General features: G+C 43.4%; 1 protein-coding gene across 4 annotated transcripts; it reads right to left on the reverse strand.

The window, feature by feature from the left end:
* Nucleotides 1-3,207: 3,207 nt before the first annotated feature.
* Nucleotides 3,208-113,111, reverse strand: dcc (DCC netrin 1 receptor). Of its 4 annotated transcripts, none has more exons than XM_029837888.1 (29): nucleotides 111,105-113,111; nucleotides 81,182-81,538; nucleotides 78,742-79,029; nucleotides 76,094-76,244; nucleotides 75,795-75,931; nucleotides 66,369-66,523; nucleotides 65,297-65,417; nucleotides 55,866-56,139; nucleotides 50,806-50,960; nucleotides 50,359-50,507; nucleotides 50,114-50,252; nucleotides 48,666-48,715; nucleotides 38,158-38,299; nucleotides 37,103-37,213; nucleotides 35,664-35,858; nucleotides 34,875-34,970; nucleotides 29,035-29,207; nucleotides 28,057-28,195; nucleotides 26,013-26,120; nucleotides 25,578-25,772; nucleotides 25,388-25,420; nucleotides 22,495-22,560; nucleotides 20,329-20,491; nucleotides 19,975-20,198; nucleotides 19,546-19,662; nucleotides 18,080-18,229; nucleotides 15,102-15,398; nucleotides 11,056-11,204; nucleotides 3,208-7,490 (listed from the first exon to the last, which is right to left on the reverse strand). In XM_029837888.1, exons 1-29 carry the CDS (start codon nucleotides 111,232-111,234, stop codon nucleotides 7,401-7,403), a joined length of 4,554 nt encoding a protein of 1,517 aa, XP_029693748.1. In that variant the 5' UTR covers nucleotides 111,235-113,111; the 3' UTR covers nucleotides 3,208-7,400. The 4 variants fall into 4 exon arrangements, with proteins under 4 accessions (XP_029693748.1, XP_029693747.1, XP_029693750.1 ...); XM_029837887.1 differs by having other exon boundaries at nucleotides 29,035-29,273; XM_029837890.1 differs by having other exon boundaries at nucleotides 55,866-56,025; nucleotides 111,105-113,109.
* Between the last annotated feature and the right edge of the window lie 23,579 nt (nucleotides 113,112-136,690).

The raw sequence follows: 136,690 nt of genomic DNA on the forward strand, positions 1-136,690 counted from the left end.
CTGTTACATAGACTGGAACATGTGATTGGGATTAAAGGGACAGCACTAGACTGGTTTGGATATCAGCTAGATATATTGATATATTTATCAGATAGATACCAGTTTGCTCATGTCCACAGGGAAGGGTTCTGGTCTTGGACCAATATTTTCACTTTGTACATGCTGTTATGATTTAATCAAAACACAGGACAGAACCTGAGAATGAAAATGTGAAAATTTTATTGATAAAAACCCAGAAAAGTGCACCTTGGACATCCTGAGAAGACTGAAAGACCAAGAGGCCTCGCTCCATCCTACCTCCGCTCCGTTCACAGAATGCAGGTCTACTTGTGGACCCCAGTGTCTATAAACGTAGGATGGGGGGCCGAGCTACCAGGCCCCCCTGCTGTGGAACCAGCTCCCTTTCCAGGTACAGGGGGCTGACTCCATCTCTACTTTTAAGATTAGACTTAAGACCTTCCTCTTGGAGAAAGCTGATAGTCAGTAAGTCTGTAGTTGCATCGACAGGTATAGCCGCCTTTATAGCTGTATGCTGGCCTGCCGACCTTTGACCCTGCTGACCCACTCTACTCTTATACCAGCAGCTTGTATTATTAATGCATTTCTATGATCCCTGCCTATTCTTTCCTCTACCTGGCCTCCCTGCTTCTCCTTCTCCCCCCCCTTCTCCTCTCTCTCTACCCAGCCCCTCCACCAGCAGGAGGGTCCCCCTACATGAGCCTGATCCTGCTCAAGGTTTCTTCCTGTTAAAGGGGAGTTTTTCCTGCCACTGTTGCTAGTTGGGGGTCAGGCCCTGGGATTCTGGAAAGTGCCTGGAAACAATTTTGATTATAAAAGACGCTATATAAATAAAGATTGATTGACTGATTGATTGATTGATATTAGGTAGGTAAGCGGTTGTCTTTTGTTTCCCCGTCAGGTTTGGTTGTTTTTCAGGACCTCCACTTGATTTTGACTGAACTCCAGGGACTCTCAGGGTCTGAAACTCTTTGTGGAGAATTTCCACCAGAGAGACCCAGGAATGGAGGCTGGACAACTTTGTGTCTATCAGTTATAATATGGCTTCGACTTTAGAGATGAGTGAGAGGCTCCAGGAAAATTCTCTGCTTTGCATTTGGAGGACGGTGAAACACAAAACAATAAAGTTCTTGACGTCCTGCAGACTGATCATTCATATATATTCCGCTACGCTGGCTTCACTCCAGTTGGCAGTGTAATCACTATCGGAAATGTTTGTATTTCTGTTTGGTTTGAACTGCTGTCTCGTCCCTCTCACGTGTCACTATCGCACCTATTTCTTTATTTAGTTTTCTTTCACTGTGACTCCGTTGAAGGCAGCGGATGTCTGCGCCCCCCCTACATGCAACAATTATTCAGTGATACTATGTGTACGTTGTACTTGATATTATGCCAAATGACAACTAGCATAAGACTGGATTGTTAATTAAAGCAACATTGATTTAATACTTGTTTGAAATGTTTCTCCAATATTCAGAGTGTACACTTCTCTCAAAGCTAACTTTTGCTAAACATAGAAGCTACACTGATGATTTCTGATAAAAAAAACTGAGAAGTCGAAAACAACAAGTTGACATTTCAAAGAGAAGCCACACAACAGGCAATCGTACAAAATAATCCCCATTGTTTCAGCCTAGACACCACTGCAGTTTCTGTCAGAGAGAACTTTCACAGTCGATGGTTTTAAAAGAAATAATGTAACTTTCTGAACTGTGAGCAGTCTTGTGGAAAGTCCAGTGTTTTTAAGCATTTCAGAATCTTCTCTTCAGGTGTGGCAGCTGGCACATCCAACAACATCACCAAGCTAAAAACTACCACAGCCAGATTTAGTGATATTGGTCTTTTCTCCACCAGAGAATTCATGTCAATGGCAGACAGCCTCCACACTTAGACCATGTAGGGGCCAGAGCTTCTTCCTCAGCTTTCCTTTGATCCCAAAGTTTTGGATGCAAATTTTGGTGTTGGGGTCTAGAGTTCCGGGTCGTGTGTCATTGTGGTCCTGCTTGTTTCATCCTACAGGGGGCATGGAGGAGCTGATGATTTGCTGCAGCTGCCGCTGCAGGCAGGTACACCTATTTAAGGATGGAGCGCCTGTCTACCAGTGTTGAAGAGTTATTGTATCTGAATGGTAAATCTGACTCCTGTCTCCTTGTTAGTGGTTGTTTGAAACTCTTCTTCCTGCTTGTTCGAGGTCTCCATGCTGCCCTAATGGAGTGGAGAACGTGCAGGACCTGACTCCCATGTTGGCTCTGCGCTGGAGCTCTCTCTGCGCCCCGGAGGACTGGACGAGTGCTCCCCCTGCAGTCCAGGAGGACTGCCAAATTGATCTTTTAATAAAGAATCGCTTTTGGACTGCTTTCGGTTCTGGAGAAAACCGAAACGTAACATTTGGTTTGGGGGTGGACAATTTGAGTGTGTTTCCTTGGTAACCAGGTGCTCCTCTTCTGGCATACAATGCCTCTTGAATCAACTCAGCTTTTCTGATACGAGTCACTGACATGAAACCTGACAACTTGAGAAGGCAGCTTTTTAGAATTCGTCACACTGTGCCTCACCTCCTGTTACTGCCTTGTCCAGAGTTAGCTTTCCAGGAGGTTTAAGGACTCCAGCTAATGCTGCTAAAGTCTAGAAGCTATGGACAGTGGGATTCTTGGCCAGAACACATGAAACCACACAGTCAAAGGTGGATGCTCAGTGGGAGGAGAACCATAATCTAGCCCCTGTCGCTGCTAATATCTGGCCGTTCCCTCTGCACTCACTTTCAGGGTTGTTGGTGTTGATGGCTGAGCCCAAACCAACAGCACATTTTCCTCTGCTCTGATGCCAATGTCTCTCATGGCAACCTGCCTGTTTGATTCCAATGGAAGTTGGATTAGGGGAAGGGTTTCGGGTTAGAATTAGAAGCTTTTACATTATTCACACATGGGGATCCTCCCCCTTTACTGGTAGGAAATTGGACCTCGTGGGTGTTTTCAGTTTTTCCCACTTGCGAGTACAACTGGAAAGCACTAGTAGCGATGCTTCTTTAAGTCCTGTCAGTAGCCAGGGGAGGGGGAGCAATGATCTGGTAGTCAATTGGATTGAGACTTTGGGAATTTCAAAGGCGAAAAGTCAACACACGATATTTGATGTGGCAAACCTTTCCATTATCATTTCCAATAAATGTGTTCACACGGCAGCTTTATTTTGTATCAAAACTTTAATTATCAAAGAAAAAGAATGCACAATTGAAATAACATTTCTATAAAAAGGACCATGGGACTGCTCTACAGTGCATTACAAAACCAGCAATTGTATACAACATTGTGGATAGAAACTTTACTTAATCTGAGATACATCTTCATCATCACCATCATAATTCCTCTCCTTACTTAAAATAACAAAAATGTACACACTTAAATATCGCTAAGCTAATTTGGTTATAATGACTCTAGGTTTGGACATTATTTATGACAGGACAGAACCTATGTACTCAGCGTTACAGCTCTGTCAATCCATGATGTCCTGGAAATGAAGTAATTGTCTGTGTGAGAGAAGATAAGGGCGATTTTAATTTGGCCCCTTTCACCCTGCTGAGATGAGGTCTAATTCATTTTTTTCATTTGTTCCCACAGATCCCATTATTTTTCTTTTGTTAACCATCACACACGAACAGCCTGCCAGACAGACTGATAGACTCAATTTCACTACAGTATCAGGCTACAGTCAATGTCAACGTTCCTATAACTCTTTAACGGTGCCATTTGTCCCTTATTTGATCCCCGCTGGTTCCAACAGTGGGCCAAAGTGCCCTAAGAAAGACCATAATAAAGTGGAGTTTCCCTTTGAAATGCAGGAGCTGATCCCTCCAGTTGCTCCCTTATCACATCAGGCTTCTGTTCTATGAGCCTCATACAGTCGCCCCTGAACGATCGATGATCAGGCACATACCATACTTTCTCGGTGTGTTTGTGGATCTTTGACTCTGATAAGTAAAGACCTGTTTGTGTTCCAGCAGAACATATTTTCACTTGCTATAAATGAATTGTGGCAACGTAAATGTGACAGTTTAAAAAACCAAATGACCAATTCTACACCATGGGTTCGGTGTGGGCATCGCGGCTGTTGAATAGATCTGAGCCCAATTTAAATGTTGCCTTAACCCGGTAATTATTACATCTGTCACCACTGTGACATTAAAGTAAGTCAACACTTGTTGTTTTGTCTTTTCATTTACCAGTGATGCTGCAGGCTTGTCCCTGGCCATTTCCTGATTTTAGATTATAAAAGCTTTTAGGTTAAAGGTTTTGCTAACCTTTTGCTTTGAGCAGAATAACCTATTAGGGATAAATTAATGCTGGCACATCTTCCTTTAGGCAAAAAAATCCTTTCCGCTTGAATCAAAATGCAAATATTATGTAGGACAGAAGGAAAACTGCATAGATACTAAAATCTAGAGTGTTTAGGAAACACAAAAAATATGCAGTTGAGACAGTTCTGCCCAAAATCATTTAAAACCTTTTATATTCTCTAGAAAATACCATTTAAGGCAATAAATAGAAAGAAAAAACTGAAACAAATTGCATTTGTCTTTGCTCTGAAATTACATTGTCGTTAGTGTCCCATAACAATAAATAACAGATTTAAACAGAACTCAAAATAAAGTGGTGGCAAAAGCAACAATATATTAGATTTAATCCAAAAATATACTACTCCAGAGGAAATGTACACTAAAAGAAGCAACTATTGTTGTTCTGCTGCAGTGAAATATACACAATGACCCAAAGAACCCCGTAAGGATCAACGGTGGGATGAACTAAAACAGAAGAACTGAAGGCAGATGAAATAAAATGTCTAATTCTTTTAACTGTATTGTGTCTCACTGGAGTGCAGTTTTAATGAACACCTGCTGCTGTGCGCACAAAACATCTTCTGCAGCTGCAAAAAATCTTGGGAGTAAAACGATCTTTTTCATTTCAGTGAGAACAACTGCAGTAAAATACAAACCAGAAACATAAAGGCACATAAAAACACGATTTGTGACAACTTAAATTCAATTATTCAATGTCTAAAGACCTTAAACCCTTGTGGTTCCCAGAGATGTGTAAGAATGGGCAGTTTTTTATTCTCTTCTTCTCAAATCTCCTATTAGTAAAAAATGTCTCCTCAAAATAACTAATTTCAAAATAATTCTGAAATTGTTTCCTTTTTTAAAGGACAACATCTGTATTTTCCCCGAATGGGATCAAATGATCAAAAACAGCATTGTAATATTTAATATGACCCTTTTAGGTTTCTTTCCCACTTTGACAATGAAAAGAATAAAACCTACCACCTCAAGCCACCGGTTCATTCAGCGTTTACTGTTAAAACCCGATTTCCTCTCATCCAATCAGATCTCAGTGTGGGATCAGCTCTGCTCTCTGAGGGAGAATGGAAAACGGCTCCCGATGAATCTCCACAACACGCTGATGAGTTTGATCCCAGCGTTCACCTTTCATGCCGCCGCTCACTCTGTAGAGATGCTACCTTTCCCTCCCCTTTGCCCTGGGATCCCACCCCACCCCCAACACTATAACTTGGAAAGCGTGAGCTTGAATCATAATATTTGAAATAGTGTTGCAATGAATTCCGAGCCTTATTCCAGCACGTGCAGGCTTGCGTGCACAACCCACCTCTGAATACCAATATGCCTCTGTGGAACAACGGGGGGAAGGAATGACAACACGTATTACTGGAGCACATTAACGTCCCGGGGTTCCCCCCTCGGGTGATTAAAAATGCTTTTTTTAAACATATTTAAACATATTCCTCTTGATAATTGATGGTATTTAAAATTGTGATAGGAGGTAAATCTCAACACCACCCACATCCTGGTGAATCAGTGTTACCCATTGGGATTATTTTACAGTGTATCTTTAAAAAAAACAAAGCAGAATTTGCCTAAAATCTGCATTTTTGTTCACTTTTTTGGTTCTTTTTTCTGAAGAACATATGAAAGAATTACAGAAATGTTTACAGTGTTTTCCTTTATATCCATTTTGTGGTATAAGTGGAAAAAACAAAAGTAGAAATATAAATCACAGATCTGATGGGACACCAACTGCAAAAATATACCGGTACCCGTGGAATATGCTCCATTTGTCTTTGTTTTTTGAGTGTTTTTCTTGTTTTTCTACAAAAGTGGGACATTGAAATAAGCTCAAAATGAAGCTGCGTTGTCTCGTGTGGGCACAAAGTTAACAAAAGTAGTTGTGTTAAAAAAAGATCAAAGAGATGACTGGAAAAACTGACGTGATTAAAATGCTCTGTGATCTGATTTTGTGCGTGTTGGTCACATGCCGATCTGTCCTGTAGCAGCTGCCCCTGGGTGAGGGGTGCGCCACAGCCTGGACATGTAGGACAGCCGTCCACATTCACATCTCAGGTCCAGAGTCAGCCATTTGCATCTCCCCAAATGCTTGTTGACTGTGGGAGGAAACCGGAGCACAACCCACACCGACACGTGCACAACATGCACGGTCAACGAGAGCAAAGATCTGATTAGAACAGGCACCTTTGCCATGAAGCTGCTGTCCAGAGGGGGACCTTCAAACACGAGGACATGAAAGTGTCCAGGTGGAGATTTTGTGTTAGTTCCTCTGGTAGAAGAAGGTTGTCTGTCAGGAGGTCTTTACCCTGCGGAGGCAGAAACACTCCCACGAGTGCCTCACAGCAACGGAGATGCTTTAGCCAATTCAAAAGGGAGGACAGGGAGGAGGTTCAATGACCTGCAGGAAGGCATCACCACAGAAACCAGGCCCAGATGTTCAGAAAATGATGGGATGGTGAAACTTTGGCAGCTGTGGATTTCTTTAATTTCTTACTGCAGATTCTGGGTGAAGATTAACAAAGAGAAACCCAACAAAAGCCAAAAGAACAATCAACAGCCATCATGAAAACTAAGTGAGGTACAGTCACAGCAACTGAGTCAGGAAAAACTCAGCCAAGGAGGCGAATAAATACCACAAATAAGTCAAACAGGAGGGACGTTAACACCTTTGTCGTCACCCCTCATCCTGTGTCATTAAGTCAAGGCGCTCGTTTTTTTATCTTTAGTTTTGTGTTTGAGGTTGAAGAGACGGGAGGGGTTTATGGGTGAACACCTGCGCCCTAGCAGAGTTTGTGGAGTTGGTGCTGTGCTGCTGCCGCGTTTACGCCGTCCTGTTTCCATCACAGTGGACGCCGTCCAAAAATTGAACAAACTCAACAGAGCACAAGCAGAAGTCTGACTTCACAGAGGTGTCTTCAAACACACAATGGTGCAACGTTCGCCTCCGCCAGAGGACAGCGGGTGACATGAAGGCTCGGAAACGTCAAATTTCACAGCGGACCACGGCTGAAGGTCGGAGGAGGGTCAGTGATTAGAAGGCGGAGCTGGTGATGGCGTTGAGCTGTTTCATCAACCCTTCAAGACTGGCCATCTGCTCAGAAAGGTCATCTTGTTCATACACCTGAAAAACACCAAGGTACACAGTCAGTGAATTGACAACGTGCACACACACATCAAGCAGACTAGTTATGCTGATTCCTGTGTAGTTTTTCTGCTTCCTCTTCCTCTCCCTCTCCCTCTCCTCTCCTCTCCTCTCCTCTCCTCTCCTCTCCTCTCCTCTCCTCTCCTCTCCTCTCCTCTCCTCTCCTCTCCTCTCCTCTCCTCTCCTCTCCTCTCCTCTCCTCCCCTCTACCTGTCCTCCCTCCTTCTCCTCTCTCTTTACCCAGCCGGCCATCAGCAGGAGGGTCCCCCTACATGAGCCTGGTCCTGCTCAAGGTTTCTTCCTGTTAAAGGGGAGTTTTTCCTTGCCACTGTTGCTTGTCTGGGGTCAGGCCCTGGGATTCTGGAAAGCGCCTTGAAACAATTTTGATTGTATAAGAAGCTATATACATAAAGATAGACTCGGAATTCTAATATTGATGTTGGTCTTCAGGCTTCCTGGACTCCACCAGTTGAGAACCCTGATACCCACCCACCATAGCAGGACCAGGAACTGTTCATGACAGACTCATGAAGAGCTTTTCAGCAGGAGCACCAAAGATAATCAGTCAAAATGAACGTTTGATAGTTGCTTCATCAGTCACGACAAGTGTGTCTGAAAGGACAGGACACACTCAGAGCGTGCACAGATACACACTCTCACCTCTGGATGGGTCACCATGCATGTCCTCCATTTCTGTCAGCAGGCAAGACCACAATACACACGCACACAGGCACAAACACACACACACACACACATACTCTCCATGTTCTATTATGGGCTTTGAGGGGGGAGAAAAGTCAATATTCTTCTCACCATGATGTGGAAAAACAGGCTGAAGGTAAATATTACTCCTATATGACCCAGAGAGATTGTGTGGAAGCATCAACCACTACGATCTGAAAGTCCTCCCCATGCCCTCAATCAAAATAAACCTTGACATATATAGTCAACAACATATATAATATAGTCAAAATGCTTGAAATCAGAAGGGAGCGTAACTGCAACCGCAACATTTCAGCAAATGCACTGAACACAAAGTCATTTTACTGGAAAATTGATTAGAATTATGTAAAAAAAAAGTGACAAGCAGAACTACAGATGCAGCTGGTAGTACTTGTGTGTACATCTATAGCAGCTCCCTCCGGGGAGTGGTGAGCCCACTTATCTGGCCAGTGCAGTTAAAGATTCTGGACCAGGCAGGCATGTGCATGTTTAACCTGGCTCTGCCTCTGGCCTATGGATTTTTTCATTGCTGCATTTCAGGCAGAGTAAAGCTGTTGTGATGGTTCCAGTCACTGCAGGACAGTTATCACAGGAGCTATAGCAGCACGCTGCAAACTCACCACACATCTGATCAATGAGCAACAGGACACAGAGGAGCCACAAAACACAGTAGACATAGAAAGAACAGCCATCAAAACGTTTGAGCACAAAGAAAGTTTGATCCCATGTTGTTAAAATTAGACTTTCCACATGCAGCAGTGGTGGATACAGGAGCAGAAACAGAGGCTACAGCAGCAGCACTGTGTGTGTGTGTGTGTGCGTGTGTATGTGTGTGTGTGGGTGGGTGGGGTTGCGTGTGTGGGTATGGGTGTGTGTGTATGTGTGTGTGTGTATGTGTGCGCGTGTATGTGTGCGCGTGTGTGTGGGGGTGTGTGTGTGTGGGGGGGGGTGGGGGTGGGTGTGTGTGTGTTTGTGGGTGCGTGGGTGGGGTTGCGTGTGTGTGGGTATGGGTGTGTGTGTATTCGTGTGTTCGTGTGTGTTCGTGCTTGCATGCGTGTGTGTCTGTGTTTGTGTGTGTGCGCGTGTGTGTGTGTGTGTGTGTGTGTGTGTGTGTGTGTGTGTGTGTGTGTGTGCAGGTGTTGATTAGAAAAGCCAAGATCAATTAGAGTGATATCAAAGGAGATGAAGAGCGCTGTTGACCTTTCGGACTCCTGTATCTTCCGTCCTTCCGCTTCATTTACTCGTCTTCCTCTGATCGTTTTATTGCCCCTCCTCATCTTCTTTGTCATGTCTCTGCTCATTTTCCCTCCTCCTCGTTCTCAGTTTTCTCCAGCCTTCCTTTAGCCCCCTTCTCCTGGTTAAATGTCGTCGGCCTGCCGGTGTCCCTTTTCCCTTGTTGCAGTGGTGACACCTCCTTCCGTCCAATTGTCATTGAGTCCCATGAATATTTCAGTCCAGTCTCCCAGCTTCCCACATCATCTCCTGCCATTTATTTCTCTACTTGTCTTCGTGCTGCCTTCTTTTAGTCTGGAGCAACCTCTCCCTCCTTCTCTCACCATCAATTCTCTAGACGATCTCTGCTGCTCTTCTGCCTCCCCTCATTTCCATCTTTTCGTCTGTCCTCATCCTAATTCTCATGCTGTCTCATCCCTCTTTGGCTAAGCAACCTTCTTCTTTCATCTTCCCTTCATACTCTCCTACCATGAACACTGTAATCTTGAAACAAGAGCAGAGTTTTGGGCTGTACACACGTATCGATCTGTTTCTGTTGCTATGTGTGTATCTGTATCTGTATGTGTGTAGTGAGGTTGTAGTGCCTGAAATACTCACTCTCATCATAAAAACACACACTTATTTGCTAAAACTAAGCTTCTCTTTTGATCACTGTGAAGAAAGAGCTCAATTTAACTCTTCTAACTATCTTCTAATTTATAGAAGGCTCATTTAAAGGTTGTGTTTCTTAATGTGACATGATTGTCCACTAACACTGACATTGAACCAGACCTCCTAACACACGTGTGCATGTCCTCAGACATGCCGCACCACATGGACACTCAGTTTACATGACGTGGAAATAAATCTAATTATTGCCTCGATCCGACGCTGACTGAAGTCTTAGTCCAACTCAGTGCTCAGCTACTATGACACCCAGATAACCCTAACCCCCCCAAACCCCCCAACCCCTCTAACCCCCCTAACCTTAACCTCTGGAAATTAACTTTCTCTGCCATGTATACGCTTTATCAGCGTTAAACCAGACTACAAATGTGGCGTATGACCCTGGAACACAAACATCTGGGACAGCGGGATCCAGAAGAAGAAGGAGGCCATGATGGAAGAAGAACGTTTACATCAAGTAGGAGATGGACAAATCTGTATGATTGTCCAGCTTCCTGTCAGAAACGCTGACTCCAGTTGATTATTATTTGACATAACATGTCAATTGAAAGGGGCCATATTAAAGACGCATATCACCACCTGGAGTTGAGGAGGAACACATGCTCCCCTCAGTTATCCGGTTTTCTCTGTTGCGCATGAGCTGGGACCAGGAACTAATATGAAGCCAAAAGCTTCACCAAAGTGGAGCTGGATTAATCTGTGCACGTGAGCGTACTGAGAGAGCTCAAACATTAGTTTTCCCTCATGTGTCCGTCTACTCTTTGGTCTCATTTCATGTGGAAAAAAAAAAGGATGGCACCTTTATGCATCAAATGTGCAAATATATAAAAGTTTCCCCACAGAGGCTGTTGCCAACTTTGGGATTTCCTGCTTCGCTCAGTAGAAGCACCAAAGACCCATCGGTGTTTGCAGTGGAACTCACGTTGGCAGCAGAATCCTCAGCAGCTTTTGTTGCTCCCTCTTCTGTCAAATCAGGGGCGGTGGGCACTGAGACAGGCAGCAGAGGAGAGCGGGCCTTTCCTGGCTGGCCCAGAGAGGCCGTCTTTACCTGCGGCTTTGGAAGACTCGCACCTGAGCAGGGCAAGAAGAGCAGGACATGTATGGTGAGGATCTAAGTAACATTAACTGACCCATAATTATCACAATTCGTAGCTTAATTTATTGCTAATTCAGAATATATCATAGATGATAAACATCTCTCTGGTCAGCAAAAAAGATATTTTCCTCTTTGTCAGTAATAGAACTAATAAAATTGGACACATACTGTATGTGAAGAGGAGCTCTTACACTAGTGTCAGTCACCAAAGGCAGAGCTGGGAAAAGGCTGATCTGGCTTTAAGTGAAGAGTTTAGATATGGACAGAATTGGGGTGGATCCTTCCACTGCTTAAAGGCTTTTAATCAATTTGGTTTGACACGTTGCCCAGGGAAATATTGCTAACTGTCCTGCAGGATTAGCTCAAAATTCTGAGTTTTACTGTGGAAGAGCTGAAAAGGAAACTTGCTTCTTGTTATTGATTTGACCTAAAACAGACAACTGCTGTTGGAACTGGAAAATATCTGGTGTTTTATACCCTCCATCCATCCATCCATCCATCCATCCATCCATCCATCCATCCATCCATCCATCCATCCATCCATCCACCCATCCATCATCCACCCATCCACCCATCCATCCAGCCATCTATCTAACCATCCATCCATCCATCCATCCATCCATCCATCCATCCATCCATCCATCCATCCATCCATCCATCCATCCATCCATCCATTCATCCACCCATCCATCCATCCATCCATCCATCCATCCATCCATCCATCCATCCAGCCATCTATCTAACCATCCATCCATCCATCCATCCATCCATCCATCCATCCATCCATCCATCCATCCATCCATCCATCCATCCATCCATCCATCCATCCATCCATCCATCCATCCAACCAAAACTCCTGGAAGACATTTGTTTTCTGAAGCATCAGAGAAAGAGAGGTTTGGATCCACAAATGTGACTTGGCCTAAAGGATCAATTTAAATGTAAGAAATCGTGAGGGTGATTGTTTAGACTGCCTCAATTAACCTTGTAATTGATTAGTCATTCTGGTGTCTCTCCTGACATCATTTATAGAAATGTACCACAAAGGTTACGGAAGGCTTATTAACATTAACTGTAATATTAGGGGCGTAATGAGCATTGGTAATAAGTAATAGATAAGAAGCACACTGAAAGGCAGCTTACCAACAATGTTAGTCTGTATGAAATTCTCCAACAATTACAGGCTCACATCGAGAGTTAATGATCAGGACGACTCAACAAAATGGAGAAGATCTATAAAGGTAAAGTCCAAATCTGTGTGAGGCTGGTTTCAGACTGCAGATCATCTCCCAGTCCATCAAAAGAAGAAATAGAGACACTAAACACTGCAGTATAGCAGCACAGAGAGGAGAAGCAGAGAAAAGCTTTAAAGAGGGCTTGATGGTGCCAGGTCACCCTCGGGGGGTTGACAGAGAGGGGTGGGGGTGTAGGTGGGGGGAGGGGCAACTTGTCTGGTCAAAAAGGTGGATACATTTACCAGACAAACTGGGGAGGATGTGAAATCCCCAGCGGGGTCACAACATCCATATCTGCGTCTGTTTCTGGGTCAAAGGCAACGATGGAGAGATTGGCAGCAGTAAAGGGGGCGGGGATATTGATCCCACACATGTCTGGAAGTAAATACAGTTAAAGATGAAAGGTGTGTTTGTGGAGAGATGTCTGCGGGGAGAACCAGCAGCAGTCTCAGAACAGGGTCTCAGGGTTCCATCTGTATGTCTGCTCTCAGCTCAGCCTCATCTATTGTCCCTCTGACCAGCCAGACCAGACAGACAGACAGACAGACAGACAGGCAGGCAGGCAGGCAGGCAGGCAGACAGACAGGCCGGCTTGTAGGCGGGGCTGACTGATTTTTCTGGAGCGATGTTGTCGTGTGAGCTGTTTGCTAACCAAACACTCTGAAAAGTGATTGGCTGTAAACACAAGGAAGGAACGTTGCCCCTCTTCACGGTTCTCTAAAATGCTGCTACCGCTACAGTAAACAGTTGCAGAGCCGACCTGATGACAGCATAAATGGAAGGAAACGGCGTCCAGCTGAGCAGAATCATAAAGATCCTTAAACAGATTTGACTTCAGGGTTCTCAGAAGAATCTACTGTTGAGGATTAAGGGTCAAATAATACATATCAATACAGAGATCATTCTTAGTGATTTACTGATATTGGTGAACATTTATAATTTGCCAGCCTCTAAATCAAATTAGGCTTTTATAAATGGAATTAGCATCTGGTGTCTCAAGCAGCCCTGTAGCCCCAATGTGGGTGCCCACACGCTACACAGAGCTTTCCTCAGGAAAGGCATCTAGTGTGATTGGCTGAGAACATCCGTCAGCAGCAGTTCTGCTTCAGCCTCCAGCTGTGGTCCAAATGTCTTTTCACACTATCAGACAATCCTATTACGGTCTCTACCATTAAACCTCCCATTCAGGCCAGTTTGGCTGAGCAGCATCATTCTTTAGCCAGTAGATGAGTTTTGGTAATTCAAAATAAAGCAATAGGAAGATGTGAAATGATGGTATGGACAGAAGATTAATTCTGCAATGATCAAGGCTGTTACCTAAAGAATTTATGGTTAAAGCCAGATGGTACAGAGTCCCCCGGAGCAAGCCTCATTTACAACAGAGCTGTTTAGTTTGTTGGCTGAACCACAAGTTCTGTCAGTGGTTGGTGAAGATGCAAAGTGTGTGAGAAACAGGCGTCCCCTGTCCATCTGTACAAGAGAGGACAGCTGTCTCTGAGCGGAGGGAACCAGCTCAAATCTGAAACTACACCACCAACCGCGCGTCTACACATCAGCTGAAAGATTTTATTCGCCTCAACTCCTTCACACGCAACCAAATGCATCAATACAAAAGACAAAAACCTTTGTTGCGGTGTTTAATAGAGCCTTTAGTGAAGAGGGGGGGGGGTGAAAGTGTGGAGAGGTGGGTGGAGGTCACAGCTGAGTGGGCTTTATCTGCAGGCCGGGATAAGTGTCACCACAGGCCCAGCCTTTCTACAGCCAAAGGTTTTCTGTAAGAGCTGAAAATCAATGTGGATCCGAGGCCGCCTGGGCTTGTCAACAGGGCAATAATGGAACGACACTCTTCCTTTAATATTTTTCTCTGGCTGGTTGTTCCAGGACACTTTGATCTTACATTCCTCTCCTGATGGGGCTTCACTCTATTCTTGCCCCAGCAGCAAAAACAGATAATCAAACAGTTGTTGATGCGAGAGTGCGCTCCGTGTGTGTGTGTGTGTGTGTGTGGGGGGGGGTCTATTAGAAAACATGTATTCCTGTACATCATTTTCCATCTCAGAGGACCTTAGCATCTACCCCTCCTATAGAATGTTAATTTAATGCTGCAGTCAGTGGTGTTGAGAGCAGGTTGTGTTGTGGAGAGAAGAGAACAAAACCCAGTTGCAGCTTTCATTTTGTGTCATAAGTGGTTAATCATTCCATGAGTAGCAATAAGATTATTCTCATTTTTCACATTTAATCTCTAATCTTGAAAAGAAAAAGACAGAGAGAGAACATCTGATTGTGAAACTTTTATGAGGGATGTCAAGATGGCTCATGTCAAGCCCATTCATCTTATATCTGCAAACATCCAGTGTGTAACAGCCGGAGGGTTATTTTGCTTTGCTGAATAAAATATGGAACTACGGTCACGTAGAGGAGAAAAGCTTCAAAACGAGACAACTGCAGCGACACAAGTCATGAAGCCCCTTTCCTCAGGCGTACAGGGATGAGTTTACCTCCTGACTTTTGTTGCTAACTTCACTTCTGCACTCTATCAGTGTGCTGCGTTAAGTTTGTATAAAATCAGCTAGATCAGCAGGACTGTATCTGCTGTTGCTCTGTGATGTCATCATGACATCACGTGTTTCTACTCACTGGATTGCGGCATCATGGAAGTGTACACCTTGGGGTCAATGGTGCCCATGGATGAGGGCAACAGTGGGTTGGTGAAGCTTCGTAAAGGGTGGCTCGGCCGCACGCATGCCGTCGGGATGGTCCTGCCGCTGGCAGCCTGGGCCTCTTCAGCTGGAGCCGGCACCACCGGAGCTGGAGCTCCAGGAACTGGACTCACCACCGGAACATGCTCTGTGGGCGGGACAGAGGAGCTGGGGAGGAGGGGGGCTGGCTGCTGAGGTGGAGACTGTTGCTGGAGGAGGGGGTTGCTGGATGTGTCTGAAAGCATGGAGGAGCGGATGAAGAGGAGGGGGGGGAGAACAACAGCTCCAGTTAGTCACAACATCATAATCCTAAATGCCAAGAATGTCTCTCATTAGCTAAAGTTGGCCATTTTTTGTTTTTAGAAGTGATTTTCTTTGAATTTTATCATGAATGGGTGGTTCTAATATAAATGAAGTGCAGAGAAGAAAGAGGGAGTGAGATTTTCCTCCCAGTGGGGTGCTGGGCGCTCGTCGTGGTTTTTTACTACATCTGACGTGTCATTCCATCCCACCATCTGGTCGATTCTAAAGAGAGGCTGAACCACAACAACCCTGCCGGCCATCAACCATCGGCCTTCATTAGCCGTGCCTGCTAACCTCTAGCTTTGAGTCTAGCCTACAGCTATCATCTCTCCCAGGTCACCTCTGGCTACTGAACCTTTCGAGATATCAGCTCTAACTTCAAAAATCTCAGGAAATGCTAAAAACAACTGAACGTCTCCTTTCAACAACACAAATTATTATATTGAGTTTTTATGCATTTTTGCAGTTTTTCTGGTATTCCAAGTAGCTCTCGTTGACCCGCTGCACAAGCCGCACCGTGCACAGTTTGACATCACAGGAGAAGCTACATAATAACCTCCGCTGAGCGTAATCTGGCCCGGCATAAAGATAATTGCACACTTTTGTAGCGTCCATTCATTCATATTGTTCTGCTCTCCTGAAAGATCACTACACTATTACTGTGGCACACTCTGTCCAAGATTAAAGGCTGACTCAAAAGTTGACAACAAAACACAGTTTTGTGTTGTATCATTGTTTCTGCTGTCTGGACACCAATCCTGGCCCTGGAACACCGGTCCAAGGCTTCACACCTGGAGCCTCTAAAGCTACATTAGGACTATTCATACAGATGTTTAGAGTTTCCTCTCCAGATTGGATATGACACAGGACACCCAGGACGTGCTCAGCAGTGTCCGTTTACATGGAGCAGAACTTTGATGTTGATGTCTCTGAGTTGGTGAGGGAAGAACTGCATCCCGTTGGTGGGGGTCAGAGGCCTCCATTAACTCAGCGCTACTTTGGTGAAGCTTCCATCACAGCAACCAAACGGTGTTGGTCGGTGGTTTGAACCGGACTCGTCTCACAACTGTGTCAGACAAACCCAGTCGGGACCTTTCAATCCTGCACTATTAACTGACCAACAGTCCCGGATACCTTCAACAATCTGCTCTCATTTAAAAAAACAAGCACATTTGATTATTCTATTTTTCCATTGTTTGTCTTTTTTGGAATTAAGGACACCAAAGTCACAGATATTAGTCCTTCAGCTGTGCAAGGAAAAGGAAACGTGACCCATTTTTCCTCTTTTATAAGACAGCTCTCAGCATAATTAGTTCTTTCGGAGCTCTTAGAAAGTGCAGTCTTTCAAGTTTAAAGAAACCAATGTTCTGCTAGCTTGAATTTAATTCCTAATTCCCATACTGAGTGTAACATCTGTGTTCTGTGTTCACAGGCTCTTTTTATTTTCTGAGGAACATGGTGTAGCCTGCGCTGTGATGCTGCATGCCAGTCAAGTCAGAGGGAACATGGGCACCACTGAGTGATCTCAGCCCAGCGAGGAAAAGATGAAGGGATGAGAAGAAAGAAGGGAGGAAACGAGTGAGCCTGGGAGGGAGAGCAGCTGAGAAGAGAGGACGAAGAACTGGAAGATTTCCACTGATCAGAGAGAAAAAACAAGGACGGTATAGCAGCAGCTACAAGATTTTCATTTCTTTTAGTTTGTAGCTCTTTAAAAATGCTTCTTATTTATGATCATGATTAAAACATGAACCATAAAAAGTGCCAACGCGACCAGAAGTATTAAATTAGTGTTGCACAAGGTGACCTGTCTAATGGCACAGCAGTAGGATCTACCTGCTACTCTTACACAGGAGACTCTCGGCAATGTTACCCATAATTCAAAAGCACTTGATTTAAACTGACATTTTTTTCATAGAAGAAGGGAATTATTATGTTCCTGACTGGACTTTGGAGCCTCCCATTTAAACTGTCATGGTTACCATCTTAGACCTGCCAAGCTTCATTTGGTGGAACTTCTAGTGTCACTTTCTGACTTCAAACTGTTTTACTTCAGTCTTGATTAAGTCTGGTTCATTAAACAACCTCATTCTCTCTCCAGTCACAACCCAGTGATAATTCTTCTCTCCTGTCTGCTGTCATTCAATGATTGATACGCGCCAACCAGGGACTAGACCATTACTGAATTACCTGTAATCAACAGGTAATAAACTACCGCTGAAACATGAGGCATAAATACAGCAGTGAGGAGTGTGTGTGTGTGTGTGTGTATGTGTACGATGCTCACTATTACGAGACGCAAACAACAGTGATAAATTAAATTACTGTTAATTCAAATGAATTTATCTTAATTTTGTACATTAAGCACAGGATGGTGTCCCTGGACAGTGTGTTTGTGTGTGCTCTTGTACTTATTGAGCACTGAAATACTCATTCTACCAGTAAAGTGAGGACATTTGGTCTAGTCCTCACAGCAAAGTGTTGTTTGAGGGTCGAGGCTTTGCTTGGAGGTCAGACTTGGGTTCAGATCAGGGTGGTTAAAGGTGATCTTTCTGTCTTCCCAGTAAACACCAGATCTAACAAGGATGATGGTTCAGAGAAAATGGGGGGGGTTACCTGTTGTGAATCCTCGATCAACTGTCAGAGTGGAGAAAGGCATCGGTCTCAGGCTGAACTTATTGTGGGTGAAACCACAGGATGGTGAAGGCAGGATTCCAGAATACTGGGAGGAATCCAGCGCTGGCACTGGGATGGCACTGACCACAGCTGAAAGACAACAACAATGAAGATAGAGGAGTAGTGCTGCAGTAGAATCAAGAAAAGAAAGCATCCATTCAGCCAGCCATCCTGCTGAAGCCAACAAGGTCTTCCTCAACGCTCAGAGACAGATTTATTTGAGGTGCCGCCTTGAGCTGACGAATAAAATCATCTTAAGGAGATTGGAACTCGATCAAAGGATATTTGGAACATATGGTACTTGAGGATTTCCTTTTTATAATTCACGTTTTTCATCGAAATTTAAACTTTATCGGCACTTGAACCACTCAAGACTAAGTTTTCTTTATTTGGTCACCAGGCAGCTCTGAGGTCCAAAGATGGTCTTTTGGTTACTTCATTCACAGCCCAAAACTAGTCAAATGTGACACAGATTAAAAATGTAATCAAGTCGTTCTTTCACAAATATTTGAGAAGTAAATTTGATGGAGCTTTAAGCTTCTATACTGACAAAAACATAAAAGCTCCATTTTCTGCATAGAATGAGACATACTAAGTTAAAGGAAAAGCAACATCTGGGAAGAAACTTTTACATATGAGTAATTCAAATGACGAAGGATGTTGTTAAATATTGATTGTTAAAAAGTGAAGGCCAGCAAAAACACATTTTAGATGAGATGGCTCTGATCAAAGCTGGCCTGTCTATAATCTAGCAACAACAACAAGGATAAGAAGAGCGTTTGGATGAAAGCAGAGAACTCCCAACAGCAACTGCAGCTGTAAGAAAGGATCATCAAGAGCATCTCTGAGCGCAGCAAATGACAAACCCAGTTACATAATCCACAATTAGCTGCAAAAGGTGTTGCTTAGATAAAAGAAGTAGACATTTTGTTAGGAGCATAGAGAATAGCTCTGAAGTAGTCAGGTTACCTTAAAAGTAACTGCAAAACATTTGAACTCAGTCAACCCAAAAGAGAACTCAAAATCCTTCCTCACGATCTGAAGAAGACTTAAGCAGGAACACATGTCCATGATACACTGTGCTTTGGCTAAGAAGGGTGCCAAAGCTACATCTAGCTAAAGTAAGGCTCTAACACTGGTTTTCAAAAGAGATCTTTAAAAAAGAGAAAGATGGAGAGAGTGTGATGACAAAACAGGATGGAGAATTAGTACAGTCAATTATTTTAGCACCAGAACCTACTGAGTCGTGAATAAACCATGCAGTTTATATTGATTTCTCTTATTGATCCTGTGTTTGATTAGCGCTAGCATGGCCATGGTTATGTCTCTGGTCAGTCAAAGACTTCCGCTGTTCGTGGGTTCGAGGGTGTTGACACCCTGAGCTACACAAACATTTGGGCTCTTACGGGTGTTGCTTGGCTGTGTGTCCATGGGAATCATCATTTTGCCTCGTGTTCCCCTCCTGGCAGCCAGGGAGCGCTCTAGCGTGGAGATGCTGCTGGACGCCTCGTCCCCGTCTCCTCCTACATCATTGAGACATTTAAAGCACGAAGCAACATTTACGCCCTCTAAACTTCTTATACAACTAGAATAATCTGAAATGATAACATAGACCATACACATAGAAAAGACTCAGACAGAAGCAGATAAACTAGATTGCAGATGGTATCCCCTAAAGACAACATGAACTTTCAGTTTTATCAAAGTAATAAGCATTGGAAATATTAACTGCTGGTTTGCAAAAGTAAATGTATCTCAATCTTTGTTATAAATGCATCAAATTCATTTAGAAAACCCAAACAGACAGTTTAAGTAGACTAGTTTTCACACTCTACCTGAGTGGCTGCTTTTGCTGCCTATCTGGCTTTCTGATTGGCTGTGTGCCACCTGGGGGAGGTCCTGGCAGGACTGGATGGGCGAGTCGTGACCGGATGGGGCGACACTGGGGGCTTTCTCCATGTTCTTCATCTCCATCTCTTCATGGTGGATCCAGAGGTCAGGAGGCCTCAGGTCCTTCTGGCTGCCTTTTCTTTTGCTGGCACTGTGGCTCGCTCTCTTCCTGCACAGACGCATCACAGCCAGGAAGTGAATCACCCCACGAGGTTTGTGTGAGGAAACATTTAACACATCATCAACAAGAGAAGATGCAACTGTGGCGACGTGAATCATCTGCCCTGGTAAACTCCTACTTCCTCTGCTGAGCTGAAGAACGACGCGTGCAGATCAAGGCCACCACCACCACCACCACCACGGTCACGGCTCCGACAGAGACCACAATGATGACCAAAAGGTTGCTGTTCTTCTGAGGCGTGACACTGCCGTGGGGCGGACGCATCTGACCAATGGGAGAGTCTGGAGGAGGCACAGAGAGGGGAGCTGAAGAACATATGAGCGGTTCTTGGATCTGAAGCAGTTATTAAAGACTAGGTATCTGTAATGGCAGATGAAGGAGACTTTTGCTTTGCTTCCTGTTTTGTGAGCGAGATGTGGTGAAAAAGGGACTTGCAAAATCCTCCGATTTCATAAATGTAATTTTCATTTTTCAATAGCAGGTGCCAGCTGCATCTGCACACCTCATTTTCTCTGCTTTTGATTTCTGAAGCTAATCCATTTTTATTGCCTCCCAATAAAATGTTTTTTATGATTTTGTTCTTTCAGAGAAGAATGAAGAATGAAAACAAACAAACAAAAAATAATGATAAGAGAATGATTAGAAGTAATGTTCATTGATGTCATATTTTCACTGCTATTTATGCTGCCTGACTGTGCCTCGTCAAGAGTGGCCAGTCTTAGCCCGTCCCCTTAGCAACACGAGGTGGGATTGGCATTGGCCCTTGGGGGCTTGATGACAAAAACCTATTTAAAAGTTTTTCAGGAACACAGAAATTGTTGAAACTCTGCTACACTGCAGCTGTGAAACAAGGACCCAGTCAAGAGGTGAATTTAACTGCAGGAGATTTTTGAAAGAGGAGGAGAAATCAGTTCCATAAAGAGGCTCTGTGCTAGAGACGAGCCAGCTGGAGCTGCTGGACCAGGATTCGCCCAAAGGAGGGTCAGGGGTTACGAAGGATGTGGGTTTATCACTGCCTTCAGCAGCAGCACTAGACTATTAGTTCACATCACGCACACGCACCCCCACACATACTCACACCCTCACCCCCCCCTCACACACACACACACACACATGCACACCATGACTGCAGGCAAAGGCACAGACCTCTGACCTGTGCAACGAGGAGAATTCGTTCTGGTTATTGCTCTGATTTTTTGGTTGGAAGCAGTTTCGTGTAGAGTTGAAGCTGACACTTGCAAGTACAACTTTCAAATGTCAATAATTAGTACTGTTAACAACAATGGGGGCAGCTCAAAATTGTGGTTATTAGTAGTGGTTACCAGTAGTAGCTACCGACAGTTATCAGTAGTAATTATTAGTAGACATCAGTACCCAACTTCAGTAGTTATCAGTCGAAGTTATTAACAGTTATCATTAGTAGTTGTCAGTAATTATCAATAGTAGATGCCAATGGTAGTTGCAGTAACAGTCGTAGATATTAATAATTATCAGTAGTAGTTATTAGTTATTAGCAGCTATCAGTAAAAGACATGAATAGTAATTAGTTAATAACAGTTATCAGTAGCAGATATTAGTAGTTATCGGTAGTAGTCATTAGTAGTTGTCAGTAGTAGTTATTAGTAGTTGTCAGTAGTAGATATTAATAGTAGTTATCTGTAGTATGTAATCATAGCCTGTATTTCTATCAGTTTAACCACAATCACTTAACAAATGCCATTTTCAACTACGTAACTTGTGCAAACATAGCAAACACTGCAGTATTTATCCTACTCCAGGATAAAACTCTGACCATTAGAAAAGTCCTTGGGGTTCACCAATTAGTTAAGATGACTTGTCCTTAATAGATGGAGTTTGATTAGTTTTAGTCATAAAATGCATGTAAAGAAGCAAGACTAGAAGATGACTAACTATGAATTCTTTTGGAGGGGTTTACGTGATTTAAAAATGAACGCAGTATTAACTAAAGCTGTAATCCTGTTCATGAATAAAGAATAGGGTTTCTTAAGGTTCTTAAGTTTGAATAAACTGAGTATTACTGAGGAAGTAAATCCAATTAATTTTTCCTCTACTGGCAGCAATCCAATTGTAAAGAGGAATCAACGCTAACAGACTGAATCGGTTAATAACGACTTGTCTTCAGATGTTGTCAGACGGAGTTCAGACATGACTGAGCTAACGTGAGGCAGAGCTCACTGAAGCTCAGAGCATTTAATTACATTAACATGTGAAGTCCAACAGCCCTAACAGTATTTCAATCTAAGAAGATTAAAACACCTCTTACCATTTATGCTGCTTCTGTCAATCAAACTTGTGTCTGGTGGCCAGTAGCCAGGCTCCCCCCCTCGACCTGGAGAGCAAGAGACCAAGATTAAGAATGTATGTGAAGGTGTGAATACATAACTGCATGTAAAATATAAGATGGTCAACATGGCGGTGCTGTGGTAATCAGAGCTGCCCTGGTGTGTGTGTGTGTGTGTGTGTGTGTGTGTGTGTGTGTGTGTGTGTGTGTGTGTGTGTGTGTGTGTGTGTGCGTTCCTAGGATCTGTTAGAGCCAGCTTGGGCTTCACAGCTCCAAGTACTCTGATGACCACAGAGATCACTGATGTCTTCACTCTCCACATCCTCTCTAACTGCTCTCTCAGATCCTGGTATTGCTCCAGTTTCTTCTGTTCCTTCTTCTGATGTTGCATTCATTGGGGGCCACCACATCTCTCAATACACCTTCTTTTACTGACTTTGTCCGCATGCACAATATCCAGCTGGTTCTCCATCTCCTGTTTGTCAGGATCTCAGCTTGGCCATTCTCCACCACCTTTGTAGGTGTGTCCCACTTTGACCTCAGATTTTCCAGTTTAAAGTTGGTACAGATGGTCTTGTAGAGTCTACAAGACCACCTTTCACTATATCTTCTCGTTGACTTTCAAAGTGCACTTCACTTCACTTCTTACCAGCTCTTGGTAAGTGATTACGGAAGCACGCGCTTCTATTGAACTTGGTTCTGATCTTACTTTTCAGATCGGCTGCTCTGGTGTTAAGCCCCTCTGCATCATAGAGGCTTGTTGTCACTGGGGTTTGATGAAGAGTTTCGTAGAATCCACTGGTCCCACCGGTCCACCGCATGTACCCCCTCTGTCTAGGGTCACTGACATGGTAGCATTCCAACAATCCTTTATTCTCAATTCTCATTTCTACCTTAAGTTTATTCTCATTGGTCATCAGGTTTCCCTCGTCCCTCAGGAACTGGTGCAGACTCCTAAACCAAACCATGAGGTCAAATTGAGCCAGGAGCTGCCAGGAGCTCAATGCCCTGCATTCTTCTGAAACAGAAGTGTTTTGGAAAAACCAGCACTTTGTCCAGACTTGACTGTCCAACCATTCTGAGCAATCTCGGAAAATGGTAACGAGACACTGGAGCTTTTCAAAAACCTCTTATGTTTCAGGCGAAATGATACTTAAAAAGGAGCATATTTGAAATAATCTTAAAATGTGACTCAAAGTGTGTATGTTGCCATATTTTACAGTTAAATGTTACTTCGTCTATTGATATAAAACAAAAAACTATGAAAATTCTAAACGCGTGCACACACACACACACGCACAAACACACGCACATACCAATTAGTGTGTGTTTACAGTGTGAGATCTAGCGTTGCTGAGCTGAATCCAGTGGATGGATTTATGACATGGACTAGCAGTTAGCATAAAAATATCGTAGTAATAGTAATGGATTTGTTTACATTAAAAAAAACCAAAACAGCTTTTGTTGGCTGATTTCCCGTTTCCCCTCTATCTCAGAAGACAAATGTTTTGTTGCCAGCCAATTAGTCAGTGACTTTCCTTCAGCATGATGAGTGGATGTTATTTGAGAAGAATGAAAAATAAGTTCAATTATGAAGAAAATGGCCTGTCATCCACAGTTCTGGTCATTTTCTCTTTTTTTCCAAGTGTTTTATAAACTAAAAATTGAGCAAGTTCTGTTCAGGTTTGCAAGCTCAGATTGGTTTTGTCTCCATCATGTCATATTTATTTTCCACCTCCTGCCTTCAACCTGCTCCATCTCCACCAAATGTTTTGAAATGAGAACCAACAGACAGAATATTTCATTATTGTGTTGCACATGACCAAATTTAATTGTCTAGAAATGAATTAAATTGCTTTTATGACAAAGGAGCTGTGGGTGAATCCAAATTAATCAGAATTCCTCATTTTTTCTGTTGTTGGAAGCTCCATTGTTGAGCTGTGTCTCCGCCCACTCTTCTTTGGGTGTTCGGTCAGGGTGGCTGGTATTTGCCCCAGGGTGGTACTGAGCCACTAGGGCATTTAATCTTTGTTGAAAATTGCTGAAAATTGCTGGCGATATTTTTTTCCACACGTGTTTGACTCTGGTCCCATGTTTTCAGTGCTTGGATGTAGCTTTGCTCTGGTGCTGTGGGTGAGGGTTCTGAGGTGGTGTTCCCTAAATTCCAAACATGGCATAGCCATCTTTCTGTCTGTAACAGCTCTCCTCAACAGGAGGGATCAAAACAACCTCCTAACTCCTACCAACATTCTGCTGAAACGGTTTAATGGAGGAATTCAAAAGTAAAACTGCTTCAGTGCATGGGGCTGCCTTTCCCTGCAGTTACAGGCTCTACTTTTTGGAAAAGTTCCTCCAAGAAGACAATAACAACATTCGTCTTTGTATTATCTTAAAAAAACCTAGTCAGGAAGAGAACGTTGCTGTTAAATAAGCCTTGAAGAGCTTCATTTTAAATGAACTCCCCTTTAAACACTGGAGACAGATAAATGCTGATAACACAGTTTGAAAACATACAATTTACATATGAAAGATGGTTTGGACAGAGGAATCAGTCATTTAAAATCTCTTCATTATATTTCACTCTTTTCCTAAAAAGCAATTTTTTTTTAAACAATTCCTTAACAAATAGCAGAGAACTAATGAGCCTAATTCCAGGTGACAGTTGGTTTAAGTGTTAAGTGTTTCTGTTATTCACCAGTTTATCCTTTAATCCATGATCTATCGCTTTGTCTTTGTTTTATAAACCTGCTGTACATGCCAATACGATTTTAATTAGTCAAGTACACACACACACACACACACACACACACACACACACACACACACACACACACACACACACACACACACACACACAGAATGGGAGAAGGCTTACCTTGATCATTGGCCATTTTGTCTGGATGTTCCACTAAAAAGGTCCACAGAGAGCAAGAGTAAGTTGGTAAAGACAAGAAAAACAACTCTCTTTCTCTATCTCACACACACACACACACGCACACACACACACACACACACACACACACACACACACACACACACACACACACCCACACACACAGACAAACCTTTTGCAGTCCTGAAGTGGATGGGTTCTGACAATGGGCCAACACCTTTGGCGTTCTTGGCTTGGATCCTGAAGTAATAAACTGTGTCCAGGTTCAAATCTACAACCTGATGGGTCAACCGGTCACCACTGATGGCCTCCATTACCCAATCATCTATCGGCATGTTCTTATCCAGAGTGTAGTACAGAATGTAACCTGTTACATTTAACAAACAAACAATGTTTAATTTACCCTCATTGTGATTTTACTGAAAGAAATGTAGCTGATTTTTTTTTTTTTACTTCAGTGTAACATTTTGGGATCATTGACTGTGGAACATAATGACCGGCCACCTCATAAAAGCTAAACCAGTTCATTTGCTGTATTGTGGCTTTAATTTCAAGATATGCACAAGACACGTGACACATGAGGAAGATTGGCCGCCTAATGGCTCACCTGTGAGTCTTCCATTGGCCTCCATTGGAGGTTGCCAACTAATTAAAATAGACCGGGGTCGTCCTTCACGACTGATCACTGTTAAATCTTTGGGAGCGGAGCCAGGAGCTGTCAATTTGTGTAAAAAGAGGAATGGAAAACAGCATTAGCAATGGTGTTCAGTCCACCTAAGCAGATAAAGATAAAAGTAGGTTAAAGTGACATCTAAAAAAAAAAAAAAAAGACTGGTTCTGTATAAAACTAATTCAGCATGGAAACAAACATCAGTGTAATAATTTTGGAGAAAAGCAGCCAAATATTTCTTGTTTAAAGTTAAACCTAATCATGTGATACTGATCTGAAATGTAATCAAAGGCTAATTGCATCTTAAACCTAGCAGAAAATCCAGGTTTCTGTGAAGTTATGGCATTCTAATTTTGAAATATAATTTATGCTAATTGTCTTGGAAACCATTTTACATTTCTGGATGCCTCAGATTTTTATAGCTGGTTTTATTATGTGCCAGTTTCCAACAGTTGAGAAAACATAATCTGTTTATAATTGATTATCATGATATTTGTTAACATCTACATGTCCTTGGCTAGCTTCCCACTGTTTGATCTTTTCTCTTTTAAACCGATGACTTGATTTATTCTTAGACCTCTTACTAAATGACCACAATTTTTTCAGGTTGGAATTTATGCACAATCCAAAGACCGACTTCTCTTTTGACCCCTGCTCCTGTTCCACTCTTGTGAAAATGTGAGCCGATTTGGATGTGAGTTATCTCACCACCACTGTTTCCATGGAGACCGCTGCATATGACCAGTAATTTGGATGCTCCTTTTTGTGATGGCTGAGATATTGTTAAAGTTTAAAATCCTTTTTTAATTGAATACTAAGGATTTGACATCTGGATAGGACTCAGTACTTCACGTTTGAAAACGATATGAGTCGCATTCTGAGCCTTTCTGGTGATGCTGGCAGCTGTTTAGTTATGTGTGAAGGAGAGGAAATTAGCCTTTACAGTATCTGCAACCCAGTTTTGGTTCAACTGAAATGAGCCCACAGTTGTAGATTTGCACAGTCCAGCTTTTAAAGTAATCATAATTTACAGCGAAGCAGCCATCACGAGCACCGCCGGTGTCACCAGCTGCTGAAGAACATTCTAGGTGGGGCTGTTTCATATGAAGTCAGTTTCAATAACTACTGGCTATGAAGAGCTAGACGCCACAGCTCCACCAAACAGTAGGAATCTAATACCAAAATAAATAAAATAAAGCATAAAAAATAAACCGGAAACAAATAACCCAGTAGGATTACACATTTTTACATTTTACACTTTTGCTGACTATGACTTGTCACCATATTACAGCTGTCACCCGCCCCTTTGGCTTTGGACGATGCTGATTGGACAAACTGCTGTTGCTACAAACTGATTTCTGGACCGTGATTGGCTGGCTGTTGCACTGACTGGGCGATCGGTCATGTCGCCCTGGAAATTATATTTATATATGAGATTTTGTTGGTAATTTAAACACACATTTACTTAAAGTCAGTAATTATTCTGACCGATGTTATTCACAGGTCAACAGACTAGTTGAATTCTCAAACTACGATTGTAACTTTATGTTTCTATTGGATGATACAACCAGATGAAATGTCCACGTCCAACCATCGCCTCAACTCTTAGCTTAGCTGGGTCTAGTTTTTACATCTGCTAAGGACATTAAAGTGAAACTACTGAACCAAGTGGGGCAGAGCGTTGAAGCGTGTGCCCACTAATGAAAAACAGCGCCCCCAGCTGCAAGAGTTTCCCATGCACCTGGACACACACTTACACCTATTTCAAACCTATGGCCAACCCAACGGTGGTCAGCTGAGTGTGAGTGTGTCAATGAATGCTCTGTGATGGACTGTAAACTATAAATTGCTGATTGTCAAAGAGAGGTCTGATCTTGGGGCTTGTTGCCATGTGGGAGATCAAAAAGATCCAAAATAGAGTCAGGCCTTTGCTCTCATAGGCGGCATCACAAGAAGACAACATAATGTATGTGAGACTCACCAGCTTCATAAGTTGTGGCGTGTGCCGTCATACTCCAGGTACTGGACTTCCGACCTTTGGTAACCATGACAGCAAACTCATACATGGTGTTTGGTTTGAGGCCTGTGACAGTATGACTGAGTGCTGTGGTGTCTGCGGACTGACACAATAAAGCTGCACTTAAATATCTTTAGCCAGAATGTGAAGAAAGCAAGACAACTGCAAAGACATACCATAATAAGCAAATATAATGCTTTTTTTTTGCTTAAAGAAGAAAGGAAGAAGTATTGTGGTCCATAAAGGTGTTTTAGTTGCTGACAGTGTGGGATTCCAACATTTGTGTGTGCTGGAACTGTGGTTTTTCATCTTACTGTCCCTTAAAGGCTGTTTGGCTCTGAGCTCAGTTGCTTCTGTTCACTAATGAGGATCTCATTCACGAGGCTTTTAGTAATAAACAATGTAATCTACCAGAAAAATCACTCCCCTTTGTAATTCATTTCAATGCCAGGAAGCTTTCTCTTTTATACTGTTTACACATTAAATATAACAGGTGTGATGGTGCCGCTGCTCCGTATTGGAGAATACCCTAATCACTTCTATTAGTACCTGGACAGAAAACGACGCTATTGATCGATGCATAGTGAGTAACTTAAGATGCAAATTGCTTCACAGCTGAGTTTTTAAGAAACAGCAATAAAAAAAAGTACCAAGATAAAGTCCAGTGTTGAGTCCTGACGTGTTCGGGGAAAACAGTAAAAATCATACGGTAATTCAAGCATTAAAGAAATGGTTTTCAGTCTCCCTACATATCAGGATCGAAGTGTAAATAAAGAATTAACGATCCAGATAATTTGGACATGAGCTCATGGTTCAAGTAACTGGTTAATTTAGAATAAAGTCAACATTATTATATTAAGGCATCAAAAGAAGAAAAATAAATGCAACAACTTATTATTCACAACAGTTAATTTGAGCAAATTAGCATTCAGTTGTTGCTACCTTGTACTTTCCGCTGGTGGAGTAGCTTGTCTTCCACTTGACGGAGTAGTAGCGCACCTCAGAGGTCTTCTGATTCTTGCTCATGGAGTTGTCAGCCCAAGAAACCCGGACCGAATCTGACGACAGAGCCACCGCTTGGACCCCCACTGGGGGAATCATGGGAGTACTGGTGTCTGGCATGGGAGTGGGGTATTTATCAAAGAGATGGAAGAGATCATCTTCAGATGGGTCTATGGGGTCTGAGAAGTGGTCGTTAACGGTGACCATGGTGTGGCCCAAGAATGTGTGGAAATGAATATTTGTTTAAACGGGAGGGAAACGAGCAAATCGAAAGGTGTGAGTGTATGTGCGCAGGTGAAATAAATGTAAAGGACATGCAACAGAACAGGGTTTGTTTTAGAGGAAAGAAGGAAAAGGAGTTAATGATGAATGAGGAAATGGAAAGAGGAGAGAGGAAGAAAAGAGTACAAAGAGATGAGAGCATTATTACACATGTAATTATTAGAGCTCTAAACAGACGTGGAGCTTGAGATTCAAGGAGGAGAAAGATTTCTCATCTCAAATGATCCTCAAATATTTAGGTTTAGTGATTAGTGACAGAAGAGCCAGATCTGACCAACAGGGACATGAGTCACTTTCCTTTAAATAACAACCTCAAGTTCCACTAAACTCTCAATGGAAAAGCAGAAAACAAAGATTTTGAATTTAAAGCTTAAAACCAGAGGAAGGACAGTAGTGGCCAAAACTCTTGAAGCACCTGACAGAATATGAGAAAACGGGCGTTTCTGGTTCTGAAACCCATTTTCATTCTGCCAATGGTGGCTGTAAGCTCCAACAATAGCAGGTAAACGTTTGCTGATGGTGTTTGACGGCTTCTGCAGCTCTGCTCAAATAGATCCATCCACTTTAGCTTCCAACTGACCCCAGATTTACTGCACCGGGTTGAGGCCTGGACTCAGAGAGGGAGGCAGCTCCAGCAGGAGCAGCAAGAGACTTGATTTCAATGGCTGCTTCAACAAAGTGAACCCTCCTCAAGATCTCATCATTTTGGCCACCACTGTGTGGGAGAGGCATGATGTCGGAGTCAGTGATGTGTTACAGGAACAACATGGAACAGAGGCTGAGAAGCAGGACTACAAGATTGCAGTTTCTCTGCTCTCTCAGCTCAGATCTAGAGATCTACCGATCTCAGACCTACGGGACCAATAAATACTTAAACACACCGACTATAATGTTTTATCTTAGTTTAATCTAAAGCCATATTTTTACCATTTAGATGAAATGAAATACGTGAAGGAAAATAGAAATATTTGTACTTCCCCAACACACACACACACACACACACACACACACACACACACACACACACACACACACACCTCACTAAAGGCTACAGATTATTATATGGGGCCTGGATTTCAGAATTGAAAGGCTTTTAAATGATCCGTACATGGGTTGACACCTTGATTCCGAGATGAGAGAACTTGCTGTAGTTTTAATTGTTCTAGAAATGCCATTTTCATACAGGTACTTTCACTGTAGAGCACTTTAGTATTGCCAGTTTATAGTTGATGTAAACCTGGAAGTACTGTGACCTCAGTCCAGCCTCTCTAGTTCCTGTCCCTGGATGATGACTGGGGAAGTTGGGGAAGATGACTGGATGTTCCTTCAGAAGTCCACCACCATCTCCTTCATTTTTCCAATAAAAGCTTGAGGTAGTGGTTCTCACAGCATGTCACAGCATGCAATGAAGCTCTCTAGTCCCTATTCAGTGTGACCCGAGTCAGCAGGCTACAGTTTGGAGGCTTTTCCTCTAGATGCAGCAGGGCATAGGTACTCTAATCACCAGGGGTTCGTAGCGTGCTGAGTTGGTTCCGTTATGTAAATATTGGTCTGTGAATGCAGACCAGGAGAGCATAAATGTTAAAAACACCAAAGTTGTTCGCCAGATCATCAAGGACTGAAGTCGTTTTGTCAAATAGATGCCACTGATGACAACGACTGGTGAGCAATGGGAGACAGAGTGGCCTCTTCGGGCCAAGAGGTTCTTGGAAACCAGACACAGGGTCCGCGGGTTTGGGGACTTTAAGCATGTTTTGTGTTACTCATCTAATTGATATAATCTCACAACAAGAATATTTAAAAAATAACGCAATTATTTTTCTATGTGGACAATAATTTTTTTCATTCTGACATTCATTGTAAATTATCTCGTAATCTTTTATTCTCATTATTTGCTTGTGGCTCCACTGCTCCAGTTTGGTCTATCGACCCACAGGGAAACTCTCCTTGGGTTCCTGTTGGCCCTGGAGGACCAAAAGCCTCCTGGGCTCCAGGGGTGGGGGTGTTCTCCTAGACAGCAGTTCCTGTGGCGATGGGCTGAGATACACAACGGCGCACGGCTTCTAAGGGTAGTCTATTTATGACCTGGGTCCTCAGTACTCCATGTTTCCTTACAAACATTTGATTGTGTGTTTATGTGTGTGTGGGCCTGTTAGTGTAATTGTCAGGGGATGGGAGGGAGAGCTCTTCCTTTTCTTTTAACTGCTTAAAATGCCTTGTTATTTGATGTTGCTTGTTTTATCCCTTCGAGAATGAAAAAATCTCTATAATAATGCAAATCGTTGGCTGGCTGGCTGGGTGGCTAGTTGGTTGGCTTCAGTAAATCCAGTAAAAGATTTCTGTCTTTTGTGGGGATCAGAAAAGAGCCCCCAGGACAAACCATACCTTTGTGAGATGATTTCATGTCCTCCAATGAGTCTTTTGTGTTCATCTTCACTGCTGATGCAGTGGCTGAGGCCCTCTGGTCCTCACTGGGGCCCACTCAGAGCTGGGAGTGTCCACTCTGATGTACTGTGTCTGGCCAGTGAGGGAGCCAAGCGGGCCCTCTTCTTGATGTTGCGCAGATGTTTCATATCCATATTAATCCATGGTTTATTAATTCATGCTTTATTGGTTGTGAAATTAACCATTAGTTGGCTCAATGGTGGCCTGCAGCAGCACATGTGATCACTCACCATGAAGCAAGGATGCCCCCCATCCTGCTGGCTCTCAGTCCAAGTTCACTCAAGCATGCTTGCATCATCACGTGACTCTATGCACAACCGTACCCATGTGGTTGTGTGACCTCGGTTCTTCTGGAGGATGAAGCGGCCTAAAGCTGCTCGGACAGGCGCTCTGTTTAAGCCTGATGTAATAACAAATGGATGGTCAATCCATGTCTGGATTACTGATCAGCTTCACCCTTAACTCCTGGACGTCCCCTCAAACCTAATGGATGGACTTTAATTCCATCCATATTTAGAGGTTAGCCTGAGGAAGACCTTCACAAACTGTCCCATTTTAATAATGACTCAACTATGCCGACCCTATCTTAAGCTTTTATTGAGCTGCCTCGGTGTCCTGGTCTGGGACTCTGTCACTACAGGACAACATGATCAAACGGGCTAAACGTGGAGCCTCAGCAGCCGATGACACACAGCTGCAGCCTAATGACGGCTCTATTCTTAACCAGCGCTCGCACCCTTTGCCTGCTGAGTTCGCCATGTGATTTAAACATGACCTGACTTCAGTTACTGCTGAAGATGCTCTGGTGTTGACGGCGCTGCTGTAATTATGGAGACTCGTCCTGCCGTGTAAATGAGCAGCAGGGGTGGACAGACGCTCCGTCTCCTGCTGCTGCTGCTGCTGGAGCTGGACACAGATGTGGAGCTCTGGGTTGCAGCAAAGACAGAGAGACTAACGACAGAATAGAGGGAGATTGATGAGATGGGTGTTTGGGGCTGCGGGCTGAGCTGCAGCACTGTGGAGAGTGGTCATCCGGAATTACAATAAAGCTGCAGCCAGGACAGAATACTGATGAGGGCACGGCTCGTCCTCCTTCAATGCGTCCCTCCCTTCTTGTGTTGTCATTCTATCCTTTATTTCTGACTATCACATTATTCTTGGTCTCGTCACCTTTGATTTTTTTTGTTTGCAGAAGTTTCTCCACTCAATTTCTTCTCCCCTCTGTTCTGTCCCAAACTTATTTTCTTTCCCCCGAGCTAGAATCTGCTCTTCTCATTTTGAGCCGATACATCCCATTATTCCTCCTGCAGTATTCCTCTCGGTGGCCGTAAGGGGGTTGATTAAATTGCAGCATGTCGCGTGGTTGACTAGCGCTCCTGTCTCTGCAGTGTGTGGGTGGTGAGGCAAGGACAAGAGAGTATATTAACAAGGATCCTGCCATTAACAGCCATTGTTTAAAGCTCTCCTAAAAGCTCTCCAGCAGCTGGTGAGCAGAGAGTGGCCGAGAATTCAGCTCATTGTGGCTGACAGACCTCCAGTTAGCTTCAGAATCAGAGAAAGTTTCAAGAAATACACACTAGAGACAGGGATGGGGTATGGGGTGACAACATGGTTCCACAAAGTACACAAAGATATTTGTAGAGAACCCAAATGACTGCATTCCTAAATCAGATGTCTTTACAGCTTCCTGTATGTTGCTGTAAAACAGGACTTAGAAAAAAAGAGAGGTTTGAGCTGAACTCTAACTGTAAGGAAGGAAGCTGTGGTTACATCATGAAGGTTGAGGAACCAGATAAATCCTTGATTTTATGATGTGATTAAAGATTGATGTCTGCTGCAGTGAGTTGGGAAGGCTGTTGAATTCATCAGGGGAACTTGGCTGATGTGGATGTCTCACATTTAGCTGCCTTTCGCAGCTCACAATGAGCACAAGGAGCTAATGAGCTCTCAATTCTTTCTGTCTCTCCTTTTTACTTCTTCCACTTTTACCTCCTTTAGTCACAACTGCACGTGGACCCCAGTGTTGGGGTTCATGTTGATGTTTGGGCAGTAACAGAATAATAGGACAGTTTAGTCGCAAGGTTTTGGTAACATTTTTTCAACTGCTTTACCCTCACATATACATGTGGTTGATTGTTGAAGCTGTTCTCATGCTGGATTTTATTGCAGCTGTATTCAAACAGCAGCAATAATCTCAGCCTCTAAAACAACTACGGGCCCCTGGTGCCTCTTACACCTCATTTCTGAAGCATAATTATATTTTATTTTGAAAACATAGAAGCTACTGGAGAAACGAAGGTATTAATTCGAGAAAAGTCGTAAAGGTTCGAGTTGTTTAAATGTTTAATAACATTAGATTATTGTCACTTCATTTAAGCTAAGACGCTAATGTTGCCTTGCCTACTGGTTTTCTGAGAAACTACAGGTAACTGAAGCGGACACGCATAGCTGGTGATTATTTTGGTGAAACTGTGTAACTAAAAACTAATCAGTAACTCACAAAGAAATTATATATACATATATATGTGTGTGTGTGTGTAATATATGAAATATGTTACAATATTCCCAACACTGATTAGAACACAACCTCTGCTCCCAACAGTATCACAGTCAGAGTTGGTCACACACACACACGCACACACACACGAAAACATTCTAAAGTCTATAAATATTTTCCAGGCTGTAGTTTCTGACGAGTTTTTCTTTTCTCATTATATTTCATGTTAAACTTTGAAACAAATTTAATCTCATTTTCTAGAGAATCTTTTTCTTTGTGCAATTCAATGATCATTTTTCATCACAGATAAACTGCTCTCCTGATATTATTGTTATTTAACTGGACCTGTCAGACCACCTGGGCCATCCAGCGGTAAGAAGCAGGAGCGGGTTTGTTTTTGCTGAGTTTAAGCAGATAAGAGTGATATTGACTCGACCTTTGGATCCTTGTGACAGATGGATTACCCCGCCGTCATAACAAGCATTAGCATCATGCTCCCAGTGGTCGGGCGTCCGCAGCACAGTGCTGTGGGTGTTCTTACGGTGTGTCTGCTCACCTGTCAGGGATCGTGTGACAGCACTCTCGTACAGCGGGATTCCTTCTCCGGCATTATTGAAGGCTTTCAGGGAGATCACGTAGTGGGAGCTGGGCTCTGGTGCAGGACAAAGAGGGACACACTCATTTCAGAAGGAAACATCCCTTCTTTTTCTCCTTTTAGCAGCTACATGTTTGTAGGACATTCCTGAGGTGGGCCTGTTTATCATGGGACATTATCTGTGTAAACACGTGTGTATATGGATAAATATGTGGCACCTGTGGAGGCGTGGGCGGATTGCTATGCAGGACGCGGGTGGTGGTGCATGTTCCCTGCATGTCGTGTCAAACCCAGCATCAGTTACACAAACAGGCGCGCTGAGCTCCCCAGATGCCGGCGCCATATGAATTAATTAGAGCTATGAATTATAAATGCTGAGCACATATGTGCGCTTGCCCTCACGTGCGCGTGGACCCCGGCAGCTTTGTGCCTTGAGATGGGTCTTATTATTGTTATTATCAGCCCTGAGGTTATTTCATATCAGAAAAATGGTCTTATTTGTTGGTTCTTTGCTATGAAAAAAAGCAAAACAATTTATTCATGGTGCATTTTAATGGAGCGGCTGGTCTTTGACTGGACCACAATTGTGATTTAGCTCTTAGATATTGTGGGTGTCTATATCTATTAGGAGTGACGGGCGTCTGAGACAGCTCCGCTAAAGCAGAAACAGGTTTTTACAAGGTTGACAAAGCCACATTTCACACAGACCCGCATGGATCTCTTTAAAGCTTAATTTAAAGACGTTCTCACCGAGGTTCTCAATGGAATAGTATCTCTGCTTGCTGTCCACGCGGACCGTCTCAGCATAGGGGCTGCCCACCCCGTAGCCAATGATGTAGCCCCGGACCAGGATGTTGGGGCTGAGCGGTGGCGTCCAAGACATGATGATGCTGTGGGGCAGTGGCCTGACGTGCAGAGAACTTGGCTGATCGGGTACTTGACTTTCTGTGGGAACGCCAACAAGGAAAACATCACAGAGGAAGCGGCGGAGCGCAGTCTCTTCACCCTCAGCCGTTTAAATGCTAACAATGTTAGCGGCAACAGTAGCGGCTACTTAGAACAATTGGACTTACAAACCATGTTAGCTGTGTATTGAGCCCTAATGAGCCCTGACACTTTGTGTTATTCTCCAGCATCAGATTACATCAGATTAGCTTGCTGTGAGTCCTCGGGGGACGCGGCTGATATCACTTTACTGAGTGATAATCCATTCAAACCTTGTTTGAGCCTCCCCAGCCTGTAAACACAGTTAGCATGGATGTGTTTTTATCGCTGCAGCTTCCTGCTGACCTGGACGTTCTCCTGGTTCTCGACAGCCACCTGAGCATCCATCCATCCATCCATCCATCCATCCATCCATCCATCCATCCATCCATCCATCCATTCATCCATTCATTCATTCATTCATTCATTCATTTAGTTTTCTCCAGTCTTATGTGCTTATTTCTGTTGAATGAAATCCATCCCAACTTTTTGAGGGTAACTATAACTATATTTCCTCTCTCTGAAGGTTCAGTCTGGCAAACACAGGGTTTTTGCCACTGATGCTAATGTTTAGCATCAAAAATTCATGAGGTCTTCAACCTCGCCGTCCCTCCGCTGATGGCCTCATGTTTGCTGTTGTGAAATGTCTCCAGAGTCTAATTCTGACAAATGTCCAGCGAGAATGATGTCAAGGTAGCTTTTAATTCCTGTGAAGGTCACACGTTCTTCAGGTCCCAGAATCAAGAACCCAGATCTCGAACCAGATGCGATGTGACTTTTGTTTCAGGCTGTCTGTTCTGGGTCACATGTGGGGACCCTGGTCCTGCTATTGCATCCATGTTCACTTCTATAGGAACATCACGGTTCTTGTTTGGCCTGTTGTTATGACAACAGGCTCTTTCTTTAGGAACATGAACATCAATCTTGTTGTGTATCCTCGTGGAACTTTGCTGCAGTGTTTGGTGTTTCCTCAGTGGTTGTCCAGAGGTGTCCAGTAGAGGACAGAATTATTGCTCCAGATCATCACTCCAGATCTTTGCAAACCCCTGATTCAGTCCCAAACCTGAACCACCCCAGACCAAAGCCCTGATGCATGTCAGCCCCCAACTGGTTAAATATTCAGGACAGCAGCTTTATTTACATAATGATGAACAAATCTCTCTCTCCCTCCCTCTCTGTCACACACAAACACACACACTTCATACCGTCCAAATCGTTCTCTGGCGTCTCAGCAGTGGACCAGTCGCTAAATGGACCTGTTCCGTTAGCTGTCATGGCTGCCACCTGGAAGCTGTACTGGCTGCCTTTCTCCAGACCTGTGGGGACACAGACAGAGACGGTGGTGGTTCTGCTGTTTGTTAAAACCAAAGTAGACATCTGCACACATTCTTTTCTTTTAATGCTTTGTGCTGTCCTGCAGGGGAACACTGTCCACGTCCCCTCACAAGAGGACAGCTGAATGAGGTAAAGCTGGAACATGTAACAGAGATAATAATTCTTGTAAATAAAACAGCAACACCTCTTCAGCTGTTGATGTTATGGATGAATATAGATCAACTGATGTCTCACACACACACACACACATGCACACACACACACACACACACACCACAAAACACAATAAAACCCAATCTCCTTCTTGTCCTACATGTTTTTGTCTGAGACGGTCTGACAGACACTCATATTTTCAATGCAGGGGGACAGATTTTTGTCCCCTGCCGTGTCTCATCGTATATTCATTTGCTGCTCCTGCTGGAGCTGCCTCCCTCTCTGAGTCCAGGCCTCAGCCCTGTGCAGTAAATCTGGGGTCATTTGGAAGCTAAAGTGGATGGATCTGTTTGAGCAGAGCTGCAGAAGCCATCCAACACTGGACTGGAGCGCTCTGATACCACAGAGATGCTGAGGAAAGTGACTGATGTCCCCGTTGGTCAGAGCCGGCCCCTCTGTCACTAATCACTAATCACTGAACAGAAAATTTGAGGATAATTTGAGATGAATCTCTAGCTCCACATCTGTTTAGAGCTCTATTAATTACATGTGTAATAGTGCTCTCATCTCTTTGTACTCTTTTCTTCCTCTCTCCTCTTTTCACTTCCTCCTTCATCCCCATTTTCCTTCTCTCCTATGAAACAAAGACACGTCTCTGTGTCACTTCCAACCTAGCGTGTCCTTTGGTTCGTGCTAGCTTGTATGACAGCTTCTCTCCTTCAATTACAGCCTCTGGAGCAGCATGACTCTGCTTTAAATCTGGCAGCCTCACCTGTAAAAAGGTACCAGAAGTTGTTGGGTTCAATGGCCTCTTGGTCACCACGGCGACCTGTCCTCCTGTATTTGATTTTGTAGGCAGTGATGATGCCGTTCTGGGAGCTCCGTGGAGGCGGCTGCCACAACACCTTGATGCTCTGCAAGACAATTGGAAGAGAAAAGTTCAGCGTCGACTCAAAGAGCTGTGAGACGTCTTCGGATCACACACACACACACACACACACGCACACACACACACACACACACACACACACAGATGTTTCCTCTGCCCAGGGGCACCATCCTGTGCTTAATGTATAAAATTAAGATAAGAAAAATTAGATTTTACAGTCATTTAATTCATCACTGTTGTTTAAATTAGACCTGTCTTATTTCATATTCCTATTTCTGGCTTTTCCTGAGCTTCCACTAATTGTGAGCTTGTTAACCCCCCCCCCCCCCACACACACACACACACACACACACACACTCACACACCTTTAAACCCTGCCAGAGAATTTTAAATGGCTGTGAAAATGCGAAAAGATGAAGCGAAAATGTGGTTAAAACAGAACAAGAGTGACAGAAGCCACCCAAAACAACAACTGTTGCTGTCACATTCTCCAGGCGACACTTTCGTCCCAGACTGTAAGCTAGCATGATGCTGTTCTGCTCTTTGGTGTGTTGGGGGAGGACTTTGAAATGGAAAGTTTTAAAGCTTCACCGAATCATTTATGACAAACCGAAATATTGTATTTGTGCAGTTTTCAACACTCTAACGGGGCTGCAACACTTGCACCAAATATCCAGATTTTTATGCTTTACGAGCTACAATCAAGAACATTGTATTTGGCTTTAAGTGTGCAGGGCTTGAAATTGTACCACATCAGGACTGAGCCCCGTTCCTCTGAAAGGAAAATGACTGGAGGGGGCATTACAGACCCAGTGGACCCCACTTCTGGTGATTGGAGATGATCCTGGAGCAGTCATAGGATTATTATTGTTGTTGTTAGTGTTATCATTATTGTTATTACTGTTGTTATTATAGTCCAGCACACACCCCTTGCAGCGAGTGTGTGTTTCAGCTGAAACATGTAGCCAGTGTTGCTGTGACAACAAGCACAGTGGAATTCATTAACATTTAGCTGCAGCTGCTCCCTCTGACACTCCTCATCCTGCTAACTGATTACAGCACAACTGATTACGGGGGGGGGGGGCTGGAAGGGGCAGACGTCTTACTTCACAAGTGTGGGGGGGGGGGGCAACCAAAGAGCAATTACTGAAAGGGACATCCTCTCATTTGAGTTCTAATTGTAAATCCACATCCACACCTGTAAATCAGATCAGCTCTAAATTGTTGGACTAATGATTTTAATGAACATGCAGGGATTCATTCAGCAGGTGAAGAACAAGGGCCACCTACGACTGGGGCACAGCCCAGAATATCACTGCTGACTTCATGTGGGCTGCCAACACTGAGCAACAGGGGGCTTGATGTGGAGCCAAGGACTTTATGGTGTGTGTTTATTTCCTGTTGTCATGACTTTTCAGAAGCGCAATATTCTGAACATAAATTGAATTACAAATAGCTTCAGCCATGTTCCCTGGTACAGGTTCCAGGGTCCCTTAAACGTAGGGTTGGACTCCCTGCTGAGCGCTGCTGGTGTGATTACCGTAGTAGTGAGGGGAGGACCAGGAGCCATCCAGGGATCAGCTTCTAGTCATGTGTGGGTGTCCTTGAAACTCAGAACTTTCGTTGAAATATCCATACTATCAAATATTGTCCTCCATTTAAAAAAAAAAGGTTTTATAGGCTCTGAAATTCAAACTGTTCCCTGCCTCGCACACTGGTAACAGCCACAGCAGTTCCAGTTAGGTTATGGGTGGTTGACCAATCAATACATCAATCAGCTTTATCTATAAAGCACTTAAATAACCACACAGCGTACTGAACAAATGAAACTCAGCGACTGGCCTGAAAACGCCCCCTTTTAGCTTTAAGGACAACCAGCTAAGATTGATCTGCTGCTATGAGGGGGAGCAGCTCAGACAGAAAAGAGCAGCATGAGAACTACTGATTATACTCAAAATTATGCTGAGAAAATTGTAAAAGCTGGAATGGTGAGCCAACCTGGGCATCAAGTTTAAACTAGGTCCAACATTCACACTCAGTTTGTTGCTTTTAGCTTCAAATATGCTGTGAAAAAAAAGTTAACATGATAACCGGCAGCATCGCTCATGACCTCAGTGTTCTTATCAGTTACATGTACGAAGTTTAAGGACCAAGTTTTAGTCTCTCTTAGTAAGCTCTGCAAGCCAGCCCCCACTGGTCACTTCTACTCTTTAAGCCACAGATAAATTTGAATGTTGTCTTCGTAAAAACAGAAGGAGAAGCCATGATTTAGAAGAAACGATCCAAGCAGCAGTAAGTCAATCAGATCCAAAGAGCACCATGAGCTGAAGCATCATTACTCTGTGCTGCTTCCATTTCCATCATAAAAGAAAACGTCAGGTGCGTGTGCCAAACAGCCTTTTAGTCTCACCAACCTGCTGCTCTATGGTTCTGCCGCATTGCGCCCCCTGCATGACCGAGGCGGTGGGAGGTGGTAGAAGTACAAAAGAGTGGGATTCAGAAAGTGCTCCACCTTCATGCCCAAGCAGAACTAAGTTCTCAACAGAGGATCAGAGATTGAGGCATATTTAGGTGTTGTACTCCAGTAGAGAGCTCACAGTTATCACACTCAATGTCAATCAACCTCAGAGGGGGGGGAATTTACAGACCATTGGGAAAATTTTAGAGAAAAACCTTAGCAGAGCCGATCTCCAACCTTCGCTGAGACATGGCTGTGGTGCAGCTGGAGGGGCTAACACTGAACTGGACAGGGCTGAAGTGGCTTTGCAAACCAGCAAGAGGAGGTGGCCTGGCAGTGTATAACTACAACTCACTCACTGGTGCCAGGATGCTGTGGTAGTTTCTATTCACTGCTCATCACACATTGAGTTTGTGACTGTAAAATGCAGGCCATCCTATGTTCTCCGGCAGCTGACAGCAGTCATCTTATCCGCACTACCATATGGCAAACAACAAAGAGGCTATAGTAGAGCTCTGCGCTAGCATCACGAGAACTTTATAGGAGCCAGAGATTTAGATCAGGCCAGTCTCAAATTTGTCAAGCCCAAGTTGTACCTACATGTGAACATTGCATTAGACCTAATGCACCCAATAATCATACTGCACCACACCCTTTCCTTGGTTTGGCAGCTGTGATTGCTAAGCTGTCATGCTAACACCAGCATATACACCAAGGATTAGGCAGGGCAAACCAGTGGTCAAGGATCTCAAAATGCAGCCAAAGGAAGCAATAGTAGCCCTGCAGACATACCATAGTGATGCCTATTTCCAAGCTCAAGGAGACATTCAGCGCACATTTTGGGTTTTGCAAACCTAGACGCATTAATATTTGCAGAGAGAACCAACCGAGCCACAGAGGATGCCATAGTCACCATACTCCACTTCGCACCTGGAGAGGAAAACCCCAGAATCCTCTTCAGCTCAGCTTTTATCACAATGCCACAACAACATCTGGTGGAAGGGATGAAGCTGCTAGGGGTAGAAACTGGCACCTGCAACTGGAAGCTTAAGCTCCTTACACAGTGATAGCAGGCAGTCAGGGTGGGCAGTCAATTTCCCAGGACCATCTCAGGGAGCACAGGCTTTTCCCAAGGCTGTGTTCTGAGTTCCAATAACCATCTATGGTGCTACTGTGGATAGGGTCAGCCACATCAAGTTTCTGGGAGTCCATCTTGCAGAAGAACTGAACTTCTCAATCAACACAGCAGTCATCCAAAAAGCTCAGAGGCATTTCTACACTTCCAGAGGCTCAACACCTTCCACACCATTGAATCAAATTGTTGGTGCCCCTGTGCCCTGCTGATGGAGAGCTATAAGCTGCACTGCATCCATAGAGCTACCGCCCTCATCAAAGACCCTCATCACCCCTCTGGTTGCTGTCCTGCCATCTAGGAAGAGGTGCAGTATTTGCTGTGGATCCTTTTTACAAGCTGTAAGGCTAGTGACTGGATCGCGCCCCCTCGTCAGTTTCACACTTATATTTGTAAACCCATTAGGCTGACAGGCTGCCAGGGTCAGATGTTTTAAAAAGTCCTTTACTATGGACACATTTGTTATGAAGTGTTTTTCAAATAGTGTGAATAAATAATTACCTGTCTTTTAATTGTATTGATACTTAGTTATTTTAGCTGATATTAAGATGATTAATGCATTCCAAGAACTGGTTGAGAATCAGGAACAACCTTTCCTTTCAGCTTGTGCTTTTAGCTTGTGTCAAACAAAGAACTTCTTCTACTTCAGAAGGCTATCACCTAGCCTGGAGGGCCAGCCTGGTAGTTTATATAAAAACCTCTTTAAGGGTAGAAATGCCTCTTACGGTTCTTTAGTTGAAGAAATCAAAAATGAGCCCAGTTTCCTTTCAGCACTATAGTGGAGCCGTGGATTTGTTTTTCTCCACATTCACCTCAGGTTCCCTACAAAGGATCTCAGAGTCATGTTGATCAAGGTAACAAGTATTCTGGCCCGTCAGACATTATGTTACCTGATCCTTTGGGATCTGGACTGTCTGGTGTTCAATTAACCCTCCAGTGTAGGTTCTTTATATTAGCAGCTGGTTCAGCTGGGAGGACACTCAGCTTATTTAGCTTGTAGCTATCGATCATGTCAGGACCTGTTGCTGTACAGTTTTTTTCCGCTTGGGACCTGTTGCCGCTGTGGTGGTAAATGCTGGTAAATGGTAGGTTGCTGTGGTCTGCTGTGATATTAAAGGCACTGGGTGCAGATCTGGTCTGAATCCTCTTCCACTCAGGTGCCACATTTGGCAGATCAACCTTTTTTGTATCACCCTACCATTGGGATAACCCTTTGGAGGGTTCTGGGGAGAACTCTTGGAGAACTCTACCTAGCTCTCTTCTGCTGAAAGCAGTTGCTGGCTATACATGTCGGAGCATTGAGATACCAGTTTTTAGTTGTACTTGATGTACAAAGCTCATGGATTCTACAAAGGGAAATGATGGCCCCACTTCTGCTCCTGAAAACCCAAAATTCTGAGTAGCCCAGGTTGACTGGCAAACCGCTGACAGGTTCTCAGCTAAAAGGGCTAAAAAAGAGAGAAAGTGTGACAGAAATCATTTCATTTTTTTCTAGTTGTTTCAAAGTAAGAGACCCCACATCAGCATGTGTGAGTGATGGAGGACAGGCTGGTCCATGTTGACCCCCACAAGAGACACTTTGGGGAGGACAATGTTAATAACATATGAATTTTGGTTCTTCACCTTCCTTTCATATCGCTCATCTGTAGACTTTCTTTCTTTCGTTCTTGGCCAGTTAAATGGCCACAACACACAATTTTTTCTTGTTAAGTTTTCTGCCAATGACAGAACAAGAAAAAAAGCCACTTTGTAAAGAGACACTGTCTATTTACATTCTTTGGGCAAATGGACATTAATAAAGTATCTCTCGCTTTGCTCTGTAGTCTATACTTGAGCAACATGAGAGAATCAGGCAGGAGTGCATCTCAGGCCCTTTTCTCCATTGTCAGTGTGCGTGTGTGAGCGTGTGTGCTGCAAATTCTTTTTATTAGCTGAAGGTTAAAGAAATTAAGCAAAATTTCTTAACTAATTGATTATTGTGATGTAGCCTATGCCAATGCTACATTAATGTTATGGCCATTTCTGAAATAAAGAGCATCGCTGTGTCTGACACTGACACTCCACTGATCCCTACTCACTACAGGGAGCAGCGTTTAGTGGACTGTTTGTTTAATGGAGGTGTTAAATGCCATTATAGTGTTATAAATATCATCATAAATACATGCCTTCATAAAGCATAATAAACACCCACCAGAACAACATCAGCATATTTTTAGGTTTTTATTTTACTGAATAATGAATTCAACACACTCAGTCGTTGGTTGTATGTTGATGCAGTAATAATTTAGGAATTACTGTCATGAGGATGATGGGATATATTGGCTGGCTGGGAAGAATTTGTTGTCTCCTGCTTGTCACAATGCATTATGAGATACACTTATTGCACTAAATAGCATGCAGTGATCATTTCTTAACTCTGGGAGGGCCCTACATGATGGAGAGCTCATTGGTGCGCCTTATAGGGAGATGTATGGATGGCCGGAAGCAGCTTAGATGGGCAGGAGGTGACATCCAGCTAAAAGGATGAACAGTAATAAACACTTTATAATGCTTGGTTATTTGGTGTATTCTGCTGCTGTAGTCATCCTCTTACACAAACGCAGCACGGAGCAGAGAAATTACAGAGCTTCACTCACACAACCTGTTTTTCTGCATTCTAAAAGTGAATTGAACTGAGCCTCTGAGACCTCGAATACAGACGGCACAATGTGATATTCCAGACTCCAGGTTCGGTGGTCAGCGCACATTTTTGATCCCATATTGTTAAAATTAGATATTCAAAAGCACTTGGGTGAACAGTGTTAAAACACACAGCAGACATGAAGGTTATCAATAAAAAGTTATTTCAAATCACACAGAATGATATATTTGGTCTTCTGCTCCCTCTCAGCGTGAAATGATTTATTATTAGAACAGCTCAAATATTGATAAGGCTTATTTCTTGATGTGAAGCCACACAGGCAGCAACCATCTCCAGACCCTCCAGAGAATCATACGTAAAAGCAAAACTTTGACTGAGATGAACACAAGCAGGAATGTTTCACCGACGGGCGAATAACTCAGAAATGTCATCAATCACAGCCCGTGTGCAAAAATTCAGATTTATACGATCATCGCACAATCACAATTCTTTCTGCTCATCTCATACTCAGCATACTTTTCTTCTTCTGGTATTTGGTCCTTCTCAACCGCCTACCCTCAGCTTCTCTGGTTAAAAATGATGTAAACCGAGCTTATTCGCCTGGCGGCCCCTGGGCCTCTTCTGGTCCTCCAATCAACTCAGACTGGCCCATCTGTGGGTCCAAAATACCACTATTTAAAATAACTATAATGAATACATACTGTAATTTCTCCAGTTCGATCCCAGTGGTAGGAGTTTTAAATGACCAATTCTCCACGAATGCACCATGTGCAATGTCTCTTCTAAACTATTTTGATCCACTATTACCAGTGTTTGTAACTAGCCAGCATGAGATCAGACTAATAACCAAAGCGCTTTGGTTTAAGTCCAAACAACAAGCATAGCGTGTCGTGCTTGGCCGCTCGAGAGCAGCGGGAGCAGCAACGGGCTGCACAGCATTGATCCTCAGTAAAAAGAAAAGGCTGTTTACCAATGCCGAAAGGGTAAAAGAGTGCATGCTAGCTGCTGTTGAGGAGGTGGTAACAGGCAATCAAGTGAGGGTCTTATGTTGGCCAGATTGAGGAAACCTGAGGTTCCGTCCCAGCTGTGGATGAATCCACTGACAGCTTTGACATGTTCTGGTGCCTGCTTCAGTGGGGACATCCTGAGGCTAATATCAGTAGAATGACATGCTACTGGTTCTTCATCAACTCGGCCAGCGTCGACTAAATCTAGTGGAAAACAACTATAGATGCAGATATTAACAATTTGGGCTCAAGATACATTTATGAATCCAGTTATGCTCATATAAATGTCACAAATACAACTGCTTAAGTGAGTGTTTGCATCCCTGTTGGATTACTGTCACTCCGTATGAACCAGATGTCCAATGTCACATTAGTAGCTTATAGATGGGAAGGAAAGAGATGTGTGTGTGTGTGTGTGTGTGTGTGTGTGTGTGTGTGTGTGTGTACAAAAGTGTGCCTGTGTCAATGTATTTTAGTCATAAACTCTGTAACTGACACACTAGACCTGCTGCTGTGGGAACCACAGGACAATCACGTGACTGGAAAGGAAGTGACTTGTCCAGAATAATGGCATCACCTTCCAGACCTTTAATATGAAAGCTTATATTACATAAAATCTGTTATTTCAATGTAACAACACAGATAAATGCCCACTTCTGGTTTCTGGTCATCACCCATATTTATCACATATCACCCATTTTTATGAGAAATGTGGGTTCTCAAGGGTAATCAAAGAGCAAAATTATAAATCAGTCAAACTCTATGTAAATCTTCAGTCTTTTCAGTGATCCAGGATTAAAGGAGGGGAGGAGAGTGTCTTAAATCAAGGGCTTTAAATGCTGTTTAATAGCCGTCAGTTACTTGAAAGAATAAATCACATGTTTGGCCAAGGACAGTATCATTAGTCCACTAGACAACTAAATCAGCATGTCAACACCAACCCTGACAGCTGGAAAGAACCCAATTACCAGTCACAATCAGCAGTCGGAAGCTCATCTTCATGGATGTAAATGATTAGCTGCTCTTGTTACCTCTGGAGAACATTTATCTTCCTCTCTGTTCCTGTGTGCTGAAGCCCAACATCTGAGAGAGCTGCTCATTGTTCTGATGCTTCAGGATCTCTCACTTCATATCTGGGGCTACCTGCTGCTTCATTGGGCCATCAGGTCAGCAACCGTTAGGACTTGTTATTGACAATGTGGGTTTGGAATAGCAACAATATGCAATAATGTCAACTGCACAGAAAATATCATAGTATTGATAATTGTTTTTTACACAACTATTTTAGAAAAATATTATTGCAGTTAAATTGTCTTGATTTGCACTTGGATTAAGAGAATTCTGAACATGTTTCATCTCTTATCCAAAAGGCTCCTTCAGTTCTAAAAGGAATCCAAGAAGTCAGAAGTCCAGTTGTCTCTGAAGCCAAGATTCTGCTCGACCTGGACGACGGAGGACAACCTCAGCTGAGCTAGAGAACCAGAACCAGAACCATTAAGGAAACATCCCTTCTCTGGTACCGTAGCTCTAGTCCAAACTACTCAGTGGACTCTGGTAGTTGAATCATTGTTTAAGTTTCTTGAAGATGTTTCACCTTCCATCAAAGAGACACCCTGGTTCATTTGAAGCCCCCCAACACCCAGCGACAGAAGTTCTTCCACCCAAAGGACAAACCACCAAGACACAGAGTAACGTATGCGTGGAGAGTCCAGTGCAGCGAGCAATGCCCAGACCTGTACATTGGGGAGCCTAAACAACCACATGGCCCAACATAGAAGAGCCAACTCCTCAGGCCAACACTCAGAAGTTCACCTGCATCTGAAGGACAAAGGACACTCGTTTAAGGACAGTGATGTACAGGAGGAGTGAAAGAAGACCTCTATGTCAAACTGGGAGGACCATCATCAACCCCAATGTGTCAGGAGATGTTTTAATGGCCTCAATAATGAGGGGTGGAGCAACCAACAACCAGGTGACTGAAGCTCCACATGTGTTAATGGCTCCTGAAGAGTAGAAGAACCTGGAACTCCCCAACAGTCAGTCAGAACTTATGAAGCCTCTTGGAGGAGAGGTGAAACATCTTCATGGAACTCAAACAGTCCAGTTACTGTGATTCAACTACCAGAATTACCAGGACCTGGATGAATGAGAACCTTCACAGACATATTCAATGGATTCTCCCAAGTCTGGTAGAAAGTGGCCGTGAGGGTCGGGCAATGCATTACAAACAGGACTATGAGGACTGTGAATTGAACTAACCACCCCTCCGACCATCTAAGACATGCCACAATTGGCCAGAGCAGCATTGTCAGACTGGCCAGTGTGGCAGCTGTGGTCTGGCAGGGGCAGGAACCTGGTGCTGAGGCCCAGACTGTTACCACAGACAGGACTAGAGAGCACCTACTCCAGACATTCTGCACCTGGGTACACTGATCTCTCCAGATATCCGTACCCATCAAACCTTTCTGTTCTTGTTCTCTTCATTTAATAATTCCCATTTGATTTTTCCAAAACGCTGACAACAATTCATCTTGTCAAGGTTCACTAAGTTGCTGAAGGAAAATGTGCAGACCTGCTTTCCTCTGGATCATTGGCATGAATTCAGTAACATCAGAACATCAGAGCAAATCTTACAGGAAGATTTTGGGCAAATGCAAATGTCAGCATTAGATCACATGATTGATCAGTTGCACAACTAATGAAAGCACAGAGGCGTAAGTGCGGATGTGCACTTGAGAATATTGATACTATACTGCAATCAACTATCAGTGTTATTTGATGTGTCTGTCTCTATGTGAGTCAAATGCCATTTCCAGAATTAAAGAATTGCTGACGATAACAGTTTGTGCCTCCTTCAGTTTTAGGAACTATTGTTTCAGATGCATCAGAAACTGGCTCCGACATTATTACAGGACTGAAATACAACACATTTAGCATATCAATGATGAGCATATCAATCAGGAAAATGAGCCTAGTTGTCAGAGGAACATCAGTTTAAATTTGGGTCAGACATCAGTCATCACTGGGCGCTACTAATAAATCATTACATGTCACCAATGTCACTTTCAGGAGTCTGCTGGGTGGTGTGTTGGTGACCACAGACCACAGCTATCGATGCTTTGCAAGAACAAAAGAGTAAAAAGGTAAACTCACCCTTGACAGGACGACTTCTAAGGTGATGTTCTGAGGAGGAGCGCTGGGTACTGCAGAGATACGCACAAAACCTCTATTAGCATCCTTCTGGTTGTGAAAAAATGCTGATCAAGGATATAAAGTAGATAAAAATGAAGCAGAAGTGAAGAATAAATAAATGAGCATGAGGAGGAAGAGATCCAGCAGGATAAGGTAGCAGATTATTTTATTTAAGGACTTTATATGTGAAAAAGTGTTTCCAGTAAACTCTACCTCTGACCAGGCTGAAGCCTGATTAACTGTCTGCAGCTTATCTATTGATTCAGCTGCACATTGTACATGTCTGTGTGTGTGTGTGTGTGTGTGTGTAATAGAGAGGTTTTGTGTGTCAGTTTTATTGGAGATTCAATTAGTCCACAACTCATTGTTATCATCGAGACACAGCCGGAAAACTGACAATTCTGTACAGCTGCTGTGTGTGTGTGTGTGTGTGTGTGTGCGTGTGTGTGTGTGTGGGTGCGTGTGTGCGTGCGTGCGTGCGTGCGTGTGCGTGTGTGTGAGTTCTGATGGGTTATTCTGTAATTGCAGCTGGACATATGCCTCCATTCTCACTTGCTTGCAGCACATTTTGCAGCAGGGCTTTAATGGCGGCCCTACATGGAAGTGTATACAAATGTGAGCTGTGTGTGTGTGTGTGTGTGTGTGTGTGTGTGTGTGTGTGTGTGTGTGTGTGTGTGTGTGGTTGGCAAGTCCAGACTCTTAAAATAACTTCAACCTATAGAACCTTTTTACTTAGTCACTTTTAAACAGAAATCACACTGAAAACACCAAATTAGCTGTTTTTTTTCTCAGATTATACATCAGCAGCAGAAGCAGCTTTACCTGCTGTAGAAGAAAAAGAAGATTTTTGATCACTTCAGGTTTGATTATGAGTAATTTCTTTTTTGCCATTAAAACTTGTTTCTACTTCAAATACATCCATAAATCAAAAGATTACAAAGTAATTATCCATCTTATCAGTGCAGATAAGATCAAGTGTGTGTGAGCGTGTGTGTATGTGGGTGTGTGTGGAGGGGTGGTAAGTTAATGGATAAAATGGCAAAAAAAGAAAATAAAACATTTCCATCTCTTTAGTAATTAAAGACCATTAAGACTCAATAAAACTACGAGCATTAAGACACTGAGAGCCTTTGATTGTTCCCTGGTCTCAGCTTAGCAACTGTAATTCTTCACACTGGGACCAGTTTCACGCTGAATTTGATGCTTTAGTTCAGCTACTGTGAGACATCAGAAGCCTCTTTTGTATGATTTTAGGAGCTTTGCTAATTAAAACAAAAACTGAACTGAACTAAATAAAATAATAAAATAAAATTAAATTAAATAAAATAATAAACAATAGTAGTAGTACTCATCAGATTGCATGCATGTGTGGGGGTACATAATGTGCACGCTAGCATGGTAAAGCTCACCGTCTGAGTGGGTGGTGACGCTGGCGGCGTCTGTGGCAGGACTGGGTCCGTAGCGGTTGATTGCTAGCACTCGCACCGTGTACTCTGTGAACTTATTGAGTCCATCCATCTTGTAGCTGAGTCCATTCACCTCCACACTCTGAAACAACACAAAGTGGTGGACTTCCATCATCAGCACACTAGATTCTATTGTATGTAGTACACATAATACAGTCATGTTTCCATCATGACGGAATGGAGCTGACCTGTTCCTTGCCCGAGGGGCTCTCTGTCCAGAGCAGTCTGTAACCCAGGATGGGGCCGTTTGGGTGGCTGGGAGGGCCCCAGCTCACCTGGACTGAGGTGGGGGACAGAGCCACGGGTCGGAGGGACTCCACTCTACTGGGAACCTGCACTGTAGATACGCAGAAAACATTGAGTGAGCACGATGCTGCTCTTGCTGAAACAGTGTTTCCACTACATGAATCGTGGAGAGTGGCTTTTCTTATAGGTTTGAATTAAATTTCAGGTTAGCTGTATTTTGTTTTCCACAATAAATACATTCAGTATTTCAAAAGATAAAAACCATAATTTTCATTTGGTAGTTGACGTATGGTTCAGTGCTTTTGTCCTTCTTTCATGTTTGACAGTAAATGTGACTACTACTGTCACGCATGTGTGTGTGTGTGTGCATGAATGTGCGTGTCTTTTACGGTCAGGTTTGGTGGTGATCTTCAAGGGGGCAGAACTTTCTCCCGGTCCCACATCGTTGTAAGCAATAACTCTGAAGCTGTAGGTCTCCTCTGGTTTGAGGTTGGACACCATCAACTCCAAAGACTCTGGCTCCGACACATTTACTGACCGTTCCCTGGCACGGCAAAACACAGTGTTACCTTTCTCTAGTTTGTAATGGTTGATGTTCTTGTAGAGCTCATATATGTGCATTTAAACTGGAACCCAGGCTTTCTTTTTATTACAGGCCAGATAAACACAACTGTAATCCGTCTAATCTCCTGATGGCTACGGCTAATCCTCCCATTACAGCACCTCTGCAGCATCTCTGTCCCCATCCACATCACCAAATATCAGAGAAGACGGCTATGAAAGCTTTGGCTGTAGGAAAGATCAAACAAAGATTTTTCACCAGTTCAGTTTACTGTGCAAAAATACATTTTTATTGTTCGGACTGAAAGTTTTGCTTTACTTTAAAAATAAAGTCAATCAATCAAGTAAAATTGAGTGAGTTTAGTTTTAGTAAACTTTGATCCGCTGTTGGTCAGCCGGGTTTAGTTTGAGTGTTATTTTCAAGCAATTTCTCTTTTTTCTCTCACTTATATTTCTTATTGTTGTGCATTTCAACCTCAACTTTAAAGCTTCTTGAGATTTAGCAGTGAAAATGTAAAATCTTTCACCATTTTTCAAATGGTGTTAAGACTTTGATCAAGGGTGTATGAATGGACATGGGCTGACCCAGCAGCAGGGTAATACAATGAAAGCTGGTCCACCAAAGCTGGAGAATGACCAGTACTGGAAGAGGGTATGGGGAAAAAGAACCACCATACATACATTTTTGAACCAACCACAGCAACCTCCCAGAGCAAGAACCAGCTATCATCACGGGGCCAGATGGCCAAGAAAAGGTCTCAAGAACAGATACAAATCCTGACATGATCTAAACCTACTGGATGAAGAAGCTAACTGTCCTTCATGAACATCTGGTAGAACCAGCTGCTACACGATGGGTGGTTTACTGAAGGATGGATGATCCTGATCCCAAAGGATCCGCAGAAGGGTGCAATCATATCCAACCACCTCCCGATAGCAGCTAACGTGAGTGGGCTGCAGCTCAATAATGAGGGGGACGCAGAAAAGAATAGAACAGAAGAAAGTAGAGACACCAGGGCTGCAAAGAACCCACTATTGGTAGAGGCCAGTTGCTTGAGCCTGCAAGGCCAGATGAACCAAACTGTTTGGATTGACTACAAGACACCCTATAGCTCAGTACAGCATACCTGCAGTCATACTTGGCCCTGGGAACTGTACAAGATCAACTGAGAGCCTTCACATAAATCTCCATGGGGCTCTAGAAGTCCAACCTGGAGGTCAACTACGTCTGAGAGACCTGAACCAGGTCACTGAGACTACTGACAGGCCGTAGTACAGGCTCATATTTGTGTCGGCCAAAGAACGCCCCTTAGCTGTGCTATAATGAGCATATATGAGGGTCTGAAGTGATGCAGTGCTTTTATAACACAGGTACCAACAATCTTAATGTTAAATAAACAAAAACAATCTCGAGTTGTTTATTCAAAATAAAAGAAGTCACCCCAAAACAAGAAAGAAAAAATAAAATGAGGGACTACATTGGTGTTGCAAAAATTATTCGTAAATTTCTATGTTCTTGGCAATAACTTTGGATTGTGGGTGTTTCTGAAGAGGCACGAGGAGCAGCTGGGGAGGAGACCGTTCAAGATGCTAGGTCTATATAGATCACCGTAGTGTGCCTGCCAGGACCGTTTCTAGGAACCAGTGCTGTTTAGACATTCTTGTAAAGAGCCCAGTTAGCTTAGCAACACTTGAGCTAGGAGTTGTTGTAGTTGCTGAGACATGAAGTAATATCAGATGCTGTGATTTATGCTCATTACAGCACAGCTAAGAACCTGAATTTACCTTTCTGTTCTATAATAGAATGTGGAATGTATGAAGAACAACACAACAAAGTAGCTGGTATGGTGTAAAGGAACATCTGTGAAATAACCGAGCTAAGATCCTGTGGGACATCCAGGACCAGAATGAAAAACAGCTGATGCAGGCCGGCCACTGTGGTTGTGAACAAAGTGGACAAGAAGGGTGTAGTGACGGATGTGGTGGTCCCCAAGGAGAGCAGGATCAGGAAGAAGGAACAGGAGAAATTGGAGAAAAAACAGCGTCTGAGAGAGTGAAGACATCAGCAATCCCTGTGTGATTCAGTGGTGTCAGCTGAATATTTCATGGGTCTCTTTTGGTATTTGGGGATGTGATCTTTACAGGTCCAGGTCGACGTGTTGAGTGAAAGAAGCAGATGATGCTGTCAGGACATTGAGGAGAGACCGGGACTTTCGTGGTATTCCAAAGACCGGCCATGAAAGCAGCTACAAATTCAGCTGAGTATTGTTGAGAATAAAACATTCCAGCTCTCTTCCTCCATGTCCTCTTGAATGTCATCAAGAATAAGAAGAACTGCTCTGTCTTTTTGGACGAAAACCTGTAGGTCGCTGCGTCCCTGAGGAAACAAAGCCTACATGAGTGGCTATGAAAGCCCTCAGCTGGTGCTGTGAGTGTCAGAGGTTACCATTTAACAGCAGCGGGGGACTTGCCAATATGTCACCGCGAGGCTTTTCCTATTAAATATCCTGTGCTGGAGGTGCAGCAAAGCTGTGAACACTGGAACAAAGTCCCATCCAACATGATATTAGTCTAAGACTCCACAAGATCATAATATTTGTGATTCCACTTCCAGCAAACACTAATTGTTGATTATTTGGTCATCCTGGTTAGGTCCAGGTTGTTCTATGCCTGCATAAATTGGAGCAATTATTGCTGATTTTAAAATACTGGACATCAGCAAGAATTACAGGTTTAATCGGAAATACAAAGTTGAAGCAGCGAAACACATAAAAGCCAGATAAAAGCATTGTTAGGGTCCAGGGTTCGGGATTGTTTTTTCCTGCAGGGGGCATGGTAGAGCTATGCTCCTGCCACAGGTTGACGCACCTGCAGGCTATCAGCAATCAGCCGACTATTTAAGGACTGGACTCTTGCCTACCAGTGTTGGAGTATTTTGGTGTTTTTGGGGACCTTGGTGTGTTGGTATTATTGGAGCTTTCTGGTGTATCTTGTGTATGGTATGTTTTCCCTGCTTGTTTGAAGAGTCCAGGTTTTGAACTTGTGCTTCCCAGCAGTCCAGAAGGACTGACATTTTTGTGTTTGTGGAATTAAACCTGGTTTTGGACTTCTCATCACTGCGTTCTTGTCTGCTTTAGGGTCCTGTTAAAACCTAGACCGTAACAAGCATGATGGTATCTGGTTTAAGTTACCATATTTTCACGACCATAAGGCGCACTGTATTAAAAGGCGCAGTCTCAGTTATGGGTGCTATATTCTGTATTTAAAACATACATAAGGCGCACCGTATTATTAGGCGAATGCTGAAACATACAGTAAAAAATGACAACGGAAGTAAAACAGTGAGTTTCGACACATTTATTGAACAAAATATTCATTCTTCCGCCACAAAACCATCAAAGTTTTCATCTTCTGTATCTGAATTAAACAGCTGCACTATTTCAATGTCCAACATCCCGAATTCCTCTTCTTAATCATCGGACTCACCGACCAGTTCCGGTTCAGCGTTGATTTTGTGAAAGCTCTTACAATACATGAAGACGGTATCATAGCCCATGCGTCTACAATCCACCCGCATATGGTGGCATAACTTGCCCGCTGCTGCCTTATAGTCTTTGTGAAGGAGCGTTCGCCTTCCGTCATCCAGCGCTCTGTCCGTTTCCGTGGCAGCCGAGAACCACGGTGAACGACGACTTCTCGTGCCCTGTTGTGCGTATCGCCACCGTGCCGGTTCCTTTTTCTCCACTTTGTGGGTCAAAGGGATGTTAAAATTCAGAGGGATCTCATCCATGTTGGTGATGTGGCTGGGCGCGGTTATCTTGTCGCGGCAGTAGGTGCATAAGATGGCCACCCTCTCCTGGTTAGGGTTAAGGTTAGGGTTAGGGAAGATGGCCGCCCTCTCCTGGTAATCCATGGGCAGCTGCTGCGCAACAGTTGTCCTCGCGCATATGGAGAGATGCCGCCTTCTCATAAAGCGAAAACACTATGATTGCTTGATTGCCATTTTCAGCCCCATATTCGATGGCCTGCAGTTTAAAGTAAGCCTCAGTCATACGCGTCTCGCTTGACTGGCGCCATTTTAGGGGATCCTTACACGGAGGTGTGCTGCTAATCGATTGGTCGAGCGTTTACCGTAGTGCACCCACCAAAGGCACACAGCAGATTTTGGAGCTCAGTCCACACACAAGGCGCTCCATATTATAAGGTGCACCGTCGATTTTTGAGAAAATTTCAGTGTTTTAGGTGCGCCTTATAGTTGTGAAAATACGATACTGCCACATACAGTATGTTGAAGGTCTTTTTTTCTTGGTGTCTCTGAACTAAAAGGACCAGGAGCATCCACACTTACTGTGCTACCACGTCATCAGTTCAAACATTTGCTGTTACCCTTCCTCGGAATAGCAACGGTACTTTGGCAGATCATACAAACACACTTTGTCTGGAAGATGAAGAATGGTGAGAGCTCAGTGAAGCCCGGTGACCCCTGTGTTAGTGACTGACTGATGTCTCATTAGAGTTTAATGCCAAGCGCTCCACTCATACTATGCCTGTTACCCATCTGTGGACCGATGTGTGGAGCAAGCCTGACTTTATTTCAGAGATCCACTTAACATTTAAGGGATATGAACTACAATTAATGCTATAAATAACTGATGTCACTTCATCCTTCTACACTTTGAACTAAACTTCACCTCCAAGCTTTTCTTTTCAGTTTCTGAGCTCTGCTTTGTGTCTTTCAAATGCCTCCTTTTACTTTATATCTCTTGCAACAAGGTAACAACCACAACATATTGCCGTCCTGGTCCCATTATTACTGGTACCACCTACTCCTTTATACTAACAATAAATATATATTTGTTGAAGTCATATTTTTTAATTGAGCCCTTACCTCTCAACTCCATCCTGGGAGTAATAGATGCCATAGGTCTGCACACCACCTCCAGTCTCCTCTGGGGGGCGCCAGCTGAGTCGAACAAACCGGCTGGACACTAGGACAGGGACCAAGTCACGCGGGGGAGAGGGGAGGGCAGCGCCTGGGCTGGGGGACACTGGTGGGGGATCAGAGGAGGAGGAGTAAGTCAAGGAGGTGCCAGAAGGTGCATGAAAAGGGTGAGGAGAGGACAGGGTTTTCTGGGCGGGGCTATAACGAGTGGGCGTGGCCTCTGTGTGGCATTCATTTGAGGAAAGGGAGAACGAGCAGGGAGACAGAAAAGGGGATGGCCAGGAGGTAACAATGCAAAGCAAATAAAAAAGAGCAAATAACAGATAAATAAAAAAGATGAGGAAGGGACAAGGAGGAAGAAAAAGAAGAAGAAGAGCGGTAAAGATGTTCACAGGCAATAAGAAAAACAGTGAAGAGCATTTGAAGAGTCATAATTAACATCAACACATTTTAAAAGGGAAAATGAGCAATTAAGACATCTTAAAACTAGTTTTACAGAATTAAACTATTTTCTACTAAACTATTATGATAAAGTAAAACAACTAATAAAAGAGACTATTTTAGGACACTATCAACAGGAAGCCACTACACATGAGTTAATGATGTATAATAAATGTGAGTGATGTCATAAATGTCATGTGTTCAAGAAAAAGCAAATGTGTTCAGTTAAGCTCTGTCAAGGTGAAGCCAGAATAAGGAACTATGCATAGAGAATCTTCAGAGCTGCTGCTACAAGAACATGGAGACGTTTAGGAGCTGTCAACAGTTTAGGAGTTGTTAACAGTTCAGCGAGAGGAAGGTGAAAGTTGGGCCAGCAGCACCAGAACCACCTTGGATTCATTTCCACTTTGTTTTTTGTCACTTGTACCCATTGATGGAGGCAGGAATGATGGAGGAATAACTGTGGGAAAACAATCCACAAACCCTCTTCATTCCGGATTATTCATCCATCCATCAAAGCGCGTTTAGTAAACTATAGAGAAGAATAAACCAGGGTTTGGGGCAGCCGGAGTCTACATTAATACACCAAAGACAGGCAGCCAGTCCGTCACACTCGCTACGATTAGGGTGGACTGACATCCCATAAAGCAAAATATGGCTGTCCTGGAAAGCTGCCTTTGCTTTGCAGCAAACATGTCCTCGGTTCTGGTGTCCAGATGATCGAATTGTAGACTCATCTGTCCAGAGAACATCATTGTCCTCGTCTACATTCTGTCTGGCCTTCATGTTTCAGTGGGAAAACAAAGGTTTCCTCCTCAACCCTCCCATGACCGTAGTCATGTGTGTGTCCACCTCATTCTGAAGGTCCTCTCATGGGGTTTTAGGGCTTTCTCACACTCTCCCTGTGGCACCTTGTGACCTGCTCTCAGCACTCTAACCTGGACATGTTGGCAGGTGTTTGACATGTTCTAAAATTTCTGGCTGATGCCAATCTCCATTTCAATCCTTTACCAGATCCAGAAGTTGCCACATTCTGACATAAATAAATCAAATATAGGAAAAAACACATCACTTCTCCTGTGTCCTAGTTGTCTCACTGTAAACCTTAATTCTTTGACAGCAAATGAAAGTAAAAGTGCAGGTGGAAAGAATAAAGACTAAAATAAATTCACGAAATGTGTGGTTGTGGTGGAACAAAGTGACGGGAGATGAGGAAATCATCTCAGATGAGAGTTTGTTGAGCTCCTGTGACATGATGGAGGAGTTGGGAGGTCAGACAACACAGGCAGAGAGTGGGAGAAGGACCTGAATAAGAGCTGAGCACGCACACACACATACACACACACACACACACAAACACACACACACAGACACACACTTGTTGTACATGACTTTGTCCACTTCCCACAAGCTGCTCTGCATTTAGATTGTTTCTGCCTGGATGATTCTGGGCGGTTTTGCTTTCTCTGCCGAGGTCTCCACAGAAACTAAATGGCATTTTCCCCCAAAGGGATTACATAGAAAAAAAATGTGGATTGGAAGATGGAAACATATACATAATTACATTAACTGAATATTTATCTTATATTAAGATTAAATATAATATTAAAGATCAGCAAGTTGTTGTTGTTGTTGTTGATTATGTTTTTGTTGTTGTTGATGATGATATGGTTGATATTGTTGTTGTTGATAATATTGTTGATATTGTTGTTGTTGATAATATTGTTGATATTGTTGTTGATGATGATATAGTTGTTGTTGTTGTTGATGATGATATTGTTGTTGATGATATTTTTGATATTGTTGTTGATGTTGTTGATGATATTGTTGATGATTATATTTTTGATATTGTTGTTGATGATATTGTTGATGATGTTGTTGTTGTTGTTAATAATGTTGTCATTGCTATACATCACATCTGAAAGAGCCAACAACAGCAAACAGAGCTGATGGTCCAGGCAAATGTTTGATAAATCACAGAAGAACAATGTCTAACTCTCCTAATTAGTCTGATTAATTAATTAATTCATGAGATTATTGGCTGAATGATTTAGATTTTGAGTTTAATCATGCACATAATACACTTGTTATGCATGAGTTGAGATTGTGATGATTGTTTATTCTACAGAACATTTTTGCAATGAAGTGTACAAAAGAGGATCCAGGTTGGAAATGAAACACACACACACACATATGGACAGATACAAAATGCACTTAATCATGAGTACATGCAGATGGCTCACTTCTGGATCCTGGATCTATTGTGGACTTGAATCTGAACGCTCACCCATGATCACATGACTGTTGCCCAACAACCAAGCGTATCCAGGAGCTGGTGCATATACGCTGTATGTGAGGAAGGAAGTGTTCATGTCACACAGCAGTTGTATGTAGGCTGTAATTGGGGTGTTTACTTGAATCTATGCTCGCTGATCTGTGTTATGGCTGTTGTCCTGGCTCGTTAGTCACTTTCAGTAAAAGCTCAGAATTACAACACAGTGGCACCAACAGTCAGTTCACGGGTCTCTCTCAGGCTGGTGTTCCTCCTCACAGGAAGGTTTAGGGTTGCTTTTAGAAAAGTGGCAGCAAAACCACCTAAATACGACCTGTGATGTCAGCCTTCTTCTTCTACAATGAGAGCTCTCACAACACAACATCCACATAACTGGGACATTAGCACAGAATTCTAGATAGGCCACTTTTCCTTTGGAAATTTGGGGAAACAAGAAAACATTCACATTAAAAGGAATATTCTGCCACTGCAGAAGCTTAAAGGGCCACTTTAATATGAGGAAAATGGTTCTATTATCAAACAGCGCCAATAAATATCAATCAAGATGATTGAGGATCTGGAATATACTGAGGGCTTTCACAAATGATGGCTTTGTCCTCTCTAAGTGTCCCTTCTCTTCTGTCCAACATGTACTGTGAGTTCCATAACAGTTCATGGATCTGCACGTCCTCAAATTTCTCTTTTCTTAAGTCTCCCATTTTTCTCGTTTTTAATCGTCCATCAATAACTTGCTTTTTTTAATTCAGAACAGATAAAAGGCATTAAAATGATGGCATGTGCTTGAAAAAAAAAATTCTTGAAAAAAAAGCTGCTTTTCAGATGCTGTATTTGATTGGTGAATGAAGGGATAGTAGCAGCAGTTTGACATGAATTCTAAAATAAAATACAGATTTAACTGATTGACAATGTAAAGGAAGCTGTTGCCAGTCCGGCTGGGTGTTGTTAGAGAGACAACTGCCATGAAATATAGCCGTTCCCTCCGAACGGTATTATTTCCTGGATACCCGAGCAGGCAGTCGCAGTCAGCCATGACAGCTTGTACTAAACAATGATCCATCCAGAAATCATCCAGTGGTGTGTCACAGAAAACAAGATAGATAGTGGTCCACCAGGATTGATCCCGGCTCCTGTATAAATTAACATGAGGCAGCCATCCAGAAATTATCTACTGAGCGACAGCCATCCAGGGACAGCTAGCTAACTGTTGGGCATTATCCTCTGCGCTCAATACCGCCGTCTAAAACCCGCCGAACTGTGAACATTTTGAAAAATGAATATGGAGGGTATTCCTATTATTTTTCCTGACAATCCAGAAATAGAGCATCCCTCCTAATTTAACGCATTATTGTTTAGATTTTATGGTGCTAACACAAGCTAACACAACACAGGCTAACACGGTGGTGTGCCAGGGTGCAGCACATCCAAAGATCTAACAGTGAGTGTTTCACCTCCTTAATTTAGTTCAGTAACACACACACATTTCATTACTGGCACGCACCATCACACACTGTCTTGTTTTTCCTCCTCCTGTTTAGTAATTATGAAGGGACTGATGGGGGGTGTTTTATTACAAAAAGGATCAATTTTGGAAGTGACAACACACATGAATGCATGTTCTCTGTCTCACACACACACAAACACACACACGCACACACACAAAATGGTAATGCTTCTTGTGCAGTAAGGTACAAACCCCCAACCTTAAATTGATTGATAGAACCAGCACAACACACACAAGCACACACACACACACACTCACTCACACACACACACACTCACACACACACACACACACACACACACACACACACACACACACACACACACACACACACTTCAACTGTATGAATGACCTTCCACATTCTCCAGTCAATAGATATTGACATCACAGGCACATCAGCTTCCTTCCTTCTCTTCTCCTTTGATTTTCAATCAGTCATGTTTCCACAGCGTGTCAAAGCTTCCTGGTGTCAGCGTACTGAGATGATACCTGAGTGACTTTTGTGTGTGCAGGTTTGTGATTTTAACACCGACGGTCTGAAACGGACACAGATCCTGAAGACACACCAGACTGATATACTCAACGGTCACTTCAGGTTCAAAAAACCTTTAAATCAAACCTCTAACCATCTATACAATCTACACACTATATGAATATAATAACAACAAAACATGTCATGTAAAGAATGTTTGAACTGAAGAGCATGAGAGGTCTTCAAGAAACTACCAGGAAGTCCAACTGACTTGTTTCAAGTTGAGAAGAAGAGTTCTTCAACCTGGAAGACTGAGAACATTTCAAGACCATACCAAGAGACCAACAGGAAGTGTGCTGATTACAGGAAGCTGCAGCACAGGATCCCTCTCATAAGCCTACCTCATGGGTCCAGTAATTCTCCAGAAGGTCCTGAACCAGTTCCTCAGTGAAAAGAAAGAGACTGACCCAATTCAACAACTTTAAAGCCAAATTCAAGTGGATACGGGAAGATTTAAGATCAATTCTCCCCTCAGTGACCTTAAAAGAAGTCACAAGTTTCGTCTGGGAGCCCAAGGATCCCAGCGCTCCAAGGGGAGTTTCCCCTGAGACAACAAAGGACAAAGATCATGGCACAGTTACACCAATCAGGACAACTGGGTGAGGAACTGAAGGAACTGAACTTTACCATCAAAGCAAAGGAAAAGGAGCTGAAGAAGCCTCATAGCTGAGAGGTGAGACATCTCTTACAAACGTCCAGTTGACCTATTTCAACTGAGGAGAAGAATCCATGTCAAAGATGTCCTTTGCAGCTGCTTTGAAGCATTTTAAATGACATTTGTTTGAAAGCGTGCTGCTGCGTTCTTTGGGAGTTGTGTTCTTTTGAAGGTTAGACAGAGCACAGCACCTGCCGGTCTGTCCCCAGAGGGTGGCGACAGCAGATCTTCAGTCAGCAGCTTCAATAAAGATGCATTCTCTGCTCACAGTTTCACATTTGTACCACCTCAAACCACTTCAGGCACCTGCAACAGCCTCAGACACTGACCTTGACTGAGCCAGAAGAGCCTTTACTTGCTAACAACAATGCTAATTTTGTTAAAAGCTGTGGGAGACATCAAAATCACTCTGCGCCCTCTGCACCAGACTTCAGCAGGAGCTGACAGCATCTATGGAGCTCCTGACCTCTCCTGATCCAGGCATCGTTCCCTCTGGCCGATCCCATCTTCTGCTCTCTGTTCCCTGTAGCCGTCATTCAATTATCCAGCTGTGACAATATTCCAGTGCCTGTCCTATCATGTGTCCAAAGATGTTGTTGCCTCTTTTTTTGAACCTTCCCCATTTTTAAGGGTCACATGCCAGCATCAGAGCTGGTAGAATGTTAAAAACTGTCCTTTTAAAGAGTATTTGAGTCAAAGTCGGGTTGAAGTTCTTGCTGCACATGAATAATTGAAGGAAGCACCATTATGGAAGGTTAGAAATGATGTCTAATTTATAAAGATGTCGCCCGTGAAGCCCTGGTAGACCAGATCCACACATGAAGATCAATCACTCCTGTCTCATGAGGTGATGTTGTGAGGCCTCACAATCACTGACCGGTCAGAAAAACAGCGAAAGTGTCTGACTGTGTTCATACAAATCACTCTATACGTGTTCATCTTTACTAAATGTGTCCATTTTACAAGATGCAGATCTTGTATTATCCGTAATTAGTTGCTGTTCTCAATAGAATCCCTCTGTTGCTGTTGTCGAGGTGTCGTAAGAGCTGGTAGTATAGAGGCGTTCCTCTGTGTTAGAGATATGGTCTATGTGTGTGTGTGTGTGTGGGGGGGGGGGGGGGGGGGGGGGGGGGGTGTACTGGGTTTGCAAAGGTCAGACGTTCACTGTGGAATACAAATCTGTCTGACACACTCTCTCCTCCTCTCTACCCTCTCTCTCCCCCCTCTCTTTCGCCCCTCCCTCCTCGCTCTCTCTCTCCCCCTGTTTCTCGCCCTGCCCTTCTCTTGACCCCACCTGTCTACCATTTCTCTTCCCTCCCTCCATCCTCTCTTCATCCTCATCACCATTTTCTTTCCATCCCTCTGTAACCCCGACTATCTTTCCTCACTCTCCCTCTGTGGAATTGTTTTGCCAATTTCATTTTTATCGTTTATCCTCTCTCGTTCTATCATCCCCCACTCATTCCAATGCACAAGGTACTTCTCTTCTTCCAGCAGCCATAAAACGATATCCTCCCTTGCTCTCTTTAACTCTTCACGTGGCCCAGCTTCCTGTCCAGAACCAAACCCGGTTGGTTCTGACTGTCAGCACTTTGTCTCATGTGGATCAACATTTCTGCCTCTGAACCCCTGATTTACATCAAAGATTTTATTTCGCTGATGGGAGCTCTGGTTAATTATTGATCTGCTCTGAAATTCACTGCTCTGAAATTCACTTCCTGTGAGTTTCTGCACACTTTACAGTTTACTTTAGCTATTTGGTCCGCTTTGTTACTAACTGGATCCAGTATGATGCTCTGTTGCCAGGACAACCCTGAAACTATCCTCCGCTCCTAAAAATGGCATGTTGGCTGCGCTGGTGATGCCCTCCAGCCGATGCAGAAATCTTGGTGAAACGGGGAGGAAATGAGTTTCAGACGTGTTGCTGTTGAATTCCAGAACGTTCCACTGTTGAGGAGAACCCAGACCAGAATGTAGGAGCCCGGGGAGCAGGACACCGCCACTGTCTCACAGGCTGAAGCAGGTGCTCAGTACTAGCGTGTTACTCATTTATGCAGCAGAACAAAATAGGAAAGTAGATTTTCAAAATCACGGAGAAGAAAAGATATACTAAGGGATATAAGAGAAGATATATGTGATGCTCATAGTTACTGAAGGTTTCTCAGCGATGACCATCGCAGGTTGTTTGGGTTTAGATGAGAAAACAATAGGAAATGGGTAAATCGTGAAGTGAGGGTGGGTGATATTATAAGAAAAAGTCCCGTGGAGGGCCAATCAAAGCAGCAGAAAAGCTGCTCAGAATTAAGCAACACCAAAGGAAGATGGCAGAAAGAAGCCAATTAATGTCAAAAGCAGAAAGAACAATCAAGAGCACGAAAATGGTGGAATTCAAGGCAGCGAAGCAATCAAAGCTTCCTCTCGTCCCTACAATTTATCAGGATTAGAAGGGAAAGAAGTCTGTGGACTGATGCTCTCTAAGCCTTAAACTTAAAAGCATTTTTCATAAAGTAAACACTCTTAAGTGGGCAAAAGGTTAATGGAAGATTCTGCAATTGGAAACTGATTTTCTTTTTAGCTTTGGAATAGAAAGTGGATTTTTTTTTATCTCCTGACTTCTTCTAAAAATGAGCTCCAATACATATTTAAGGTTTAGATTTGGATTTTGATCCTCTACATTTATTTAATTAGTTGTGTTACAGTAAAAGTTACCTTCAGTTACGTTAAGTGCAGCTGGACACAGATAACATAATGACAAGAGAGATAAAACAAGTGTACCTAATAAAATTACAGTTAAATATAAAAGAGGATTGTATGAACACAAAGATAAGGCCAAAAATAAGAAGAGAAATGCCAGCACAGCTTTAAACTCATGAAATAATCGAATAAAATCAGCTTAAACAAAGACTTTGTGATCAGAAAAAAGAAACTGATTAAAATTTTGTGCACAAGAGCCATCATCTGTGTCTCCCCCTCCCTCTGTCCGTCTGTCCATCCATCCATCCATCCATCCCTCTCTCTCTCTCACGCACACACACACACACACACACACACACACACACACACACACACACACACACACACACACAGCATGATTTCTCATGGGAATGTTTGATTGGTCGCTGTAGGCCTGCTGGGATGCTTAGTTCCTGCGGTGATAGTAACCAAGTGATAACACCAAACATCTGACCCTCTTTGTTAGAGTGTGTGTGTGTGTGTGTGTGTGTGTGTGTGTGTGTGTGTGTGTGTGTGTGTGTGTTGCCATCTGCACTCATGACTGGCAAAGAAAGAAAGAAAGAAAGAAAGAAAGAAAGAAAGAAAGAAAGAAAGAAAGAAAGAAAGAAAGAAAGAAAGAAAGAGGAGTCTACAGATGAGCAGTATGAAATGAAGGTGAAGAACCAAAATTAATTTGTTATTAACATTGTCCTCCCTAAAGTGTCTCTTGTGGGGGTCAACATGGACCAGCCTGTCCTCCATCACTCACACATGCTGATGTGGGGTCTCTTACTTTGAAACAACTAGAAAAAATGAAATGATTTCTGTCACACTTTCTCTCTTTTTTAGCCCTTTTAGCTGAGAACCTGTCAGCGGTTTGCCAGTCAACCTGGGCTACTCAGAATTTTGGGTTTTCAGGAGCAGAAGTGGGGCCATCATTTCCCTTTGTAGAATCCATGAGCTTTGTTCAGTTGTCTTTTTCTTTGCTCGGAGCTGTTCCCATTGTCGACCCAAGTGTCACAAATATCAAAATGTAAACATTCAGTGTTGTTGATGGTCTGTGTCCGAAAAATGTGAGAAGCAAAACACAATGTGTGTGTGTGGGGGGTGAAGGTCCCTACATCTGACAAAACAGTAGCCCTCACTCTTACCTGACATTGTGTGTGTGTGTGTGTGTGTGTGGGTGTGTGTGTGTGTGTGTGTGTGTGGGTGTGGGTGTGTGTGTGTGTGTGTGTGTGTGTACCTGGCTCTCGGAGCAGCAGTTGAGCCATAGCTTGGGAGCTGCCAGCAGAGTTCTCAGCCACACATTGATAGAACCCTTCATCTGACTTCACCAAACCCAAAATCTGCAGGTTGCTTCCATCCTGAAAAAGCCAGCAGATGAGCAGGTCAATGCAAACACCTTCGGACAAACTACCAACCAAGACAACACAAAGCAGCAAATTAGCATATAAATATGTGTATTCCTGATTTGATTAAAGGATTCAGTTCCGTTCCTTCTATCTGACCCTAACGCTTCCAGACATGACTGGGAAACCCCACATATGTCGTCCATTTTGCATTCCAAGATAGCAGCAAGTATTACATAAGAGGAACGTACTGATCACAGCCTCGACGAAGCCGAGCTCTTTGCAGTTTTAAAACCTCCAAGTCCAGCAGAATGGAAAAATCCCACATACAATATTCCTCCTGCAGAAGTCCACAATCCTCAAACCACCACCATGTTGAGTTGGAGGGGTTACATAGTGTAGGAGCTTTATGTTTGGGTCCCCTAAATGCACTCGAAAAATACAATGAGAACAAACATTGGTCTCTGTTTTCCCCTTGCCTGGACATGGGTCACTGGAGCCCCCATCTGGCGACAGGCCTGGAGGGGGGCATGATGGTATGGGCCTGCTGGCCAGGCCTAAATCCATGGTGCCCAAAGAGGCAAAATGGGCGTGCCTTCATATGGCCTCATCTCCCATGAGAGCGGCAAAGGGGTCAGGGGCAAAGGTTGCCGGGTTTTTGCCGAAGGCAGAAACCTTGGTGGTCTGGTCCTCAGCTGCAAAAGCTAGCTCTAATGATTTGGAATGTCAGTTCTCTGGTGGTGAAGGAGCCCAAATCTCCTTGAGACGGGTTGACCTCACTAGAGGTGCCCAATTGAGAGGGGCTCTCCAGGTACTGGGAAAGAGACTAACCCTTTTTTTGAGAGCTTGGAAGGGGTTGTAGAGAAGACTCCTGCTGGAGGATGTCAATGCTCATGCAAGATTTTATAGCTTTCAGCCATTAATCTGGAAAACATAGAAATTGCTTACATGTTAGATGTAACTCACCACAATCTGGAAGTAGTCACTGGGTATGACTTCCTCTCCATTTTTCACCCAGCGGACTGTTGGAGGGGGGTTTCCTGTGACAGCACACTCAAGCTCTATGTCTGTAGACTCGTAGGCAAAAGTGTTGGTCGGATAATTCAAGAACTGAGGTGGCACTGCAGAAATAAACAAATCCACACGTGAGTACAGGAGTTTGAACTAGGACCCCCTGATATTGAAAGACTGACTCAGAAACTCTGACACGATTAAATATCCAAAAGTCTTCACCTCATTACTTTGGTTCATTATTTGTTGGGTTCTGAGGCAGCTGACCATCATTGCTCCTTCTCCTTCCTGTCACTGACATTTTTCCATTTACCAGTTTTTCATTCAGCTTAGTTCAAGGACAATGTCACTGTTAAAAATGACTGTTTGCTCTTTCTTTCTGCCTGACTGCTCCATGTCTGGAGATACTTTGGCACATTACCTCACAAGATGCCACAGTGCATTAATTCCTCATTAATTACCTCTAAAACCTCTTGGAAGCAACAGGTTTTCTTAAGATAGCTGCATACAACTAAACAGTTTTATCCATTAATATAAATAAAAGGAGCACACTGGCCAATTTCATACAGAAGAGAATCATCGAATAGTAGAACCTCCATCTGTAAAGATCAACCTGAGATAGAGAAGTCTCCACGTCCAACCATCAACGACACTGACTTCTAAACCAACCCCGTTGACGTGTTAGAGAAAACGACTAATGGCTCTCTAAAGAACTGTCACAATGTGAGAAAGGGTTTGTGTTGGTGGCAGCACGACGTCTTCCTTAATCTTGGATAATCCATCTCTCTATCTCTGAATAAATAGATACACTGACACATTCTGTGATCATGTTGGTTTTCAATTGTACCCATTGGTGCATATAAGAGAAAATTAAACATGTTGGAGGAGGCAAATAAAGCCCCTGACATTATGCAGGAAAACAGAGGAAACTAGAGTGCATGAGATACGTAAATGAGGACCTAGATGGAGACAGTGGTGGATGGACAGAGAAGTTGAGCTCCATCAATACATCATTATCTGGAGGTGTAACTTTATCACAGCAGTAATGCTCTAATTAAGAGCTAATGATTTTTCTAGACGGTCAGTCGCTGTAGCAGCAACGACCAGTGATGCTGGGATCAAGCAGAAAGCCCACTGAGTCTAGGGATTAGTGTGAGCCAGAACTGGTCAGAATGGACACAGCAGTGTCTACAGAAGCCACCTGAACATCCTCTTTTGTCCACTAGTCAACACAATCACTTGTTCCCTGGTTACATATTACACACTATTAGTGTTGCATTTGCTTTATTGTTATTGTTGAGTTGAGGTGGAACACAGGTCGTCTGGAACCTCCCACCCTGGGTTTTATCTGTGATTAAAAAAGGAATATTTTCAGAACAAAACAGCTCCACTAGCAGATAGTATAATGAGCGTCTGCTTTATCCAGCTGCTCATCCTTGGGTCGATTCAAAGCTCAGGGTGGATGGTGCAATCTCTGCTACAACCCGCCACAAGGCGCTCCACTTTTCAGCACCGCCTCAGTCATTGATTTGTAAATGGCTTCAATAGTTGGGTTGGTTTGTTGAGGATCTTATCAGCAGACCCACTCAGGGCCTCAGCGGGCCTAGATACAGTATTGGAAGCATGTTAAAGCAGCCCCCTGATCATTACTGTTGTTGTCCAGGTCTTGTCTCAATCTCCCAAGGCATCGAGATGGGAGATAAAGACCACAAAGATCATTGTGCCCAAATTGGAGCCAGCTGGGGACGGCAGCCTCTGTACAGGTGCCGACCTGATGGTTGTCTGCTCACACGATGCGAAGGAAGGACCCACTGACCAAACACAAAAAACGACTCTAATTTATTGAAATGGTTATTAAAATGCTGCTGATTATTCTTCTATGTGGTAACATTTGGAGCTGGAGGGAGTCTCTAGAGGATGCATGAAGTATGAGGCCCAAATGGTGCACGTTACATGTTTAACAACACTGTTCACACATTAGTATTCACCTCTGTCATTAAAATGATTATCCATCACTCAGAATGTGTTTTTCACATTAAGTTAAACAGTCATCTCATCAAAGAGATGAAAGGGGAATATCAAAATAGGGGAAATACAATCTGCTGTTGTCCTCTTCTCTCTTCACAATGACACAGTCTAATTGTTGCAGCCTAATATCTTCCAGTCAGCATTCAGATGGAAATCAGCACCATCATTCATTTAACCGAACATCTGCTGTTTGTGTGTGTGTGTGTGTGTGTGTGTGTGTGTGTGTGTGTGTGTGTGTGTGTGTGTGTGTGTGTGCTGGGGTAGGGGAGGGTGGAGATAACGAAGGACATCCTCTTCTACACAATAGTCTGCATCTTTATGGGAGCAGAAACTAATAGCAGCGCTGTTTGGACAGCACTTATCCATTAATTATCTGTCATTAAATGCATCGAGGAACACACACACACACACATGCACACACATCCGCACATGCACAAACACTGCAGTTTTAAAGAGCTGCTAGTGGCTGAGCTACTTTGCTATATCTGTTTTAAGTGTACAGGTGTCACAGAGTATCCATCCAACAGACCACCATTGTTGACTCTACTGTTTATTGGTATAAAAATATGTCATTTCTTTTCAATTTGCTTTAAATCTCCTTTAAACACACACACACACACACACATATATATATGTGTGTGTGTGTATATATATATATATATATTAAATCTCCTTCAAACACACACACACACACACACACACACACACATATGTATATATATATATATATATACATATGAGTGTGTATGTGTGTGTGTGTTTGAAGGAGATTTAAAGCAAATGAACATAAGAAATGACATATTTCTTAACTTCAGTGTTAATGTCATTAATCACTAAAAAGTTGTGTCTATTTTTTCTACAGCTGCACTTAGCACCACAAAGCCCTTCAGCGGTCGTCATGGCAGCAGTGAACAGACAGTGGCAGGATGACGCAGGAAATATTGACGACTAAATAGCTGATGGCAGCCCTGATGGTGACCCAGAAGATCCAAGATCAGCATGTGTTCACTCCCACTGAGCGACACCACACGACCTTCCCTGTTTGCCACAGCTGGATTGTGTGGCTGACAGAAAGGTGACAGCAGACAAACAGGAGGAAGGATGCACCCAACATTCACAGAAAAAAGAAGACATAAACAAGAGAGCAAGGAACTGAACCCTGAAGGAGCATGATGGGTAAAAGTAAGAAAAGAGAAAATGACAGAAGGGCAAAATAACCCATAAACGTCCTTCCAGCAGCAGAGATATGCTGGTGTAGAATAACAAAGCACTGCACAGATGGCAGGATTAATCAGCAAAATCAGAATAAAACTGAGGCGATTCCATCAGTGAGAAGGAAGGTGGATCCACAAGATTCAGACACATCCAGACAATCTGCAGCACCGAGAGGCAGCAGATGGTGAGTAACACACAGATGTCTGTGACAATCAGCTCCTTCTCTACTTTCAGGTTCCTCCCCGTCAGAAAGGCCGTGTTGGGGCCGAAGTCTTACAGTTACCTGTTGAGCTGAACATCAGTCTGGGTGTGGACTCAACGCCCAGCTGGTCAGTTCCTGCTCAGAAGCGAAAGTCACAGCCAATCCTTTGTTTCTTCTCCCCCTTCGGTGACTTGACTGACTAAAATCCTGGATTATAGAGCTTAAGAGACAAAGGCAGGTCAAGCTGATTTGATTTGCTGGGCAGCACTAAAACCCAGCAATCTGACAAGGAAATGAGCAGCACGGTGGACCCAATGTGACAGATTAAAGGGTCTGAATTCACACAGTCGCCAAGGTCTTAACCTGGAAGAGCAGACGCTCACTCAGCTCCATGGCATCTTAAGACCTCCAAAACAGCTTTACAACGGGTTGTTGTTTCAGATTTAATATAACAGTTCATTTCAGTGGTTTCTATTGTGGTTATATTACAGCTGAGGGAATCCGGACAAGGACAAGTCAGATGTCTGTGAAGAATATCAAAGGCAGGATTCTCATCCTTCGTTTAATTATATATTTTATTTATTATTCTTGCATTTGATTTTTTTTTTTTGTGAAATCTGTCACCTGGTCAGTTCAGAGTTTTGGTGGAACAGAAACACTGACTAATTTTATCTGATTAAACGCCCCGAACCCCCGCTGTTCATACTGTTAACCAATTAATCTCTGGAGTATGTTCAAGGTGCTGCTGCTGGGAATTGCAGCTGCCGCATTGCTCCATCCCTCCTTCCATCCATCCACCCATCCACCCGTCCCTCCACCTGCCTATCCATCCATCCATCCATCCATCCATCCATCCATCCATCCATCCATCCATCCATCCATCCATCCATCTGGAAAACAACTGGTAGACCTGAGGGCAAGCCTCAAGTTCCAGAGACACACGAGTCTGCAACATCCTCTGTCCCACTGAGACCTGGCTGATCCTGACCCTCCTGGACCACAGCCTTCAACCACCAATGACATCAGCATGTTCATGGACCCGGTTGTTGGATAACTGGATGAAATGTCAGGACATTTCCTAACCAGAAGCTGTGGGTAGACAAATCTATCCAGGGTACCCTGGCATCCCCTACAACGCCATCCTCGGAAAATGCTGTGGACTACAAGGTTGGATCTTACAGCGTTTACAGGGCAGTGAGTGAGGCCAATCATCGCTATTAGAAGCGGCTGGAGCTGTAGCTTTAGCAGTCTAACCCAAGGCAGGGTCAAAGGACAGGGACGAAGTATGCCGCACCCACATCTACGGTGGTCACTGACTTCCCTCTGGTGGATAAACCTGATCTTGAACAATTTCAATGCCCGTTTAAAGACCAACAATTCAATATCGGACATACAACCGTTGGAGAGGAGGCGGTGCTAACTGTCATTGAGCACAAAATCAAGAGGGAGTTTAGGGGTGTAAACACCAGGAAGGCTATGGGGCCAGATGAGGTGAGCAGCTGGTCAAAAACCCCATCACTTCCTCTCTGCTTGCTGCTCAGGATCCCCTGCAGTTGGTGTATTGCTCCAAAGGATCCACCATCACCTGCCTGCTCCACATCGCTCTCACCCACAGAGATTATGTGAGAACTATTCATCAGCATTCAACACCTTTGTCCCCTCTAGGCTGGCCACCAAGATGAGTGACCTCAAGCTGAACTTTTCTCTGTGCAGATGGGTTCTCAGCTTCCTGACTGCTAAAACATAGGTGGTTGGCATGGGCAACCACACCTCATCTCACCCCCTCAACACCGAAGCTCCTCAAAGGTGTGTGCTCAGTCCCCTGCTGTACACCCTCTACACCTATGGCTGCTCAAACACTACAGAGGACAACATTGTCAAGTTTTCCGACAAAACGGCTAGTAAGTCTAATTTCTGATGAGTCGGCAGGCACAAGAGAGATTCACCACCAGGATGATTGATGCCAACTTAGCAACCCTAGTATCTCTACCATCTGAGAGCCCCTGTCAGGGTACCCAGGAACTCGAACAACTGCTCTGTAGAGAGCATTCTGAGGGGAGTGGGGACAGGGAGTAGCGACAATCAGGACATTCTGGGCATCAGGAGGGTGGTCTGCTCAGCTGGGACCCCCCCCCCCACACACACACACACACCACCACCACCACCACCACCACCACCACCACCACAGTATAGAGGGCACTTCTGAAACACAACACTGCAGAACTAGGGCCTCCAGGATTCTGAATAACCCACCCTTTGCTCTGCTACACTGTTGCCTTCAGGGACATGGTACCGCTGCCTGCAGGCTCCTACAGAGAGGATGAGGATGAGCTCCTTTCCTTAGGCCGTCCTCATCCTCAACTGACACTGAACTGTACTCTACTTATCTACCCCCTCTGGTCATTTCAGTTCACTGCAGAAAACGCAGCAAGATTTGCACATATTTAGCATATATACAGATAATGAGATTTTTTCCATGTAATTTCAGAATGTTCCACCAGAGTCTTGTTTACATAGTTTAGAATTGTTGTTGTTGTTCTTCGTATCCCTGTGTAAAAGGACGTTAAGCAGCTCACAACAGTAAGAATTAAATTCTATCTAAAATAACTCAAATAACCCGCAACATTAAACTAGTATTTATGATCTGCATTATTCTTTTGTCCCCTACTGAAATTACAACTGCTAGTTTTATTCCCAAATGAGTTGGAATTAAATCAGTTTAATGTCTAACAAAACATTAAAAAGCTTTATGTTTAACTTAAAATGCCAATTGTCAGCACACCTCTCCCCAATTCCTTTGTTTACTCAGGATTTTAGAGCTTTGAATCAATATTCTGTCTTTACATCTAAAGATAAGAACAGTGAAATAATCTGAGGAATGATCTGACCCTATTTTTTAAATAAGAAGGGTATAAGCTAAAAAAGACATGGGTGTCCTTAGATCCAAACACCTTTCAGCTCTCATAAACCATAACATCACTTTTGCTGCCATTATTTGGTGGTTGTGCTGCACTCTGACCTTCTGTACATTTTGCCTGTCTTTGAGGGAACTCTTGCCCCAAGGAACCACTTTAGACCCCCATATGAGCCCCTTACACTTTGTGTGCCTGGCACTGGGGTGATGGCATGGACGCCATCTCACCTGCTGCAGGGATCAAAGGCTGTAACACGCTTGTATCACTGCCCCAGGCAAAGCTGGAGAGGTCAGGGGTCAGTGACCAAACGGCTGCACAGACCATGGACATAGACGACCAGAGGCTGCAGGACTGTGTGTCTGCTCTAGTGGTCTGCATCACAGTGGGCCCTCAGGAAATGGTGCTTTCAACCTTCCTCTTTACCCTTGATACGTCCGACCCCCCACGGACAGTTGTCACTTCCAGAAATGTCGATTTCCCACAATACCCAGTCCACTTATTCTGCCTGTCCTAAAATAACCAGTCTGCTTCTCCTGTTCACCTCAGTAAAACCTGTTTTCACACGCAGTAGAAGACAAAAATCAGAATCTTATTGAAAGGATTCTGTAGTGTTAAGACACCTTTATAGATATTCCTTTCAAGAAAAATGCAAATATTTGTCCCACCAATCACATCACACAGTAAGACAGTGTTGTCAGACAGCAGCAGCCTCCAGTCACTTAAAACGGCAACACATTGTAAAATTTGTGTTGTGGTGAATAAACCGGTGACAGTTAACCCTGATGGTATGGTCAGACCTGCTGCAGGCAGACGCCATTCCCAGGTTACACCACGCCTGTTTGCAGGCTGCCGAGAGCAAAGTGTAAATGGAATAATAATCTCCAGACAAGAAGGATGCAAACAGCAGAGAGATGAGCCGAGCTAGGGGGAGGACGCAAATATAAAAGGGTTAATTTGCAGATTTCCCCCAGAGAATCCAACAGCTGCTTCTGTTTGCTTTCATCTCTTAAGTGAAAGAAAAAAATGGATCGTCATTTGTTCCATGAAGGCTTCGAAATATTTCATTTCTGATGAGCTGCGTATGCAGGGATGATGGAAGTGACAGCTGCTGGAGCAAACCACTGACGTACCAGATAAAGAAAGATTACCCTCCTTTTTACAGCAATACAGCAGACACGCCCTCCAATCACCACAAGAATAGAAAGAAAATAATCCCTAAAAGATTAGCGTTGACTTGTAGTGGTACTTTTCACACTTTCTACAGTCTATTCTTTGATGACTTGTTGACAGTTGGACCTATCTGCCTGATCACAAACCACTCTGTTCCTGCTCTGGAACCCTATGCAGCAGTCAGTGCATCAGAAATGTGCCTGTGGAGATGTGGATTATACTCTTCACTTCTGTGTCCAAGCGCGACCAGTCCTTCCATCTCCAACATTGGGTCAGGACGGTGTCTCTGGAAGGGTTGTGAACTTATTCTGACTGAATACTGAACACAAGATTGGGTTCAATATTTCAGGGAATGCTGCGTTAGCAGGTTTTTGGTGAGCGGGTGGCATCCTTGAGCTCTCTGACCATGAGAACACGAGCACTACTGCAGTTCTGCAGGCTGGGTCCCAACAATCAGAACCACTGTTGTGATGGTATAGGAAGACTCTGACTGGGCACCATAGATCAGCATGATTGGGCCACCTTCTAAGGTTTTGATTCCATCTATTATTTTATTTATCCAGGAAGGAGTGCTTATATATTTTTCTTATGAATGAATGAGAACATTATAAATTACATATCCATTGGTTACATCTATGGGCTGTAAAACACAATCCCTGAATAACAACATGTGGAACCATGCAGAAGATGGTCCACAGCAGCAGGTGCTCCTCATGGAAGCTCAGAACAGGTCAGAATTTGGTATAAACAACAACATGAAAGCTTGGATCCACGGTATCAATGGTTCAGACTGGTGCTGCTGGCATAGTGGTGGTGGTGGGGGGATTTCCTGGCACTCTTTGGGCCCCTCAGAACCAGCTGAACATGGTTTAAATGCTGCAGCCTCAGAATGTTGCTGCTGACCATCTCCATCCCTTTAAGATGACAGTGGACCATCTTCTGATGGCTACTTCCAGCAGGATGATGCACCCTGTCACACAGCTCAGATCATCTCTAACTGTTTTCTGGACCAGGACAATGGGTTGACTGTACTCCAGTGGCTCCCACAGTCACCACATCTCAGTCCAGAAGATCACCTCTGAGATGTGGTGGAGAACAGGAGATTGTAATCTCAACAGATCTGCAGCAGTTACATGATGCTCTCATGTCAATATGGACCAAAGTTTCTACCGTACTTGGAAGCACAGCAGCTCTGCTCCTTTACCTTTATTATCTATGAGGAGAATTAGAATATATGAATATAAATACAATGTTTTTCACAAATTTCACACTGCTTTATATCTGCATTTTGCCATTAAATAAAATATTTTCCTTTTTTATTACGGAAGTCACATTTTACAGCCAACATTTTCTGCAGTTTGTAACCAGCTGCTGCTTGAGGCATCTAAACACACCTGAATACACAAGTGGTTTCTGCTGTGCCCGGGAAGCTGAGGAGCAGTCAGACAGTAAATACAAACAGATTATTTTAAATAAAAGCTCCTGGAGCAAACATGGGTGTTGTAATTCATATTTTATAAGAGCATTTGATTGTGGGAGTGTTTCTCTTCCCTGTCTGCAAGCAGGAGCCTCTTCTGTCAACACAGCATCGTGAATCATTTATTTTACTTTCCACTTTGTGGGATGACAGGCTCTTATCGGTTTCTTTTCTGCAGGTTTTAGTCTCCTGGGAGCTCTGAGATCTTACAGGATTGCTTGCTTTTATTTTCACATAAGTAAGAACTAAAGACTCCTGTGAGGTCTGAGGTTAGCATCAGGTGGGTGTTTCACCATGTAACATCTGTTATCCAGACCCTTCCTGGACCCCTCATGTTATGCTGTAACCTGCACCTACAGGCAAGGAAGACTTACCGAGGACACCCAGCTCAGCCTGTGCAGTGATGTTCTGGTTCCTGTTGGCAGCTGTGCAGCTGTAGCTGCCCGAGTCATCGTCAGTGACGCTCCGGATGAGCAGATTACTGCCGACCAGCAGAGAATACTTCTTATTCCTGCAGAGAGGGAAACACTGCCTTACACATCTACCTGTATTCTTAGTCACATGTGCAGCCCACACTAAAAGATATCTCTACATTTTTTATAAATAAATAAGTAAATAAATAAATAAAATCAAGCATCAACTTGTTCTCTGAGTTGCAGTAAAAGTCACTGACCAGCTCTGGATGAGCTCCTCTCCTTTTCTCCACTGAATGCTCGGTGTTGGGTATCCAGAGACAGAACATTCCAGCACCACGTCTGTTCCCAGCAGAGCTGTTACTTTGGAGGGACGCTGGAGGAACTGAAGACTTCTAGGCAGACCTGGTTCTGAGCAGCAGAATAACAGCTTTTCAGAAGTGTTTTTTTTAACCTTTGATAGAGATTTATTTAGAGATGCTGTCATGTCATGTGATAACTGCACTCAGAAGTTTCAGAAGTTCGAACTGAAACCACCATCTGTCCAAGAAAAAGTACAGATCTTTGGTTTTTACCTGCCACCATCAAAAAAACAAGAGCTATTACAAGAGAAGTACTCCTGTTGTAATAAAGTTTAAATATAATGAAGGTTACCAGCAGATCCACTCAAAGGACTCAGGTTCTCCCCAACAGAACCTACTGTCCTCAAAGAGTAGAATGTGGAAACATTGACATGTTTCTGAGTCATTAACAGGTGTCACTGTTCATTATGTCTGCATTCAAGCAGATTCTATGTTTGAATCTGTTTGCTTATGAAAGCCAAAACCACTCTAACATGATCAAAATGCATGTGTGAAAAGCTCAATAGAGTTTTTAGAGGAATAAATGTGGAAGGTGGACGTTTGAGCGACTGAGTTGTGTGTGATGGAGAGAGGGTGTGTTGGCATACCGCTGATGTTTGTAGTCATCACAGTTTGACAAATCACAACTGCTGACTATAAACATTACACATATCAACTTTATGATTCGGGGAAGTCTGTAGAGCTGATTTATCGTGTCAGTCAGGGGTGTCCAGAGCCAGTCCTCAAGGGCCTCAATCCTACCACACAGGCTTTGGGATCCATAGACTGTAAAACTGGACGTAGTCGCCAGGTCATTGAAAACTGATAAAAACTGATTTTACGTCCACAGAGATCCACGGGGAACTCCAGAAAGCTCTGGTTCTGATCCACTCCCATTCATTATGAAATATGAAATAGTCATTCCAAATCAGCCACAACAGCATCAACAAGCTAAATTTTATCATCCTAAAGTATGATCTGGTTGTGAGTTCCATAATTAATTAGATATAGATCCTTTAAAAGTGGAGTACAGCACAGTCTGTGGGTGGGCTACATAGAGTAACATCAAGTTAAAGGTGAAAGAGCTGTCTGCCTGGTAGGACAGAAATCCTGACTGGCTTGGGGCACTTGAGGACTGGATCTGGACCCACCTGCTGTCTCGTCAAAGATTTTAAGACCATTCACATATAAATACTGCGATGTGTGGAGACTACGTCCTAGTCAGGCATCTTTCCCTCCCACAGCATTTGCATCTGGACCTGAGTCCCAACCCCTACCGTGATCTAGCTGAGGTATTAAATAAAGCTGATGGCGTCTCAGTGCACCCCATAAAATATATTAAATTTAGTTCATGTCAATTTAAATCAGTGCACTTCACTAGAATCTTGTCTAATGAAGATTTTACAGAGCCAGAGCAAGCATCCTTGGTGAGGTAAAACTGCCTTTTACTGTAATAAGACGAAATAGTAAAATTGGGGCCCCTTTTTCGGTCACAATTAAATTTCCTACTAACCAAGATGTGAAATCACCACACGACAGTCATCCCCTGCCAAGCAGCCCCTTATCCAGGGTCAGGCCTGTAGCAAATTCTTCTAGTCTGAGTTTCTTGAAAGTCTCACACTGGAGGGGATTTCATTACCAGTTTACCAGCTCCTGATGGATACACCACCATACACGATATCATGGGTATTTTTTCCACACCTAAAGACTTCCTCCTTCTATCTAAACCCTTTTCCTGTGTGAAAACAGCAAATGTTCCTGTTGAAAATGGCTGTATTTACTGCAGACACACTCCAGGTTTGGAGCCTTTTATAAAAAAAGAATTTCCCAGTCCCTTGAATCTGCCATGCACTGCAGACTTGACTTCTGGTCAACAGAAGCCTTAAATCAAGTGCACAGAACTCTGACAAGTTCTGAATTCTGCTACAAGTGTTAATAAATGCTGCTGTTAACACAAGAAAAGTGCAGTTTGACAAGCCAGGCGATTGGCCACTATTACTCTAGTATAAACTATACTTATAAATCGGCCCTATCAACGTCCTACAGGTGAGTTTTCTGTGGCCAAAAGGCTGAGAACGCAGAAATGAATGAAGGTGGCTGAAAAATGTGACAAAAGACATTGAAAGCCCTCAGCATGGAGTAATTTCCAGCATATTGTATGTGCTTTGAGGTGGGTGTGGATTTGAAGGGCAAGGTACATGTAATTATCCTCCTAAAGAGCAACATTCGTACTCAGAAAGCTCCCGCTGATGGAGCAAAGGAACACTTCAGAAGCATGTTACGCGTATAAAAGTGAGTTAACGCTGTAATTTGAAGGGACAAGTGGAATATGGGACTAAGAACGGTGGCTGACACAAAGAAGCAGGTTGAAAACACTTGTCTCCGCTCAACCACTTCCTCAACACTTGTAATTTCTAACTGTATAACAAATAGCTCGAAAAAGAAAGTGGAGAGGACACAGCCTAGGACAATATAGCGTCAGAAGAACCCCCTTCCATTCCCTCCCCCACCCCTCCCCTCTCCATCGTACTCCCACAACACAGCAAATATCAAGGTGCCAACAGTACCTGGAAGGACTCGGAGTTCTGCATCACTTCCTGTCCTGCTGCTGCCAGGATTGTCTGCCAAACACCGATACATGGCCGAGTCGGGGGGCTGGACACGGCTGACCTGCAGTGAGCCAGATGGTAACATCGCTAGATGAGAATTGGGGTCGAAGGTCACAGGCAGGTCTTCTCGGTTCTTCTGCCAGCGGATCACAGGTGATGGGTCACCCGAGACCTTACATTCCAGCAGAGCTGTGTCGCCAAGGTAGGTAGACACAGACTTGGTGGGAATAACAACCTTAAGGGGACCTGGAAGGAGAGAATATCGCTTAATTAAGCATTCATTTTTTTCACTGCTATTGGGCTATTAAGTGATCTAAATCAACCCATAATCTGAAATACAACGATGTTGCAAGGGATCGATAATCCCAAAAATTAATATCAGGGCATCATTTGTTGCACTCTCACAAATATTAGATTAACATCTAATTCAAATTTCCAGCTGTTTCTATAACAGTCCTGTGTTTGTGATGAGCTGTTGGACAGTTATGCCACAGATACCAGACCTTTTCTATACTGTGATAAAAATAGAGGAATAGTCAAACTAATAATTTGAATCTGCTGCAGGGAGAACGGTTATAGTGGCAGCACTAAAGCAGCGGAAGGAAGGTGATGTGAAGCAGGAAGTACAGCCTGTTGAGCCTCTCATAGAGGTGGGAGGATCACAAAATGCAAGAAGATGTGTCAGGTGGAGAGTTGGAGAATACCAGCAGGAGCACAGATGAAAGTCAGGCGGAAAAGCAGGCAGAGTGTGGACGAGTAGTGTCCAGCCCACTGTGTTAAGGACCCGTGCTGTTCCCTGTCTGATAAGATCCAATTCAGCAGCAAACAGCCTGTAGCTGGATAAACATGTGACCTTGCTGCCTGCCAGCCTCAGTCTGGTCTCCCAGTAAAAGGACCACATACATCATCATCATCTGATGCGCATGCAAAACATCCATCCAGCAGCATCCTGTATGAGATACTGGACCAGAAGGAGAGGGGAGCAGGGAGGCTGTAGCCCCACCACCCTGACAGGCAGCAGAATGGACAAGAATATTCCTTGTTGGGTTAAACCCTAAAGCCAACAATCCCAAGGACATCCAAGACCTCAACCTTCAAAGGACTACTGATGGAGCCCCTGCACCTAAAGGAAGGACAGCACGGCCCCACCCCCGAGCATCCCAGGCCCGGGCGGAGCCAGCCACACGGTCCCGCGACATTTACGCTTCAATGAAACAATATTTGTGGTATTTGTAGGGCAGAAAAGTTTGGTTTGACTCTGAAACTGAGTGACCAGTGTGTCGTGGTAGCTGGGACGTGAAGCGCAATGTGGTGTGAGCAAAGTTGACAGGAACGCTGATGTGGATCCGGGTTGTGTCTTACGTAAGTTCTGCTGCTGTCAGCTCCTGTTTGGCTCCCACTTCTGCCTGCAGTTACACAAACCAACACCTACACAGCCCATATGACCATGTTACTGTCACTTCACATCAGCGTTTCATTCCTGAAGCATCACAATAAAATGTGTCACAGTAAAAAGTTTCAAAATATTCAATATTCAATAAGTTCAAGAAATGGGCAAGAAAACTGTTAAAAATTAATTAAAGGCTTAACAACAGATTTATTAATCATTCATCTACATAATAATCTATCTCAGCTCATGCAGCACATAGGTCAACTGGGTCCTGTCCCCTAAAGCTCTGCATATACGTCCCTCTGGTTTGGACCAGGGAAACATTCTATAAAACTGCACTGAGAGCAAAGACGCACAACTTGGATCAACACCAGAAAGGAAGAGAAGTGTGACAGATGATCTGGAAAGGAGGAGATGAAAAACTGCCTGAACACATCCTCTTTGCGTTCCAGCATGAAACTGGCAGTTCTTTGATATTTATCATTCAAACAAATAACATTTAAATCTGGGCAACATCTCATATGGGTTTTGAATAGAAGTCTGAAAAGCTAAACTTAATGAAAACATGGAATTTGCTTGCTTGCCAGATGTCAGAAAATACAGAATCAATCAGTCTCAGTTAATTAGGTCTAAAGTCTGAGCTTCCATGATAATATGGCAGAAGAACGCTCAGATGATCAGCCTGCGTGCTGAGCCCTCTCACTCATAATCTATAATAAATCTAGACACAAAGCTTCCATCTAGTAATTATTGCACTACCCTGAAAACTTGAGGAAGCTGTTATATATTTAATGGTGGCTCAGTGTGAAGAACCAGGACTTGCCTCTTAATGGCTCCATTCTATTGATCTCAAGATGTTACTAAATTGTATTAACCTACAATTACCGTGGTTATATTCAATGAATATGAAGCGTGAAAACGGGGGCTACATGTGAGCCCCCACAGAGGGTGTGAAGGGCAGGTCAATGTGTTGTGCAGATAATATAACCTTATGAGGAAGTCTCTTACCAGCCACACTGACTCTGGCTATGCGGCTAACAATGCTCCCCAGTCCGTCCAGCGTGGCGAGGCACTGGTATTCCCCTTCATCAGGCCGGTGGTGTCGTGAATGCATCACATTCTGCACCAGTAGTGAACCATTTGCAAGCTGCTGCCGCCTCTCGTCTACCATTGTGCTTAGCAACACGCCGTCCTTGCGCCATGCGATGGAGGGAGGCTCCGCCACTGCGTCTGACTGTGCCTGGCAGTCCAGCTGCAGCGTCCCTCCTTGCACCGTCACTGTGTCCTGAGGCTCCTGGGAGAAGGTGAATTCCATAAAACTTCCCAAGCTGGATGAAGAGGAGGGAGAAGAGAAGGTATCTGATCCTGTAGGAGGTGGAGAGAAGGTGGTACAACGTAAGACACAGCGAGTCATCAGGGCTTCTTCTCTGTGTAACCAAACATTAGTTTTCAGATTTCAACCCCAAAAAGACCTGAAATGCAACCAAAGAGAAAGAAAGAACGGGCTTCGTCCACTATAATGAGGACTAACTATTGGTAGTAATAGTAATCCAAAGGTTGCGTCAGTAAGGTCAACCGCAGTAAACCCTAGATGTTCAAATCCATTCTCTGACTCCCAGACTGAGAAGGGTGAGGCCCAACAACAGTTTTTACTTGGGTCTGAAGAAAGACAGGAGGACGGTCCCAACAGGTAGTGTACTATCCTCAACATTACACCTGTGACATGGGTCCACCTGTCTTTATCCATGAAAAGCTCCAGAGAGCCGCTGGTACCCTTGCTGATGCAGTGTTCTGAGGCAAAGGTCAGTAGAGCGTCACAGTGGCAGATGTCAGGCCCTCAGGCCAACTTCCTGCATTCAGAGACAATCACACCAGTGGCCAGCAGGATCTTATTTGGGAGGGCTCTGGTCTCCTTTCACGGGAGCAGACGCCAGTAGTGCTGATGGGCTGTGGCCCCCTCTCCCTCCTGGCCCTGTCCAGCTCTCCAGGAAACAGTATGTTACTCTGTGAGAGCTAACCTTCTACTGATGGGTGGATCCCAACCAAGGTCACAAGCAAGAAACACAACCGGCTGAAATGAATCGGTTGACTGATTTCATTCTAGTCAGTGAATCAATAAGTTAAATAGGACAAAATTTGCTCGCAAATGTTGTTGCTGTAATATTATACTATAAAAAGATTATTAAAAATAAATGCTTTAATGAGTGTTATGACAAATGCTAGTTTATATGCCAGTGTAGACGACTAATGCAGCACATTTCATTGTAAACAAAACAATAACAGTCTACTGTACTAATAATTATTATGGGGTGGGCTCATTTAGGACTTTAACACCGGGAGGTCTCCCTGTCTTTCTGCCTGGAAAGTAGGTGTTTCATCTAGCACCACTGTGGTAACCTGACCAGTCTCGTTACCATGGCAATGTGTTGTTGACCAACCCCCCCTCCAGAAATTTCATTTTTACACAGTTTGTCCTCAGATTTCTGGAACCAGATAATAGTTTTCTGAAGTTATGTTCAGCATAAAAGTAATCCATCAGCGGTGGTGGCAGAGTTTATCCTGGTTTGTAATCTGGAAGAAAATGACTTTTATTGTTTGGTTCTTTATTAATTTCAAAGATGAAGAAGATGTAAACATTGAAACTTTTGTTTCCAAGGGTGTGGCACACGGCTGCACTGGTCTTAACAGATTTTATTGTTATTGTTTTTGTTATTGTTGTTATTGTTATTATTATTATTAATAATAGTAGTAGTAGTAGTAATAGGAGTAGTAGCACTAGTATTAGTATTAGTAGTAGTAATAGTAGTAGCAGTAGTAGTAGTAGTAGTAGTAGCAGTAGTAGTAGTAGTAGTAGTAGCAGTAGTAGCAGTAGTAGGAGTAGTAGTAGTAGCAGTAGTAGTAGCATTAGTAGTAGTAGTAGTAGTAGTAGTAGTAGCAGTAGTAGTAGTAGTAGTAGTAGTAGCAGTAGTAGGAGTAGTAGGAGTAGTAGGAGTAGCAGTAGTAGTAGTAGTAGTAGCAGCAGTAGTAGCAGTAGTAGAAGAGGTAGTAGTAGTAGCAGTAGTAGTAGCATTAGTAGTAGTAGTAGTAGTAGTAGTAGCAGTAGTAGTAGTAGTAGCAGTAGTAGTAGCAGTAGTAGCAGTAGTAGCAGTAGCAGTAGTAGTAGTAGTAGCATTAGTAGAGTGGCAGGAGGATGGACGGCTCTGTTATTAGAGAGGAGCAGCTGAGCTCAGCTGGGCTCCTCCCTGGACATAAAATATGAGCTGATCAGGTCAGCGATATCTGTACCTTATTATGAGTACTATCAGTGTTATTAGTGTTGTTGTTATTTTGTTAGTAGTTTATTAGTTGAATTGTTCAAATGTGGGATCATAATGATTCTGTCCATCATGAAAACCTCTCTCCTATCAAGAAATTAGGAGCTGGTGAGCTGTACACACACACACACACACACACAGCTGTCCTCCTCCTCATAGCCTGACTGAGGTTTTTGCATCTGAGCCACTTTAGCAGCAGTAACGTGCAGCAAAGGTCCCACTAATACGTTCTGTCCTGTCTGTGATGCTTTTACAGTGTTTGTCCTGGACAACAGAGCTGAACTCGTGTTTGTTTTTCCATTTCAAACATCTCACGTGCACATCGGCAGAAAACAGTAGGGAAGAATTCTTCATTTTTAAAAGAACGATATTCCACGTCCACACTTCAAGTCCAAGAGTGAAGTGAACTGGACTTGGGAGGATTTGATTTTAATCCATTTGGAACCTCTTCCAGGGTTTCCCCAGAAGCTGACTGTGAGAGGCAGCAGAAGCCGTCCAGCATTTGACTGATAAGACGACTCAGTGACAGTGAGGTGGCAAACAGCCAAGGCTTCACACGCACACACACACACACACACACACACACACACACACACACACACACACACACACACACGGGCACATGAGCACTACGTCTGCCACCATGTGCTAGCTTTCTTGTACGTACATGCTTCTAAAGGAAATCATAAAAACATATTTTATCTGCAAAGTGGGGACCTTTTTGGAAATGAGGACATGTTCTCTGGTCCTCACAACTTCAAACTGCTGTTTGAGGACCAAAGTCTTGGTTTTCAAGTTAAACTATGGCTCCTCTTAGCGTTCGGGTGTGACGGTTGCTGATAGAGGCTTCGGGAAATAAAACAGTGGAAATGTGAAATGAGCTACATGCTGTCTACTGCTTCAGGCTTCATCTCTGTGCTGATATCTTCACTTAGATGAATCCAAATTGGAGGACAGAAACCCCAGGAACACAGACCAGGTTCTGTGAGGTGCTACCTAGACAGGGAGCTGGTTCTACAGCAGGCAAGTATGGGAAGATCTAGATGATATAACAGCTCCTATAAGTATGACCAAGCACCAAAGCATGTTAAAGTGCATAGGTCCACATACAGAACCTCGAGGAACTTCATGATGTAAGAGGAGGAAACATCCTCTAATGTAAATGTAGAAAAATACAATAAAAATGCAGATGAAGATGACTTCAAAGCAAATAGATCTGCATCTCTTCAGATTTATAGCCAGGCAAAGTTCAAATGTAGAGTGGCAGCAGGTCCAGAAGGACCTTCCAGACGTTCCCCCTCCTTAGCAAACATCCCTGCTGTGTCAGGGGGGTTCCACAGTATCCACAGACCAGATGGGGAATCTAATCCCTTCAGTCCAATCTGGGTCTAAATTCAGGATCTTCTCCAATTAAAAATGCCCCCAAAATCCTCCAAAGGAAAGGGCCCAGGAGGAAACCTAATCCGATCATAATCCCCCCCCCCCCGCTGATACGTTCAGTCACATACTGACATATAGGAGCTCCTCAAGTCAAAGAAGAGGACATCAGCTCGGTCTCTCCAGTCTCCAGTCTGTTGTGTTGGGTCCTTCCAGGTGTGTTTGTGCGGCACATCATGGTGAAGTGCTTCTGTCCCTTCATGATAGAACTCCTACACGAAGCCAACTCCTGGCACACATATCCAGATGTGTGTGTGTGTGGGGGGGGTGTGGGTGTGTGGGTGTGTGTGTTCAGCTGTGAAATTGTTAAACAGTGGGCTCTCAGTAGGACACAAAGGGTGGATGACAAGCGAGACTTGACTTCTCAAAGGAGGATTAATGCTATGCAAACACACATGTGCGCACACACACACACACATGCACTCTCTCACACACACACACACCACAGCTGTTTTATAGTGTCTGACCCTCAACAACCCTTTTTTTTAATGACAACAACGGAGAAAACCTGAAAATCACTGTTATTATCTGTCTGTTCCCTCTTATTCTAATCACTTTTTGTTTGGGATCTTGGTTGCTGTGTCTAATGTCCTCTGGTTAGTAACCGATATTTCCCTTCCCTCCACTCAGGCCCAGCATAAACTGTTGTTGCGTCCAGTACAGCCAGTAAACACTGGTATAAAGCTAATACTGTCCATGTAGCAGCTACTGCACTGCCTGTCTGTCCCCAGGAGACGGGTCCCTCATCTGTGGCTCCCCTGCAGGTTTCTTCTTTGTCCTTACAAAGGTTTTAAGTCTTTCCTGACTTGGTTCGAGGGTCTAAGGACAGAGGAGGTCATGACTGTGCAAATTTTAAAGCCCTTTTAAAGAACTGGTGTCCTGCTAACTCTGTAGGCGTTAATGAGGGTTTGCTTTGATCCGCACTGGGATCGTTTCCATCGTTCTCTCATTTCAGGCTTAGTTTTTGCTTTGCAGAGGTTTCTCCTGCTTCAGCTGGAAACCAGCGCCGCCCAACTGGGGTCACCAGTTGTGGCTGGCGTTGTGCACGTTGCTGTGGGTGTGTAGGGCGGGGATGAGGTGATTGTGGGGCCATTGGAACAGGAGAATCCATTTACATAATGAGGACACAGGAGTGTGTCTGCGTGGCTGCATCATGTCGACGTCTCACATTCTCTTTAAGGGGCTTTTTACTGCAGATTTGCTTCACAGCAATAATTTCACCAGCTTTGTCTCCATCACCCCTTGTTCTCACTTAAACACAGTAGCTGTGTCCTTTCTAGCCACCCTCATCATACAGCCTTCATAGATCCTTCCATTCCTTCTCTTCTCGTTTCCTTCCTGGGGGGTGGGGGAGGGGGGGGTCACTGACCCACATCACCCCACATTGTCAGATTTCAGATCGATAGTATTGATCTGAAAACTTCTGCAGCTCTACGTGTTTATGCTTTTTGATATGTGTAAATGTTGTTGTATTGATTTGAACTGAGATCTTTTTGAATATTGAGCTGCTTGGCTATAATTAGGATTCCTGTAGAACATTGGAAGTTGACCTTATTTGAGCTCCAGTATGAGCATACACACAGTAAATTAATGAGACTTTATTTATGTAAATAAGCTTCCTGAATCCTCCGAGCATCTGATCACAGCGGAGCTCATTTATGAGCTCACCTGAGCTGCAACTCCATGGGGGTTTTCTGCTCCGGTCTACGACCGAGTGCAGCCACAGATCCTTTTAAAAGCTTTTAAAAGTAGTTCTGCCACAATAGTGGCTCCAGCGTTTCCAGTGTGATGGTGTGTGGTCAGGCTGTCAGCTGACCCAGAGTTTGTGTGTGTGTTTAAAGATGGCAGCCTCAGCAGCTGTAGAAATAAACTCATATCCAGCTGCTTCAGATTAAAAGTCCTGATGTCATCAGTCAGTCGCAGCAACAGCTTGTTAGGAGCCGTCGGTGTAATCAGCCTTTTCAAAGGCGTAATGGCTGCCGGCTCGGCTCGGCCTGAATATGTTTTGAGTTCAAATGTAGAAGAATCTGCCTGTGGGGATGTTTATCTTCATCTCATCTTCCAAAACTTAAAACATATTCCAGAAAAGGTAATTACATGATTATAGCACAGCCTGTGAAGCAAGACCTGTCCCTTCTCCTGGTGAAGAAACTGGTACTCTTCTATCTACAGTAAGTGTCTTCTTGTCTTGAAGCAGCAGCAATAAATCCTCTTAAATTAATATTTGAATGTTGGTGATGTTTGTGTGACTGTCAACACCCTGCTGATGGCTTGGATCTATTAAGGAAACACATTTAAATGTGGCTAAAAGGAATTCAAGAACAACACCAGAAACATTGATGCCAGAGAGGGGGGCTGGGATGAGTCCATCCAGTGGTGGCCCCTGCCTTCGCCCATCACCCGAAAAGGAAAAGGCTACCAAGAATGTGAAACCAAACCAGAAGCAGGTTGCTAAACTGCTCAACGAATGTAATAAACTAGATATATATTTACAGTATATGTCAGAAAAGTTAACACTCAGCAATCATTTACTAAATATTCACCTTTTTTCTGATCACAGTTTGAGGTGAAATCATTAAAAAGGTTGAAAAAAGGCGCTCCGGACTGATCACGTTACACTTCAGCACAGCCACCAATCAGATTTTACAGTTTCTACCCTTTATTTAGCAGATTGTCTGACTCGTCACAACAGATTTTGTTGCTACTGACAGGTGCCAAAGAGTCATCAACACATCTGCTGAGAGACACCACCGTGCTGCACGCCGTCCGATCTGTGTCTGCGCCCGTCTGACATCTGTGACCAATCAGGACAGAAGCCACAGGCTTTCCAACTGCCGTCCCCCGAGACAAAGCACCCCCCACCACCAACACACACACACACACACACACTCACACGAGCCTGACAGATTGGTAGTTTATGGGTGTTAACAGACAGAAAGCCTCTTTCTTCACCATCATCAGTCACTGACTTCAGACCCTCCTCCTCTTGGGCTCACATCACTTCTGTGTGTGTGTGTGTGTGTGTGTGTGTGTGTGTGTATTTTCTTTGTCTGTGTGTAGGTCTGGTTTATTAAGGAGGGAAATAAACACAGCTAAACGTTTGACGTCTGTGGAGCCAAACACGTCTAAATGCAAGACGTGAACACGTGTGTGTTTGTGGAAAAGTGGGTGGGGCCAGTGTGTTTATTTCAAGGTCACTAGTCACCAGTGTGTTGATGTGGGGTGAAAAGGGTCACCATTCCACACAAATCAGACAATGGTTAATGCATCAGCTCGTGTGAAGCAAAGAGGGAATCAAAGGTGTTAATGGGACAGGATCTGACCTGAGAGTCTCGCTCAGTGACTCTCTGGTGCTTCCAAACCCACATATGTCCACCAGACTGGATCACCAGGGTCTCAATGCTTTGATCTATAGGCAGACAGAACTGCACAGACAGCAGTGTTGGAAGGTTTGGCTGTTGATCGGGAACAGTGTTTAGAGAGTATTTATTCAGGCGTCACCTCACTGAATATTCAGCTCCCTCCACTTTAACAAACATTATTTCCCACAAGCCCACAGGCTGCTGCATTTCAGCGATGAACAGCACTCCAACAGCTCCCTGACCTCAAAACTGTCTGTCTGTCAGCACGGCGTCCTGCACTGAGATCACATCCAGGAGCCTTGTGCTCACCAGACCTCCCTGCTAATCAGACCGCTGTGGCTCAGCCTAACAGAGGGCTGTCGGAACCCAGGGCCGAATCCAACTGGGCCTTCTGGCGGACCAGGTGATAGTCTTTCCCACTGGCCTCAGGGAAGTTGAATTCTACCTGAGAGGATAGAAAACCCAGCTGGATTGTGGAACTGGAGGACTGGGTGTGGACACTCCTGGTCTCACTGTTTACTTAACAAAAAGCAGGATGTCCAGTGATGCAGAGGCCCTCACTTTAAATGGATTACACTTTTTTACTTTTAGATTTGAAGTCTGAACTAAAATTCCCCTGCGTGACTGTACAAGACATCCCCCATTCAAGCATTCACACGTCTCCTGGGTGATGTCCATCTCCTGCTCTCCTGCACTCTGTAGATCCTCTAGTCCACCATGATAAATCTGTGAGGCTGTGACACATCAGACAGCCCATTAAATCACTGCTTTCCAGGATGAATCCAGACTGATCTGCTGCCAGGTTGTTGGGACTCGTTTATCTCTAATTCTAATTTGTGTTTTGTAGTTGAGTTTTGCTGAGTTGGACATGATGAGAAAGTAGGCCACCAGGCCTCCTCGAGTATGCAGACATTCCAAATAGAGAGAGGAGAAGAACATTAAAGCCTAAACCAGCACATTAATGAGGTCAATGCTGCTGCAGGAACATCTGAAGGACCTTTGATCACAGCACTGAACATCATGTAGCAACGTCACGTCTCCAGGTCATCTTATCTTCTGTGTTGTCAACTGTCTTGTCTCACATGGTTAAATTGAGGGTTTGTTCTACGTTTTAAGAAACAAATTAGTCCATGTTTCCATCCTGTGACGGCTCCTCACTGTTTGTTTTGTCTGGAAACATCACAGAATCCTGAGGATTCTCACCTGATTCTTAAAGATTTTTTTTTCCTATTTCTCGTTGCCAACGGGATCCTCCTGAATCTGTTCTCATTAAAATCTGTCTGGATGTTCACCCGATGAACTGATGGAACAAACAACATAACCTGCAGCAAGGTCTAAAACACACAACCACCAACACACACATGCAAGCGCACATGTAGTATAAACAGGCGCTCCACATGGAGCCGCAGGCCCCTGAACGTTAAATTTAGGATCCACATTAGCCACCGTGTGTGTGTGTGTGTGTGTGTGTGTGTGTGCGTGCGTGCGTGCGTGCGTGCGTGCGTGCGTGCGTGCGTGCGTGCGTGCGTGCGTGCGTGCGTGTGCGTGTGTGCATGCGTGCGTGCATGTTTGTGTGTTTTGAGGGGATTGGTTGCTGTCAATCAGAATCAGTGAAGCATGAGGGGGGAGTGGGGGGGGGGTGTTGCCTTGGGGAATGATGCCAATATAGCCTTCTTCCCTCCTTCTCTTTATTTCTGCAGCTGAATTGTCTTTCCTAAAGTCTCTTTATCTTCAATATTTCAATTTTCCATCATGTTGTAATAAACCAAGGTTTATTTTTACAAAGAAAAATGTACCATGTGAAGAAACAAACTTTATTGTTTGGTTGACTGAAGGAATCGTGCATCCGAATCATTCTGTTGGTTAAACTCTTCCCCAGATGTAGCCCAGCTCCTCTCCACAACTCTGAATATGAATACAGGCCCAACCTGCAGCACATGCAGGGGTCACCATGGCAGCAGCAGCAGCAGAGCAGCAGCAGCACGAGTAGCAGCAGCAGCAGCAGCAGAGCAGCAGAGCAGCAGCAGCAGAGCAGCAGCAGAGCAGCAGCAGCAGAGCAGCAGCAGCAGAGCAGCAGCAGAGCAGCAGCAGCAGAGCAGCAGCAGCAGAGCAGCAGCAGCAGAGCAGCAGCAGCAGAGCAGCAGCAGAGCAGCAGCAGCAGAGCAGCAGCAGCAGAGCAGCAGCAGCAGCAGCAGCAGCAACAGCAGCAGCACACACAAACTAACACTCACAGATACACACACACTCACACACACACCCTCTCTCTCACACACACACACACTCTCACACACACACACCCTCACTCACACATACACACACACACTCTCTCTCACACACACACACACACACACACACACACGCACACCCTCTCACACACACACACACCCTCACTCACACATACACACATACACACACACTCTCTCTCACACACACACGCACGCACACACGCACACACGCACTAGTTAACCACCTCTGGAGTCTTATTATCCAACTGAAATCCTCCCTCCAGCTTTATTCTCTCTCTGGTTTCCTCCTGATAAATGCAATATGGATCTCTTTATTTTTAGAACACATCAGTGTGGTGACATGTGTGATTAACGCCGTGAGGAGGTGCTGACTTCCTCTCTAGATCATCCAGTAACAGCAGGTCATATGTTTGATCTCCATCTGTGGCTAATAAAGCTGAACTCAGCCAGAGGCTTCAAAAGCAGCCTCTGTTCTGCACAGTAACTGTGTCAGCAGTGTGGACCCCAGCCGTCTGTCTGTCCATGAGCGTGGTTTAGGTGAGAGAGGACCAGAGACGGACTATTAGGGCCCTCAGTGCTGGTGTGTAGGCATCTAACATGGTGTCAAACACCATCCAGGGTAGAGGTTGAACCCTGGTCAGTGCTGAGGCATACGTACTCTACCATGTTACCTCACTGGTTTCACACCAGTTTCTCCTTCATCAATAACACAACTACTGAGTGATTATACAAGAAATGCAACGCTGAGGAGGCTGAATATTACAAGACACCATTAAAGACTTCCAGCGTCTGAGTTTTCTACAGTGACGGTTCTCTGGGGAAACCTCTGCAGACAGACGCTGAAGCCTGTTGGGAAAGGTTCCCTTATGATGACATTTTCCCATCATTTTTTGGTGTTGGTGGGGGCCATGACATTATTAATGGATTCATGTCATATTTAAAGGTGAAGGTAAGAGGACAGTAACCAAGACTACAGTGTGACTTGAGCAGGTCTGACTAAGAAATGATGCAATGCTGCAGGTCAAGATAAGGCTGGAAAAACCTGAAACGACACCAAGTCAATGGAAAAACCCACCTGAGCAGGTGCAGCTTGTGCCAGTGTTTATTAATTTAACAACAATTTAACAATTAGATCAACTAATATGCTCAGTCTCATCAGGGTTGGCTGGATGGCACAGACCCCCCACAGCTTACCCGTCCATCACAGACCACACACGGTCCACTCACACACACTCAAGCTTTCCCTTCACGTCTCCATCGTCTGTTCAGCAGCACAAACAAACACACTTGATAAAATCTCAGAAATGTCCCAGAATCTGAAAACAAGCTCAGTCCAGATGTGACCCAGGAGCCACACACCGCCCAGGTCACGTCCACTGTACCACCAGGTCCCATCACCACTGGTTTCCAGGGTAATTGAACATTGATTTCAGTGTTTCCACCTGGATTATTCAGCTTTAATTTGAGCTGAAGAGGAATGACTTGGATTTAGTCTTCTCACATTTGTTCCTGCTGGTTCTGGCACGACCAGGAATCTGGGATTGTGCTCCTGGACTGTGTCTGATCCCTGCCCGTTCAGGTCACACTTGTTTATTAACCCACCAGGAACTAGGTTCATTAGGCTAATTAGTCTGATTAAAGCAGCAGTGACCTGAAGAGAGACGGAGCCTTGGGCCAGACAGCTGGGACACCTGTCTAACCCTCATCCACTAAATGCTCTCTCTATACTGGGTTTATGCCCCACTCCTCCCCCTACTCCTCACCCACCCCTTCCCACTCCTCTCCCACTCCCCCCCCACCTTCCTTTTTGCTTGTTTAATTATCATTTTGTTTTTTTAAGCTTGTTGCGTCCGTAGGTCACAGACATGGCAGGCAGTGCTTTTATGGTCCTTCCCACAGGATATTTACCCGTTTGTATAAATTATAGTAGAGAGCATACTGTAACATTTGGGTCGTAACACCGCACCTATTTGAAATGCAAATTGTGGGTGCAGCATGAGCCTGTTTGTGTATTTCTCTCCGTGCACTTTGGAAAAAGGAGCTTGTGTTTGTATTTAAGCTCATGCCGAGCTCAGCAAGAACAAAGTGAGTGCAGGACAGACTGCTTGTTTTCATGTATTTATACATTTATTTTGTATAAATGTTTGCATTTTAATGAGAGCGAGTCACTAAAACATTAGAAGGGATTTTTCTCCCCTGAGACGCTGAAGAATGTCCATTCTTATTTGACTGTGGTTGTGAGGAATCTAAAAAAGCTGAAGGTGGCATAAAGGATCATCCCAGAGGCCACCGTAATGAGTGTCTGACATTGGCTAATGGGTTTGCTCTGATGTTCATCATCAGCAGCTGTAATAAGACACAACTCGTCCTCCTTGAGAACATTCATCAAGCAGTCATGTGACTGACGCTGCTTTTCTCTTTTTAGTTGCAACTGGGATGTATTGGGCAACAAATGGTGAGTTTGTCCTCAAACTCGATCCGTTGAAGCACTAAAAATGGGAATTATCATTCATATTTATTAAGGAGAGAACGGTGGTGAGCAGGTGAACTGGGTGATGGATAGTGGAGTGAAGGCTGATCTCATCTCACAGATGAGCTCAGATGGTTTCACCATAAGAGTCTCAGAATATAAAGTGCCCCCCCCCCCGCCTCTTGTGTGGGTGCTGCATCACCACAGGCCAGTCAGATCAGTCAGGATGGACCCTGACTGACCCCGTCCACCTGTGGAAGCCCCAACACTGAGCGTCTGAGCCTCAGAACTGAACCTCAGCAGAGAGTTGGCCTGTTGTGAGGAACCACCGTTTCATTTACATCACCTGTGTGTGAGCAGGGCTGTCACACTGGCCCCTAGCACGTTGGCCAGGGGCCAGTGTGAGGCCCCTGATGCTGTCTCCATGTAGATGTTTGACACCCCCACCTGCGTAGGCTTTGTTGTAGACCATGACCAGCCAGTCGTGGAGAAGATCCCCTGATGGCCTTGTCCTCTGTCAGTGTCACATCCCCCCTTCCCCACTGTGTGGTGACTTCTGTCTCCATTCCTTCATAGTAAGTCATTTTATTTTTAAAGAGAGAAGAAAAACTTTAGGGAAAACATGTAAGAGAATGTTAAAGACCAGCGATAACCTTTGAATACCTTTACTGGATGATTTCCTTTATCCTCTTTTTCTAGAAAGTTTGTGTTTGGTGTCTAATACGACCTCCATGCAGTAAAATATTAAACCAAGCTTTGAAGTGGTCCCTCAGAGATCTTCCTCTTCTGTCTAGGAGCCTTTCTTGTTGCAAAATAACAGTGCCAACAGAACTCAGCATCTCATCAGTGATCACACAGCTCTGATCTCATTCATGCAAACATTTCAGTTTAGTTTTGAGTCTGCTCTTCGCTCTCTCCGGAGGCCTTTTCATGACAAACACCACCGCTTTTCTTTGCGGTCAATGTTTTAATTTGTACTTATTCTTTTTAATATCATTATTTTTTTGACTGAACAAATGTAGAAAGCCTCCAGCAGCCTTCACATCTCCCCTCATGCAATCATCTCTGACAGGCTCTTCAGGACTAAATGAATGTGCTCAGTCTTGCTGACAGATGAGGATCGTTGACCAGAGTCAGCACTAATATCTACTGAGATGCAGTCGGCCTTCAGACAAATACTCTGGCCACTTGACATCACTTTTTTCTGCTTTCCTCTTCAATGTTGGGCAGCTGTTTGAGAGCACACATTTGAATCATTATATCAGATTTTAAAATGGGTTGAGCTTAACGAACCCTGACTGAGGAAGCTCCACCCCTCAGTTTAGTTGTGCTCTCCTAAAATATCCACTAGATGTCCCTGTGAGAGCCAGCTGCAGCCTAGCCAAGCCTGTAGAGCATTCAAATATTAGAGGTCACGCTCAAAGCCCTGCGTTCTGTAAAGCACCTACAGACTATTGGGATTGTAACAGACGCTGTATAAATAAAGAAGAACTGAGCTGAAACGTCACAGCAGCGCCTGTGGATCACGAGAGCCCAACACAAATATTGTTCATTCCTCTTTACAGGCAGCATCAGAAACATAAAGCTTTATTGTCACTGTGCCAAATGGTACAACAAAATTTGGGTGTTCAAACACACACAGAGACACACAGGCACAAACACTAAATCCCTATTTACAATCCCACTCAGTTCAGCTAATTAGTATAACAGACTCAACACAATGCAGAGTCTCCACGTCGTGACCATGTCGTTTCCATGTCACGTCCATGTCATGTCCATGTTGTAGAGCACATCAGAGACATTGGTCGTTTGGACGTGTCCTCAGTCAGGTAATGCTACTTCCCCCCTGTAGATGCAGTCAAGACTCCAGTGGCTGACTGGTCTACAAAGAGGATTGTGACAATCCCGAGGAACTATCAATACTCTCAAAGAGTCCTGCCTTGGCCCAAACCAACCCAGCACCCTCATCTTAACCACAGATCCCTCTGGAACACCCCGAGACCCTCACAGCCACAACCAGAGGAATGGTTCACTATGGCAACAGGAGGGTGGTGCAACCTCAGAGGCATGTGGACTGTTGCACCACTGGCCTCAAAGCATTTGTAATGATGACTATTCTTGATTTTTCCTCTATATTTGTGCCATTGGGAGCCACTCTAACCAGTCCATTTAGCCTCTGTGTGGGTAAAACAACAAATGTTGCTACAGTTTGTGTGTGTACATGATACACACAGAACCACAACAGCTATATGATCCACATAAGGAGCTGTAATTAACACGTGTGCCGTCTGTATTTGTTTCTGATGTCAACCCACCAAACGCTGCCTCCTAGACACAAACGTCACCTCCCACACTGTCAACACATAATTGTATCTTTACAGTTTTCAGCTCTGCTCTTTCATTTTCAGAACAAAGACCTCTAAAATCTCCATGAACAATTTAGCATCTATTAATTTTATACAGACCAATTCAGGCGCAACAGAGTGAAGGGCTGAAGGAGGAAGAAAGAGAGACTGTGGCTAATCCCCCTCTTCACCGTCCTCATTTCTCTCTGCCGTTCCAGCCTCAGTGATGTATGACCACTATCACTGGAAATAATGACTTACCTGCACACAATCTATTATTTCACTACAAGGCAGAGGATAAAAAGTGAGGAGGAAGAGGAAACCAGAAAAATGTGTGTGAAATTGAGAGGAAAGAGGGGAAGGAGGGGAAGATGCTGTGTTTCCCTGTGTCAGGGTTAGGAGGAGCAGGAGGAGAAACAACCCAACTGTGAGGCGGAGGAAGAGAAGGAGGTACCAAATAAGCTGCTGTTGTAGATAAAATGGATTCAAATCGAAATAAAACTTACGGCTATGATGTGACATGAATCTAGGCGTCATTGGTTGTATTGGTATATAGTGAATACAGCAGGCCAGAACTGGCTCCATACATCTACCTGCTATTGTTTAGGTAGCAGTGAAGGAATAAGCAGGGGTGCCACCAGGGCTTTGGGGCCCCATGAAAAACCCATCACTTTGGGCCACAACAAACAATGCAAATCCTAAAAATATAACCCTGCTCAGCTTTGTATCAATATTGTCCTTCTTTTTAAAAAAAAAAAAAAAAAAATTCCTAATAGAGGTGGGATGAGATATCGTCTATCAGAAGAAGAACCACAACAGAGGGTGTGGGAGGGTCAGCATGTCGGCGTTTGAAGGGAAAAACACCCCGAAGATGCTCCGTTTAAATGCTATGTATATGGGACATAACAGGCTTGTTGAGTGGACATTATTGACAGCGACAGAGGCAGATGGGACAAACGCATGGGGAGGAGGCTAACACTGGCTTTATGCAAGTCTCCCAGTTGACTGCTGTCCAGTCTGCCCATTAAAGGGTAGAGAAACCTACATGAGCCTGGTCCTGCTCAAGGTTTCTTCCTGTCAAAGGGGAGTTTTTCCTTGCCACTGTTGCTTGTCTGGGGTTAGGCCCTGGGATTCTGGAAAGCGCCTGGAAACAATTCTGATTGAATAAGACGCTATATAAATAAAGATTGATTTGATTTGATTTGATTTGATTTGATTTGATTTGATTTGATTTGATTTGATTTGATTTGATTTGATTTGATTTGATTTGAGAAAGGCTGGACAACGTTAACAAAGGCCTTGGCGTCTCAGCATCCACAAATACACAAATATAAATAACACTAGTTACTTTTTGGTTAGTACGGTAATGTATGGAGTCATCTTTGGCAAAGAGCTGAGGGACATACTTTCGTCCCTTCTCTGTAACTTTTTGCTCTTTTTTTCTGGTGCCTGATGGAGCCAATCCCATAGTTATTAAAAAGAATAAAGCCCGGGTGGATCATCATCAGAGCTTTGTTGTTTCACCATAGAAGTGTGACAATACCTCATGAAGCCTGTAGCTTCATTTATTAAGTAAATGTGTTACATGAACAACAATGATAACAAAAGTGTAGCATAAAGCTCCGCCTCACCCCTAACCCCCCCCCACCAGATCCAAATCCAAAGTCATGTTGTCTGAAAAAAAATTACACAAATCAAAATACTTCTAATACTTTATTATAAATGTACCTACAAACAGTCCACTGAATAAACTGCATGATATCAGCTTACACATTTGAAATTCCTTAATTGGAGTAAGTATGTGTGTTCTATGTCCTGGTTCTGCTCAAGGTTTCTTCCTGTTAAAGGGTAGTTTTTCCTGCCACTGTGGCTGGTTGTGGGTCAGGTCCTGGGATTCTGCAAAGGTCTGAGAGAGCTTTATCTCAGGTCTTTCCTCCTTCGCTAGCATCTCCTGACCTTGGACTTTTGGGGGTTTTGGCAGTGCAGCGGAGTGGACCCACCCACAGGGTGCCGTCAACATATGGAGGGGCTGGCCCTACATCCTGGACTAGGACTGAGGCTCCGCAGGAAGAACTGGACCCATTCCATAAGGAAACTATCCCGCCAAAATAAAGCAGCTTTGTTTTCCATTGTAATTCATTTTCAATTTGCTTCGTAAAAGCCATTCCTTTTTACTCTCTACTATTACTCATCTCATGTTAGTTGATGCTAATGCTACATTTTTGACACTTTTCAGTATTACTGTCAAAGACATCAATCTTAATTAAGTTTGATCTCTTTAAATGTCATGTTTTTTAATCAAGATTGTTTTTTTTATTTACAGTCCATCCTTACTGACACCATATGGTGAGCAAAGACACAAGCACACACTCACATACACAACACACTCGCTCGGGACAGTGGATGTTGGCAGCAATGTAGTGTTGTGGGTAATTTGGATAAATCTGGTAATTGTGCCAACAAGACTGAGAGAACAGACAGCAACTAATAGCACATGCAAATGAGCCAGCCATATGTCTGCCTGTGTGTATGTGTGTGCGTGTGTGTGTGCATGTGTGTGTGTGTTTGTGCCCGTGTGTGTGTGTGTTTTTGTAAATTTTAGACCTCTAATCAATACATCTTGTCAGCCAGTAGGTGATAGATTATTGATTGTAATCAGCCTGTCCTGTGTGTGTGTGCAGACAGCCTCTAATTCTTCTGTCAATCTGCCCAACTACTCAGTGCACAAACAGACAGACACACACACACACACACACACACATACACATCATGTAAACGAACACATACACACTAATGTAAAGAAAACATATTACAATCGAGGATGTTGCAACATCCAACATCAATTGTTCTCAGACAGGCAGCGGGCGGGCGGGCGGACGGACGGACGGACGGACGGACGGACGGACGGACGGACGGACGGACGGACGGACGGACGGACGGACGGACGAAGAAACATAGATAGATAGATAGATAGATAGATAGATAGATAGATAGATAGATAGATAGATAGATAGATGGAACCCTGTCATGCCCCATGCCTGTTTAGAAATAATCAGACTCTGATTACCAACAGTGTTTATTTATTTATTTACTATCAGCTTCAACCAATCAGAAATATCTTCAGTCACAGTGGGAGGAGATGAACCGCAACAATACTTTACCCGTCTCTCCCTCTCTGTCTCTCTGCCCCCCTCTCTCTCTGTCTCTCCATCCACCTCTCTCTCTCGCCCCTCTCTCTCCCTCTCCCCCTCTATCTCTCCCTCTCTTCCCCATCTCTCCCTCCCCCTCTCTGCTAGGTATTCAATCTTCATTCGTGGCTGCCACTGATGTGTGGAGAGAGAGAATGAGCTAGAGAAGCAGACAGTGTGCAGTCTGTGTGTGTGTGTGTGTGTGTGTCTGCGTGTCTGTGTGTTTGTGCCTGCGGTATGTGTGTTCTGAATATCAATGCTCCCCTTTGCTTGACTGGCCTTTTCCATTTACCCGCTTTCACACTTGTGTCTCCCACTTGTGTGACTGGGATGCATTTTCCTACAGGGATGGAAGGTGAACCGTGCTGTCTGAGAACAACCTCAGCCTTTAGCTGCTGCTTCAAAACACCGCTGAAATATAGAAACAAGTATATTAATAATAAAAAGCTCAATTCCATCCGTCTGGCTAGCACATTTATCAAAAGGCTGTTGTATAAGTTTGGTTCATCCAACCAAGTGCAAATGGATGGATGGATGGATGGATGGATGGATGGATGGATGGATGGATGGATGGATGGATGGATGGATGGATGGATGGATGGATGGATGGATGGATGGATGGATGGATGGATGGATGGATGAATGGATGGATGGATGGATGGATGGAAAGTGAATCTGTTGAAACACCAGATATATTATCTTTGAAGAAAGAAGCATGAATTTTCCCTCCCAGAGTGAATTGCTGGTATTTTGTGGAATTAAAAGCATCGAAGGACACAACACAGCTTGTCCATTTGTCCTTCAGTGTCAACAGTACAAAGTACCTCCCACAACACCAAGGTCCAGTCCGACCAGCTCCTCACGTCCGTGCTTTCCAATGATAAATGAACATGACATAAAATTAAACTTGCAGCAAGGAGAACTGCAGCGACTGATGCTGCTGAGGGTGTACAGCAGGATGATGGAACCCAGGCCTCTAGGGCCCCAATCCAGCTGGGGTTCCTGCCCGACCAGGTAGACAACTCTTTCATCTGGGTTCACCTGTTTCCTGCCTGGTAGGTCAGAAGCCCCAGTTGGATTGTGGCCCTTGAGGCCTGGGTTCTTACCAATGTTCAGTCTGAGGATGGATCCACCCTGATGAGACTGATGTCAACTGTGTACAAAGACAACCCAGTGCTGAAGGACGCTGTTCAAAACCCATGAACATGAACAGAGATTCCATCATTGACTGACCTCAAACACCTTCAAACAAAAGCAGAGCAGCCTCTGAGACAGCCGGTGGACGGGAGGAACTGGAGAGGAGACGGACAATCCCTCAAATGTCCAAGCAGGACAGCCGATGTCACACTGTCCCAAACCTTAATTAAATTGAGTTGGACCAGTTATGTCTTGCTGTAGCCCGTTATGGTCCAGAGCCAGTGGGCAGGTTCTGGTTCTCATATTCATTACTGGAACTTTGCTTCTCCAGTTCAATTGTTTTACTTTTTTGGAATCTGCCTTCAATTATCTTCTCACGTGTCCTTGAACGTGTCCTTGGCGCAAAATCCCAGCTGGATCTTTTAAGATCTCAGCAAAACCACCCACAGGTCACCACACCCTCAGGAAAAGGGGGGCGCCAGAGCTCTTGTTAGAGGCTTAAAGATTTCCACGCTTGGATGTCTTTTTTTCTTACATTTGTTTTTTCCAGATTTATTGTTTTTAATCTTCTAAAAGAACAATCTGCCAAAAACAGACAAAGTTTATGTTATAATGTGATTTGAAAATTAGTAGCCATTTAAGTCATCACTAAACTATTCTATTTATTTTATCTTTATTTAATTTGTTTTTTAAGCTTTTTATTTAGGACAAATTTACAAGCTTCCAAATAATTTATATATCATCAAATTGAAATTATCCAGATAATGAAACATAACTTAAAAAATATTTATAACATAAAAGTCATACTAATGAAAACTAAACAAATGAAAGTGTTGTATAAGTGTTGTAATTAACAACCATCTCACTGTCCCGCTACTGCAAGACTATCAGGACAACGGGAAGATTAAGTCATTTATAACCAATAGAAACATGACAAATTAAAAACAGACGTGATGGTAAATATGACTAAACAGCCTCAGTCCCAAGTGCCCCTCCCCCCAGATGACCTCTGACCCTCAGGATAGGGTGACGATACATAGATGTTGATAATAAGAAAAGGACTAAAAGACATTTTGTTCATACAAGAAACACTTAAAGTTACACTTAAAGTTGCCCTGAAAGAGAGAAAACTGAAGGAAATGGAGACCAACAAGGATGCTGTTACAATTTTACCCACTATGGCACAACCTAGTTTACCCAGATATTCCCTAAAAACATAAACATATCTTTTCTAACCCTAAGAATGAGCATTAGCTGCTTTATTTCAAATATGTTCTAGTACAATTTAATCCAGTTTGTGACTCAGGGAGGATCCTTTGTCATTAATTTATTATTAGCCAGTAGATGTTGGACTGTTACACACAGGTTTATTCTCATTCTTCTCACAGTGCCTGCTCTCAGCCCCAGATAGTCCTCAAACCCTGAGGCCATCCCAGTTTTCCTGGTTGCTTCCAGAGATGACTTAATATCTTATGAATAGATTAAAATGGCTGCTCAGTCCCAGAACAAGTTTTGGATTGTGGTCTTATTGATGCCACAGGATCTCCAGCAAGATGTGACAAAACCTTTAAAACACATATAAAATACTGTAGAACAGGTTTGAAAATGCTCATCATTGTCAGCTTGTTGAAAATAAAGTTCTAAAGTTCTACCAGTAAAACAGGAAAGACGTTCCCAAACTCAACAAAACCAATTAGATTTGATAAAGCGTTCCTCAAGAGTGAAGTGAGCGTTTGCTCTTTAGCTCTGTTCTTTACCCAGACCATTATCTGATGTCATTTATTCAAGAACTTCAGCTGATATCAGGAGTCCGAATGGGAACCTGCAGTTCTGAGCTCGACCAATCAGGTCTGATGCACCTGATACCCATTCAGAAGCTCCGCTACCCCATTAACTTTGGCTCCAAGCAAAAGCAGCTGCATGCTGCTTTAAAACAGCCCATAAAGCAGACATCAGGAGACACGGAGACCATCTGCTGCACAGCAGCCATGTTCTCTGACCGTCACACGCAAACACACACTGCCACCGGCAGGAAGGCAGAGGTGAAGCACACACGTGCATGGCCCTCAAGGTGCACTTTACCTTCTTAGCATCTCTCTTCGAGTTGCGCAGACCAACAAGAGGATGATCACACAAATCCACCAAGACTCTGATGGCTGATACATTGTTTGAAGCTTTACATATTGTCCCACTTCCCAAAGTAGACAGCAATAATCCTCCTACACAGGCAGATTACACCAAAGCTTTCAATAAGAACAACAAATAACGCTTGAAAATCCAAACGCCGACTATTTGAAAGCGCTGCAGTTTAGCTGAGAAAAACAACTGCAGGTGAATGCAGATGGGTTCGTTCTGCTGGAGTTCTGCGTTCACTTCTATTCAATCCAAAAGGCTTCAGTTATCCCCGTGGGCGCACAATTAATTGGCTGCACCCCTGTGGGCAAAAGTGTTGTTTTCCTCACTGATCTGTGTGTTACGTGTGTCATGTGTTTAAGTTGTCCTGTGTTGGGATACAAACTCAAACAAGGAAAATGTGCGTCATTTCGTACGTGTTCGTAGAGCTCAGCAAGGTCCCCAAATCTCTGCGACAGTTTCCATTATAGTGATGAGAAAGAAGATGTGAGAGACACACACACACACACACACACGCACGCACGCACACACACACACACACACACACACACACACACACATACACACACACACCCCTGACTGAGCTTTTAGTCTAGCAAGTAATCACACTTATGCAACTTTAGCTAAGACAATGTAAGAACACCATCATGGATTTGGAAATCTGCTGGCCCACTATGCTGAGAGACCTCTTGCCCTGCTGGGCTACAACATGCTGGACCAGGTCCATCAGCAGCTGAGAGCACAAGTTTGTGCTTTTGCTTAATACAGATAAACAGCATAAAGATGATGAGAAAGCCAGCAGACGACTCTGAGGGCTTCAGTAAGAACAGGAACCTGCTGGCACTTTTATATCCACGGACACAATTCACGGCCCCTCCCTTATTATCACAGCTGCTCCTCAAACACACGCACGCACACGCACACACACGCACGCACACGCACACACTCTGTGACTCCTAATAATGCTGCTCATGCACAGTTTAAGAATTAATCTCCACAAAGTAAAGTCAGCAGTTTACAGCCACACTGACTGCACACACAGTAGTTCAGACTGTACCCATTTAAATTCCCTAATTAAATTATAATTTACATGAGATTAAAGTCTTATGGGAGGTTCAACCTGTTTTAAGGACATTTGGGGAAAGCTGCCCTTGCTCCCACATTATTAAACCTCAAAATAGCTCGTGTGCATCCATATAAATGGACGTCTAGGAAGCAGCTAATCCGTCACACAAATCAGCCCAAACAAAGACACACACACACATACACACACACACACACACACAGAAAGAGAGCCAGAAGTGGTGTTTAAGGGTGGGAGTGGCAACTGGCCTTTAGAAAAGACCCAGCATATGCTGATTGTCCAGCTGCGTCTGTCTGCTCTGGCTCTGTTCATCTGCGGGTTTCCTGTGGTCCTAAAGGGTTCCACGGGCTTTGGTTCCAACTCAGAGGTCAGACAATGTGTGTGTTTTCATGTATGTTCCACAAAGTCCACAGAGAGACATGAGTGAGGACACGTGCAGGAAAATGTCTGATTAACAGAGTCTGTTGCTTTCAGGTATAAAAACAAGGAAGTAAAGCTCATTAGAAGAGCAGTGACAGCTCGGCTTGTTCATTTGAGAAGCATCTTATTAAACGGTTGTGATTCACTTTGCAGGAATGAAGACTCCATTTTTGCTGTGTGTTCACAAGATCAGGAAGCAGCTTACTTTGGGGGAGATGTGTAATCATGTAGATTATTTGATCTTGTCTCCATTTTAAATTCTCTTTGTTTTATCTCAGTCATATCACATCCTGATGGGTTCTGACCAACACTGAGAGGAGGATAAGCATCAACTTTAGAAGCACCTGACACAACATGAGCCGACAGGAAGAAGCTGTTTGACTTTGCAAATGTTCATATTCGGTGAGTGATGAAATATATATTGATGGAGACCGTTCACAGCAGCTCTTCCACGATTCTCTCTGGCATTCCAGCGACCCAAATGACTGACATCATGTCATTCTTTGGTTACTCCCTAACCCTAACCATTACTCCCTAACCCTAACCATTACTCCCTAACCTTAACCATTACTCCCTAACCATTACTCCCTAACCCTAACCATTACTCCCTAACCTTAACCATTACTCCCTAACCTTAACCATTACTCCCTAACCCTAACCATTACTCCCTAACCTTAACCATTACTCCCTAACCCACTATGGGTCACATAGTCAGCAGGACCATCAAGAACCTTTAAGAAGTCAAACTGCACCAACTAAAGCAAGTAACATGTTCCTCCATGGAGGTGGTCTGCAGCAAAACACCACGTTCTGTCCCAAACACAAGGCTCACAATCATTAAAGTCTTTGTTTTTTCAGGAATAACTGCTGTATTTCAGAAAGCATGGTTGATGCATACGCTGAAGTATTGCTCTGTATTAGAATTTTGTCCTTATTATTCAAACGAGGAATAATGACCTCTTTAGTTTTGCACACATTATTGGCTGAGCACTTCAGACTGACTCACAGCTGCTTCACTCAGCGCCTGGGCCCCGTTTCCCCCACTCATCACGCCTACACTTAAGTCATTCCAGCTAACAAAGGAAGCCTCCAGCCAGTGCTACAAAGAGCAGCGTCGTCTTCATTAGCTGGAAAATACAATTAAAGATGTTTATGTTGAGGAAGTTTATGTGAAGAAAGCAACCCTGTGTTTTCTTTGATTCCATTAAATAATTAGTCACATAAAGGGAGCTTGCTCAGTGTTGATTAAAGCAAAACAGACAGTAGAGGCAACATTTATGAGGCCATCTTCTGTGGGTGAGGGGAGACTGACTTTTACCCATCATGCACCTTCACCATGGAACCTCCTGCAGAACTCAGCACAGCTTCAGCGTTTCTCTGGATGAAGCCAAAAGGTTTGACTTGTTTAAGAGAAGAGTGGAACTGCTGTTAAGCTGAATCCCAATGCTTCCCAGAGGTTTTGAATTGTCTGCAAGGTTTCGAGTGATTTGCGCCCTCCTTTCTCTCGGCCAGCTCTCCCTGCAAAAAGAGATTCTATCTGCCGGCATTTACAGGTGAACTAAAGCTGTAAATAAAAAACCTTGAAATTAAATAGTCTGATGAAGCTGTCTCTCAGGAGGACCACCCCAAGGCCGGTGCGCAGCTCTGCTGAGGAAGATATGGTTGTTAGAACCACCGGCTTTAAAAGCAGATGATTGACAGCACCTCAGAGCCCACACAACAGCCTCTTGGAATGGTGGGAATATTTCAGCATCCTCTGTTCACTACTGACACTGCCGGGTGAATCACAAAACCATTACTTTCCAAGAGAAATGCTTCAGATGAGACAAGGAATGAGACCATAGAAATGGCTCTTACTGTAGTGTGGGTCCAACCAAATAGGTATTTGATTGTAGAGAAGTTTAAAGGGGCCATTTCCTGACAGTGAACCACAGAGGCTGCCGTGCTTGTGTCACTGGGAATAATCCCAGCACACCACGGACACCATTTTCCGTGAAGAAAAGGTTCAACTGGTCTAAAGCTAAGGCTACTGGTTTGGGATGAAAACCGGATGGAGCAAAGCAAATGCAACCTCTTTAACCCATATGAAGTATAAAACACATGACTTTGCACCAGTTTGTCCATGCAGAGGTCCATATTTAGCACCATTAACCCCCCCCCCCCCCTCCCCCCACACACACACACACCTTATTTAAGAAGATGCATCCTGGTGTATTTACAGCTACTGATTCATCCAATTATGACATAAATGCACTGTTACATCTCAGCGTACTCAAGCCTCAATTTACACTGTAGTTAAGTGTGTGTGCGTGTGTGTGTGTGTGTGTGTGTGTGTTAATAATTCATAACAGTCCAACTTTTCCACTTACAAGAATGTGCTGCTCATGTACACATATGAAGCTGTATGTAAAGAACAAATTGGGCCATCTTCTTTTATCATTATGGGATGTCATGAATAATTTCTGCAGGTTGGTTCATCTGCAGCGCTGCTTACGGTGCTTCTTATTCAGGCCATATTTATGTCATGTTGCAACCACGGACAAGAAACCAGAGCCCAGAGAGGAAATATGGAAACGATGCTGATGTTTACGTTTTTATCTCATCAATTTCTCCACAAACATGGCCCAACCTCCACCTCCTTACTGTTCAAGTCATTAAATAATAATATGTCAGTCATATGTCATGGCGCCCAATTCATTAAGGCAAATTAACAAAAATGATAGTAATCACTTGTAAGCTCATTTGCTACATGAACGGTGGCTGACTATTAGGATTAATGTTGAGTTTATCCTAGCATTATTAAAGAGTCACAAGTGTTGCGTGTAGCATGTGTGGGGGACGGTTTTAGCCTTTTAAAACACACTTCTACACACACGCTACACACTTCTGATGGAAAAGGTTTCCTCATCAAAGAGAAGAGAAGATGCTTTCATTTGCACTATACACTTTAGTAGTATGAGCAAACTACAAGGCCGGACGGGTCTCGCACGCGCACACACACACACACACACATACACGCACACACACACACACACACAAATAACATGTTTTATTCTTTTATGTCTTTAAAGGTGTATTTAATTAGCTTTAGGCTCATTTATTACTGTTCTTGTGTCAGTAATTCACTTTATTTTCAAGAATATTTCAGTTTCTGAGGTATATAATTTTAATTTAATGAGAAATGGATCTTGTCTCACATCTATAATTAGATTTTGGTCCCTGACTTTGTTCCATTTGGACTGTCTTAGATTTTTATACCGTACAAATTCCCTAAGCAGTAAACCAACAACAGTTGTTTGAGACTTTAAGACTAACACTTGGCTCCAGTTGTGATCACAATGTGACAGTCGTTGCGTCATCTGTTGAAGTGTCCCTGCAGTGGTGCTGACATCACACTGGGACATGAGTGTGAGCATGAGTGTGAGCACGAGCATGTGTGTGCACACCCCTGGCTACATTTTGCCGCTGATGCGCTTTGACACCAACACTGCAGGTGGTGAGTTCACATGATGACTGAGCATTACACACTGGAGACCTACTGACGTGTCCACAAGCTTTCCTCCTCTGGGGTGTGTGTGTGTGTGTGTGTGTGTGTGTGTGAGAGAGAGAGAGAGAGAGAGAGAGAGAGAATGCTTAAGTTTTAGTGACATTTCTCCTAAATCTGGTAATTTTCTTCAGTGTTGGGCTTTTTCATGGCCTCACCGAACTCTTCCCATGCCCGGGTCTTTGCCTCGGCAACAGCCGTAGCTGCGCTCCACTTGGCCTGCCGGTACCTATCTGCTGCCTCAGGAGTCCCACAGGCCGATAAGGCCCGATATGACTCCTTCTTCAGCTTGACGGCATCCCTCACTGCTGGTATCCACCAGGCCTGGCTCCAGGAGGGGTCCCCGGTGACCCGCATCCGGGCAAGGGAAACTTGGTACCAATGTTGTTTTTCATCATGAGGGGGTCCTGGGCTACGCTTTGTCTGATCCCTCACCTAGGACCTGTTTGCCATGGGTGGCCCTACCAGGGGCATATAGTCCCAGACAACGGAGCTCCTAGGATCATTGGGACACGCAAACCCCTCCACCACGATAAGGTGGTAGCCCAGGAGTAGTAGACATTGTAGACAATATAAAATGTGTGTTTATTACCATTTAGTACAGGCAACAGTGGCAGGAAACGCTCCTGCTGATGGACAGATGAGTAAAGCAGGAGGAGAAGCGAGTTCAAAGGCGTGACAGGAAATATAAATCATGACTGCCAAATCAATGTTATCTTTTCAGAAAATAACCCATCAAAACTGTAACTTTGCATTAAGAGATGAAGCGTTTTCATCTGAAACCTGTTCGCAACCTGTATTTACTGTGTGTGCACATGTGTGCATGTGTGCGTGTGTGTGTGTGTGTGTGTGTGTGTGTGTGTGTGTGTGTGTGTGTGTGTGTGTGTGTGTTCTAATGAGGATGCATCACTAATCTTTATAAGTGGCTATAAATCCAGCTAGCTGTGCAGGGGTGATGCCTGGTGGGGGAGGGGCAGCAGGGGTTGCTACTGGGGTGTTCAGTGAGCGTTCAGGATTCAATAGTTTCACTTGCTCACATGACACCTTTATGAATATTTATGAGCGGAATCTACTGCAGTCGGGGTGATCCATCTCATCTGGCAGGAGCCGTGGTGCTGCTGAGGAAGTGATTGTGTCCAGGATGTTTTTGGGCCTCCTGCCAAACACCACTGACCTCAGCGACTCGATCAGTGTGGGTGAGAACAGCGTTATGGAACCAAAACCCTGTGCACATGTGTGCCAACCCCCCTTCCGACCTCTCCTCCCAACCTCAGACCAACTTCCCCCAGCAAAGACAAACATTTCTCTTTAATGATCGTTTGGTCACAGCGGCTCGGCTGCACGCAGCAAACGTGTCAGGATCACACAGGATGCCGCACAAAAACCTGCGAGTTTGGTTCAGACACCCCGGGGAAGATTTCTCCCAAAACTACAAACTAATCGGGCCCGTGTGAGTAAATACTCCCCCTCATACTCAAAATTCAGTCGGTTGCTCGTCCCAGTTTACATGCAACGGAGAAAATCAGATAACTGACAGCGTCCCCCTCCTCAACACTAGGGGGCGATATCCATCATTTCAGCAGGTTGTTATTTGTCCTACATCATCACATAATAAGTATGTGGAGTCAGGTGGCACAGCAGCATTACAGACAAGAGGAGGATGGAGGATTCTCTACAGGTTACTGATTGTCAGATTCAGGTTCTGCCTCGTGCTCGCCACCAGTTGTTTGAACGTTTTGAAAGTTTTGGTTTTGTTGTTTTTGTAATTGTGCAGGTTGTGCAGCATTAGCACGTGTTGACTGTGAAAATCGTGAACAACACAAATCCAGTTGTTCAAAGAAGATCCACCTCCACAGGTGGTTTGTTACCAAAAATCTGATTCAAATGTCGACGTTGCATCACTGCAGCGCGACAAACAACGTCCGACATGTGTATGTAGCATGTGGATCACTCTCTTCTGTGTGAACATCCTGGTTTCACTCCCATACACGCCGGCAAAATCGCACTTTCTGATCAATCATCTGGATGTTACATTCAGAGAGAGAGGACACTGATATCAGTGGGGCTAACACCTGTACATGCACGTCCGCTGTCCTGTTATTGTCAGATTAAGGATATAATTTTTTTTTAAGCATCATGTAAATGTAGAGAGGAGGGCCGGCGGACAGACGGAGGGACAGATGGATGGACGGAGGGAAAAACATCTCCAAGACATCTAAACCTCCAGCCTATCTGATGGACTGTCTTCATTATGCTTTATTGTGTCGCCATTATTCAGCTCAGCTGACAATATAATACTGTGAAGGTTCCATTTTAATGTGATGTGTGATTAAAAGTAGCTCCTCCTGGATCAGATGCTCATTTTTACTACTGGTTTTTACTGGCTATCATCAGTAAATGGTTGAAAGGGCAACTGTAGGTGATCAATCCATGAATTTCACACATCTAAGATGATGTTTGAATTTAGTTTTGAATTAATTAATATGGTGATGGTGAAAGCAATCACGTCCCCATCTCACAATCAATATCCTGATATCAGGAGACAGATTAGCATGCTTTTCAGCAGCACGTAGTTGAGGGTGATCATTTGACATATAATTAGTGGATCAATAACCTATCATAAATTGAAGGACATCTGTGCTGTTGGGGACCTTTAGATCAGTGGGGGACTTTCATTTATTTTATTTGAAGCTGAGCTGGATCAATATTACATCAGCATGAAGAATCCTGCCGGACAAATGTGAAGATGTTATGCTAGCATAATGGGTTGGCTCAGTACAACAACCCTGAATAAAGGGCATGAAGTAAGAAAAGTAGAAATGAAACAGATGTAAGGAGAAAGAAGAGAACTGAGGAGACATTAAAGGTAGGAAAATAAGACTGACTGAGGTTGACATGGTTGACAACTTATGAATGCTAATTACATAATCAAAGTCAAGAAGGTCGCTGGGATGGACGTAAGGGTTAAATAGGATTTAGTGCAACAACCCTGTGCTTTGAACTGTTTAATCTAGGTTATTTAGAATGCTTCACAGCTTCCTGTCACTGTATCTAGCTCTACACTGATGGAAGCAGCTGATTGAACTCATCATAAACAACAAAATGAGCAGTCATTTAAATCACAGCTGAGGACGGAGTTCCTCTTTCCCAACTGTTCTGGGCGGTCAGTCTGGGTGTTCTCACACCAGGATGGTCCAGACGGCTCAGTCCAGTTGGACCTCTCTCACCTCCATTGACTTAGAACACTTGAAGGTGGACCCAACGGCCGAGACAACGTGGTAACAGCTGCTCAGTCGCACCGGTCCAGCACAAATGGCAGCGGCCAGAAAGAAAGGAGCACCAGAAAAGTCTCCTCTTCAGCCAGCTCGATCAGCACAGAAACGCTCCTCCGAGCATTTATCCATCTACACCTCCTCACTACTCCACATCTGCACGGGAGACATTTTCCAACTTTTTCTGCCTCTGCTAGCCTGCTCACAGTCTCACAGGCTAACACCGGCGTAACATACGAGCTTGAGGAGCATCTCCTGGTAATGTCATCTGTCTTTCAGTTCATCATCTGCAGCAGGGTCTAAATGATGACGCGAGGAATCGAACCTGCTTGTTGTGTGTAACCACCAAGCTGTCTCCCAAAGTGTGAGTAAAACTGTCAGCAGAGGATTTAAACGGTTGAGAAATCTGAGCGGCCCACAACATGAGCTGCTCCAGCTCTCTGTGTGTTTCAGCCCGCCTGTGTGTGCCTCTGCTCCCCGACCACCAATTAGCTTAATTAAAGCGTTTTGGCCATAATTTATTGATTGCGGAGGAGTCACCCAGTCAGATTGCTGACTGTTTAGTGAGGAAAATCACAAAGCAAAACAGCAAACAGCAAATGAGTATTGAAAAATGGTTCATCTGGGGTGTTTGGATACGTTTGGTCTTTATGAGCGGATGGACTGAGGTTTAGGGGTTTGGAGCAAACAGTCAAGCAGAAACTAGATTAGTTCGAGACCAGAATCACCAGCAGTCAAACCCAGGAACATGAAGAAGGCACATTCCAAATGCAAACAAGAGAAAGAGTGATACCTGCTGGAAGCTGCTGAACGGTGCCTTTCTTCAGAAAGACGCGTGCACACACGCACACAGGTAAGGGTTTTACATAGCAAGGGCAAGGACGCGCAACAACGTGTGACTCCGGTCTGCACCACCCGCACACACGCGCATTCATGCAAGCGCACAGAGGCGCCCAGCGTGAGATGAAAACGGACTTACCGTGCGCTGCGGGCTGAGCAGACAGGATCCAGCAGAGCAGCAGCAGGTAAAGTCCTCCTCTCCTCTTCATCCTGAGCACCACCACCTCCTCCCCGGCAGCAGCAGAGCACCCAGCCGACGGCAGCTCCATGCTGCGCTGCTTCACTTGCGACCAGGCAGAGGAACCGCCGGAGCGCGCACAACCCCGCTGACCACGGATGCCTTTAAACAAAACTACACAATCCGGAGTCACTTGAAATAAGAGGGGAAACGAGGAGGAGACCCCAACACAGGGTGGCGAGTCACACCGCTGATGATACCAATGAAGAGGAGGACGCAGAGGAAGGAGAAACGAGGGCTCAGGAAACCTCCCCTCTTCTCAAAATTTAAATGACCAGGTTAAAAAAAAAAGGAGGAGGGGGGTAAAGAATCTAAAAATCCATGGGAGTTTCCGTCTCTTCAAAGCCAAGAAGTTCCAGGAGCTATGAAGGCAGAGTCTCCATCACGCCTGGCCAGGTTCCTGCTGTCAGTGAGTTCCTTCCACTCCACGCTGCCTCCACAGAGGTCTGCTTCGTCTGCCGGGGAGGAGTGGGAGAAAGGGAGAGAGTGAAGGAAGGTGTCCAATCCACTCTCTCACTCCGCCGTGGAAAGGGAGGGAGGGGGGCTGGAGACCACAGATGAGTGTGAAGTCGTTGATCTAAAGAGGCTGGAGGTAAAGCCCGGAGAAGGAACCGGATCGGAGAGCTGGGGGGCCACAGGGCTGCAGAAGGAGCCGCATCACGGCGGCGGGGAGCGCCTGGAGAGATTAGTTGAACTCTCCTGCCCTCTCTGGTCGCACCAGGAACTTAATTACAGATCAGAACCCACTGTCGAGTGTGGCCACTAATCTATGTGGTTGTCGGCAAATAGTTTAACTATCAGAGGCTGATGGAGGATGCAGGTCAGTCCAGCCCCTGGCTAAACGTTTGCTAACATTAGTTAACTGAAATCTACACTGATTTCTTTATTATTATTTTTTTTATTATTTTTATTTTTATTATTATTATTAGATAACCAGACTTTTCTAGCTGTGGCAGCTGCCCAACAGGGGGCGATAGAGGTCCGTTAGTGTTTCCGATTTTTATAGTAAAAACCAATTACTGAACAATGAACAATCACTTATTTTAAGTGAAGGCTAGGGTGCCTAAATTAAAAACAGAAGTGATCCTTTCTGTAGGAAATAGACCATTGTTAATTTTTGAGGAGCGACGGGGGAACAGAAAACTTGCCCAGTTCGTTAATGTTTTGGGAACAGCCCGAGTGACGGGAAATGGTAAAAACACATCAGAAAAGACCGACCTGTGACAGTAGGGCCAGCTCTTTTCACTCCATTTGATCAAGTACACTTATTTACTGTAGCGACATAGACGATAATAGCTAAATGCTAATATCAGCTAAAAAAAAAATTCTTGTAACAACTGTGAGAAAGATGGCAAACTTCCTCGTAAAAGAGGTGATCAGTGCTTCAACAGAGCTCTACAAACTGCAGGTTTATCAGGCGCCGATTGTTCTCGCTTGTCAACGAAGGTAAAATCTCTCTAGCCTTTTTTGTTTGCTCGTAATCAGACTGCTTCACACTTCTTTTGAAAGAAATGATGAAAAAGTAACTCAGAAACATGTTCAGGGATTTTCTTTCAGTTTGTTTTCACATTTTTTTTTGTATCCATATTTCAATGGTGTAAATTATAATCATATTGTGCAATATTTTTTAGAAACCCGTGAGTTAATTAATGGCCCTCATTTTATTTGATGTACTCGACTTTTCAGTAAAAAGTTCATAAATTGTTATATGTTTATATCATTCTTGCCTGTGTATCATTTAGCATTTTAAGCTCAATAAATCCAAATAATATTGGACCTGGATTTCAAACATTTGAAAACCTTACCAGATCCTATGGCTGCTGGTCAGTGCAAAGGCAAATGAAAGAACTGTTGTTAGTAGAACTGTTTTAGGACTGTCTACCTTCCTATAATTATCTGCTCCAAAAAGCAGTATTGTTGGTGAAAAGACAACTTAGATCTAATCTCTTTGTCAAAAAAGTAAACAAATGTAGTAAACTAGAACCTTTAACTTCAGGTGAAATAGCATTTTTATTAACAGAAATTATACTTGTGTTTTATGGTCCCTGCAATCTTTTTATTTTGACAACAAAGCCCATTTCGACAATAAAAGAAAACATTAAAAAATTCAGTTTGCGGCATTTTCAGTCTACAAACATTTATCATGTCAGAAATGTTTTTGGTAAATATCAGTTATTGCCCACACCAGCTATATTAATATCAGCTATCGGTACATGCCAAACATATCAGTGCATCTCTATGCCTGAGTTGTGCTTTGTTTGTGTCTGATAATGGTACTCTAATTGTACGTAGAGAATTCAAGAATTTTTTTGAACACAACGTATTGGTCATGTGACCTCCCACCCCACCTGACCTCCACTATTGGGCCAGCAGAGTGCAGGCTTAATTTTAGCCTAATAATTGGCAGTTATCTCTCAGGTACTTTCTCTTTCAAAATCAGCTGTTTATATGAGTAGATGTCCACCTGTACCATGTCCACCAGTACCCTTTCCCTTAGCTACTGGAGCATGACTGTTGCATTGCAAGGACCAAACAGCATGACATAGAACTGCTTAAACCACTGTGAGCTGGTGAAGGTCTTTGGTCTTGCATCCAATACCAATTGCCACTATTATAAATTCTGGCAGCACTCGTCCACATGGTACTATCAACATCTTATTTCCAAATGCCTTTTCCACAGTTACTGTCATCATTTCTGCATTGGTTGGGGATGAAGAATGGACCATGAGTGCCTGGGAGAACTCTAAGTTGCACCAGGAAATGAGTGGACCATGTGTCCAGCAGGAGCTCATGTAGTGCCTTTTCCTTTCAGTTCCAGTGCTGGATGAGTTTCCTGACTGGGGAGCTTCCTTCCTCACTGGCGCGCTTCCTCACTGCTCCAGCCGCGGTGGTGTGTTGTTAGTGGGACGTGGGAGAGCTGTGGCTCTAGAGGAACCAACTTGTTGCATAAATTGTATATTGCTTGTATTATTAATGTATTTCTATGAACTATGCCTAGTCTCTCCTCTACCTGTCCTCCTCCACCTCCTCTCTCTCTACCCAGCCGGCCATCAGCAGGAGGGTCCCCCTACATGAGCCTGGTCCTGCTCAAGGTTTCTTCCTATTAAAGGGGAGTTTTTCCTTGCCACTGTTGCTTGTTGGGGGTCAGGCCCTGGGATTCTGGAAAGCACCTGGAGACAATTTTGATTGTAATAGATGTTATATAAATAAAGCTTGATTGATATAGCTTAGATGGCGTTCTCTGCATGGCTGTTATAACTGACAGGGTGGTTAAACAAAGTGGTAGTTTATTGGCATCAGTATTCCTGCTGTTCTCCAGTTGGTGGTAGACCCTTGGTGGTAGACCCTTGGTTCTGCAACCAATCAGGAAAGCCTCAGTAATTTATCCTCTCAGCTTTTTCATCTACCAGTGGTTCAGCTTACTCGCATGCTACAGTGCTTCTATTTCTTTTTTGATGTTTGAATAAAGCGTCGTGATGTTATGATCCCACTTCTGACACCATTACAGCAAGCTGTTGTTTAAATACCGCTACACATGTAACAGTAGTTGAAACACCTTCCCATAAAATGCACAGCCCAAAACATTAGTACACACCACACTACTAAACTTTTACATAAAATTCTCATTACTTCCATGAGTTCCATGGTGTCCCCATGTTTTTTTTGCTTTTATTTAGCACTACCATGTGAAATGTGCCAGACAATTGACAAATTGAGTTTGAGTTTAAATTCAGTAAGGATAAAGGCATAAACTGGACATCTAATTGAAACACAAAATGTCAGATATGTCTTCTCAGTGTCCACAATGTCAGGGTTAATAAAACCAAAAGGTGACAAGATGGATTTTTTTACAGCACTGAGGACTTCCAACTCCCAAAGCTTTAACATTTTTATGTGCAGTCTAAACTACAAATACAATGAAATACCTATTAATACAAATGAGAAATAATATTAGAGTGGGGTGTAGTTGCCTCAGGTCACAAATGCTCAAATATTTTATCTTCTGTCTGAGTAAAGGAGACACAAAGCATTAAAATGAATATGACATTTAATTGAAAAAAAATAAGTTGACTAATGTTGTTGAATGATTATTGAGAGGAAATAATCACCTCAACTTTGGGAGCAATGTAAGATGATGCACAGTTATTTATGGACCAAATGAAGAATACATCAGCCTCTCCTATATCTTGTCATTTTTAACTAAAAATATATTTTCAAGCACAAATGTTTTCAAAAATGTTTTCATTTAATGCATTTTTAGAATCAGATTACTGAAATCATCGTGCTAAACTTGTGTGAAAACTTGTGATGTCTGATTTGCTGTGGAAACACAAGATGACTGAACTCCAGGATCTCCTGAGGTGTCATGTGTAACAGATAACAGATAATAGAGACGTTCCGCCAGATGTTGGGCAATATTACAGGCAGGTTGCTTGTGAGTTTTGTATGGAAAAGCTTGAAATGGTAATTTCAAAGCACTGGTGGTTCTCTCTTGAGAGAACCACCAGTGCTTTGTGGTACTCTTCATGAATCCATGTTTGTCACCAAAGCTGCAAATGTAATGAGTTATTTATGGAGCATAAATAATTGATTTGCCACATATTCTACATATACTGCAATGATAGCATGAAAGAAAGTAGCCGTAGTAGAAGTAGTAGTAGTAGTAGTAGACGCAGTAGTAGTAGTAGTAGCAGTAGAAGTAGTAGTAGTGGTAGTAGTAGTAGTAGAAGTAGTAGTAGTAGAAGTAGAAGTAGTAGTAGTAGTAGTGGTAGTAGTAGTATTGAAGTAGTAGTAGTGGTAGTAGTAGAGAAATGAAAGAAATACTCCACCATTTTTAATGGAATCTTTGAAGCTACTTTTATATTAATAGGTTGATTTTTATTTGAACTGAATTTTAATGAAAATAAATCAAGTTGTACTGCCTATTGTTACAATTAACAAATGTTCTCACTTGCTGACCCCAGCCTGGTGCAGTTCTCTTTCAGTGTGCACATTTCAGGTTGAAACATATGAAAACACTAATTGGGCCACATGTTCAGGTGTTCTTTTGACACATGCACTCATTTACTCCTGATTAGGCTGTTCTGTAGAAACTGGGCCAGGACTGAAGGACAATAAATCACTTAGCTCAACATATCCTCAGCTGTCCTCCCAGCCACAGCCTACCTCCCTTGGTCCTCTCTCACATGAGAGTTGAGCCCCTCTGGAGGACAGATGAGAGACCCATCCAGTGCTTAGGGAAGGTAATAGATGTCCCTTTGTTCAGGGGTGGGGAGCCCAGTCCTACGAGGACACGATCCAGTAGGTAGACAAGCCTTTTCACCTGGAGTCCTATTTTCCTTGGTGAAAGCAACAAAATACCTCCTGTGTGCAACACCTGAAATCAAAAATTAATTTTTAGTCATTTTTGTTCAGGTTTTTAAGGGAATAGGGTCCTTTTTTAAATGAGAAACCATTAGCTATGCACAGATTTGGCAGGGAGGATCTAATCCAAACCCATTCCAATTCCTCCATTCTGCTATGCTCAGCTCAACCGGTTTGGGTTTCCAGTGGTTCCTCTGCCTACAAAAAGTACATTTTAATCATACAAGAGCTCTGGTGTACTCTGATAAAGAGTTCATGATTATATTGCTTTGTGCTCCTTCACTCCTCTTTATGTAAGAACATCACCTTTTACCTTTATTTGCCTGTCTGTCACAGTTAACGTCCCATTTTTAACAGGATGGAACTGAAGCAAAGAGCAGTTTGTTGGGCATTCAAGATAGATAGTTAGCAAATCTAGTAGTAGTAATATAATATTAGATAGCATCTGAATCTGCATGACTAATCATCCATCTGCATTGGAACAAGAAATAAAAACCTAGCATCTAAAATCTGCCCAAAAGTTTGATAATTATACTTCTGTCATAGAAACGGTAGTGTCACTCTGTTTGCAATGTTAATTGGTACTTTCTTCAGAAAATGTTTGATTTACAGAGCTTTCCAGTGACTTCAAGTACTCTGAACCTGGAAAAGGTCTTCTTGTTATTTGCATGTGTCTGTGAAGGTGAAAGCACCAGTATTAGTGAGGAATGGAGAGCATTGAATTAGAATTGAAGGCTTAGCTTTAAATGGAACACACACACACACACACACACACAAATGAGCAAAGAATTGAAGAGACTGGACCCAGTTTCTCTCCCTTAATTATAGTTTTGGGGGAATTGGGACCAGAATCGATGGCTGACAGGTGTTATCAGTTTATTAGCAGCAGTTGCATGCCAGCAAGTCTCTTGACAAGATTGTGATGTTGCAGCAATCCAAATAGCAGTTAAATGGAATGAACAAACTTCTGTTTGTGTCTGCCAGAGAGCTGCTGAATGGTATCTGCACGACCAAGCGGCAAAGTTTCAGCAAAGAGAGAAAGGAGAGCACGGAGCATTTAATCAATGCTGCTCAGTCAGGTATCGAGGAGGGGATGGGATGCAGGAATGTGAGAGGTGCAGGGAAGGCAGGAAGCTGCAGAGCACCAAACAAAGACCCCCTCCCCCCAACACAACCACCACCTGTGCATCACACCACCGTGATAAAATGTTAGGATTACTCACGTTTGCATACCATGAATAATTTCTACATGGTCAAAAAACAAATCCAAAACAAGGAAAAGAAAACAGATGGTTCCAGGCATATTGTTTGCAGCAGATAAGGCTATGATTTACAGATACTGATTTGTTTCAAACACCAGACTTTATGTCATTGTAAAGTACAGGAAATGATTAAAAAGACAAAAACTTGTCTGCTGTCATCAGTTCATCGCAGAACTGATATACTGGATTTTAACTATTTTTACAGTAACACTGATTACAACATTCTAGTTTTTGGATATGCTGTGGCTAGTTCTCTTTTGGGGCTGGATGGGTCATCAGCCCTAAAACTTGCTCTTGCTAAAAAAAAACTTGTTACTTGCTCAAGGGTACTTCAGAGACTGAGGGGTGTCCTGGCACCTGTTCCCTGCTACCACACCTTCCACCTTTTGCCCACAATCAGGGCTTGAACCAAGAACCCTCTGCTTTTAGTCCAGACCTCTACAGACTGAACTACCACCACCCCACTAGTGTTAAAAGAGTCAAATGGAGATGCTAAGGCTCCTCCCTGCAGTCTATGGGGAACAGTCACAATTGCACCCTGGAAAGAGTCCACCAGAGTGCATCACAGCAACACACCTAACCAGTACAATGAAGCACTACATATGGTGGGATGGCGGAAAGGTGCTTCACACTCAGTGAGGGAGGAATACATCATTACTATAATACATATATGCATTTAATAATGCAACTGTGTAATTTACGTAATATTAGACTATTACCAAACAATGTAACCCATTAAAAACAAACTAAAATATTTGAATCATTAAAATGAGACCGATGCATCATGGCCAAAAGATGGACAAAGACAAATAACGGGAGGGAATGTTTTTAGGGTGCAAAGGCTGTCGATGTAGCAGAAGCAAAAATGGTCTCCTGAGCTTTTAAAAGCCCCAGTTGTGCTTTTAGCAAAAGCAATAAGGACCTGTTATTATTTTCTTTTGTAAAATTTGAATGCTCCCCCGTGGTTAAAGTACTGCTGAGGTATCTGACTTATAATAAAAGCCTGGTGGGTCACATCCCTAAGCTAATTGAAACCATGAATGCTAAACGGGTTTTTGTTTGGTGAAAATTAATTGAAGGATTTTCTATGCACAGCACACAACATCATGCAGATGAGTAATAACTTCCAGTCTTATATCAGTGTCCTAAAGCTTGCTGCTAACAGCAACAGCAGTTCGCTGCTCCTCTTGTGTCCAGAACACAAATGCAGCTGACTTCATCAGATTGTTCAGTGACAACGAGCTACTGTGATTTGATCGTTCATTGTATGAAACATTTAGACACACGCATATGAACACAAGCAGGGACACAGGACTTGTGTCTGTTCTTTGGCAGCCTCCTTCTACCTTCCACCATTAGTATTCTGGTGGTGGCAGAGAAAGTGCTGCCAGCATCTATCGATCAGACATTTAGCTGAATGTTCTCATCGAACCGCCGGCTGCTGCGGACGGGAGGCACGTGAAGAGATTGGAAAACAGCCCCCCCCCCCCCCCCCCCCACACACACACACACAATAAATTACATGATTACACAAAAAGTGCTACGGCACCTGATAACTAACTAGTAATTGTGTTTGTTTGCTTTTTATAATCATTGGCTTCAGCTGAGTGACCTGAAGGAGGCCATCTGCAGCATCTAAACGTGACGGTGAAGGATGACAAGATAAACATTTTAGCCAGTGACTGCACAACAATCGTGATGAAATATAGCCAAATGCACTCGGCCAACATCACATTACAGCATGATGTCACAGATCACCTGGGAAGGTGATTTCAACAAAGATTTGTCTTCCTGGTGACTCCTAACATCTGTATTTCCTGTTGTTGGTATTACACACAGTGCATATATAATTTAAATACCAGCGTCATTGTTCATCATTGGGTTTGTTTTATAAGGTGTTGCACGAACCGTCCTGCTGTGACACCACCTCCCTGTCCAGGAATGGGAGGGTGACACCTCCTAAACTTTTAGGTGTAGTTCCAAAGCCTTCCTGGTTTGGATAACTTATAGTCAGTAGTTGTGTAGATGGAGCAACTATGCTGATGGTTAGAGCAGGCATGTCTAACCTGTAGCCATCACCTCAGTTATGATAATATCATCATCTTCATGTCTTTAGGTTAGAGACAAATTCATTTCCCCCTGCCATTATTGCTTCCTCATTTTTGAGGTTGGGCTCTGTATAGTTCTTAAGCTACATAAAAAATGTAGCAATGAATTTAATCACTTTTTGTCACTGCCTCCTTAAGAGTCTGTTGTTTAAATCATTTTGATGGCTATTTTGGCTCTGTTGGTCTGCACCAAATAACAGTTCTGACCAAAGCCCTCCTTTTGACAGCTGCAACCCGTCCCTGAAGTGGGCTGGACACCACTGACCTTCATGATTATGGTTGTAATTGCAGGGAATAATGGTCAGTGTCATCAAAGAAAAAGATTAGATGCCAAGCCTGTTTACAGGATGACAACCAGTGGTGGGACAGCAAGGCCTTCTCTGCAGTTTTTTGTAAAGTTATTCTCTTCTGTAGAGTGTGTTCTCTTCATGCAGATTAGGTCCACTTGGTCCACTTGTGCTTTACCGGTAAAGATATGTTGTAACAAAGTTCGGTCATCATTAGACCAGCTTGAACCAGCAACACATTCAAACATACAAAAAAAGTCTTGACCTCCTTCTCATCAAACTTGGGTACCAACCTGAGATTACTGGCAACAGCTGCAGACATTTTACTTTCCATAACATTGTTAATTTTTGTATTTCCAAATCTAATTTCAATCAATCTTTATTTATATAGTGTCTGTTGCAATCAAAATTGTTTCTAGGCGCTTTACAGAATTTCCAGAATCTAGGGCCTGATCCCCAACAACCTGAACCCCCCAATTGAGCCTGAACCCCCCAATTGTTCTGTTTTGTACCTCAATCTTTCTAAATTCTTCTTATGCCCAATTTTCTCAAGAGTTCTTTTAGCTGTTCAGACGTTAAAGTGATACCTTACCTCCCCCACCAGGCAGTACATCACTTTCTTGCGGTTTGCTTTCAATCAATCAATCAATCAATCAATCAATCAATCAATCAATCAATCAATCAACCAACCAATCAATCAATCATTTTTTATTTATATAGCGTCTTTAACAATGGCAATAAACCTGATTCTGATTCTGATTCTGATTCTAAGAATCAAAATTGTTTCAAGGCGCTTTACAGAATCCCAGGGCCTAACCCCAAACAAGCAACAGTGGCAAGGAAAAACTCCCCTTTAACAGGAAGAAACCTTGAGCAGGACCAGGCTCATGTAGGGGGACCCTCCTGCTGATGGCTGGCTGGGTAGAGAGAGAGGATGTTATTCTGATGAAAGCTTTTTCAAAGAGGTAGGTTTTAAGCCTAATTTTAAAAGAAGAGATAGAGTCAGCATCCTGTACCTGGACAGGAAGCTGGTTCCAGAGCAGGGGGGCCTGGTAGCTAAATGTTCGGCCCCCCATTCTACCTCTAGACTCTGGGGACCACAATAGACCAGCATTCTGAGAGCGGAGCGGTCTATTGGGCTGGTAAGGTGTCACTAGCTCCTCCAGGTAGGATGGAGCTAGGCCTCTGAGGACCTTGTAGGTCAAAAGAAGGGTTTTAAAAATTATTCTAAATTTAACGAGCAGCCAATGAAGAGATGCCATTACAGGAGTAATGTGATCTCTTTTGTCAATACCTGTCAGAACTCTGGCTGCAGCATTTTGGATCAGCTGGAGGCTTCTTAAAGAGTTGTTTGGACACCCTGATAATAAAGAATTACAATAGTCCAGCCTGGAAGTAACAAATGCATGGACTAACTTTTCAGCATCATGCCGCGTCAGCAGCTTCCTGATCCTTGTGATGTTCCTCAGGTGAAAAAAGGCACTTCTAGAGACTGTTTTAATGTGTGGGTTGAAGGAGAGATTTTGAACAAAAGTTACTCCAAGATTCCTCACAGAGAAACTAAATGTTAATGAGATACCATCTAGAGCATAGGTGTCAAACTCTGGCCCATGGGCCAAATTTGGCCTACAATGTAATTATATTTGGTCCACGAAGCCATTCCAACTGACTATTAGAGCTGGCCCGCTGGTATTATTGCTTAAAGCGCATGGGCTAATACTACAAATGCCAGAATGCTCTGCTAGTGTTCTGGTGTGAAAATCCATACTCCACATCAGTTGGTGGTGGTAATGCACCAATTTGTGGCTTGCCAACAACCAAGGCCCTTGACTTTGTCCCAGTTTTGAATTTTGGCCTACTGGGTATTTGAGTTTGACACCTCTGATCTAGAGTGATCATGTGATCTAATCTATCCCTGAGATGTTCAGGACCAAACACCATGACCTCAGGATACTCTTGTGGTTTTCCTTTGTGGGAAGCAGTTGTTTTTTTTTTCCCTTGTCCTGTCCAGTAGTGAGGCTGCAGAACTGGCATCTGCGTGTCTCTTGTGTCAGACAGGTTTTTTTCTGCAGCCATCCTTTAACCCAACCCATCCTGTACCTGATGAATATTAAGAATTTATTTTGTGAATGAATCTGGAACCCGACCGCTGGAGAATCTGTACACCGATGGAAAACCACTACTAGACAGGCAATAGACAAAAGTGAAAGGGAAAAATATATATATATTTGTGTCTGAATCAGAGAGTCAATGTCACACTCTGTTATACAGCTTTAGGCACTCCATTATCCATGTGTGTGGCATCGAGTCATAGGCTTTCTTGTAATCAATTCAGGCAGTGCACAGGTTGGTGTGTCATGTTACAGTCCTGGGCGATTGCCCCGTCGTCCACTAGCTGGTGCTTGGCACCTCTGGTGTTGTTGCTTATGCCTTTCTGTGCTCTGCTCATGTATTGATCCATGTGCCTACTGATCTTAGCCGCTATGATGCCTGATAGGAGCTTCTATGTGGTGCTGAGGCAGGTTATGGGCTGGCAGTTGGACAGTATTGTGCCCTTCTGGGGGTCCTTCATTATGAGGACTGTCTGGCCCTGGGTTAGCCACTCTGGGTGGTTCCCTGATGTTAGCAGCTGGTTCATTTGTGGTGCCAGGCGTTCATGGAGTGTAGTCACCTTATTAATCCAGTAGGTGTGAATCCTATCAGGCCCTGGAGCTGTCCAGCTCTTCATTTTGGACACTCTTGTTAAGATGTCTGCTGTGATGACTAATGGATCTTGTTCTGGAAGTTGACTGTTCTTTGTCTGTAGGTCTTTCAGCCATTGGACATTAGTGTTGTGTGTTGCCACTTTCTCCCAGATACTCTTCCAGTATTGCTCAGTCTCAGCCCTGGGGGGGTCTCTTATCATCTTGTTGCCCTGCCATTGAGAGTAGACCTTAGCTGGATTGCTGGAGAACACCTTGTTTATTCTCCTTGCCTCTACTTCTCTTGTGTACTTCTTCATTCAGGTAGCCAGGGCTGTGAGCCTTTGCTTGGCAGTCTCCAGTGACTCAGTTGTGGACAGTTTGTTATATTTCTTGGATAGCTCTTTCTTTAGATTCATGCCTCTACTCAGTAGAAGAGGAAAGGTGATCACAACTGATGGGGTTGAACTACCTGAAGGGAACATTACAGATGTGCACGACAGTTACAAATACTGTACCCGGGGATCCCACAGGTAAATGGTAACCTAGGTTAAGGCAGGTCCTGAAAAGTTTTGAACATGTTATTTTGAACATGTGAAATGAGATATGGGACAATTCCAAACAAAAGCAAAAACATAAAAACATCATACGTATGCAAAAAGATAAGTTTATTCTTTCCAGCCACTTTTCCATAAATCAAAATTAAATCAATAAAGGAAGTACCATGACTATAATCTTTATTTGAACACCATCGTCTCTTTACCGCTTCACAATTGTCACAGTCTTTGTCCATTATTTAGAAACACACAAGTTTGGATAGTGCTCTAACTCATTCTTTAGTTTACACCATAGTTTCATCCTCATGCAGAAACAGTGTTTTCATGTTCTTATATTTGATTTTGTGATGTAAAACGATCCTCTTATAGTATATTTTTCTTCCCTCTGCCTGAAAATGCACTAAATTGTTGCTGGTTTACTGTTCTTATGTTGTGCTTTGAACATGATTTGATCCCTGATTTTAAGTATTCTCGATTGCAGATGTTTATGGTCCCTGTTCCCAGCTTTGTTTATCCTGACTGCTCTTTTCTTTAGAATGTATAGAGATGGTAGTGACTTCCAAGAATTGTTACCTCAGATCTCCTCACAGTCAGTTTGATATGGTGACCTACATGTCCTGCAGGGATTGAGCTGTTGTTTTCTAGAACCTGTTTTACTTTGATTAACATTGTAGTTGTTCTTGAAACGAGATTGTAGCTGGTATAAGTGAAGTTTTCATCAAATATGACTCCAAGAAATAGTTTTCAGTCGCCCTTTCAAAATGAACATCAATTTGAGTGATTATATGATCTAATCTATCCCTGAGAAGTTCAGGACCAAACACCATGACCTCAGTTTTTCCTGGGTTAAGGAGGAGGAAATTTGAAGACATCCAGGACTTTATGTCTTTAAGACAGGTCTAGAGCTTCAATAACTTCTCTGTCTCCTCTGGTTTCATGGATAAATAAAGCTGAGTGTCATCAGAATAGCAATGAAAATTTATCCCATGCTGCCGAATAATGTTCCCTAAGGGAAGCATGTACAAGGTGAAGAGGATTGGTCCAAGTACAGAACCTTGAGGAACTCCATGGCTAACCCTACTGTATGAGGAGGGAACACCATGGACATGAGCAAACTGGTATCTATCAGATAAATATGATCTAAACCAGTCTAGTGCTGTCCCTTTAATCCCAATCACATGTTCCAGTCTCTGTAACAGGATGCTGTGATCAACTGTATCAAAAGCAGCACTGAGATCCAGCAGAACCACTGTTGCTAGTCTGGGGCTAGGCCCTGGGATTCTGGAAAGCGCCTTGAAACAATTTTGATTGTATAAGACGCTATATAAATAAAGATTGATTTGAAAGATTGATTTGGCAACAGGGAAAAACACCCAAATCCTCTGCTAACAACTTGGTGTCTCATATCTTAAAGAATATGTTGTGCTTCCATTGATAAAATCTCTCATAATTCCCACCAGAACGCTCAATGTATCCAACTAACAATGGGACAAGTCGAAAGGGAACTTTCAATTATTTGTTGGAAACAAACTGAAATCTAGACAGTCTAGACAGAGTTTTTTTTATATTTTTTTATCAAAGACACATGTGCCACTTGGTCAATAAATATGACACATTTTTTGACAACTAGCAGGGTGGTGCAGTGGCTAGTACTGTCACCTTACAGCAAGAAGTTTACTGGTTCCACTGTCCACGGGATTCGCAGAGATGGATGGATGGATGGATGGATGGATGGATGGATGGATGGATGGATGGATGGATGGATGGATGGATGGATGGATGGATGGATGGATGGATGGATGGATGGATGGATGGATGGATGGATGGATGGATGGATGGATGTCGGTCCTTTTACAGCTTTCCTGAATGCAAGGACAGAAGCTGAACGACCTTATCTTGGTTCTTTTGAAGCAGCCAAACTTGTTCGTGCTGCTGCTTGAGTGAACCTGGGCGCAGGGAAAATGAAATGGGATTTCCCTTGTATGACTGAATGTGCGGTTGTGTGGCTACACATGCTGAAACGAGGAAGAAATGGTATAAATGGATAGATGAGGAATGGAAGGTGGAATGTGCCAGTGTGCTGGTGTTATCAGGACCGGCTTCATGATTAGAAATAACCAACATCTCCACCATATTGAAACATCATTCTAATGATACCTGCGCTAAAGCTGTGATGTACAGATAAACTGAGATGGAGTGGAAAGAAACAGCCTCGCTCCTGGAGTTGTGTGAGTAGGTATCATCTGCAGTTGTGAGAGTTCCTGTCATTGTTCTGAATGCTTTTGTGTCTTCTACAGAAGTGAAACTAAATAAATCCCAGTTGGCTCATGGCGACAGAGATGCTCTGGCTAGAGCTAGAAGATATGTGGAGGACCTGTTGACCTGTGCTCATGCTCAGGAAAAAAGGAGAAAAGGAGAAAAAGAGATGGACATACAGATTTCTGACTCGGGTGATGATCAGGACAGTCTGAAACAGGTGGGTCTGGATGATGAAGTAAAAGTTCATGGTGGAATTACAACTGACTGTTCGCTCTGCAGAAAGTGTGACTACATGTGATCACTACTATGGTGTCTCTGGTATCCTTGTAGTGGAGCCGTTATCTGAGCTAACTTATGTTCCAGTGGCAGCGTCAGATGTTCAACATTCATTTCTCATTCCTGAAAGAACCCGTGGGAGTTTGTTAGGGAGAGCTATGTTGTGTAAGCTGCAGGCCAGCTTTCATTGTGTTCCTGATGGGTTGCTTCTCACTGACCCTGATAAAGCATCGCAGGCAGTCCAATATTTGCCACCTCCTAATATTCTGTATATTGCTAAGATGTCACCTTCATTAATGTCTGCTATGAGGCCTCTGCTATAGTGTTAGTGTGTTACTCTGTCAAGTCCTCTGAGTACATCCATGAAGCTGCTGCCTCACTGTGAAAATAATTTGGTCATTGGTCCTGAAGGGTGTGTTTTGAGAATTTAATTGCCAAAAGAGCAACACATTTTGCGCAGATTAACTGGTGAGTTGCCTCAGAAAGCTGGTGTTGGTGAAAAACAATGGCATAAGAGGATAAGAAGGTGCCACCATCTGTCTGAAGCCTTCAGACTGATGTCAGGAGAGATTTGTTTTAGTTGCACCGTCCACAGAGTCTCTTTACCCGAGAGCACCTTTATTCTACAGAGGGCACCTTATTCTCTCTGATTAGTTTGAAGTTCCTAATGCATTATGGTCCATAAGAATAATGTGGGATTAGTTAGACCTGCCCCCTGCCATCACGGGGTGCTAGTGTAGACAAGAAGTCCATATAACCATAACCCTCTAACACTCCCGTTCTCTCGACCCCAAAACCCAACAGAGCTGATGAAGACCTCAGATCTGCAAACTAAGAACAGCTTTGCTGTACTGTAAGAATGACCACAATTATACCTGGATGGTGGAGCAACCAATAATCCAGAGGTAGGTTTAAGGGGCATTACAGATGTGGGCTTTATGTTTGTCCATCTCCAACAGGAGAGTCATAAAAAAGCAACACAAGTTGATCAAATTGCATCTATTTAGTCACAGATAATTATCCTGGGAGATTCCAGCCTCCTTTGCCTGGAGAAGACTTTTGCCTGCACACCCTGAGCACACAAAGCCTGGGGAGTACACGATACTCTACAAGCTACACCCACTTACTGAGCAATGTGAGATGACGTACAGCAAATAATACATCTCTCTCGTTCTCCAATCAATTGACACATATGTAAAACACACATTTAATCCTATGTCCCTCTCTTCTAGGTGGAAAGGCAAAGCCTAAACAGCACATTCCATCCAAGTAAAGACCCAAAAGGGACAATAAATGTGGTTATAAATATTCAATAAATAGGATAAATATATCCATAGAAATGCGGAAAACGCAATGTCTTGATATGTATTGCTATAACAAACAAAGTGCTTTTGATTTTTTTTTTTTGACTTCTAAGAGCTGTGACCGAGGGCCGAGAATCCCCCTGATCATGAGACAGTCCTTCTCCTGCCATTATTCTCCTGCCTGCAGTTTCTGTGGGGGCACCTTACAGACGGGACCCAGAACTGTTATTCTCACTAAAAATTGCAGAGGCAAATTTGAACATATCAGTCCTGTGCTGGTCTCAAATCATTGGCTTCCAGTGCAGGTCAGAGCTGATTTACAGGTTATAAATGGTAAAGTGCTTTGCACCATCTTATTTGACCGAACTTGTAAATTTGTATTTGCCAGCTCCTTAGATGCTTTCATGACTGTTAAAATTATTTTAACACTCTTACTACTTGAATCAAAATTATTTTAATGTTTTAAGGCACATTTTGTTAAATGTTTTTATGTGAAACCTGGTACATAAAATGTGCTTTATAAATAAAACTGCCTTTCCTTCCAATAGTGTCTCATGAAGCTTACCAGAGGTTTTACCACATTGGCCTGTTTCTTATAAAGTAGCACATCAAGCATGTAGTCATCCTTGTCCTTCTTGATATTGGGATCATGTTTTCCTTGATCTTTGGTTTCAGTGCTGGTTTGTAGATGAAGGCTGCCTAGCAGGAACAAGTCGTTATCTAATCTGCTCTGATCTCAGGTCATCTACAGATCAATGTGTATTAAGCCCTTACATGTGGGCAGAGTATCTCACAGTAACCTTTACAATTCAAATGAGCCCCCGGCTGTGCAACACTCAGTGCAGAGTCAGAAATGGAGTGTTTAAGAGTAGAATATGAAAGCAAATGAAGGGATGCAGCATGGTCTTGCAGGGATCATGGTGAAAACAGCTCAGGATCTCTCTAATATGAAGATTTAATTGGGAGTCTTGAGCGGCACGAGGTCATGAGACAAGAGCATAACTGACAATTAACCAAAGAGTTAAAGACAGGTTGAGTGAAATGAGAGGATGCAATCAAGAAATTGTGCTCATAGGCAAGGTGAATAGCGCTGGCTGAAGAACTGTGATGTTTTGTTTCTTCAGTGAACTGCTGAATACTGAACCTCAGGTATTCTGCCTTCATCTGCTAAGTGTTACACCCTCGTGTTACAGGAGGACACCCTGCTGCAGAAGAAAAGCGTGAAGGGTTGAGATCTAATGTTCGCACATGTACTAAAAACCAATTATTCCCCAAAGATAAACCAGATCTTTATAAGAACGGAATGAAGTTCATTAAGTGACACATATGTCAGAGTAATTACAGATGAAACCTTGGAAAGAGCACAAGAATCTTGTCTGCAGAAGATCAGTGGAAACGCTTGCTATTGTATGTAGGTTTGGACACTTATTCTTCCATCTAACACTATATATACAGTTTTTGCTCATGTCGGTGATTGCAGTTTTCTCTGGGGTTCGGACCTGTCCTTCAGTTCTTTCTCACCTACTCAACAAACCAATTTCTCAGTGAACTCACAAGAATATCCAGCAAGGTTCTCCAAGACATATTCCATTGTAAACTGAAGGCGTTTCAAATATATATTTTTCCTCTTTAAATGGCTCAAATCTAAACAATCTGTTTCTCTCAATGACTCCTTTACTGTTTCTTCTGATTTTCAGAATTATCCAGCTAGAAGAAGAAATTAACCTTGTTAAATGTCCCAAATTGCCTTTGTCAATAAAACTGTGCTCCTCCTTTGCAGCCTTTAAAGTCCAGCTTTAAAAGTCTCTGGTCATCCTGAGCTCTGACCTTAATGCTTATTCGTGGTCTTCTGTGGATTTTCTTATTTTAAACCTTTACTTACTATTTTGATGCTTGTCAATTTGTTTCACATCACTTGACGTTTTCCCAACTCTGATTCAGTATTAATGTTCTTTTTCAGATGAGAGAGGACTTTATACGTCCCCCACTGGCTTCCCTTCCCTCCCAGCGCTGGACTGTAAACTATTCATTGATTTTCTTCTTTAAAATATGATCAAATAAACCTTTAAAAAAGCAAAATTGTGATCAGCAAACCATCAACATCCAGATTTTAATCATTGGGAGAAGCTGTCTTGAAGGAAAGGGAAATACTGTGAACACCTTCACCTATATATTAAGTAATAAATGTTCTCAGATAATAAGGGCAAAGCTGCTTGAGAGTACAAACATCTCTGTAAAGAAGAATTTCTGAATCTGACAAAAGTGCAGAAATAATTCCAGCAGCAAAAGCCAGGAGAGATGACAGCGAATTTTCAATCACCCCTCTAGACTGAAGAGATCCTCCAGTAGATTAAATCTCAGCTCAACAAAGTACCTTTTTACATGTTGCTATTTAACAGTGAGGTTTATATAAAATAAAAAACCGTTAAAAATAGGACAAACACGAAAATAAGTGGATCTTTAATACACAACTAAACTAAATGGAATGTGGCTCATCTAATATAAATAATCTGCGGACCTCAACAACCTGGATGGCTCGTGACCATGAGCTAGGCCATTTAAAATCTTCAAAACAAAAAGCTATTTTGAAGATCTATTCCAATGAGGACTGGAAGCTGCTGCAGGGAGGCCAGAAGTAGAATGATGTGCTTATGCTATGTTTTGCTTGCCAGAAGTTGAGCACCAGTATTTTGCCCTGGCTGCAGGTGTAGGCCCACATACAGAGGTACTCTAGTCAGGCCTTGATGGCATCTGAGGCCTTAAGATGCTCCTAAGAAGCCTTAGAGTCTAAACAGAGAAGATGGTGTGATGAGAGGAAGGAGAGATATTCTCCACATATTGATAGTTGTACAGGGATCATGTTTGTGGCATTTCTTTTATGGTAAAAGGATTGAAATAATGAGCTCCAGCCTCATTATATTGTAAAGTTGATCATGTTAAAGGTTTGATGCTTTAGTACATAGGTGTCAAACTCTGGCTTAAAGCGCATGGGCTAATACTAGAAATACCAGAATGCTCTGCTGGTGTTTTGGTGTGAAAATCCATACTCCACATCAGTTGGTGGTGGTAATGCACCAATTTGTGGCTTGCCAACCACCAAGAAAGAGGAAGCAGTCATAGCAACCTTATATGCTAATGCTAATTCTGGCACTACCCCTCTGAAAAATGATTAAAGGAAAGGCAGAAAATAGGACCTTTCTGACCAGGTAGGAGGCCGAATATCTGTTTAGATATATAAAAGACGGACCTGTCTGTCTTGTATGTGGAGCCAATGTGCATAACAAGGAGAACAACAACAGATGAGACTATAAAACACAACACCAAGACAAGCACAAGCACCTGGAAATGACTCAAAGGCACCAGAAAGTAGAAGAGATGAAAAGGCATTACATTTACATTACATTAACTTAGAATGGCAAAAGATTACTGTTGAAATTTAATTCAGAAGGGTGCAAATAAAAAGAGAAGAAATGAATGCCAGTGATGTGTTTTTATTTGAATTTTGATTTTGCATGTGTGCAATAATAAATTATATATTGTATTGTGTTAAGCTTTGCTTGTTCCATGTTCAGTTTTTGAGCAAAACTAGTTTGGGTCCATACCAAAAGGTTCCGTGTTATAGCTGGAGGAAGATTTTTTTCAATAAATATCAATGTTGGCCCTTGACTTTGTCCCAGTTTTGAATTTTGGCCCACTGGGTATTTGAGTTTGAAACCTCTGCTCTAGTATATGCTCCATGCTGCTAAGTGTATCAGGGAATCGGCTAAAGAGTCACACTGTCACGGGCAGAACCTCGACGCAGATGCAACACACAAACCACAGAGAACTTCGCCAATGATCGACTTTAATAATAAACAGTCTCTTTTCATCAAAGAACACAATGTCCAAAAACTCCAGGCAATAATCCCACAGGTCCTCAGATAAGAACTCATTCCAGGACAAGAAGAACTCAGTCTAATGGGAACAGACAGGAAGCAGCAAAGACTTGGTCAGACAGAACAATGAGCAGTTTACCAGGGCAGGAGCAGGACAGGCTGGTCAACAACAGGCAGGGTTCAAACCAGGAAAACCATCTAAAGAATAACGCTCAGGCATGAGCCCACAGACAACCTGGCAAAGAGTGAGAGCCAGGTAGGGGCTGAAGCTGAGATCCAAACAAGTGGGCCAGATTGAGCTGATGAGCACAGGGAAGGCACAGGTGTGCACGACTGTGCTGGTTAAAAAGGAGCAGACTGTGACACACACTAGTCAATTAAACTAAACTAAACAGCCTCTGCGCCGGCTCTGGATCACACTGCCTCTGCTATTGAGCCCTAATCACGGGACCGGATTTCCCTTTAGCAACTATTTTTCAGCTGCTTTACTTTTCTGCTCAAATCAAAGTGCTTCTACCAGGATGCCAGTAATCATAGTTGTTGACAGCTTATTCTGTGTCCACCAGTAATAACCCTAACCCTCCTATTTAAATGACCTCATAAATCCTCATCATCCAACCAGAGTGTTGCTCTCTCAAAACACCGGTTTACTTGTAGTTCCAAGAATTTCCAAAAGCAGTTTAGGGGGGGCAGAACGTTGAGATACCATGCACTATTTCTCTGGAACTAGATCCCAGTTTTGCTCCAGGAGACAGACACAGTGTGATTATTTAAAACCAGACTTAAAACTTTCCTTCTTAAGGAGGCTGATAATTAGGGTGAAGACAGAACTGCTGTGTTCTGCTGCTCTAGACTGAGACTGGTGCTGCTTTATAACACCCCCCACCTCTCCCTCTTTCTCTGCTTCCTAAAACCTTAGAAATTAGACATTCGTGTCACATAAATGTTCATGTTACTGTTGGAGCCTGTCTTGTTTGTCTCTAGTCTAAGAGATCTTGGATATGGTCCATCGATGGTCTATGGCCATGTCTCCATATAAGGACATCTGAAGATGCCTCTGGGCCCCTGGACTTATATCTATACACTGTATATATTACTGATGTTAATGTTGATGTTTTCTGTACATGTGGATCTCCAGGTTTCCTTTTTTCCCAGAATGGATTTTAGGTATTTTCTTGACCCAGTTTTAGGGTCTAAGGACAGAAGAGGTCAAAACTGTGCAGCTTGTAAAGCCTCCGAGGCAACAGTGTTAGTGATTTTGGGCTCTAATACAATAAACTAGAACTTAGTATCACATAGATTAAGTGATAAAATTACCAGACAGACAGAATGTTTTTTCTAAAACCTGGTTTGGCAAGAAGGTGAGGCGCTTTCCAGAATCCCAGAGCCTGACCCCCAACAAGCAACAGTAACAGGAAAAACTTCCCTTTAACAGGAAGAAACCTTGAGCGGGACCAGGCTCATATAGGGGGACCTTCCTGCTGATGGGGGGGTGGGGAGAGAGAGAGGAGAGGGGGAAGGACAGGTAGAAGAGAAACTAGGCAGAGATCATGGAAATACAGAAATTACAACAAGCTGTCACCCACCCTAAAATCTGGGTGGGTCAGCGGGGTTGGAGGGCAGCAGGTCAGCGTACAGCTATGAAGTTGGTAACACCTGTAGATGAAGCACACATGCAGTTAATCCTTTCCACGTAAGTGTACATATCATTAAAAAATGTGGTGAGTTTCTCCACACAAAGAGTAGCACCCATTCCATAATAGAGAGCACAGACCTATGTAATGACAAAACCAACCTGGGTCAGACAGGGATTTTTATCTTGGGGTAACAGTTGATGCCTCCCCAAGAGCAGCTTTTAGCCACTCTCCCCTGGTGCTGCACATCATGACTTCAGCTCTTGGGCAGCAGGTAGTCTCTGAGTTGCTTACAAGTAGGTAATATCTACACATCAGCCCCCTTGATTTCCTGTGTCCCCCTCTACATCAAACACACTAGCAACTCCCCTATTATACCAAGACGTCATATAAACAGGAATTTCTATAGAAGAATCCCTGAGAAGAAAGTGAAAAAACTGATACCCCTAAATAACATTAATATTTGTAAGTCTTGTCTTTTAGTCCAAACAAGCACAAATATTAATTCAAATTTGAAGTTGTGACACAGAAATGATGCAGATGGAAGGGTGTAACAGTGAAAGCTGCACCAGAACACTACAAATGATGATCATTTGAGTCTGCCACCGATGTTTAGCTTAACAGTTACAGAGACACAAGATCTACTTAAGACACAAACACACACACAGACACAGGGAAATAAGCAAACTTGCATATTGTGATGACTAAATGAATCCAGCCAGAACAACAGAAACTAAGACCCAGTGTGAGTGGGTGTGAGCTGTATATTCAACATGAATGGAGAGTTTACCACAAAGTTTAAAATGGTCAAAATCAGTCCTGCTCAGGTGGAGGGACCCCGTTCACCCAGCATATACAGAACGGTTGACAGCTATTATGTTCCGCCTGAAGCTCCTAAGAAATTCCATACTCTCTCAGATGGTTCGTTGTGGGTGGTGTGGGCATCCTTTTTTGATTTTTTGTTTCAGGCCTTTGCATTTGACACATAACTTATCTGCTCCCTTTTCATGAATCATTGTAATGACAGGCTTATATACATGCCATAAAGCTCACTGGCAATGACTGGGTATTATTTTTGATTTGGAATAGTTCTTGTATTTTGTTTCTCTTTTTTTATCATTGTTGTTAATGTGCTGGATGTCGATATAGTTGATCCTCCCCCTCTAACTGTGTGTAACAGTGGAACGTTGCAAAATTCAATGTTACTGTGGCTTTATAGGCTAAGTCTCATAAACAAACATGATGGATTGATGATAAACAGTCTTGTTTAGGGGTAAAAGATCTTTTATGAATGAAAACATTTTTAAAATGTATGAAAATATGTTATTTGATCACGCTCACAGATCTTTTGCAGTCTTTGCATATCAAAACATTGTAATGATCAGTCCAGCAGACTGTTGATGGAGACATTTATGTCAGGATATCTTGTTTTTTAGTCACTATCCAGAGCTTGTGACCACAGGTGAGGCTAGGAATGTAGTCTGAGAGCGGAACCTGTTGAGTCAGCTTCTCATTGGCCAACTGAGAATCATGGTCTCAGATTTAGAGGTGCTGATTTTCTCGTTACAGACTCCCAAGACCCGTTCTAGTGAGAGTTAAAGTTTGTGGCCAACAGAACCATATAATTGGACAAAGAAGAGGCCTGAGCATGAGACCACCTAAATACCCAGGTCCTTAAAGGACAGATTGATGAATAGGACAGACTGACTCCTAATCTGAGGATCAACTATTTGACCTTCCTCTCCAGGTCCCCTGAAAGACCTTGCCAGGGAGGCGGAGGAGTGTGACCTCCATGTATTTGAAACATGTACAGGTGACGCAGAGGCATGTCAGCCAAAATAGCACTCTAAAATCCAGAGCCGTGAGGAACTTATCACCACTGGGGACCTGCCACAGAGGAGCTGTTTGAGTGTCTTGATGTCCTCAATCATGATGTCCTCAACCATGGAGTTCTCAACCAGCTCACAAAATCCGAAATTGTGGTCTGCTGCACCAAACACCATACTGTGTTGATGTACCGTAGTGTGTTGATGTTCTCATAGAGCAATTTCAGATGTTTCTGTTTGAAATAATAGCCACACAGAGGTTTAGTATTCTCACATAGAAGAGGTATCAGTGGCTAGTAAAACACTGAAGACACCAAGCTCACTCATGCCCTTTTAGTCAGTAAGTAATCTCACGAGACCCTTGAGAGGTAGCATACACCCCTGCATCCCACAGAAAAACTCACACGCTCCTTTGCATCCTGTAGTTTGAACTCCCAAATATTACTCAGCAACATTACGGACACAAGTCAGCTGCCAAGTTCACAGTATGCTTTATGCAACCTGAGCAAAATCTGAGCCATTTTCTCACTGAAGGAGAATCTGCCCAGCATTTGATTATCAGGCTTTCAATGGCTTTTCCTCCATTTTCATGTCCAGCTGTTTATTTTACAGATGATAAGACTGACTTTCTGGTGCTTTCTTATTTTGTCCTTGAGGAATATTCTGAACACTCAGATTCAATTAAAGTTTGCATATTGTTTTGTAGTGTGTACATTGTTTGTGCGCGTGAACAATGCTTTCATTATATTTCTTTGTAGATTTCTCTCAGGGTACACATGTTTCTGCAAATGCACCTTTATTTGGTTGCAACGCATAGGATCCAAATGTAGCATTTAAGGTTCAACGGTGATTGAATGATATCCAACTTTCTCTTATTGCATTTGTCTGAATGCTTCTGAAGCATTTAAGAAATGGATTTGTGATAGTGAAATCCTGACCTTGCTGAATGTCTCTGATTGATCCTTTTCTTTGGTCTGACTGGAGCTTAATAGTGTTGTTCTCCTTGTAGATTTATGCAATATAAAATGTGAGAAAAGCCACAACATGGCAGAGGTCCGGATGTAGATGCAGAGCAGGCGATCATCTTGGTGTTAATATTATTCTTTAGATTAAACCATTAGCTCACAGCTGCATTGTCAGTAGATTACCAAAATATAGTTATAAAATAAAATATTGCGACTTATTTATTGCTTTGTCCATGATGTGCACACATCTGAAATATTTTTTGCTGTTTTGTTTGAAGAAATTGGCTAGTGCAGATAAATGTAGATGTCTTCCAAACCCTTCAGGGACAATACTAATAGAGCTCTACCTTGGCTTTGAATTTATTGGTCCCCTCTGTTAAAAGAAACATGTTACGCTGCTGACTAGCAGATACAAACTGAACTCCAAAATCCAGACAGGGAGATGGAAGCAGACTCGTTCAACTCTTTACTGGAGACAGGGGGCTTTACAAAAGACTTCAGAACCAAATGATGGTGACTTGGAAAGAGGTCGATGCAGGACGCATGGACGGGTGACGCCGGCAGAGCTTCAGACAGAAGAGAGAGCACAAGTGAGCAGATGTCTACAAGGAATCACCAGACAATACACAAGCTAGAACTCAGCCAATCCCACTAAAGTTTCTCAGGGGAGGGGAGTAACAGTGGTAAACTGTTGTTGACAAAGGTACTCGGTCATTTTCAGTGTCCACATCAATATCAAAGTCACAACAATCTCTTGGTCTGTTCAGAGCATAAAAACAGAAACATGATGAACTCTGCAGATGCTGGCAACATCCCAAATGTCCACACAGGCCAAAGGATACAGACAGTATTTTATTATTAATATGTATGTTTTAAAAATTAAATTTAGAGTCTTGTCCATATACATATGCAGATTTAACTGGAGTGTGCAGTTTGTAGAGAAAGAAACAAAAGTTTATATAAAAATGATATAAATAAAATATCTATATAAATGTTATGTATAATATGATGTTATAATTCTTTAAAAACACAGACAATTTCCTGAATGTAATAAGTAATCAGAATGTTCTATTGGAGATGTGGTGCAGA

Source organism: Takifugu rubripes, chromosome 6 (assembly GCF_901000725.2).
Source record: "Takifugu rubripes chromosome 6, fTakRub1.2, whole genome shotgun sequence".
Classification (NCBI taxonomy): domain Eukaryota; kingdom Metazoa; phylum Chordata; class Actinopteri; order Tetraodontiformes; family Tetraodontidae; genus Takifugu; species Takifugu rubripes.

Excerpts from the sequence above, each read along its gene's own strand:
- dcc (XM_029837887.1), bottom strand. The coding sequence starts at position 111,234 with ATGGAGCTGCCGTCGGCTGGGTGCTCTGCTGCTGCCGGGGAGGAGGTG. Across the intron at positions 29,274-34,874 it reads TGTCACACGATCCCTGACAG|ACCCCATAGACCCATCTGAA; the intron begins GTGAGCAGACAC and ends ACCACTTCTCAG. Across the intron at positions 20,492-22,494 it reads TGACAGAAGCAGCATAAATG|ACTCTCCCATTGGTCAGATG; the intron begins GTAAGAGGTGTT and ends TGCCTCCTCCAG.